The 117,536-nt window shown below is 42.5% G+C and overlaps 4 protein-coding genes across 7 annotated transcripts; 3 read left to right on the forward strand and 1 right to left on the reverse strand.

The window, feature by feature from the left end:
- Window positions 1-4,651: 4,651 nt before the first annotated feature.
- Window positions 4,652-8,874, forward strand: LOC133627128 (coiled-coil domain-containing protein 60-like). The gene is made up of 4 exons (XM_062010331.1): window positions 4,652-4,720; window positions 5,430-5,561; window positions 7,146-7,335; window positions 8,767-8,874. Exons 2-4 carry the CDS (start codon window positions 5,497-5,499, stop codon window positions 8,872-8,874), a joined length of 363 nt encoding a protein of 120 aa, XP_061866315.1. The 5' UTR covers window positions 4,652-4,720; window positions 5,430-5,496.
- Window positions 8,875-20,402: 11,528 nt separating this feature from the next.
- On the forward strand, window positions 20,403-31,602 carry TMEM233 (transmembrane protein 233). Its single transcript, XM_062010220.1, has 3 exons — window positions 20,403-20,591; window positions 27,489-27,623; window positions 31,095-31,602. Exons 1-3 carry the CDS (start codon window positions 20,403-20,405, stop codon window positions 31,104-31,106), a joined length of 336 nt encoding a protein of 111 aa, XP_061866204.1. The 3' UTR covers window positions 31,107-31,602.
- Window positions 31,603-37,105: 5,503 nt separating this feature from the next.
- Window positions 37,106-44,233, forward strand: PRKAB1 (protein kinase AMP-activated non-catalytic subunit beta 1). 3 transcript variants are annotated; one of them, XM_062009947.1, is made up of 8 exons: window positions 37,106-37,141; window positions 38,627-38,801; window positions 39,602-39,768; window positions 40,909-41,002; window positions 41,931-42,045; window positions 42,170-42,303; window positions 42,797-42,865; window positions 42,946-44,233. In XM_062009947.1, the coding sequence occupies exons 2-8, from the start codon at window positions 38,637-38,639 to the stop codon at window positions 43,021-43,023; spliced, it is 822 nt and encodes a 273-aa protein (XP_061865931.1). In that variant the 5' UTR covers window positions 37,106-37,141; window positions 38,627-38,636; the 3' UTR covers window positions 43,024-44,233. The 3 variants fall into 3 exon arrangements, with proteins under 3 accessions (XP_061865931.1, XP_061865932.1, XP_061865933.1); XM_062009948.1 differs by lacking the exon at window positions 37,106-37,141 and adding an exon at window positions 37,148-37,221; XM_062009949.1 differs by lacking the exon at window positions 37,106-37,141 and adding an exon at window positions 37,188-37,261.
- A 3,705-nt stretch (window positions 44,234-47,938) lies between these two features.
- CIT (citron rho-interacting serine/threonine kinase) lies at window positions 47,939-114,552 on the reverse strand. 2 transcript variants are annotated; one of them, XM_062009710.1, is made up of 47 exons: window positions 114,457-114,552; window positions 113,553-113,694; window positions 112,123-112,298; window positions 110,731-110,832; window positions 110,380-110,522; window positions 109,273-109,366; window positions 108,654-108,857; window positions 108,216-108,369; window positions 101,076-101,256; window positions 93,764-93,869; window positions 92,749-92,892; window positions 91,292-91,411; window positions 87,650-87,820; window positions 87,344-87,397; window positions 86,758-86,811; window positions 85,478-85,618; window positions 84,999-85,124; window positions 82,033-82,128; window positions 80,185-80,301; window positions 79,634-79,743; window positions 77,524-77,698; window positions 75,952-76,149; window positions 73,903-73,956; window positions 66,275-66,472; window positions 65,613-65,806; window positions 64,969-65,104; window positions 64,477-64,581; window positions 63,463-63,603; window positions 63,159-63,266; window positions 62,309-62,471; window positions 61,923-62,087; window positions 59,989-60,126; window positions 59,533-59,713; window positions 59,237-59,328; window positions 58,849-58,953; window positions 57,824-57,993; window positions 56,774-56,854; window positions 56,440-56,575; window positions 55,077-55,216; window positions 54,161-54,253; window positions 51,900-52,008; window positions 51,653-51,781; window positions 50,781-50,861; window positions 50,137-50,215; window positions 49,840-50,022; window positions 48,682-48,985; window positions 47,939-48,267 (listed from the first exon to the last, which is right to left on the reverse strand). In XM_062009710.1, exons 1-47 carry the CDS (start codon window positions 114,550-114,552, stop codon window positions 48,244-48,246), a joined length of 6,213 nt encoding a protein of 2,070 aa, XP_061865694.1. In that variant the 3' UTR covers window positions 47,939-48,243. The 2 variants fall into 2 exon arrangements, with proteins under 2 accessions (XP_061865694.1, XP_061865695.1); XM_062009711.1 differs by lacking the exon at window positions 84,999-85,124.
- Window positions 114,553-117,536: the final 2,984 nt, after the last annotated feature.

Here is a 117,536-nt window from a genome sequence, read left to right on the forward strand (position 1 = left end):
CAAAGGTTGGACTCTGTACTGAATTTGAGAGATGCTAGAATCCTGTTTAATCCACGATTCTGACTATAGGATGCTTCATGGACAAATCAGAAATGGATTACAAGTACAGCTGCCCTGTAGCTTCATAGCCTACATTCACAAAGCTTCACATAACTCAGACATAATCTTGAGAGCGCACACACCACTAACCTACACATACATGCATTTCTAAAGTGGGAAAGAGGCTCTGTAATAGACAGCTAATCAGTAGATTAAAAGATTTCAGGAAAGACTTTGTAACTCAGTACAAAGCCTTTTGTCCCACTGTAATTTAGATGCTGCTCTTTGGGCTCTGCTGCTGTAGAATGCCTGAGTACACAAATTTGATTTTTCAGCACTGTTGGCTGACTGAGGACTTGTACTGGCCTGAAAGTTTAAATGTTACATCATGTTGACACAGGTAAATGTGAAAGCTGCAGTCCTTGAAGCTGTGGTATAACAACAGGTCAATCCTGAGGTAGTCTCATTTATCATTCGGTCCCCACCTCATCAGTCAAAGGTTTTACAAAGCACATTGGTGTTCCAGGCTTGCTTCCTTCACTTCATTTAAAAAAAAAAAACATCCCTTTTGTGCACACAAGGACCCTATAACCTAAATCACAGAATCAGAGTCATTTGGCTTGGAAAAGCCCTTAAAGCTCCTGGAGTTCAAGCCCTCCCCTCATCCTGCCAAGTCCACCACTAACTCATGGCCCTCAGCACCTCAGCTCGATGGTTTTGGGATCCCTCCTAGGGCTGGGGACTCTCTCACCTCCCTGGGCAGCCTGGCACGGGGGCTGACACCCCTCTCAGGGAAACAGTTCTGCCTCAGCTCCAATCTAAACCTCCACTGGGGCAACTTGAAGCCATTTCCCCTTGTCCTATCGTTAAGGAAACGTAAACCATGATTACTGTGCAATGAAGAATGGGTGTGTATGCAGATCAGTTCAAATAACATACATTTTCTTCTTATTGAGAAGTAAAATGAGACCTGTGCCTGAGAGACTAAACACTGCATTTTATCCCCAAAGCTTTCCAGCCAACAGTTTAGCTTCAAACTCTCAGAAACATACTTTTAAAGGAGGAGGTACAAATATATATGTAAAGGATCTGCATTATAAAACTTATCACTGAATTTGGGACTTTGGGATTGATCAATGTCTTTTCAATTGGTTTATCATTGTTGGATCACTGCCAAAGCAGGTAAATATTAGTCACTAATTTCACAGATCATTAAGCTATAGACATCAAAGTCAAGTGAAATTACTACATTTTTCTTTGCTGTTTTCCTCAGTTTGAATCAATGTCTGACTGGCTCACAGCTATGGAGGTTAATATTTCAAAAACATTATGAGTATGGACAAGCTTGAGTATTTGTCTTTCTAATTTCTCCAGATGGAGAATTGGGACAGATAAGTGGAGGGCAGAGAGGTATTGTGCCCTCTGTTTCTGTTCATCAGCCAGAAAGCAGAGCTGTATCTTCATCATATGAGCCCTGGTTTGCTTCCTGTCTTCTCCCTCCAAAATCTGCCAACAGGCCTGCTTTCAGGAGAAAACATCAAATGAAAGTAATGCTTAGTATAGGCTCCTTCACCCAACACACCGTTATCTGCAGAGTAGATTGGTTTCAAATATCCAGCTACTCAACTGCCCAAATGGTAACCATAAATAGAAAGGACTGGGCTCTAAGAAGGGTTCTGACACTGCTTGCCAAGAACAGATGAGATTTGCATGCAGCCTTAGGTCAATTTGAGCAGAGGCTCCCTGCCCATATCAGTGACAGGTTCCAGACTCTCTGGGATTCAGCCTTTGTACTCAAACTGCTTCTCAGTTCTCAAAGGTCCAGGGGCATAGCCAGCACCTTACAGGCTTACACTTTGAGACTAGTAAGGGTCACAGTGAATCCTTCATTAGAACCAGTCTGTGCTAGAACTCAGGAATTTCTGATTGGGACTGTTAGCACTCTTGAAACTCACCTGGCCACAACTAATAGAGGATCTTCATTGTAAGCATGATCCTTAACATTTTAGCCCCTTACCTGGTACCCAGCAACTTATTGCATCCATGTCTTTAAGTAGAAATAGTTTGTGCTGCTACTTACCACAGTCAACATTCAGCAGTCATTTTCTATCATAATATATGTGGTACTTCACAACAATGTAGAAAAAAGAGCTTTTGAATTTGGGATTACAACTTCAAGGCATTGAGAGCTCAGTAAAATGTCACTTATTACCATGTAGGACATACTGAGCACCTCAGTGGATACTTTGGAATCTGACAGCTAACACTGGGATTTTTAATAACAACTTTGACAGTTGTTTTACTGCATGGGAGAGTGAATAGCACAGGGAGATGGCCATCCCAGTGTCTTTCCAGGGGTTTGGTATCAAAGCAGGAATAAAACAGCAGTGGGAAGGAAAACAGACATCAATTTGAAGGAAAACAGTGAGTTAAAATGTCTTTCCAGATGGTCAAGGGAGAGCAGAATAGTGGAAGGCAAAAAGAAGGTAAAGGGTGTTATTAGTGAGAGATCTGCTCCAAGGAGGATAATCTGGAAACTACAGCCAATAAAGGTCTACTTGAGGATATGTCCAAAGTTTTGGTGGATGCTGATAAGGAGGCAGAGACATAATGAGATACCTGTTGATGTTAAATGTGTCAAATTCCATATGACATTTAAAAGAAGAATGGCAAAGTGACACTTAAAGATTCACAAGCATTGACAGGTATACCAGTAGAAAATAGACCTTCTGCATAGTTTGTTCCAATCTACCTGTTTTTCTAATGTGCTGGTTTTCTAAGCATCTAAGGCAAAAATACTAAATATCTTCTACTCAATCAGGTTTTCTCATAGATGAAAGAACATAGCTTATGTTTTCAAAAGTGATTGATAATTTGAGTGCATTTGTATTTGGGCACCTACCTTGAAACCTCTTTAAAAAGCTGTGCTTTTTTTTGGAAGTAGCTTTCTTTTTTAGAAACACTAAATACCAGGCCAGCATTTCTGCCATTCTCTCTGTAAGGACAGGAGGAATGTACTGTTGAGTTGTTGTGTTTTTACACATTTATTCTTTTTTTACTAGCCCTACAGAAAGTCACCCAGATAGCACGTGAAGAGCTGTCAAAAGATATCCACAAGCAAGGAGATAAGACAAGACTGCAGCGGTACGTTACTGGATGTGTTTCTGAATGCCCAGCAGAAGCAACTCATCAGGACAGACCTCATGCCTATTTTCTTCCCTTTTTTTTTTACCTCCCCCCAAACAACTGAAGTCAGCATTCAATGGATTCACATGATGTTTACATCTTTTGGCATGGGTGGCAGAATAGCCCCTTTGTCTGCTGTGCAAATACTATGTATTCTGAAAAATGACCCACAAATCTTGCCTTTGCAAACAAAGAGATCTTATGCTCCAGCAGCTTTGTAGAAAAAAGCGATATTCTATGTTATTCCAATAGAATTGCTTCTGTTTCTACCATTGCATTTTTCAGTAGCCCCTATATAACTTTTCCAGCTAAGCTTACGTTAGATGTGTTCCCTCATTACTCAGGTCTGTGGTGGTTTCCAGAGCTATAAGATCAACGTGACAAACTATTCTTACAACTGGACTTTGCTGAAGCTTTTTTTTTCCTCCTTGAATTAAGGTCAAGATAAATAAATTTTGTACTTGAATAGCTCCAGCAATTCTGTAATATTAAGAATGTTTGATCAGCACCTGTAGAATGTTTCACGTTCTGGAGAGGGCACGCTGAATGCTATCTTAAACCTTCTTGTGTCTTATAGTTTGTTTCCAGTGATTAAGAAGAAAAGGAGTGTAAACTTGCCATTCATTGAGAACCAAGAGAGTCTAATACCAAAGAAGCAGAGGCCCAGAGAGCAGGGGTAAGGCTATAGATCTGTTATGGAAGCATGTCATATGCTGTATAAAGTTAGCTCTATGTGTGAGAAGTGTTTGGTATGCAAATGTCAGACAGTATTGTATTACATGAGAGCACAGCAGGTCAGTGAAACCTTGCAGCACATTGAGTATGTTTCAGTGTAATGTGAAGGCACCTTCCTGCAAGGACGTGACTGGAAAAATGTTAAAAATTCAAATGTAATTTGATTAGATAAAAACTGTAAATATATTATTTCATACATTTTATTAATTCTAGAAAAAGTAAATGATATTAAATTTGGATTATTCTGAGAATGAGATATCAATGTGGGCCCACATCACTGTGCATTCTGAACAACACAGGTGCTTACCACAAAATGGTGACCATAACATGTTGGAAGGGATGTTTAGAGATCATCTAGTCCAACCCCCCTGCCAAAGCAGGTCTACCTAGATCAGGTCACACAGGAATGTGTCCAGGTGAGTTTTGAAGACCTCCAGAGAAGGAAACTTAGCTGCCCAGGGAGGGTGTGCAGTCTCCTTCCTTGGAGGTTCTCAAAATCCACCTGCACGTGTTCTGGTGTGACCTGCTTTGGCAGGGGGATTGGACTGCATCATCTCTAAAGGTCCCTTCCAACCCCTACCATTCTATGATTCTATGAAGATATTAACTCCAGTTTTCTGTGGTGTTTTAATTGCAGCTCCCATATCAGCTCTTTCATTAAAAGCAAATCTAACCTGTGTGAGGATCTGAGGCAAAAGTTCACAGCAATACGTGAAGAAGCAGCTCGCTGTTTACATAATACCCTGGTGAACCTTGAGAGGTAGGAAGAGATTGATTTCTGTATACTTTTAAAACACTACACACCTCGCTCATAACACTGTACACCTCACTTCTGACCAGATTTAGGGCTTTGGGCCTTTTAAAGATGCATTCATAGGGACTGACATTAAAATGAGAACATAGGGATGATAAAGTTTTGACTGTGTACAAAAGAAAATACACTACAGGTTAAATATTTACAGCAGTTTTAGGATATTTCAGACTGATTTCTCTAAAAGTTGTTTCGCTAAAAGTATTGGATATATTTACTTTTGCATCATAGTCCTTTTCACCCAAAGACAGAAAAATTCAGTCCCCATACAATCTGTATGGCTGTCTTGTCCTTTCAGCCCAGAGATCCTTGTGGTGTTCAATGTTACTTTGACTCTTCTCATAGCAAGGGTTGCAATGTCCTCTGTCAAGGCCTTTTCCCAGATCAGTGACACTTCTACCTTGTTGACCACCTGAAGCCTGTCATCAAAACTTTTCTTAACTCCAGCCTAAAGCTGATATAAAATGTAACCAGTTTTGAATTTGCTTGTAGCAATATGAATGTATACAGAATACTGCAAAGGCAAAAGTTGTTGTCATTGTCCACAGACTGAATATACAATTCACATTCATTGTTTCCTGCCTTCCTTAATATCTTCCCAGCTAACCATGCTCATATTGGAAACACAGCTTTAATTTTTAAGGGTTATTTTTGGTAGGCACCAGGAAGAGCGATGCCGTCGAAAATACCAGGCTTTGAAACAATTGAAGTATTTCAGAAGTGATATGGAGAGAATAAGACAGCTGGGCATGACAGCTGAAACAGAACATGATGAAGATGGACTAAACTGGTAAGGAGATGCATAAACCCTCATTTCAAATGAAACAGTCAAAGTCACACAGTTCTGTCTTTAGTACAAAAAGCTTTTTTTCCTTTTTGTTCTACTCAAAGCAAAGTATCACTAGAAACCATTGAATCAGTTGCTGGAAACACACACTTTTCAAACTGGTAGCCACAAAAATAGAGATATGATCTCCAGGAGCAGATCTTGCCCTGCTCAGTAAATAGGTTAATTGGAAACAGTAAGAGAGGATAACGGTTCTTTTCCAGGGATACTAGGCAAAAAAGCATTCAGTCCTTGTGTTTGCACACCTTCCCCAGCACACAGCTTTATAGGAGGCTTCTGCCACACACTGTGTGCTGAAGATGAGAGAGATTGTGTAAATGTACATGGATTAGAGTCATAGCTTCTTACAGAACTGAACATTCATAGTGCTGAAACTGGTGGCAAAGGAGCCTTAAGTTGTCCTTCTATGTTAAAAACCTCCAAAACAATGTTTGAACAGCATATAGAGTGTACTGCAATGCTTAGAAAGGCAAGTAATCACCTGCAGCAGTTCTGCAGGTTACTGGTTGTTTATGTTTCAAAGGATGTTACCTGTATTCAGTCACCAGCTTCCAGATACACACTAGAAATAGCCTACCAGAATACCTCAGCAAGCTCACAGTGTGTTCCCTGCTGCTTGTCCGCAAGAACTCCTTGGACGTGGGATTACAGAGTAGGAAAACTGAGTGTAGTACTGGCCTCAGTCAAGATGAGAGCTACATGTTTCCTTTTTTTACTGGCTTAAGGAGGAAATTCCTCATTCCTCTCCTGCAGTCCCGGTAACATATCCTAAACTAGAGGGAGGCAGCACTTCCTGCTGATGTGTTGCCAAATCCTCAGCCCTTTGCAATGAAAGCCCCAGCACATCCCAGCTACCCACGGCCTAAAAAAGTCTGGAACATCAGTTTCCAGGACTGTCAAAGCAGCTCAGCAGAATTTATACACAACATCTAAAAAAACCAAAAAGGCAGTCTTCTCACAAGAGTTTTATTTTTATTGTAATGTGTGAGTCTCCTTCTGAAGCTCTGTATTCAGAGTGAGATGATGAAGACTGTGCACTTACATCAGTGAGATTTATGTCAGCACACAGAGAGAGGAGAATGATGATAGCACAGGGAAAAGGGATAGTAAAGAGAAACAGAAAGTGTGTCAGATCCAGCACTTATTGCACTGTAAAATCCATAGAGGCTAAACAAAATAAATAAAGATGAAGAGGACAAATCAGCAGTAAAATGGAAACATTTGTTAGGATTTTATTATTTCCTTTCATATCCAAGTTTGTCATCCAAAATTTAAATGAACAATGGAGAAGCATCTACTTCAATGCCCTGCAAGGGGAATTAGTGCACAAGTCCAATGAAATAAAGCTCTTTTGCATTATTCACTCAGAATTACACTGAGTGTTGCACTCCCCAGAGAACCATTTTTTCTGTGGAAGTTATGGAGGTGGTGAAGTGGCAGAAATGCCAGGCAAACCCAGAGTTATTAATCAGATATGCATTTGCTCCCATGGCTTCTCCTTTATTGCTGTTCTTCTTTCTGCTAAAGGTTTTCTGTATTGCTTGCCAGACTCCCAGAGTCTGTGAAGAGTGACCATTATGTACAGAAAATCCTAAATAAACTGGAAAAATACAGCAAGATTCCAGACTTGAAAATTCGTCCAGACACTTTTCTTATGGCACTGGGTAATCTCCAGGTGTGGGAGCTGTGTTATCCAGAAATTGCTGCAGCTGTGGAGGTGAGGCACGTCCAGTTCTTGATCTTCTGTATGATGGTGGTGGGGAGAGAAGGCACCTTTGGGTGAAACTCATGTAGCAGAAAGCCACCAGATGAAATCATGTAGGATCTCACTAAACGAAGATGCTGATATTTACCTTTTACCAGGCACTTTGAATGCCTTAGAAGACAGAAATTATGACAAGCATTGGATTATTAATCAGTATCCCTTTATTATTACATCATTGAGTTATTTACTGTCACAGTGCAAGTGACAGCTGCCATAAATTGTTGGGACACTTGAAAAGAAACGTTAGCTTGTACCCTGAAAAGGCCTATCATTCCCAGTAGTTACATCCATGAGCTACTGATGATTGACTGATGTATTACATCACTGGTCTGGAACTCTGCAGTTTGCTTAGCACCATTAAATACAAATAATCTGCTTCTAGAAACTGTAAGTTGGGCTCAGTTCTTGTAGTTCTAGAAGCAATTGGCAGACAATGAAGGATTTCCCCAGGAAAGGGAAGAGAGTGCATTTAGAATGCACACGGCTCTGTAGTCTAACCGGTAACCAGTTTCCACAACATGGCAATGGTGCCACCTGGAGCCCTTTGTTCTCCTCACAGTTATTTCCCCTAATCCACAAAACCAAGAGAAATGCCTGAGAGACATCAACTTACTGTGCATCTTGCATATATCGACTCATCGTGCCTTGCAAAGGTTTAGCACTCCATATGTTGAGATCAGACTATCTGTATTTTATTGATGTCTTATAAAAATAACCATGTTGTCTTGTGCCCTGATTTGCATAGTCAGTAATCAGAGAGGCAGCTTTGCCTTCATGTTCAATATAGGTGTCTGTTGCTTGCTGGTTTTAGATCTATATTTTTGCCGTTTCCATTCTGTTGCTTTTGAATTTTGATCCCTCATATTAGTGCAATAGTTATAGAGAAAAACCTGTGAGCACAATTGAATCTCCTGTCTGTTTATTCATACATATCTTAACAGTAGCCACAGAGGAAGGAGGATTCTGGTGCTCCTTCTGTCTGGAATAGACAAAAGAAACTTTAGCACTTTAGGAAAAACGGCAGCACCATTGAATTATGACCCAGCTGATACTGCTAGAGTTTCCAAATGAAGTTCTTATTGAATTTCAAGTTACTTTAAAATATCTACTGCAGTGGGAGATAGAATGTGCTGCCAGTTTAAAACACTTGACCTGGAAGAATCAGGATGCACATTACAGTGAAGGTTGTAGAATTTTTGTTCATTTTAGAGCATATCCAGCTGTTCTGAAAGTTGCAGTAAAAACATTTGGGTGATATAAAGCACCATACTAACTGTTTGCAGAAGCCATTCCATTTGTTGTGTTGTCACAATGGTCGCATTTTCCCACGTTATCTCTCACACACATATCAAAAGTTCAGGAAAGAACCTTTTTCTGTTTCAGTTTGTACGTGAAAGTATCGTGCAGATGCCAGAAGAGGACTTCAGCAAGTGGTTGCAGACAAAGGTAGCCCCGCTCAGGGCACAGTCCACCTCTAAATCAAACAGCTAGCTAAAACTGCTAGCAGAAAACTGCCTGTTGAGATCTGCCTCAGGGAAGACCAGAGATGGGGAGTTAACTTTGTGAAGTCCCACTGACCACTCTTGCACAGATATAATTTGTCCTTCTGCAATGTTCTGCCTTAGTCAGACAAAGGAAATAAAAGCTAAATACTGTTGTTCCTTCCTACGTGATGTCTTGGATATGCTGTCAAATTTCAATCTCATCTAACCATGTAGGATGAAGTCTGAGCTTCTAATCACAGGTCAGGTCATTCCTTCAGTTGTTCCTCTAATGACATCTATGGTATAACAAGTACCTACTCAGTACAGATATACTGCTTTCCTAGCTCAATAGTGTTGTCTCTGCTTTTCATTTTAGCTCTCCTTTGTAAAACTATCCCAAGTACTAGATAGTTGTAAGCTTTAAGACAATTCTCTTGTTTGGAATCATTTTTTGTAATTCAGATGTTTTAGTTCTGCATTTAATTTATTCTGTAGTTGTTCTGTGATTATGAATTTTTTTTCTTGCCTTATTAAAACTAGTATTGAAAAACAAAGCATCCTTAATTCAGGTTTTCATCTGAAGATATGTTTTCCCCTGGTTACCTTAACATATGCCTGCTATTACTCTGCTGGATAAGGCGGTAGAATGACACCCCTGAACTCACAGACAGTGATAAATACATGATCTTTGTGAGCTTGTCTGGGCTTAACTGTGTATTTCATGGCGGGTCACAATTGCTGGGTGATGGAATCAGTGACCCAGTGACCTTCTAAGCTGACAATCTTATGAGCTTCCTACCTGCCTGTCAGAGCCTTCCAGACCCACTGGGGTGAAATGCTGTTGTTCCTTCAGCTGCAACAAGAGGAAAGAATAGCTTGGGGTCCGGGTGAGTATAGTGACCACTGATATAATATTGATTAATGGCCTTATTTTTATCTCATCCTCAAGTGATAAATGAGTTTTTTTCAAGGAAAATATTTAAGAGCACAAATTTCCTTGGCTTAGAGCCATCAGAGAGAAGTAAGCTCTTACAGTTCTGTTGTGCTCCCACTTTCCTCCTCCTGTATGTGATGATGATAAACTAGCATTTGTACGGGTAGTGAAGCAATATTTTCCCCTGTCCATGCCTTCATTTTCCTTCATCCCAAAATCCAGTGGCAAATTTCTCCCCAAAACTCTGTAGGACTGGTTGAGTGCCCAGGGAAATCAGTGGCAGTGCTTCTGCCAGATCAGCAGCATGAGGTCTCAATCTGACCTGTGAAATTTCAACTCTGCTCTTCACCATATTCTTCTATATCTCTTAATTTTCTTGCAGCCCTCCATGGATTTGAGAAACCCCAGTTCTGCTGTTCTTTTTTGATTATTTCACCATGATCTGAGCCAAACTTTATTGTCAGTGTCGTGTTATCCTGTGGCAAACAAAAAGAAATCTAAGTTTAGCAGCTTGCGAGCCCCTGGTTGAACTGTGGTTACACAAGGTGTAACCTTCATCTTGGTCACTCCTCACTATGTGGAATTGCAGATACAAGGCTGAGAGTTTTCCTTATGTACAAGAAATTGAAAGAAAGGGGCTTGTCCTCAGCTGCAGTACATGAGCCTTGCTGCCAAAATCAAAACTTTACACCAGCTGAGCATGTGACCTGATGTGTATGCCTGCATGTAAGATGAGATGACTCTGCCAAACGTAATTAGCTACTGTCTGAGTAGCTCTCTGGGCTCCCAAAGAGGATGCCAATGCTGAATGTTAGGAGTCTCTAATGGTTTTGTGGGATTATAAAATATCTTGCATATATTTCCATTTGACAATGGTTCTACTCTCTGCTTTACCACTAGGTAACAAAGTGGACTCCTCCTCTAAAAAGAAAATAGATTGTCTTTTCTCCTCCTCTAGCATGAGCCTGATGACAAAAAAAATCTGCTACCTTTACTCTGAGCTGGAGTCTGGAGCAAAATAGCAGCTTCTTTTTTTTCTGTTTCCTGTCAAACTTAGTTTCCTCAAGCAAGGTCCTCAATCCTACCAAGTCTTTGTCTGCCAATTTAAAGGACTGAAACAGTGCAGAGGTTAGAGGTCCATACCCAGATAAGAGAAGACCAGGGCTTTTTAAACTTTGAGTTGGTTTGTTGGGTTTTTTCCCCTATATATATCCTGGGCTTTCTCAAATATTACTGTGAACAGTCTCACAATCTTTCACTCACTGCTTCAGTAGACCCTTGCAAGGTAGATTCACGCTTAACCCATGAGAGATGGGTGCACCAAGAGTCCAAGCAATTTGCTACAGATCAGCAAAGCTAATGGTAGAGCTGATTGGATTAGTGTTCTCAGTCTGTTCTGGTCCTTCACAATTTCAGCTAATGGGACAGCCATTCACAAATTCTATTAGTCAAAACCATGCAAGCTTGGGTTTGTCACTTGTGCACTGAACTCAGTCTTGGTCCTGTTTCCTGCTGCCTGATGTGTTCCCAGTGTCATCCAAATCCTACCCTCCTCAGATTACACCTCTGTGAGGCTGAAAGGAGTACACTTTCCTGGGTGTCTCTAGTAGCAGGGCAGACAGTTATTGTGGCATGAGAATTGCTTGGTTATGAGGCTGAAAAGTGTTACAGCAAAACTCAATTACAATAGTAATTAATGCCTTTTTTTCCCATTCACCCTTCCCTCCTGCTTCATGTTGGTTCTGAAATCATCATTTCTACTCTCTTCTCATAGGAAAGATTTCACTGTGGCAGAAGCCAACCATCCTATTATACCAACAAAATACACCCACTGTGTTTTATATTGGACATAAAAAACACATCTTATAAATAGAGCTTATAAAACAAATATCTCTGTTTCAGTGATTGGAAACAAATGTCACAACCCTTGTAGTGGTATTCAGAAATCAGGATGTGTCTTTCTAATTGGAATCTCAGCTTTATTCTACTGTCTTGTAAATTAACAGCACTAAGCTAGCATGTTAAAGAGATGCAACTATATTTGGCTTCACACATTAATAACAGCAGTTCTTTTTGCTAAGTATTGATAACTGTCACTGTTGTAGCATTGCAGAAGGGAAAAGGTCAGGCTAACAGCATATTTGGGTCCAGCTTCTACTCAGGGCAATGGAAAGGGCCTTATTGATGACTGTAAAATCAGAATAGGGAGGGAAAAGTTGAGAATGTCGAGTAACAGTCCAACACACCAGTGTCACAGGTTTGAATTTGTTTGTATCTATTTGTCAGGGTAACAGGAAGCAGAAAGGATAGACATTAAGGAGCCCTTTCAACAGTGAGAGGTGAGGAATGCTCTTTTGGTGCTATGGCAGAGGGATGGGGAAATGCCAGCATTCATCCCCATGAACCAGCTGCTGAGTCCTATGTTTTGAGGATGCTGCCATGGCTGACTGAGTTCTTCTTTGCAGTAAATAGTTATTTCCATGCTAAAATGCAGTCTTAAGGAGTAAAAGGTGGGTCCTAGAATATTCTGCAGTTGAGAAGGGAAATAAAAGGTGTATTCCACTGGAAGGGATAGAATGTGATATTGTCTAAAGCAGAGCAACCTCAAATCTAACTCTTTCCCATCAGAATATGCCTTCCAAAGGAGCTGGCATGCTGTAGCTACACAAGTCTGCAGACTTTAGACTAATTACTGCATCAGCCCCACACAACTACATTCTTTTCAGTGGTGCCAGTCCTGATGAACAATGTCAGTTTTCAAGGTTCTCATTTTCCACTGTTGAACAAGGCTTTTTGCAGTGTACTTCACAGGGGAAGGATCAGACCCTTAAGTAGGTAAAAGCTAAAAGGAAGACTTTTCTCTTTGTTGATATGTCTTTCCTATATTTTTTTCCTGGCAAATGATTGTTTCTTTCCAATGTGATTTATATAGCTTTGTATTAGAGTGGCTGTATTTTAGAATGTTACATTGTAAATTACACCCAGCTATATATGATGGATTGGGTCATTGTGCTATAAATTACAGTGGATTTTTAAGAGCCCATCATGGTTGACAACTGGAGCATCTTAATTTATTTCTAGTGCCAGATTACTATAATAGTCATCAAAATCTTGTCTTGCACAGATAGATAGTTTATTAGAACTGTTGTCAGAATATTCTAACAAATACTTTGCCTCTTAAAGGCTGTTTCTTATCTATGGTTCTTCCAACCATGTCTACAAAGCAGGGTAGATTCCAGCTAAGGGAAATATCTACAATCTATAATGAAAGCTTTGGAGAAAAAGTGTGTAGGGAAGATTGCAATGTCCAACTGTTCCTATTTGTTGTAGGAAAAGAGGAAGACTGTGACCCATATAATCTAAGTGGCTGAGATGCTCTTTAAAAAACAGGCCTGATTACTGCAGGCTTCTAAAAAGAATTCAGGACATGAGCTTTTCTAAAAGTCCTTTCCAAAGACCACAAGAGACTTACCAGATCTTCTCAGTTATGAAGTATAAAAAGCAAATACTGAGTTATTAAACAAAGCAATTTCATTTAGTATGAAAGCTGCGTGGGGATGAGCAATGGGCAGTCAGACTCCTCAGTCACAGGCAAGCAGTGTGAGCTAGCTCATCTTTCACTACAGCCCACCTTATAGTTAAAGAAGATGAGAAGCTTCACTCACACAGAAATCCAGAAGTATCTGCACAAGTTAAGATAGGTACTCTGGATTCTGGTCATTTCTGGAGAAGCAGTTCTCTGGCTGTTAGCCATAGAGTGGGCTAAGAGAAGTCACCTGGCCAGAAGTGTATGGCTGAAGCTCAGCCCTCTCAGTAGCAGTCTGAGGAGAATTTTTTCTGTGATAGTATTGAATCTGGATTTTTGACAGCCATGGAGCCCAGCATGGCAATTCTGTCCCAAAATACCATATCTGCATATTTGTCAGTCTAATGTGCTGATGTCCACCCAATCAGTAGCTGTATCTGTACTGCAACCTGACCTGACATCAAAGGACCAAAGTGAACACTAAGTTCATCATTTGAATAGGTGTATTGGAATTGAGATAAACACAACACATAACTTAGAAAAAATAATCAGGTCCTGTTATGGCTACATCCAGAACACCTCCTGGTGGGTATCCTATCCCAGAAACGGTGGCTTTTTCATATTAAATGATCTCCTGATGTTATAGTTCAATGATTTCTGGGCCATGTTCAGCAGTGTGCTCTAGGCCACTTTGAAATGAAGCTGGAGTGGCATTGATCAATCAGATCTAGACTTGATGACCACTCTACTGTCTTTGGGAATCCTTAATGAAGGAAGAGTACACGTGTGTATGTGTGAGAGATGGTTCCTACGGGATGCTACACAATGGAAAAGTGCTGGATATATTAATTATTTATGGAACAATTAGTATCCAGCTTATCCCACATGTTCAGCTTTGAGTCCAGATCCAAACTTTCCTTAATAGGTGCACTCAGCCTTTTGTTTGAAGCCCTATCCTACCTATAAGTAACATCCCTGATGTAGTCCAGTCACACAGCAACTTGTGAAGCCATGCCTGCATTTTGCTCATTTGCCTTGTGTGAAGCTGGAGCCGATCCAGAGAAGTCTAAGAAGAGACTCCAGACTGATTGTGGGGTGAGTGAGAAGTAATGAAGTTAATTGTCTGCATTAAATGCCTCAATAGAATATGAAATAACCTGAATCCTGAAGCACTTTCATAAACATTTGCATTTCTGAAAATTATTCAAAGTAGCAAATTTCAGTTATTTTCTAGTACACATCAGCTTCCAATTGATTTGATCATACAAATACTACTCCAGTTGGAAGAATTGTTCAAGTTCTTAAACTAGCAGATATGTTATAAATATTATCAAGAAGTCCTAGAAAATGTGTTTATTCATGTTTCCCAAAGGCTGAATTTAGAGCACTGCATTGCACAGGCAGGTCTGAAATGAATTCTCATAGCAGGAAACCTGAAAATCAGGTGCTCAGTTTAAAAGAAAGATATAATTGAGAAGTCTGCTATTAAACCCCCTAGTAGGAACTGCTCCTAGAAAAAAACATGTAAAATTAGATTTCATGTAGTATAGGCTGCCCACACACAGTGAGAGAGAAATGTTTGCTTGATGAGGAATTTTAAACAAATGCTATATTAACCTTTCTTTTAATTAGATTACATAAATGACACTGAAAAAAGTCACCTCTTGCCATTGTGTAAGGAAGAGGGCAGAATGAGAGCCAGAGTCAAAGCAATTAAGTCAACACCAGCAACTAAGTTAATGCAGCAAAGTGTAGGCACCACTGGGTGCATCTCTGAGTATTACCCTTTTGTAGTCAAAAAACACGTCCCAGCCCTTGGTCTGTCAAACTTAGTGGTACACTGATGCTTTTTGGTCTTTTCTAACTGTCAAATAGCAACTCAACCAACAGAAGAGTGTACTGGCTGCACCCAGTTATCATGGATCCCAGACAGGCCCATAGCAACCAGGGACAAGCCTACCTGAGGACAGCCACCTGGCCCAAGGACAAAGGTAGTGAGGACATGCATGACATGTAAGTCAGACTCCTTCATCAAGAGAGATGCTTGAATGTTCTTTTTGCAAGGGCTCAGCCTCTGCAACTGCTTCTATTCAGCACAGACTGTTTTCTAGCTTTTCAGGCATGCTACAAAACCCAGCTGCTAAGAACACTTCTTAGCATGGTAACAGACTCAAAATATGCTTCAGAAGTGATTTACAAGCAAAATTTCTAGCTGGGATTCATCTCCCCCAACTTAATCCTAAGGCATGCAAGCTCACTTCAGCTGTGTTCTTTTCCATGTGGATTCTAAAGGAAATTTAACTTAGCTGAACTGTGATGCTTTGTTTTCAGATGGTTAAGGTGAGGCAAGACAAATCCTGCCATTTCAGTGCTACAAAGAAACTGCTACAACAGACTGTCTTGTCAGTCAAAGGAAGAAAAAATTCCCAGAACATGAACTCATTTGCAGAGAAATGGAACACAGATAAAACAAGGGCTCCTCATGGCATCTCACAGATCACCCACAGCACTGAGCAGATGTCTATTGCTGTCTGAGCTGATGTAACAGATCATTTAATGTTGATATGTGACTAAATCTGACAGGTCAGAAGCCAGGAGATAGAATGGAAAATAATAGATCACAAAAAACCCTAAAGACATCTTCATGTGTTTAAGTGCTAGCAGGTTTGCACAGTCCACTTATTGATTGGCTTCAAGTTATGATACTACTTCAGAAGGTTATCAGTGAATGAAAAACAATCTCAGGCTGTGAAAGGAAACTTTCATTTTTATCTGAACGTTTCCCTGTTCACATATTTATTTATCATGAATAATTTACCAAAGTTAACAGCTCATCACAGACCTTTGATGTTTGCAAAACCACAGCACACAGCTACAGTCCACAATGAAAAATAAGAGTATATAGCTGCAAGGGTAAAATTGCAAAATGATGTTTAAACTAAGAAAGGCATTTCTCTCTCAAATACCTACTACAGCATCAGTGTACACTAATTCCACAGAAATCCAATAGCAAAGAGAGTGCTGATCCACCATCTTTAAGGAAGGGTTGCAGTATTCCAGCTGTTGCATTTCCTACTCTTTAACATGCCCCATATTAAACTCTGTCCACTTCAAAAGCAGGAAAAATGAGACATGCCCCTGTTGTGCCCTATCTGGTTATACACCAGAAGAAATAATGTCAGTTATATGAACAGAGGTACAGAAAGGTCTAAATTAGTTCTTGCAGTGCAATGTAATGAAAATACATGCAAGTGCTTGAGGGGCAGGGGAGGGAAGAAGCCAAAAGCTATTTAGCCTTTGATTCCAGGATATTCTTATTCTGGCAGAGAGTTAAAGGGCTGACAGACCTCTGATTCAACATTTCTGCCATGCACAGATATTGACTCTTGTCTGTTTCACATGGAAAAGAAATGATTTTAGGCACACTGTCTTTGTAAGCCCCCTGTGCCTCCCGTGAGAGATTACCACCAAAATTATTCTTGTAATTCCTTGACTACAGTATGCAGTTAAATAATACAACAGCTCCCTATCTTAGGAAAAGTATAACTGTGTGAATATTTAATATGTATGAAAACCAGTAAACTGTACCTATCTCATTCAACCTCATAAATTAATAACACCTTTGTTAGGCTCCCACTGAATCAACTGGAATTTAAGAGCCCTCGAGTACCCTTAGTTTCTGTTACTTGGATAAAGGGGTTTCAGTTTGTCATTGTCCAGCACTGCCTGAATAGAATAGAGTTTATGAATGTTCTCTGATACTGTCAACAGAGAACATTATTTCGAAGCTAGGAACAACTGTCCTTATGATAGCTGATTTCAACTATTTCCTTTGTGTAATGTTGACAAAGAGCTTGGTCCAAATATTTGTTTTGAATCACTAAACGATAGGTGGTGGTAAGCAGCCTTACACAGCCCAAACCTCTCCCTTCTCGTTTCTTTTCATCCTTAAGTAAGTTTAGTGCTTTCAACATGCCTGTACAAAATGCTTCTGTCTGTAAGCTCCACTATATAAACAACATAATCACCCATGGAGATGCCAAAACATCTAAAACCAAAAGCAGTTCTTAAACTGAAATGCTACTTTTTGGAATAGGGGAGGCCTTCACGTACTCTTGTGTGTCATCTCCAGGTGATCCTCATTTTGGGAGAGTCAGAGCATTGAGCTACATGACAGAAGTGAGCCATGAGTGTGGAGTCCCACCAGCCAGCAATACAGCAGAGTGAGGTGAGGCTGTATTCTGCCTTACAACAAATCCTGCTGTCAAGCCCAAACACCCTCTGAGATCAGGGGAAGAAAAGCTTTTTTAAAAGGATGTTGAAACTCATGTCTCTGGCCTATCTGCTTTGCCCATCCTGATAGGCAATTTATCCAGCATCTCACCTTACTCATATCATTGGGAAAATCTCTGCTTTGTGTAATCAGTTTCTTTCAAGACCCAGATGAAGTGCAAGGCTGGAAGCAGGACTATTGGGTACAGGCTCATTCTCTTGGAGGGCTATTTATATGGTTGTTCTCCATAGAACTACATCTTAAAACTCCCAGTTCAGGTTCTGAAATAATTTTCACAGCTTTCTGCTGAGCCACCTCAGCACAGTGGTTCTTCCCTCTGAAGTAAGAACCTTTCTCAGGTTCTCAGGACTATGACTACCCTCTCTCACAGCAGTCTGTAAAACCAAATTGTTGGCTGAACACCTCTTTTTTCTTTACCTCAGTAAGTGGCTACAAGTCAGTGCCATTTAAAATGTAATCAATCTTGTTCTACATCTTCTACATAAAACAAACCACTAAACTCAGCTACACTAACTGCCTGATGGCAGAACCTTTGTCTCAAGAAGCTCTTAATGAGCTCTCAATATCACAAATTGCTCCAAATAACTGTGATATCTTTTGTAGCTCCACACACCTCACCACCTCCTGTCTCCTGCTTTCTTTACAATCCCATTAGCATCCCTTAGCAGCCTCATTTGAACAATTGAACTTCTCTGTTTCTAGAAACAAACAAGGAACCTCAGGTTCTACAATTAGCTTTGTGTCTTTGAGAGACCTGGGAAGGGATTCACATAGTCCAGCTTAACAAAGCCCCTATTTCTCCTACAGATCATGGTCCTCACACAAATGTTTAGTGCACATTGTTGGCCTGGTGTGACTGGTAACTCCATCAGTCTCTGAATCACCTTGGAGGTGATTCTTGTGAGTTAAAGGCCTGCCTGGCCCTGGAAGGTGCTGATCCCTTGCAAATAGGACATCTGTGGCCTTCATCCTTACTAAAATCAAGTCTAAAAGTGATTGTGTGATGTGATGCAAACTGTGTTTCCTGAGCTTGTTCAGTGATTGTTTAACATCTCTGAAAACAAACACCTTTGAGATTTTACAGCTACAAAGAGTTTGTGGCTAAACACTGATGGGTACATTGGCAAGCAGATGTAAGGTTGGTATTTGTAATTTTTTCCTAAGGATAAAGAGTCTTTCCTTTTGACACTTTGATAGATCAGCAGATTCTCATTTGGACTTATATTCCAGGCATGTAGCTAAGAGTCATTAATGTCTATGAAAGTAAAAATACCATGCATATATTTCTTACATCTTCATCATGTTGACTGCATTGTATGTTGTAGGATGACATCCAGAAACAAGAAACTATGGCTCCATTCATGTCATTTGCAAAACCCCCAGTGACAAAAGTAGCTCATTCATAAACATTTAAGACCACCTTACTGTTTTCTGCAACGTTACTTACTGAAGTGCTCTCAGGAACCTGGCAGAACAAAATCTCAACTCCTTCATCTGATCAGAAGTCTCTCTGTTCTGCTGGAGCCCCATGCAGGTACAAAGTTCTTTTTTATTCTGTTGTTGCTGAAAATCATAACCAAAGAAAACACTCCAAATCAAATGATAGTTTAGAAAACTGACATTGGCTTATGACAGCTCTGGGTGCATGGGGGATCTCTCCTCCTCACATGCACCCCGAGAGACAAAAGCACTCACTGAAGAAAAGGAATATACCTGTAAGCCTGATGCATTCACTGGTACATTGTGCAACTGCCTCCCTGCAAGTGCACTGAATATGGGGAGAGGGCCCTGGGGGTGGTTGTGGGGTGGACTGGAACTCAGTTTGCCCACACACGGTCACACCTCACAGCTTGGCACTTTCTGCTCTTGTCACTCAGCAGGAGCAGGATGCTCAGCACTGAGTGGCACACAAATTGCCCTTTAGCACCAGACTGACTGCACAAAGGGTGGCTGCTCTTCCCTTCTTTGCATCTTTGGTATCAGTTTCACATGGGAGAATCAGAGCCCATTCCTTTCTGGGTGCAGGCTGTCATACTTCAGCAGCTCCAAAATTATGATGGAAGTAGATATTTACTTATTTTGTGGTGTGGTGTTTTGGGTTTATTTGATTTTATTTTCCTCCATATATTAGTGTTTGGAAGTAATAAATGTTCTTTTCCTTGCTCCTCCTGTATCCCCCAAGGCATATTTCACCTTACAGACGTTATGTTCTATAAAGGACCGAACCATTTGCTAAAACTTGCCCAAAATACCCTGGTCCCGAGACACTGAAATGCTTGAAGTTGATTGTTTCTTCCTGATCTTTGGTGGTTTTGCTAAGTTCGGCAAGTCGCTGGCGTTAGGGGTTGACAAATTCGACCGTTGCAGACTTTAAACTACTTGCAGATAGAGCTCCCTGAGCCTGGAGAGTCTAAAGAGCACAGCGAAGTTCTCCCCACGACTAACGTAAGCCCAGCTAAAAGTCCTTTAACTGCAAACAGTTAAAAGACCGGAACAGCGGAGGGCCATGTGGCTCCGGACCCGCCGCGCCAGCGTGGCTCCTAGGGGCAGCTCCCGGGACAGCCCGGGCAGCCGCCGGGACGCGGGGCTGGAAGCCCACGACGGCTTTTCTTTGGTTCCCCCTCCCCCCCGATTCCTGCCGTGAGCTGCCTCCCGGGCTGAAAGCCGTGGCAGGAGCGGGGCCGTCGGCGGCAGCCCCCGCCCCGCCGCGCCGGGCGGCTCCCTTGGCTCGGGGCGCGGCGCTGAGCTTTGCCAGCCGCCCGCCCGCCGCGCCGCAGCCCCATGTCCGCGCTCCCCGCCGCTCCCGACATCAAGAGGGCTCTGGACAACAGCCCCGAGACTAACATCGAGGATGACCTGCCCGACGGGCCGCCGCAGACGCGGCCCAAGAACTACCTGCTCCTCAGCATCCTCGCCTGCTTCTGTCCCGCTTATCCCGTCAACATCGTCGCCTTCGTCTTCGCCGTCATGGTGAGTCGCGCCCCGCGGGCTGCCCGGGCGACCTTCGGCTCGGGGTCGGGTGTTTGGCAGGACCACCCCCGGCTCGCCGGCCGTGCTCCGGACACGGCGGTCCCGCCCGGGAGCTGGCGCAAAGCGGCGCTGGAGGAGCCGTCCGAGGTAACGGGCATCCAGCTGCCTCCTCACCGCTGGGCTCTGGCACCTGCAGACAAAGTTAGGTGAGGCAAGCCTGAGAGCATCAACGGCTTGGGCAGGGCGTCGTCTGCTCGGCTATCCCCACAGCAGGCACAAAATGTGGAATGGAAGGCAGTTCCCACTCAAGTTTTTAATATCAGGCTATGTAAAGGAAGAAGGTCTATCCTAATTAATGAGAGTTGTTACATCAACTATCTTGCATGCTGAGTTAGACGTAGTGTCTGCATGTGAAAGTGGCAACTAGGGAGCAGAAATCAGATTTGGAAAGGAACAGATGTGGTTTGCACTAAAGCTAATCAAATATAATAGAAGTACCTTTTTTCCTGTAAACAGGTTCTTTAGCATGATAGTAACAATTTGCTAGAATAATACAACAATAATGACTGTAGGTTGTTGACAAAAACCCTTGGGTATTTTCAAATTGAGTATGTAGTACAGAGAGCAGCCTTACTCCTACAAGCTGTAATTGATTTGTGTAGTCCTTAGTAATGCAGCAATCCCTTTAACTTCAAAAAGATTGTCAGAACACAATCTTCTTTGAGTTAAAAGTTGCAGAGTCAGATCCAGACTTTTTTAACAGGAGGCATGATCAGTGTAATGAGTAATACTGCAATATGTTTCTGTTTAGGAGATGAAAAGGATTTAAAATGCTGTGTATTGTCATCCTTTTCTTTAACAGGCTGAAAAGGTAAGTAAAAAATACAGCTGTATGGAGGGGTTTTTTGCAATAAGTATAAGAAGAATTACCTGTATCTAAAATAAACTGAATCCCACTCAAAACCAGTAAGTTTGATCAGAAATCCCATTGGCATACACTCTTTCACTTGAAAATTACTTAAAAGAGCTATTCCAAAGCCATCTTCACAATCATTTTTGTCCAGAGAAATATTAGTTCTCATTTGATTTTTTTTTCCCCCCCTACTTTTATTTTCTTTGTTGTTCCTTGATTTGAGAAGATTTGGTTCTGCTGGTACCCAGCATCCTCTGTCCGTGGACACTTTGGGTGCTATATAAAGTAATGAGAGCTGATGATGCGGGACTGTGAGCATCTGTTCACTGTGACACTGCTTTCACCAAAGCACTAGGGCTGCACAGAAGTTAACTGTCAAGGGCAGAATTTGGCCTCTAAAGATTTTTGCACTCCATATGGAGAAATCTCTACCCACGCCCTAGCTGAAGTTCATGGAGGCTTTTGGAGTCAAGCTTAAGTAACTGTCACCAGGGGATCTGCAGAAAGCAGGGTGGGAAGAGCACTTCCTGAATGCTAAGCAATCTGTGCAGGTCTCAGCTGCCCACTCTCTGGGGAAACAAAAGCCAAACCAATAATCTCTACTGTATGTGAATGCCTTCTGTTTCAACATCATTCTCACCTAAAACCTCATTACCACAGCCCAATTCCTCTACCTTTTAGAGCTGCAACCTGTAACTGCTCCATTAACCTCAACTCCAGGTTCTTTGTGTTGATCTATGTCAGTTTTACTTCCACTTCTGCTGGGATTTACAACATCCCTCTCTTTCTTGCTTTCCTGGAGTTGCTAAAGGTTAACACAGGGATATGAGTGGGTTATTTTATTTTCTCACAGGAGATACTTCCAGAGTGTGCAAAGCTTGCCTAAGAGCTTGTGTCAGAAGAGGTAAATATCCGTAAAAGCAAAGTTCTCTACAAATTTCTGCTTCCTAGAATGTACCTGGAAGGAAAAATCCTCTTGGCTTCTAGAGAGGCATGGTTCAGCACAGAGTTTGGCTGTGTCGTGTCCTCCTTAAGTGCTCTCAATTCAGACAGTGTTTTCACTCTAAAAGTAGAGTCTGGGCTCTTAACACCCCTATGAATTAAATGACAGATTTGTCTTCTGTCTCTTCTGTTGCCCCATTTACAACTTGAGCACAGGTGTTTCCTCACTTCTTTCTCACCTTTGGGGACACAAACCTTAACATTTCAGATCTTATCTCCTTGACTATATTTTTAGCATCAACCTCTCCCAAGTTCTTCCTGTTGTGATGATAACCTTTTCTTGTTTCTTGCCTCCTTTATGAAAGAAATCTCTTTCTCATGATTAGGGTAAGAAGATAGCTTAGTGGAATGTACACTTAATGGCACCATATGTTGATAGATTGGCATTAGAGTAGCCTCCTCAAACTAGTTGCTGGTCTCTTGCAGGTGTGAGGTTTACTTGGCATTTTAGCAAATGGAGATCTGTTTTCCCCAGAGTCCTGGTCAGGACTCCTGGCTGAGCACTTCTCAGCACTCTTCTGCAGTTGCAGCTAAATGCTGTCAGTTCTGCTTCCTGTTGCTTCCAGGAGCTGCATCATGTTGGCTCACTCAGCCCCAGAGGTGCCTCCTTCAGACTCTCCCTGTTCTTTCTCACGTAGCTGAGACCACAGGCATAAGGAGCAGGAGTGTGGGGGCAGGTATCAAGTCAGGAGGCTGATATGACAGAAGAAACTCTTCTAGTGCAAGCTGTGGCTGGCAGTGAACTTCCAGTCATGTCCGAGACCTGGCTGTATCTGACTCATGGAATCAGAGCTAGAGGGAGACTGTGGTGCATCTCTGAAAAGTGAATCAGTTCCATATTTCTGATACCAGCCCTGAGGCCTGATGAACAAACTTTGGCCTTTCTCAGTACACTACCTTTAGATGCCTGCTTCAGAGACCTTTATGTCAGCTTAGTCATCTAATTCCACAGGGCCTTGGATTTGTGACAACTTCAAAACAGCCTCTCAAAAGCTGTTTCTCCATGGTTGTTGACACATTTCTCTTTAATCATTTGCATGTTTCAAACAACATATGTGGTCAAGCTGTGACAATCTTGGCTCATCTGCTTCTGATAGTAGCACATTCTTTGACTGCATTTGCTACCCTTGGATTCAGATGCTTTGCCTGTATATTAGTTTCCCTAAGCAGAGACAACAAAGAAGAGGGTGATAGAAGTCATGTGACAGCAAAGGATGGAACTTGCTTTCTGAGGGAGTCACCTCTTCTAATTGGGATGTTAACAAGTCATATATGATGTGTGGATTGGGGCAGGTCAGTGAGCACTGTTCCTGTGCAGCTGTACTTCCCTTCAGTTAGGAAGATTTGGAAAGTTAGGAAGTTTGGGAAGATTATTATTTACAGTGGGTTTTTTTAAGTAGCTTGTAGGTACTTGGATATCTAACATCATATATGACAGCCTGTACCTACTTCAGGAGTACTAAACAAGGCTCAGCAGCTGTTCTTAAGCATTTTTGCATGGCCCTTTGCTAATTGGTAAGCTTTTCCTCTGCAGCAACTCTTTCAACCTGTCCCAGGAGACACAGAAGTGCAGCAGGTGTTTGCATAGCACACACTCCCCTTTCACAGTGTCCTGCTCATCATCCAGTTGTTTCATTTGCCAAAAAGCAGAGACCAAACCTGGTTCTAAATCACTCCCTGAGTCCTCCCTCTTCTTTCTCTTTCTCTGTAAGTTGTTCTCACAGTGAGGAGTCAGACTGAGCCAGCGTGCCTTGTTCTTCCTTTGGTCTGAACTAGAGAGAGTCTCATGTCCAGGCACAGCCAAATAAGGTTTGTTACAGCCTGGCTCGTGGAAAGCCCAGAAAATGTTGATCAGAGAACCTCAGTGTGGTCTGTCCAGATTTGTAGGAGATTAAGAGGAGGGTTTCTGAGGTAATTCAGTATTCTTTTTGCTTTTTCCATAAATGGTGCTCTGGGAGTGTGGAACAGAAAATGCACATTGAAAGGGCTTAATAGTTTGTAGTGAAATTCAGCAAATTTCTGCTCATATGAGGTTAAGTTGCTTCATTGTTGACCTGCAGATATATTCTATAAATAGATATGTGTGAACCTGGTGAAGTCAGTGAGATTGCTCAAGTAAATAAGCAGCTGAGGAACTGTGGCTTTAATTTAGTTTATGACTTCATAGTGAGCGAGGTAGCAGAAACCTGAGAAATCAGGTGATATTAGGTTGAAAATGGCTGAAATTTGTTTTAAAAGTTGGGCAGACCAAATGTGGCACAGAGATGCCATATTCTGTATGCATTGGCTAGCCCTTGGCAAGAAACACATTAACATTTAAGGCTTTAACAGTTAATGTTGTCTATGTCTAACATTGAAAACTGGAAGCTTGATCCAAGGGGCCTTTGCAGCAGACAGAAGTAAATCAATTTCAAAGAGCTTTGCATCAGACCCCAACCACTCTTATTTTTTTCTTGAATGCTATCTAAGCTATGTCATTTAATTTAAACCTCTTAATAAAGAAACTTTTGTCTCCTTCCTGTCTCTCCCAAATCCTCTTCTTTACCATTAGGGCTGTTTCCCTCCTCTTCATCGTGGATTTGTATTAAAATGACATTATTTATTAAAGTGCACGGTGAATTATTAATGCAGTACCTGCAGAAATCACATGGACACTCTCCAGACTTCTTAAGTACATTAGTAAAATTGCACAGAACTGCAAGCTGGTGCTGCCATGTCTTGCTTGCAATTCTGTCTCAGTCTTGAAACTGCACCTACAGGCAACTGAGTTTAGAGGTTTGCAGGACCACTCTCCAGATGTCATGCAGTGTGTCCTTTAATGGGTGGGGAGAACAAAGGACGGGGCTGGGATGTCAGTGATGCTTCTCCATGTTTCTCCCTGGAGCCACAGTCATGTTCATAGCTGCTGACAGAGGCAGGAGAAGTCAGCCTGCTCAAGTCCAAGTCAGGCCATGTTTCTCCTGATACTCTTTTTATTGACTTTCCCAAATGAATTTTGAGAGAACCTAAGCCAGCTCTTCTCCTATAGACAGAACTGCTGAAAATGTGGAGTAACTGAGGTGAGAGGAACTGTGGCAAGCCACCCTTTGTGACAGGAGGTTACACTGTTGGAGAATCAGATGTGACATCATCCTATTTAATTATGTGTTTATGTCCATCTCTCATTTCCATCTCTTCCCTCTTTCCCCACTATACCCTTTAAGTCCACTAGCAAACCTCAATGAGATTTGACAGCAGAGCAGAGGTATTAGCAATATTCTTTAGGGAAATAAAAGAGAGAAATGTTTAGGCATGTAGGCTTCCAGGAAGAGAAGAAATGTATCAGTGTTCTCTTTCAGGGCAAGAGTGCATCAGCAGCTCAGCCTTTCTTAGACACCAGAGAATAAGTATCTGCACTTATCCTTGAGATGCAATTCTAGGAAAATAGGCTGCATTGCTTTGGGACCTTCTTGGCACAAGTGATCTTACTGCAGTGCTAACACCAGGGATGCATCTAGCCCATTAACTTCTGTGTGCTCACTAATCGACAGAACACACACAGATAATGTCCCTAATTATTTTCTGCTTGGCCAAAAAGGCTCTACAATGATGCTTGGGATCCTCTGAAGTTCCTTCCTTTCCTGCTCTCCACGGTCTCAGATCTTCTCTCTGTTGGATTAGCTATTGTTCTGTCTTTGCTATAAAACTGATTCACTGCTAAAGCACATCCATAGTAGCCCCTGGTGATACCTCATGTGGTTACTTTCTAAAGACAACCTGAATTATTCAGTCCACAGAACAATTCATTTGATCAGGTTCCCATATTTCTCCCCCTACACCTCTATTTCTGGGATAATTCCTAGAACACTTAGGAGATACTACAAAACAGGCTATGACTAACCAGATTCCCTGAGGAATTAATGTTGAGATAGTTCAGCAGTGCAATCTGAAAGCAAAATCTGGACTCAACGGCATGGTTTGTGAACTGAAACTCTCCTGATCTTACAAAATAGTTCTTAGTAATAATGTGCATTTTATTCTTGAGAGGAAAATACTGCAAACTGTGTTAGACTCGTGCTAGAATACTTCAGTGTCCTTCACTGAATCTTTCCTTTTAAATACACAGTCTAGTTAAACCAAAAATCAATTCAGGAAATCCCACAGTTTGTCTCAGAAAAGACTAGAAGGACCCTACCAGTCAATGACTCTATGATCAGAGTGTTGCTATCACATCTTGCAAGCTTTGCATGTGTTGAATATAAAACATCTGCTAGGTCATGGGTGGGCAGAGATATACTCAAGTCTGCTTAGATAATATTTGTATGTCTGATGCATCAGGATGTGTATGACAACACTTATCAGGGTATTCCAAAAACGCAAAGGGACAGAATTTCTCGCCCACAAGGATGACACACAGATGTTTGTTCAGAGGATCTGTATTTCTGCATTCCAGGTTTGAGGGTTTTTTCCCACCACCAGAAAACTAATTCTTCAGACTTTGCTTTGAAAAGGAAAACACTGGAAAAATAGCAAATTAATAAGGTGTTTTAGGAGGCTTTCTGTAGAAATGCAGCCTGTTGGTTCTCCTTTTTATGCTTTTGGTCCTATGAAACATAAGAGTTTATTTCACCTGTAGTTCATGTGTACTGCAAAAATATTTCCAGAGATAAAAGCCAGCAAGTGGATGGATTAAAGCTGATGTGACAGCTTGTATGCTGGTACATCCAAGAAAACTCATATGTATACAGCCTCACCACTGAAAATAAGAGCTGCAGTTGCAGTGAGATGTACTGAAAAGGAGTGGAACAGAACCCTGACAACTCACCTTGGAGTGTTGGCCGTGGGTGTTTGTCTTTACAAAGCAAATCCCCATTTTCTGAAGTCCTTTGTACAGCACCAGTGCACCCAGAACTTAACGTTAGTACAGAGCACTCACACGTGCTTGTGTATAGATTTCTGGTTAAAAAAAATGAAGTTACCAACTCTCTGTTTCTCTTCTACAGGCTTTAAACAGTTACAATCAAGGAGATATAGAAGGGTCAAAAAGACTGGGTCGCAATGCGCTCTGGGTTGCCGTGGCATCGATTATCATCGGCCTCGTCATCATCGGCATCTACTGCGTGGTTCATTTCACAACGGTGAGCAAAGCTGCACTTCCCTGCAGGGCTTCAGGATAAGAAACTAAAGTTAGCAGAGTTGGGGACTGTTAGGATTGTAGTGGATGGTGCTACAGGATCAGAAACTTACTCTATATTCTTTGATTTCCCATGCATTTTGCAAGCACAAATCTCCTTGGTTCAACTTGTGTTCAGTTTGTTCAACCCTCACAGATGTAAAACCAAGTCACTACAGGCAGGGTGTGCCAAGTTTTGTAACTGACAGCAGCAGTCAGTTCTACCTTACTCATCATTTCTCAGGCAAGGATAGCAGCTCGATAATATTTTTTCTTAAGCAGGAGGAGAGAAGTACAGCATGAGGAGTGGCAGACAACGCTGAGCTGAGTGTTCCCATTAACCAGGACACACTGCCCTCATTTTGCTGCAGTCAGCTTTTGGCTTTTCCTGCAGTAGGACCCCATGTACTGAGTGTGTGAGTGCTGCTGTGTGCCCACTGCCTGGAACCAGTGGTACTTAGCACTTCACATCTAGCTGGTGTTCATCAGCACTTCTCTCCTACCTTCAAGGAGTAAATCAATCAAACACAACATTTTTTTTCTGAAGTTTTGTCCTTCAAGGGTTTGGGTTTTTTTTTTTAGTTTGATCTGGGGTATTTTTAAGAGCAAAATGTCTGTGTGTTAGATGGAAGCATCACCAGGTGCCTGGGAACCCTCAGCACACTGCTAGGTTACTAATATCTGTATTCAGGAAATAGTTCCCATAGAGATCTCTGGGCCAAATGGTACCTTGAGGTACCATTTTTTTTCTGCTGTGAAGATGAGTGAACAGGAACAACCAACTGGCCTTTCTACCCTCCATTCCTGCCTGAGTCCCCTTTGCTGTCTTACTCCTGGACATTTATACTTTACACTGTCACTGGTGTGGATGGCATTGCATGCTCCTTGCAGTTCTCATCCATTTGTACTTTGGTCATGATTACCTACTAACAGCCCCTTTGCACTCTCCTCATGTGATATGATTGGAAATTACTTCTATACTAACTTTAATCTGTGTGCTTCAGTATTAGTAAGACAGTACAAAACAGCCTTAATAGAATAATATGACAGTCAGTCCTGTAAGAGACTTATTTGCCTACCATTAGGCACAGATTTGGTGTTTCCACAACCTACATGTGCATTTTTCCTGAAAGTTAATTTAGACTTCAACAATATGCATGAAAAGCTTGACCCTTCCAGGATTCATTAGCAGGAGCAATGACATTCCTTCTGGCTTCTTCTGCCCTTCCAAGGATAACAAGTCTCGTTGCAAATTTCCACTGGGAATACTCCCTTGTATTCTCCTTCCATAGTCTTATGTATGTCTCCCTAGAGCTTGTTTATTATCCCATTTCTAATCTGTGTTTGTACTTTATCTATTCTCCCATGACTGCTAGAACTTCTCAGAGAGACTGCAATTGGGTATTCAAAAACCCACTGACAGTATTAGAGATGCAAGATTGAGGGCTGAAAGCAACAAACCTGAGACATCAAAGTCAGATTGACAAGAGGGAATCGGTATCAATTGTTACACAACTTTTCCTCTTGGTACAGAAACTTGGTTCAGGCTCAGCTGGCTCTGAAGTGTCCTTTGAAACAAGTTCCTCACAAACTTTTCTGTAGAGCTGTGACTGAAAGCGTGACAGCTTTGGTGTAAGGAAAGGCAGCCAAAGTACTGAAGGAAATGAATGCAAGAAACTCCTGCCACTGGACCAGTGTCCAAGACCACCTTAATTCACATCAGAAGTTCTTTGTCTTTTGGTTTTTTGAACCCCAGGGCCTCAAGCAAGGTAGAATTATCTTCTACTCTCCTCATGTAAGTTATTTCCAGTTGTGCTTGGTGGCTTTGGAATATCATGCAAACCATTATGACATTTTAATGCTTTTGTAGAGGAGAGTGAACTTCTGACCTCTCCTTTAATCTCACTTGATCTAGAACTTCACCTCAAGGAAGTCACAGAAATGCCACCTGTCAACATGGCTTTGAAAGAAGACAGACAGCCAGACTGTGCAGAAAGTACCAGCTTATACTGTTTCATAACCAGTAGGGTCTTAAATCAAGCATATGTGTAGTGATGCAGAGTTGGTAATTACTGGTAGAAGGAAAAGGAGGAGCATTTAGTCTGTGCACACATACATTTTTCTTACTAAGAAATAAAGGCACACAAGATTATTTTTAATATCCCTGCTGTCCCCTTCCTGAGGCTCTCAAAAGCCTTTGCAGCTATTTCTCTGAATGACTCTCTTTCAGAGACAGAATAACCTGAGGGACAGGAATTACACAGCCAGCCTCCAGATCTTACATTGCCAATCCTGTTCTCTGTACCTTACTATCATTAAAAAAAGTGTCAAGGAAGACTACCTGCCTTTTGCTGTGAGGATTGACCTGCCAGTAACACAAAGTCTGAAGTCAGGGTATTCATATTGTCTTTTAGCCATATTAATTCCTGGTGTCCACCTAGCCACTGAGCTCATACTGCTGTGTTTGCATCAGTAAGGGTGCTGATATCTCTGTGATACTCTACCTCTTTTTACTGCATTAGTGAAAATGCAAGAGCCTAAAAGTCCTCTACCTGTCTGTCAAATGTGTTCAGTCAGCTCAGAGGCTGAGCAGACACATGCAGATGGGCAAAGGCAATGTGATTACATCAACCTCATTTCCTTAGCAAACCACATTGACAATTCTGGTCCAGTTGTTTCATCTGTGCGTGGAGGAAACGACCCCACAATAGTTTGTGCCCATTGGAGTCCTGAGCAGCATCCAAGAGGTGTCAGGGAGTTCCTGCTGTCTGTGTGATATATCTACCGTTTAGCGCCTTGTGTCCTAGATCCCTCTTTCAGGAGCTGCTAAAAGGTAGCTGCTTGATGGAGAAGATATCTCAGACTCCAGCAGAGAGGCCAGCATCCAGGAACAAGCCAGTGAGATCAGCACATCCATGAGTGATGTCTGAGACCTACCTCCAATGCAAGAATTGGAGGGGACTTCTCAGATCTTTCCTCTCCTAATGCAGGTGCACGAGAGGGGTTCCCCAGTCCTTTTAAAGTGTCAGTCAGTTACTGCTGTTGCATTTACCAAGTTATCTACTGCTGAAAGTATTGTTCTTGCCTGAGTGGTTTATGTACCACTTTGAGGAAGAGAGAAGAGATGCTGTTGACCTCATGAAACTTTGTCAAATAAGAGCCCATTTCCTGGCAATGAAAGATCCTAACTTGCATTGATCCAGGTAACCCAGTTTAAAAATTCAATTCAGATTGACAGATGACCAGTGCCATTAGAAACTTAGCTCCTTGATTCAAAACTGTATTGAACCACTAATCTTGAGAGATGTTTAAGAGAACAACTGCCACTAATGTTGTATAATGTATCCATTAGATCTGTAGAATTAATAATTTAAACTCACAAGGCAAACTCTCGTCTTTTCCTCCTTTAAAAATGCCTATTTCTGTGTCCTTGCAGCATGCTATCTGAAGACCAGGACTGCACTTGGAGGATGTCATCATGGCAATCTCAGGAGGCAAAAAAGAAGAAGAGAAGGAAACCCTTCATTCCAAACTGTTAGATTTGACCCTACAAGTCTGCAGAGGCATGTGGCTGGTGGATGAACTGCGAGGCCAGTTAGTTATTCAGCATGACGTGACCAGGTTTTCAAAGCTACTTATGAGAAATCTCAGTGTAAAGCAGCATTTTTCTCTTTTACCCTAATGTATAATGAGATCTTGCCCTAACCACTCCTTTTTCTTTCTGATTTACATGGAATGTGTGCTGGATCCAGGATGTTTCCTGGCTGACCCTAGCCAGCCAAAGCCAGCATCTCTAGGCTGTTTGTAGTGCACGAGGTAAGATCTGATGCCCAGCCCACTGAAGCTGGTAGAGGAACTCCTGTTACCTCCAGTGGGTTTTGAATCAGGCCATTAAGGACTTTTTTTATTACTTTAAAATAGTCTCAACACAATACAATCAAAGCCATGGGTTTGTGATTCTATCCTGCGGTGTGATTTTATAATGCCGGGGGCGTCCTCTGACTCGGCGGCCGCTTTCTTCCATCAGCCTCAGCTTTTAGGTCTTTACCTTGGATTTTTAACCACCTGGGACCGATTTCAATCATTTGATTCTTAAGAGACACTCTTCTTCCATAGCATCCATATTTTTCTTAATGATTTATTTTTGTTTTGTTGTCTTTCATTGTTGAACTGCCTTGACTCAGCTCCAGTCCTGCATTAAACTAAATCTGATCTTTTCCTCTTTAAACACATGTAAAAATTCCTTTTTGGTTTTTTACCTGACAAAAGATCATCTTTTTAAATAGATGTTCTTCTTCACCCCTTTGTTCCTGTTCCTCTGCCAAGTCATGTAGTTTCATTGTGTTCTGCTTTGTTAATGTCAGTTTTTTGTTCAGTTCATCCCCTACATCATTGCCACTGGAGATGGACAGACTTTGGTACTCTGCTGTAGTTACATCCACTCTTGCTGATCCCAAGATGTTAGTGAACAGCCTCAGGTTACAGAATTGATGGCTGCTAAATACCAGCAGTTCCATGACACCTTATGAAAACTTAGTATGGGACAGTTGAGTTTTATTAGCTGAAAACTTTGCAAGAATATGTTTGTTTTGTCACACAAATATTCCATGTTAAAAGGAGTAAGCTCTGGGGAGCATTGAAACTGATACCTACATCTTCAGCACTTGGTACTCTGTTTGCTTTAATTGTTACTGCACCTTCAAACAAGCTCTGCCAAGTGGCACTTACTCTTCTCACACTAACATCAATCTGCACTGACTACTCACAAATGTACAGGTGAGAAGAAAAACTCATGCCTGGCAGGACTACCTGTAAAAAACCCGTCTCCCAGCAACCTTTCCCTGTTACAGCATAGGCCTGGAAGTAGCATGTCTTTTCTATGCCTTGATATTACCCTTTTAATGTGCTTTTTCACTTTTCTTTCTGCCAAATTCTATTTGTCACTGAAGTCAGTGATACATCACCTGTCCTTGATTCCTCCAGTACAAAACTTCACCAACACTGGTGAAATCGGTTGATTTCTTCAGCATTTACATTGATGGAAGTTGTCTACCTGAGAATCTTGCCACTGGTTTTGGTGATCCCAAGAATTGGCTGTTCCCTGAACTCCTCTTTGGTTTTTGAATACTATTTCAATGGTCTGATATGTCTTGTGGGACTTTTAGTAGCTTGCCTTATTATTGGGTATGATAGAACTGTCATTGAGAAGTGGAATAAAAGCACTTTTAATTCATGTCCATTTTGGTATGTGGGGAGTGTCTTTCCTAAGTTTTGCTGCTTAAAAAAGAGTAATATCCCTTGTCCTGACCCCTTGGACAGTTCACACAGCTCGTGGTGTGAGAGGAGAGAGATTTCCAAAGTTATGTGGGCACCAGAGGATAGGGATAAGCAAGTGGAAGTATGTTTTGCAAGTGGCTAACAAGGACTGAGATCAATAGGAGCAGACGCCTGATTGTTCAGATGCTTTTGAAAACCATACTGGAAATCTAACTTGCATCTTGATGCTCATAAATATCTTTGAAGTCTTGCTCTTAATAGAATTGAGAATTGAGCCATGGTATCTTCAGTGCTTCTGAAGATAAATGTTGCAACCTTACAGTGCTATTGATTGGTATAAAAATAAAGGCTTTATATTAAACCACTTAATGTGACAGAAAGGGGGAAAATGCAGCAATTCCTCTAATGTCTTTTAGTGCTTCTGTGTCATAGGTAATCGTATTTTTGCCTTACTGGTATTGGTTCTCTTCATTTATTTATGTTTACATAACTTTTCAGCCATGTTTGAGATGCAGGCAAACACAGCTTGTGCTGGAAATTAATATAGTCCTTGTACAAGCAAATGGTTCTGTTGTGGGTGCAATGGAGCCAGACAAAGGGAGGTATCAAACAGAGGGAAGCTAAAGGACATTTTACTGTCCAAATCAGCAAGAGCCCTGGAGACAGCAGTGGATGTGGAAGGCAGAATGCAGCTGTCTGCCTGAGGGGTTAGTGCCTGCTTTATATTTTGAAGGGCATATCAAGAAATGTCATTATCTATGATGGGCTTTGGAATTTACTTGTTCTCCATCATCGTGCATCTAGATTTGGACTCAGCCCATTGTTATTCTGCATTGCACATACCATTTTTTGCTGGACAGAAAAAAAAAGAGCTGTCATATGTATGTGCTGAATGATTTTATTTCATGAAATGGTGAGGGGAGAGGAGCAGTAAAATGCACTTCAAGCCAACATCCTGGGCAGGTGAACAGAGTATTCCTTCCACAGACCTGTTCCAGGCTTTCAGTTTTTGAAGCAGCCTTCCTTGCACGCTGAAGGCAGCAGCTACTGCCTCGAGTCCAGCTCCTTTCCTTCCTGCATGTGTTACAGGCAGAGACAGATGCAAACTTGAAATTGCTGGCCTCAGCTCCTGGATCATGTTAGCATCTTTCACTTCTTCCAGGGCAGCTGCGTTCTGCAAAACAGCAGTGTGCATGTATCTTGATATGTAACCCTAGAAGAGGGCTTCTAAATATAAGAGGAGTTTCTTTGCTGTCGTATGAAGGGGGTCAGCCAGAGGCTTAAACAACATGGGCTGAATGTTCCACCAGTTGCACAGAAAAAAAAATGCAGGGGACAATATGAAATGAAATTGTTGGTGTGCCTCCCTGCAGGCACACCCAGGAGTTTGCAGCTTGTGACTTGAACTGGCTCTTCGATTTATGTGGCTGCACTTGCAATCCCACACTGAACAGTGTGGCTCAAGGCTCCTGACGCTGTTGCTTTTCTACCTCTGTCTTTGGGTATGTGCTCACAATGTGAGCTGTGTTCTGCCTGTCAGCATGGAGATGGGCTGTATCTGATGGCTCCCACACTGTCCATCACACTCAAACAGTCCAGATGCATCTGCTGGAAAAGTGTGCAAGCATCTCTCTCTAGGCTCCTTCCCTTACCTGGGCCCTAACTTTACCTAACAGTCATTTAAGGTGTATTTTGTTACTGATTTTCATCAGTAGGGCAGAGACTGGGGGTCATCTTCCCAGTTCTTACTTTGTGTGCATTGCCTGTGCACACATGCAGAAGAGGATGCATTTAATGCATCGATGAGATTCCCCAAGGCAAGTAAGATTTATATACAGACTCTCTGGATTGAGTCAGGACCAAGCTGGTAAACCACATCCTGGTTACTTGACAGCTGTTCAGGAGCCTCTACAGATTGTTGTTTTGTTGGGGGAAGAGTCTAAATCACCCAACCTTCACTCCTGATAAAGAGGTAAGCTAAGAGGAAGTTGAATAGGAATCTACCCTGCCTTTGGAGGAAATACCTCCAGGCAAAGTCAGAGACCTCAGAAGACCTGTGCAGGATAGTCTGCTCTTCTGAGACCGAGCCCTCAGCCTTTCACAGCCAGTACCTTTGGCTGACACAATACTTGAATGTTGGCTTCTTCTTACTGTCCTCCCATCTCCAACCTCATTTTTAATTAGTAGCTCTCTGAAGGTGTGCAGTGTTACACTGGAGCAGAGGAGTTGAGAAGGGGTGCAATGGTCTAGGAGTGGTTTTTATGTGTACTAACAACTTTCCCTTTTCCAAGCACAATGGCATGTTCTGTGTGTACAGCAACAGCTGAACTGGGAGTGAGCCTCTAAGGAGGCTGCCCAGCTTCCTCTGCATCACTCCCTGGCAGCCTGGCAAAATGGGCTAAATTCAGCAGTGACCTAAAAGGAGGAGAGCATTTGGAAACAGATCACTCAGCCAACGTAAAGATGGAGGAACAAACTTGGGAGCCCAAGGCAGAGAGGAAAGTTAGAGTAAGAAATTTAACCAGAAGGTTTCTGCAGTTAATTTGTCCTGGCTTGAACTCCAGGATAAGTTCTGCTGCTGCTACCACTCAGCACACTCTCCATGGCACAGAAGCTGCAAGAAGCACTTGCTCGTGTGTCCTTTATAGCGTGACTTATGGCGTGTCTGAATTTGATCTGCCGGCTCATGACTGAGGATGGCGCTTCTGGTTCTGTCATATGTAGCTGCAGGGCTGAGTCAGCTTCCACTTTGCATGCAGTGACTTCTCTTTGGCTAAAGAAGCTTGCAGTGTGTCAAGGAAAAAGAACTTGGCGAGATACCAGCGGGTTCGTTGGGACCTTTGGTTGCACAATCTGAGACTTTAGGCTGCTGCATTTCTTTTTCAACATGGACTCTGAGGTAAGAAAAGGGGAAACCTCAGTGAGATGAAGGGATGCAGCTCAGAGCAGGCTGTGTGGTAATGGTGAGCCACGGCAGCCTCGTGTGCACATGTCTCAACCAGTGTTCAATGGGGGCTTAGTTGCCTTTTGATTTTAACCAGCTCCAGGGGATAAGCCAAACAGTGAACATGAGATCCTGGCCCAGAGCACAAGTGGCTGATGAGTGCCAGCCCTTCCTTGGGACTGGCACAAGAATTTACCTTTGACTTTTTCTGCCTGAAAGGTTGTAAGGCCATTCTTCACTCCCTTTAATCAAAGCTGCACATTCCCCTAACACAGGTCTCTCCTGACCTCAAATCTGTGGGACCTTACTTTCTCTAAAAACGAGTCAGCTGATGCAGACAGAGGGTAAGTGATGTCTCCTGGGAGGCAGAATGACTCAGTGGTAAAGTTGTCACTTCACTTGACCCCTCAGCCTGTAGAGCACTGCAAGTGCTCTGTCACTTTGACATCATCTCATGAGCCCAGAACCAAAATGCCTTAAAATTAATGTCTGGATAAGGTGCTCATTGTGAATGTTAATAGTCAAGTCAGGTCTAGTTCATGTTTTAAAGAAGATAGGTGTAAGGGGAAAAAGAGCTGACCTTTGCTTATGGTTAGTGACAGGGTAAATAACAGAGGCCACGTGGCTCTTTCTATCCTGCAGGCGTTTTACAAGCTTCTCTTTTAAAAACCTCCCATGAGCTGTGACCGTGTGTGGGCAAACTGAGTTCCAGTGCTCACAACCACCCCAGGGCCCTCTCCCCACATTCAGTGCACTTGCAGGGGGGCAGTTGCACAATGTACCAGCGAATGCATCAGGCTTACAAGAATATTCCTTTTCTTCATGTATACAGTGAGTGCTTTTGGCCCTTGGGGTGCACATGAGGAGGAGAGATCCCCCACACACCCAGAGCTGTCATAAGCCCATCTCAGCTTTCTAAACTGGAGTTTGGTTTGAGTTTTCACGGTTGTGATTTTCAGCAACAACTTCAGCTGTGAAACGCCACTGGCTGCTCCCTGCGAGACAGCAGCGGCAGCGGGGCTGTGCCCGCCGAGCGCTCGCGGAGAACAGAAACGCATCCCGCTGCTCCCCTGCCTGCCCTGTCCAGATCCAAACCCCGCCTGTGCTGGCGACGGGGAGAAAACAGCGCAGCAGCGGGTCCCGAGCCGCCGGGAGCAGCCCCGGAACCTGCGCCGCGCACTCGCGTTCCGCACGGGCCCGGGGCCCCGCGCTCGCCCGGCGGAAGCGGAAGCGCCTGCGGGGAGCAGCGGCGGGAGCGGGCGGTGAGTGCCCGGCGCGGGGCAGCGGGGCCGGGAGCGGGCGGTGAGTGCCCGGCGCGGGGCAGCGGGGCCGGGAGCGGGCGGTGAGTGCCCGGCGCGGGGGAGCGGGGCCGGGAGCGGGCGGTGAGTGCCCGGCGCGGGGCAGCGGGGTCGGGACCCCGCGGGGCGGCGGCGGGAGCTGCCAGGCCCGGCGTGCGGCCCCCGTGAGGCCCTCCCGCCGCCGGCGGGACCCGCGCTGCCCGGCGCTGCGAGCCGTGGGGCCACGGGGCCCGTTGGGCTCCTTCGGCCGTTCTCACGGCCCGCGCTCCGCCGCTCAAGGCGGGTACAGAGCGGCCCAAGCTGTTGCTGTTTCACGGCGCTGTTGCCGGTCGCGTTCACGCTTGTTTCACGTTGCCAGCTAAACTCAGGTACCCGAAGGCTGGGTGGCAGGAGGGTGGGGGGACACTTTTTCTGTAGCGTCCAGTGACACGACAAGGGGTAACAGGTACAAACTGGAACACAGAAGTTCCACTTAAACACAGGGAAAACTTTCTTTGGTGCTGAGGTGAGGGAGCCCTGGCCCAGGCTGCCCAGTGGAGGCTCCTTTCCGAGAGGTTTCCAACCCCACCTGGACACGTTCCTGTGCCCCCTGATGGAGGGGAACCTGCTTTAGAAGGGGCTGGGCTGGAGCAGCTCTGCAGGGCCCTTCCAGCCCCCAGCATTCGGGGATTTATGATATTATTCAGTTGTTTGCTGAAGTTACAAATGCTGAGGCTGGTTTGAGGTTGGGACTGAGCTGAGATCTGTACAGCTGGGCAGTAGCTGGGGTTGTGCTTACAGAGAACAGGGCCATGTCCTGTGCTTGGACCCATGTTCCCCTGCTGCTCTGCAGGGCCCTGTGTGTGTGGTTCCACATGACCCTGTGGCCACTACCAAGTTACTGCTCTTCACTTATAAAGAATCTTTCCAGTCTCATCCCATCTGCCTGCGGAGCAGGAAGAAGTGGTGTGCTTCTGTGACTCCAGGTTCCTCCTCTCCCAGGAAGTATCAGGACTGAGGGAGCCTCTCATGGAGCACCCACTGTCTGTGTGAGCCTGGGCAGCCCCTGTGAGCTCCTCAGGAGCTGCCACCTCAGCTGACCTCGTGTTTGCTACTGAAGTCCCGTTGCTAGAAGGCTGCTTTTGAAGCTTCTTCAGCCGAGTTGGTAGAATGTTGTAGGTGTGGGCATTCAGGTGAGAGAACAGGCAGAATGTCAGAGTGCTGCAGTGACAGAGAGCTGCTCAGCTTTTAGCATGGCTGTGTCCTGCAGCCATCCCAGGGCACTGCACGGGGGCACAGTATCCAAAGCAGCCTGAGGTTGTCACTGAGCGTCATTCCGAGGGGGATGTGATGTCAAGGGGCCGTCATTGTGGGTTAATCACATTCCTCAGACTCTTCAGCTCAGAAGCAGAGCCCAGGGGTCTCCTTGCTGGTGGTGTGGTGCCAACCTGCCTTTTCCTGCCCTGCCAGGTGCTTCGCCATGGGGAACACGAGCAGCGAGCGGGCTGGGCTGGAGCGGCACGGGCACAAGGCTGCGCGGGGGGACAGCGCGGGGCCCGGCGGCGCTGCCAAGGACGGGGACAGGCCCAAGATCCTGATGGACAGCCCCGAGGATGCAGACCTGTTCCAGCCAGAGGAAATGAAGGTAGTGCTGTTCTGCTCCTGGCTGCTGCCCTGCTGCCTCAGGACGCTGCCTCAGCGGGTGCTCTCCTTGCTTCACACACACAACTATCTCTTTGCTTCCCATGCTGAGGGGAGGTGCTGCCTCAATGTTGAGGCAGATACAATGAGAGGAACGTTGTGATTCCAGCAAGAATTAATTGTAGCTAATCTGAAATGTAACTGTCTCACAGTGCAGTGCCTCAGCTTCCTCTGGAGCCTCAATGCTCCTGCAGTTACCAGTGACATTTACCTGGGATTTTGCTTAGTTTGAGATGGATTGTTAGAAACCTCTTGCTGTGTCTCACTTTCCCTAAGAATGACTCACAGAAAATAACACGTAGATTTGGGTTGTTGGACTGAGCTGTTTGTTATAGACAACTTATAACCCTTCTGCCAGCTACAGATTTTGTGCCTATGACAGCTGTGTGATCTGAATGCTGCTCAAGTGTGTTTCTTCTTAATCATTTTCCTTCCTTATATCTGGATTTTGAAAACTTCTATGAGCTTAAGTCATTTCTTTCTAACTAATGTAGGCTGGAGGGAGGGGGATTATTTTGCCTTCCACTCTGTCTGCAACCTTGGAAGGCTTTAACACCCTTACACAAGTTGTGCAAATGAGCTTGTGAACAGCATCTGGAAATGCCCAGTTTCTGACCTCCATCTGACAAAAACTACTTGTGGGCTTGTAGCTTAGCTATCTGAGCACAGAGGTGCTGTCAGTAGCATATGGATTGTCTTAAGTGTTGGGAAAGAATTCCTGGTGATGCATTCCTTGTGTTGCAGGCTCCACTGGAGAAAGAGGAATTCCTGGCTTGGCAACAGGATCTGGAAGTGAGTGATAAAACCCCCACTCAAGCTCGACCAACAGTCTTTCGCTGGACTGGAGGAGGAAAAGAAGTTTATTTATCTGGGTCCTTCAACAACTGGAGTAAAATTCCTCTGACAAGGAGGTAAGAAGCTGCCCATCAGTGCTGTCCCTGGGGCCAGGGAGTGCTCAGTGCAGTGAGAAAGGTGCTCAGCTGACAGATCAGTGTTGTGCTTGGACTCTTCACTGTCCTGCTGCTCTCCTCAGGCCCTTGCTGAGAATCTGACTGATTCTTGGGTGGCCCAGAGTGATAGCTGAGCTGTGTGATGCTGTGAAGGTGTGATGTGCTCGCATGAAGGACCCAAAACAAACCCAGTGTCAAGCCCAGTGCCTGGGGCAGAGCTGGGCTGTGTGGGCTGAGGTGCAGTGTCACTGTAGTGTCACTATTTCAGCAGTGTCTCTGGCACATGGACTTTTTTTGCCACATCATTGGCTTTTGCCTTGCTCAAAGTGTCCAAGTTGTACTTGGGGATCTCTGAGCCCGAGGTACCTGCTGGTAAACAACAGCTGAGGGAATAAGGCTGTGGTAAGGTACTGAGTGCATTTTCCTGCCACAGAGCTCTGGAGCTCTGCAGAATTCTGTATTTGAGTATTTCATTTAAAGCAGTTCTGAACAATTTGTAGCTGAATGGATGGTGGAGAGTCTGAATGTAGCTGTTGATCTGAGCCCTGTTTTCTGTCAATGACATATCCATAAAAGATGGGTCTCCTGCCAGTGTCTGGCATTTCTTATCTCAGTGAGTGACTGCCTGCAGAAGTGCCTTCATTTCTTTGGAAGCTTGAGAGAGGAGCATGGTGGCCTGATGGGATAGTATGGGAGCATTGTTCTGGGCATGAACAGTGTGAAATCAATTACCAAGATGGGAGCTGGAAAAAGGGCTGTGGAACATCAGCATTGCTGGTACACTCAGTAGAAAGCCTTGGAGAGGAGAGATGGTGAATGAAGATGTGAGGGTGACTTTCCAAAAGCTGAGGGCTAATTCCTAGATGCCAGGATTGTGGATACTTGTTTTGAGTGTGCAGGGAGGTCCTGTCACAGAGGAAATGATCATTAACATCAGCCTTTGTTTGGTTCTTTAGATTGTGTGAGATGCTCTTGAAGGAGGCACTGCCTTCTGAAGCGTTTGCATGATGAGGAGGCTCGTGTTCTGTGCCTTTGCCACAGATTATAGGCTGATTTACTTTTCAGAGTACTTCAGGGCTGATTGTCTGTCTTCATTTCCAGTCACAATAACTTTGTGGCAATCCTGGACCTGCCAGAAGGAGAGCACCAGTACAAGTTCTTTGTGGACGGGCAGTGGACACACGATCCTTCAGAGGTAACGTGTCTTCAGTCCCGTCTGTATCCATGGAGGCAGCTGAAGCTGTGGAGCTGGCTGCTCTCCCTACCACAGCTGCCCCTTCAGAGGGGTTACCTGCAGAACCTGACTGCTGCAGCTGGGGAGAGAGACCAAGGTGGTGATGCCAAGGTGGTGGCATCGGACTGATGGTCTGAAAGGACAGGGGAGGCTGTAACAAACAGGGTCTCTTGGGTTTTGGTTTACAGGAGATGATGAGCTTTTCTTGTCTAGTGCCAAATTGTATTTAAAGCACTGTAGCATTGCTGACAGGCCCAAATCTCTCTCAGCTGTACTTGCTCTCTGTGCCAGAGCGTTGCTATTGCTGCTCTAGGTCTTCTCATAGTCCAGTAATTGTGCCAAACTGTGCCAGGCTTTTTCCTTCTCCTCTGTTTATACCCTGGCCTCCCTCTGCTTCAGAGTTAATCACTCTCAGCTGCTGGTCCCGGTCTTCTTGCTGTCTTGGCAAACCTGGCAGAACCTCACAGAACTTACCCTGCAGTAAATGTAGCTCTTTGAACCTTCTGCCTTGGGCTCCAGTCTGGGCTTTAGCAGTAAACCAGCAATGCCAACATTCCCTGGCCTGCCTCAGGCCTGGCTCTGAAAGGCCTGTAGAGGCCAGAGGTGAGGCTTTAGCTCTTCCTGGTGTCATTGTTAACTTAAGCCCAAGCCTGATCCTAAGCCGTTTCTGCAGCCCTTGCAGGTTCAGCTGCCATGTGTGTCCCCCTCAGGCCTATATCCTCACTTGCTCTTCCCCTAAGGCCAGTGCTGCCACGGTGAACTCTCTGTAGGTGGTAGTAGTGCATTTGAAAAGCTGTATCTCATTCTTGGTAATGCTGATGGGGCAGTTTTGAGACTTATAGTCCTGCAAGCTTTTTTATTCCGACTTTTGTATCCTGTTTCTTCCCAGCCAGTAATAACCAGCCAGCTGGGCACCATCAACAACGTCATCCAGGTGAAGAAAACGGACTTTGAAGTATTTGATGCGTTGATGGTGGACTCACAAAAGTGTTCAGACGTGTCTGGTAGGACCTTACTGGGGTTTTAAATCATGTTTTGTAGAGCTGTTAAAAGTTCCAGTAAAAATGTACCTATGAAGAGCAGATATTCTTACAGACTAAGAACAAATACTAAACATCTCTCTGGCAGAGCTGTCCAGTTCACCCCCGGGACCGTATCACCAGGAGCCCTACATGTGTAAGGCAGAGGAGCGCTTTAAGTCACCGCCTATCCTTCCCCCTCACCTCTTGCAGGTCATCCTGAATAAGGACACGGGCATTTCTGTGAGTACCTCAGGCAGTTCTGCTGCAAAATGGCCTTGAAGGCACGAGCAGATGGGGGGAAAAGTCTGGGTGCAGACAGGCGACAGGCAAGGCAAAACTCAGAGTAGCTGCCACGTTGGTAAGCTCCTGATTACGTGTGTCTGGATGGATCCAGCTGAAGTGAATTTAGTTTTCTACTTGACTCTTCTGAATTGAAAAGAAAGCTGGGTAGCTGTTGTAGTCCCAGAGACCCTCATCATCCCCTGCAACACTGCTGAGGTGTCCCACCAGAAATAACTAACTGAGGGGTGGTCTCTGATGGCGGTGACACTGCAGAGTTCCGCCCTGAGGGGTCCTGGGTTGTTCTGAAGCTTTCCAGCTGTGGGAGGACGCAGGGCCAGCAGCAGTGTGGTGTGTGGGAGGGCACAGCCAGGCACAGGCTGTTCATCACCCTCAGCCCTGATGAGTGAAGCTCTGAGCCCTGTCATTTTCCCTGTCTCCCTCTGTGTTGCAGTGTGACCCCGCTCTGCTCCCGGAGCCCAACCACGTCATGCTGAACCACCTCTACGCGCTGTCTATCAAGGTGAGAGCCCAGAGCTGCTGCCTCACGCCTGCAGCTTTCAGGTGATGCTGTAACACTCACTTGTTTCCCATCTCCTGTAGGATGGTGTGATGGTGCTCAGTGCTACACATCGCTACAAGAAGAAATACGTGACAACTTTGCTGTACAAGCCAATATGAGCAGCAGTTTGTGACCAATTCTTCTGGGCTGGTGCAGTCTTGGCAAGAACCCACTCCTAACCAAATGTACTCCTGCTCTCTGCTGTAGCAAATGGACTCTGATTTCATAGTGTTTCTGAGACTTCCAGGTTCTCCTAGATTTGCCTTATACTCTCCCAGTCCCACCTTGGAAGTTCTTGGAGCTGGCAGCTCCGTGGCAGCTAGACCAATGGCAAAGGCAGCAGTGCCTGGTGTCAGCTCAGCTGAAACCCACCGATGTAATGAGGCCGAGAAGCAGATTCAGGACCTTCAGCAGTGGGGCAGCCTGAGCAATAAAGCCAGCCCAAAGGCTAGAAAGGGTCAGGATTCTTGTGGAATCTTAACTTGAGCTCAGCACTCAGCAAAAGCAAGCCCCTCACTGCCTTTGTAACTCATCAACCACACAGTTAATTCAGCAGCACGTTCCAAATGTGTGTGGCTGGACTAAGTGTGACTATTGATGACCTTTTTGTAGGAGCCTCACGCTCAGCGACACGCTCACGGGGACTTTGCAGTAGCCTGGGGTGCACTGTTTCTGCTGGGAATAGCTCTGTAGTTTTTCTCTTTGTGAGAACTGAAATACAACTTTTCCCCTGTGGAATTTCTGGTAAAGACAATTGTTTTTAGTGGCTGGATTTTCCTGCAAATCATAAATGTGCCTGGCAGGAATCTGCTTTGTGAAACCAGTTTCTCTTGCTGTCACTCGTAAGGACTTCCTTAAGCTGGGATAGGCAGCTGTGAGGAACCTGATGGCTTCAGCTGAGGGATTAATTCTTCAGTGACAGCCTGAAGGTGACAGTCACCTCCATCCTTGTAGCCAAAGGTGGCAGTGGCTCAGCTCCCAGCTGCAGCGAGGCTGCAGGTGCCAGCCCTGGGGCTTGCACAGGCTCGGGATGAGGGGGACCCCAGGCTGCTGCTCTCCTTCCTGACAGCCTGTTCCATCCCAACACAGCATGAATGCTCAGCTCAGGGTCTGGGTGCCAGTGAGGAGTCTGAGGGGCTGAGGCTGCAGGGGCAGGGAGCTCTGCCAGCCTCAGCCCTGGTGCAATATCCTCAGCAGAGCTGGGTCTAGTGCAATGGTTTTCTCTGAAAACTCTCTCTTCATTCTGTGCTATGTGTAGTGTTTGGTAGCCTGAAACATGGACTTGCTTTTGGTTTTCAGCCTCTTTAAAAACAAATAAACCATTTTCAAGACAGGTGGGTGACTTGATCATCATCCTTCCCAGCTTTGGTAACCTCAGCTTCCTGGAGGTGGTGGGTTGTTGGTTTGGGGTGTTTTGTGTGTGTGATCAGCAGTTTTCTGCCTTGGATTGTTCAAGCTGCTGCTTCATAGATGCAGCTTGAAACACTTTGCTTGCAGGTAATGGGTTACAAGCACGAGGGAGGTGTTGGTTTGTGATGGAAAGCTTACATGAAGAATGAGTCCAGTTACTTAAAAGCTCCAGCAATTATTAGTTCCTTAGGGCCCATCACCAGCACAGGCTGGGGGTGAGCTGCTGGAGAGCAGCTGTGCAAGGAGGGACCTGTATTCAGGTCAGAGCCTATAGCCATGACTCAGGTGGCAGAGCACTCGGTACATGGGCTGCAGCTGGCAATGCCCCATTTGCTTTTGTTGCCCTAAAAAGCTTGGTTTGCCTCAGGTGTGGGGCCCAGGCCCACCTGAGGGCTTATGAAAGCCATTAATGCTGTGGTCAGCTCCACCTTTCTGTGCTTGTGGTGACTGGTGCCCACAGGCCTCAGGGCCTCCCAGCTGGGGCAGGGTGAAGTGAGGGACCCGAGGGCTTCCTGCTGCCTTAACTCCCCTCAGAGCTCCCAGGAGCCACAACCATCCTCCAGGTAAGGCCCAGCTCCCTTTCCCCTCAGCAGGAGCTGCTGAGGAGTGGTGCTTTGGGTCTGGCTGGCAGGGGGTGCTGCTTTATGTATTTTGCTGGGTTGTTTTCTGCTTGACAGGTGAATGAACTGGATTAATCACACTGTGTTCCCTTCTTGTAATGGGATGAATCAAACCCCTCCAAAGGCAAAAGCTGGTTCAAGAGCTGGTGAGGAGCTCACTGCCACTCCCCACCCCCAGCTCCTGGGCTGTGCTGTCATGTTTATTCTTGGCTGTTGCTAGGAGAGCACATTTGTTGTTATTTTTAAGGCAGAGGCAGAGACTTTTGCTACAGTAATTTCTGAGCCTCAAGTAAGCCTTTCCAGTCTGTGTCTAGGGCAGAAACACCCAGAGCTCCCTGCCCTCCCCAGCCCCTAAAGGCCCAGCTGGCAGTGGTTTGGTGCTTCTTGATAATCAAAAGGCTCAGTAAATAATATTTGTTTTTACTCCACCAGTTTCTGGATTATTTTAGTTTTGTTACAATTCTGATCATGCATCATAGGACTGCAACAATGAGCTTTAAATAAGTATTCTTTGTGCACAGTAAAAGAAAGGAACATTGAACAAGTCAGCATTTCATCAGATACATCAGATAGGAGGCACAATAGATAAATCAAGCAGCTTGGGGTGGATGGAGAGCATTCTCATGAAGAATGTCATGTAGACCAAAATGTAAGAGGAGCTATTAGGAACCCACCCCCACACCCTCCAACAAGCCCCTCCTTGGGGGAGAGGGGGTGGGTATGTGCACAGAACCAAAAAACACTGAACAGTAGGAGGACAAATTAAGTTCCTGTAGGCAGCAGTGTGAATATTAAAAACCTCTTCCTGTGAAAGAATACTTTAGACCCTGTAAAAACTGGTTCAGTTAAAAATAGATGTATTTACATTTAAGTCTGATCTAGCAAGTTTTCCCAGCAGGTGTAAGTTAAGATGTACAGTAACTGCAGGTTGTACTCACTGGGCCCGGGTTTGTGGCTGTTTAGCTGCAGCTGTTCAGCCTGAGAGCGCGGGCGGGTCGCAGCGGGGTCGGTGCCGTCTGCTTTGCCACGGCCAAGCCCAAACCTGTCATCAGATCACACCGGCGTTAATTCAGATGCTTGTTTCCAGCTCAAGCTGTGTGGGTCATTTCCCAGGGTGAGACTCGGTTGTTTTCCCAGATACTCACACGTGCCTGGCCTGTCCCCGTCCCGGCTGCAGCTGGGGGGGTGTGCAGCTCGCTGCTGCTCTACTACAGTGTTTGGCCACAGCCACCTGGTTCAGTTCCTCTGACCATGCTTTGTTTGTGTGAAGCCACTTAATGCTACTTGTTGAGGGAATGAGATCGACTAAGATGCTGAATGCTGTCAAGGTAAGCTCTGAGGCGAGCTCTGACAGCCCCTGAGGCTGGGGCAGCGGGGGGTGGCTCCGTGTTACTCCGTGCAGAAGGAAGTGGTCACTTCACCATGCCAGTCAAGATAGTTATTTGTTTTATTTGGTTATTGTTCAACAACAAAGTTCAATACTTTCGAGGTGGAGCTTTGAACTGTCCCTCTGCTTCCCTCCCTTGTCAATAATAAAAAGGTAATGAAGAAAAAATCCTGTACTTTCAGAGACCTAAAGCCTCCTCGATGCTAACAAGCTTCAACTGCAAGGTAATGTTACAATATTTCCTCATGGGAGCGCGCAGGACGGGGCTGAGGCCCCTCCAGTGTCTGCAGATGGCTGTCCACAACCACCGGGAAAACAAAAAGCCAGTGTTGAAAAACACACAGTTTACAATAAAAAAGTAGAAACCAATTCAATTCCCTTTGTTACGAATATAAAGTTTCTTGTAAGTATGTACAGTCCTTTGAGCTATTTCTATAGCAGGAAGCATTTCACGAACAAGACACAAGAGATACACTTTCAGGACTCAACAAGCCCATTGCTGAGGTCTCGAAGATCTTCCATGAGATGCAAAGAGTTAAAAGACTGATCTCAGTGACCTTTCAAAATATTCAGACCAGGAGACAAAAACTTCCAGCAAGTTTCCTGCCAAATCACCTGACCGAAAGTAACCCAACAGACAAGAGAACGGACTACGACACTCATGGAACTCGCCAAAGGACACTGACAAGGCGTTGGGATCGTGATGGGCTTCTGGGACAGGTTAGCAGGGGCTCACAAGGGACTGGCAGAAGTGTAAGAGTGGCCAAGGGAAGGTTGGATGCAGCTTTTGCTCTTTCCAATTGCAAAGAACACGGTTGTTCACTTAGGATGTTGCTATTGCAGACTGAACGGTCAAAACCTGCTTTGAAAATCATTTGCTCTCTGCTTCGTGCTCACAGCGAAAGAGAATCGAAAGCAAGGGATGGCTGGAGGGTGGCTGGGAGGGTGCTCGGTGCTGTGGGAGCTGGGGCTGGGCCCCTCGTGCAGCACAGCGAGGTCTCACTGTAGGACAAGCGCCAGCCCCAGGGCTGCTCCCTCCCTGCCACGCCGGGGTGTTGGGGAAGGGCCCGTGGTCAATGCTGAGGGGAACACAGCCTGGCTGTAACTCTTGCTATAGAATAAGGCTCATTAACTCCTCATTAACTCACCAAATTTCCAGAGTAATTAACGGTTATTTTGCATCTAAAGGTTTCAGTTAATTTACAAGTGAGGTACAATACACTACTCAGCAAAGCAACCTAAAAGGAGAGAGCAGCCAGTGATGGTGCAGCAGCATGCAGTGAACTGTCATGCAGAAGACCTGGATAAAGTCTTACACCCCAGTAGCTCACAGGTAATGCACGTTGTCTCGGGCCGGGCACGTGGGATCGTTAAAGCAGGGTTCTTCCCTCCCCTCAGAGCTGCTCTAGAGCAATTTGACTGAGAACTAAATAACTTTCAGAAGTGGCAGGTGAACAGACTAATCAGAAGTATTTTTTTTCCTTGTGTTCTGTAGAGAATAGTCAATCACATCAAGAGACTGGCTCACCTCGGCCCTTCTGTTTCCAGGCCATCAGGAACTCCCAGCACATCTCAGAACTGTGATCGAGGGGTGCTAACCACATTAAAGACCTGGGGTGGGACTCTAGTCCCCTTTAATTTCCTTGATGAACTACCAGGGACTAAAGTGAATACAAAAAGTTCATGAACTGCTTGAAAGAGTAACAGTAGTACAAAGTGCAAAAACAGGAGTGCAGGAAAGTGCAGAGAAATTAACTGAGATGCCAACAATCTTCAAAAGCATCAGGGCTCCTGCTGCGGAGCGAGCTCTGGCCCAGGAATGCTGTCTGGGAGCTGGGCAGCAGACATGGAGTGCATATACTCAGTATATTTCCTTTTTTGTTTCCTGCAGGTCAAGATGAGTAACTTTGTCTAGCTGAGACTTACACTGAAGACTGGTCCCAGACCTGGCAGGGAGACAGAAGCACAGTTACGAGTCACACATACCTTTGGGACACACGCAGGGGTGTCACCCAGCTCCTGCTCCCCCTGAGCCACTGCCAGGGGCCTGCTCGTGTCTCGGTGGCTCAGTTCTGAAACCACTGACCAAGGTAAGTACTGTCAGCGTCACTGACCACAGCAGGGTCCAGGCACTGCCCCCCTTCACATCCCAAATAACTCGATCACTTTGTATTCAGTCCTGGAGGAGTCTGGCCGGTCTCAGAGCCAGGCTGCTTCTGCCCTTACAGAACCAGCACGGGGGGAGCACGTTACACCACACCTGCTCTAATGGAAGCTGGGGGTGGGGTGTGGTGAGATGTGATTTGCCCTTACACTTTACAGCCCCTTTCCCAGAGAAGTTCTCCAGGCTCCCGCCTTACCTTATTGACTTGAGCAAGAGGAGTTCTGGCACCACTCACGGGCATTCGTCCTCGGCTGCTCTCGTCAAACAGCCTTCCAGGGGACCTTTCTCTGCGGGTGCTCAGGAGCCGTCCTGGAGATTTCTCCCTCTCGAGGGGCCGCCCCGGGGACTTGTCCCTGCGCAGCTCCGTCCGCCCCTCGCGGTACCGGTGCGGGGTGCTGGGCTCCCGGGGGTGGCTCGGGCCCTCCGGCGGCCCCGGGCTCGACGCCACCCGCTTGGTTATGTGCTCGTTGTACGTGGGGGGGCCTCTCTTGTTTGGGCTGCTGTCATTCAGAAAGAGTGGACACCAACAGCTGAGTGACACAAACCTCACGTCACGTCGGCTTTGGGCAAAAATGTCCCTTTCCCCAAACACCCAGAAGTGTCCAGGTGCCAAACCATCAGAGCTCCCTGAGCCAGGACGAAAGGCACAAAGATGTTTGGATGGCTGGGTGTTCCTTACCTCAGCCACACCAGTGCAGTGCCTTAAGGAACTGCTCCTGTGAGTCATGCCAGGACACTCCACACCCTCCTACATTTCCAGACATGCTTCCAGAGAACAATACACCAATGTTTGCTGTGGGCCCTTTGACATGCAGAACGTTCAGCAGCTCAGGGACATTGAGGCCAGGTTTGGATGAGCTGTGAGCCTCCATTCAGTGCATGGTGGCATTGCCACCCCCAGCATTTGCCCACCCGGGAACTATCATAGAATGGCAGGGGTTGGAAGGGACCTTTAGACATCATCTAGTCCACCTCCCCTGCCAAAGCAGATCCACTGCTCTGCTGAGCAGAACACAATGGTATCAGCTCCCCACGCTGCCTCCCTCAGCATGTCATTGTTTAAGAGGAAGGGGCTCTTGCTTTAGACTGGGACAGTCCGTTGATGTTTAGTGTCACAGCAATAGCTCACCAAGCTTTGAAGTCACAGTTGTATCACACCATAACATAGTTGTGGAGATTACCTCCATATCCCTACAGAGCTGATGTTTTCTTGTCTTCTGGATGTTCAAACACCAGTGACTCTCCCTGTTCCACCCCAGCACTGCAGTAGGTGGCTAACAGCAGCCCCCATCTCTAAGGATGGGCAGTTGCTTATGAGGTGCCTCAGGACTGTGCCACACTGACTCCATCGTACCTGCGTGTGGCAGAAGATCCTCTGTGGTGCTGCTCATTGTTGGTCTCCTTGACTAGATTGCCCTTACAGCAAATCACCCTTAGTTTGTCTTGGTAGGAGGAGGCCAAGTAGATAGCTCCAGATGAAATTGCAGGCCCTAGATACCGTGGGTTTGGTATCTCCAGGTGGGCTCGTGCAGGAGTTCTGGTAAAAGTGCAGGAAAAAGTCTTTAGAATGACAGCCCTGTACCTTTTCCTGGCAAGCACAGAGATTCTTGCAGCATATGCTGTTGAAAGGAATGAAAAGAGAACAACTTACCCTAGAGAAGCTCGTGCCTGTATCTCGATGACTTCAAGGGAATTGAAGTGGGTCACAAACAGATAGGGCTCCCTGTAGGCTGAAGGAGCATCACAGAGGCAGGAAAAAGCACAAAAAGTCTATTAAAAACTTCTACAAAGCAGCAGTGAGCACAGCAGATCCTCACAGCCCCTTGGGAAAACACCAAGGGCATCTATTTTCTGTAGTAAGACACTATTTCCAAGTAGGGAGAACCCAGCTTGAAGAGCTGTTGCCTTGCAACTGTATCTCAAAGAACTTATTAACAAAAGTAGCATGAAAAGGCATTAAACCCAGACTATTAACTGAACAAAATCCCATCAGGTAGCATAAAAGGCCTGAGGGAATCACAGTGACATTATATATTCTTGACTACTTCAGGAGCTTCCAAGCATCATTAATTGCAGTAGCCAGTTCAGCTGCTGCCAGACTGGGAACGTTCAGGAACCACAACTCATTTCCCTCCCGTTTTTTATACTTCAGAAGGTTTGAACTTAAATCATGGGGAAACCTCCAGAGCTTCTGGGAGAACTGGGAGAGAGAAGAGGAAATGCAAGTGCTGAGTGAAGAATAGCTGTCCCACTAGGCTGCTTCCATACCCCCAGTGACAGTCCCTCCACACCTACCAAAAGCCAAGGGCAGGCGATTCCACTTCAGGTCATCTGTCCTACTGCGCCTTCCGTAGGAGTCCACAAAGACACCAAACTCTGCCAAGGAAGAGGTCACGTTGTGAGGAGGCACCTCAATTTTATCCATTTCTTTTTGAAAGGACTAAGGCAATTGACCCTGGGCTCTTTAGCTTCTAGCTTGCCTAGCCTAGAGTGCTGTGAATTACTCTAATTGACCCTGCACTTTCAGGGGCACTTTCAGCACCAAAAGGCACTGCAATTCCAGGGCTCTCTATACCAATTAAGATAAGGTTGTTATTTAATCTACAGTTGGGAAGACTATGTGACTCCTACAGTTGCTTACCCAAAATATTGCTGAAGTCCTTTTGAAGGCTTCCTGTGCATTCCCAGGACACTATCCTAGAGGGCCAACAAAGGCAGCTATACAAAGAAATAACGGCCTCTTTGATTTCATCACAAGACTAAAAAGCTGTCTCAGCTGTCTGTATGGAAACCAGACAAGAAAGCCAAAGTCTGAAAACCCCTTAGCATTTTATCAGGATAATCAAGCACCTGTTTGCCCTTCACACTGACAGAAGCCTTTGCCCAGCAACCGACCCACAGGCACAGCAGCCCACAGCAAGCTGGCCCAAAGCACCTCAGCAGACAGCACCACTAGGTGCTGGTTTGGTGCCAATGCCCTGTGCATCTTATTGTTTAAACCTCCAGCCACAGTTCTTCCAGTGCTTTTAGATACACAGTCCTCAGTAGCTCTTCATTACCAGGCACTAGAAAATCAGCTCTCCTGTAGGACAGTACTTGGGTACCTTCAGGTATCAAAGAGAGCAGCTGTAGTGCAACTGCACAGCCATGGAAACTGTACCACTTACCATGGAAACACAGCAGATACTCCTCCCGCTGCCCTGTGGGGTTCACTTGGATGATACTGACTGGAAAACTGTTGGTGGAAGCAGCAAACACAGCAGAGGCCAAGGTGTGGTCATTTTTATCCAGAAACTCTGCAAAGAGAAAAACAGCTTCATCAGCACCAACCTCTTTTTTCCTAAACTGCTTTAGGAAATCCCCACCAAAAGGATTTGTGGAGCTCCTCAGTGCATCCCCAGGTATGTCTCCTACCCTCCAGTGTATATTGCTTCATCTCAATCTCATAGAACTTGTTTGTTCCAATGATGATGCTGTAAGTGGTCAAATGGATGCAGCTGCAAGGCTCAGAGGTTTCAATCTCCTGGAAGAGAGGAAAGTATGAACAGCCATTATTAGTTCCCCCTAACAGTTTACAGAATTTTGCTCATTCTGGAAGATCATGTATTGGCACATTTACCTCTATAAAAGGGAGAGATGGCAACCTCAAAGTGACTACCAGTCTCTCAAAAGCATGTGGAAAAGCACTCTTGCCAGAAGAAAAAGCTTTGTCTTCTTGGAAGTGAGACTTGCTTGATTCTAGACTTGCCTATCACCTCAACTCCAGGTGTTAACTGTAGTAAGAACCTCTTCCTTTTGGAAGAATACCCTGTTCTGCAATATACTCTTCTGCTCTGCAGCTCAGATTTATGGAACAGTCAGGAATGGGTCTTTACCTACAGCAGGTCACAGCCACGCCAGTGACAGCACAACATCTGTCTGGAGATGACACAAGCCCAGGATGCAGCAGTTAGCTAAGAATTATTCATTACTGCCCCAGCTCCAGAGTAGCTGTGCTGGCACAATCACTTCCCAGCCTGGAAGTCACCAGGAAGCAGGGCAACTGCTAGAAAAGCAGACAGAAGCTCCTAGGACAGCAGCAGGACTGATCCCAGTCAAGTCTCAAACTCTATAAGGCACGGAGCAAGCCCCTTGTCAGAAGGCACATCCACCACTGTCATTCTCCCAAGCAGCTCACTAGAGCTGGCAGCACTTCAGAAGGTAGCTTGATGGCTCCTTAAGCAAAAGCAAGACATATACAATCTTCCTTTAGTACAACATCACACAGACATGTTGTCCACCACAGCTCTGCAGGTCAGCCTGACACAACACACATCCCCACACCTTCTGAGGACAGGATTCCTCGCATTATTCCGAGTTTATCTGGAAATTTAGTTGGCAGAACAGAAGAGCATATTCTGGGCTTCCTGCCATCTTGTTAGGATCTAAATTCAGTTGTCTGGATTAGTGGAGATAAGGAAAACCTGCCTTCTAAATCATGCCTTTGCATGTAAGCCCTTGTCAAGGCTCCTGGCACCAGGGAGGTGACCGGCGGCACGAACACAGGACGGTGCCTGTTCAACTTCAGTGTCTCCTGCCAGCTGCTTCTTCATTGTGAGCAGGAGTTGGCATCAGCATCAATGCCTGTGGATGTTCCAGGTTTGCTGGCATCCACATTGTTTGTGCCAAGACTTTCTCCATCAAACATGTCAACTTCCAAGGAAGCCAGCATCTGAATTTCTGTGCCGACTCTGCTTCCTTACAGCCGTGCCAGTGCAGCACTTGGGGGGGACAAAAGCCTCAGTCAAGCTGGAAATTGAGCCAGTGCCTTCAAGTAACATGCAGAAGGTCACAGGGAAAGGTAGTTTCACCTGAATGTACCTTAATTTGTGAACTGGAAAGGAGCTCCTGGGTACCAGCTCCCTTGAAGGAGGGCAGTGTTAAGCTCTATTCTGATGGGAGATCCCCGTTATTGGGGGTTTTTCTGGCCATGTATGAGCCCATCAGACTTTTTCATGATGACTCACTGGACTTGGCTTTGTGAAGGATAGTGGGTTAGTGTTGGGTTAGTGTGATCTGCCTGCCACTGGCTGGCTGAAGAGCAGCAGCAGCAGCTCTGCTGTTCATCCCCACGCATGGCAGAGCGAAGCACACAGGGTTATACAGGCAGGGGAGGTGCACACACAGCCATGGCTGACCTGTGGCTTACTGCCTGGTTTGCTGGCCAGGAGAAAGGACATCAGGGTTAGGATGGAAACCAGCTGCCTGTCCTTTGGTGGTACAATACCAAATAGCTTTGGCCTCTGACTGGAACAGGAGACAAACACTGGCACCTCATTGCAGAGAAGAGAGCAGTCATTTGTTATGGATTTCTCCCAAGACAACAGAGGTGAGGGAACACTACTGGATAATTCCCAAGAAAGCCTTTTTTTGGGTGAAGAAGCAAGTGTGTGATTACAGCTGAGTCCAGTGTCTCAGAAGAAACCCCCACAGTTCTGTTTTGCATTCCTCCAACCACACCAGCTCTTATTAAAGGAAATTGCTGTCTCCTCCAGTTTCAGTCAGTGCACAGTGCCATTTGTTATCATTCTAGCTGGCAAACAAATGTTCTTATGCATGTAAAAAGGTTTGAGATATTTGTTCCAAAGCAAAGCCTTTGTGAATTCCCACAGCTGCTGAGGAATGACTAAGCTTACCTTTCTGATACAGAACTTGCTCAAGCTCTCGTTGTAGCGCAGAACCACCACTTTATTGGGCATGGCTGCACAGATACAAAGACTGTTCTCCACCTGTACAGAAGATGACAAGCATAGTTCAGGGTGATAATACAGAGGCCATTCAAATGTGAAGTGTGTGAAATGGATGCAAGTACCCCTTGCCACAAAAAGAACTTGGAAGAGATAAGCAAGTACCTTTGTGATAGGGTCTTTATTGTGAATCAGCGAGAAGCCACTTCACATTCTCAAAAACCAGTGTGAGTTTGAACTGTTCTGTGATTTGATACTTGAAAGAAGTTAATAGAACACTAGGTTTTCCACAGAAAAGATGTTTCATTAAAGGGGATAAGAAATTCAGATAGGACAGGTCTAAATTTTAACCCCTGACACTGTGATTTTAAACATCCCTTTGGAAGGACTGATGTTCAGTTTGTTAGCTGTTGTCTTGCTGTAGCTAAATGTTCCATACTAAAACTGGGAATCAATGTAAATATCAAGAGTTGGCAAGTGGCACAAACACCTAAGTAAACTTGCTAGCCTGGAAACTGTTACATGCCATTCAAGAACAAAGAGTGGATGGAATTCACTAATTCTAAAGCTGCCAGTTGAAGTCAGCTGTGAGGAGGCAGTGACACCAGGCTGTGCTGTGCTTCGTGCCATGATTACAGCTTCAGGCTCTACCCCCGTGTCATCCTCATATCAGTACTAGATCCTCCAGAATGGCTCCAGCTCAGCCCCTCCTCAGCATTTCTACTTTTCTCATTTGAATAAATAGATTTAAAACAAGAATATAGATTTGGGATTTGCTGCCAGTGAAATAAAGTTGCTGGCTTGATTCATGCTTACCCAGTGCAGTCCAAGGGTGGTCTGGGGGCACAAGGGAGCTGTGTCCTACCTTGCCAGCAGCAAAAAGGTGACATCCTTTGACAGCCTCAAAGACATTTGGTGAGACATCAGGCTGAGCTGGGAGGTGAGACTGGGCTAGAGATTGCTTCACTTTCTTTACATCAACAAGACACAGGGCTCTTTCTTCTCCTAGGAACAAAAATGGATACATTTCGTCAAGAGAAAACTCCCTATTCTGTGCAAAAGTCTGTTGTGTTACCCAAGCAGCAGCTTATCATTACAGGCTGTTACTGTGGCAACAGTCACAAGGTACCATGTAGAATTCATTCCATATTATTCCTATTAAAAGTGAAACAGAAAACTTGCAAAGACCCAGCCACACACAAGGCAGCAAATCCATGAGGAGAGCAACCATTCTCTCCGTGGATTACCGGCATTGCTAAGGTCTAGGAGATCACAGTAACAGTGGCCTCATTAGGTCACTTCACAATCAGCCAGAAAGTTTCAATTTAGCCTTCAGAACTTCTAAGTAAAAGGTGCTTCAGCCTCTCTGTGCCAACAGAGCTGGCAATGGATTCCCAAGAAGTGCCCTAATAAACTGCACTATAGGCCAAGCCCAGTTCCTCTCAGAAGCCTGGTGATACAGTACCAGCCTTCTCCTAATTTGGTGGGAGATTATCCTATTGCTTTTTTCTCTGCTACCCTGACACAAATAAAGCATGCACAGCCTAAATCTCTACAAGGGGAAAAATGCAGAAGAGAACAGGGAGAGATTTGTTTTTCGTTCCCTACAAATGTCACATAGACACTTGTTAAGTTGAGCTTTCAGCTGAAGATACGCCCTAATGCTCAGCGTGCCTACACCAGTGTAGGAAGGATTATCTCTGGAAAAAACACAGATGGGAGAGATTAAAGCTGGTGTTCCTTTCATAAGGGAATCTTAAATCATTAGTGAAGTCCCAATTTTTTTAGCTGGATTACTGTTTAGAGCAAGAGAGGTTAAGAGTTGTTATCCCTAGGCCACAGTGATCACATCATGCTCCTCAAATGGTTAGGTATGTTAAAAGGAAAGTAATGTGGTGATTTGGAAGAGATACACTCACTCACCAGCACAAAACTTTGAAAACTGAACTTAAAATGGCAGCTAACCCCTAAGCTGCAACTGGTTTTGCTTCTGGTTCCTCCCTCCCTCAGCTATGGAAACTGAGAAATTACTGTCTCGTGAAGGTTTGACTGAGCCTTCATTCACATATTCATGTCCAAGAAAGCCTCAGGCAAGACTGTGTTAACCCCAGGAATTGATTCCTGACAATACACTGATAAAAAGCCACTTGTTCTGAGAAAAGGCCATGGCCCTGGCACTGTAGTACTCCCAGCAGCACTGCAGGACAAATGGTGGCATAGTCCCCCACCTGCTATCATGAGCAGCTTCTCCAGGTCCTTGATGAGGTGAATTTGGAAGACAGCACCCATTCCTGGGATGTGTGTTAAGGAGTTCTTCAGTACATTCAGGGCATAGAGACCTTCCTCTGCACCCACCAGTACCACCTACAGTGACAAGGGGGGAAAAAAATAGCACTGCATGGGGAGAACAAAGAATGCTCCAAGGGCAAACTTGGGCAACACTGTTTAAAGAGAAAAACCAAACCAATGAACATGTATATAATTACACATATTGCCCTTAAGATCCTGTCTCCATGACTGAAGCCTCCAAGGCTCAGAAAGGCCCGAGTGAATTGCCATTACCTGGTCACTGAAGGGCATTGTGCAATTGATATCCAAACGCTCTTCACCCTCCAGCTTCAGCAGGGAGTTTCCCAGCAATTTCTGCAAATGACAAGAAGGTGCAGTTGTTGTTGAGTTAATCTTTTCTCTCTTTCTCTATTAGTACTTTAACAATGTACAGTCAACAATTCAGACAGGTAAAAAGCTTAGCACAGAGCTCCTTGGCTCAGAAAGATAATGGTTGCAGGGATACCTCCTACAAAAGAATGAGTAAACTTTTATCTACTGAGGCAAACCAATCAGAGTTAACCCAAACTCGGATAGAACCTATTGTTACCTCCATCCTTTCTACTTCCCCCAATCTCCTGCAATGCAGCAGTGACATTTTCCTAAGGGAAGGATCTTAAAAGAAGTCCAAATGTTGGAGGGAGCATGTATTTTTCTCAGAGACAAAAGGAACACTAGCATGAGAAGAGACATTATTTCCTGCCAGTCAGACATTCCCTGCCTCCAGACATAATGTTCCAAAAGGCAATGCCACAGAATCAAATCTCTCTTTATCAGAAAACAGTTCCCAGCACAGCAATGATGAAAAAGGCTATCCAAACCCAAAGGAAAAGCATTTAACCTCTTATTCATAGCAGGAAGAAAACTTAAACTGAAAGGCACCCCCCCCTTCCCCCCACGAAACAACAAACCCCGACTCCATCAGGGTGGGAGAGGAGGGAGCTTGTTTCTTCATTCCTTTAAGGTTTGCTCATTCCCTGTGGTACATTTTAACACCAGATTTAAACCATGTCCTAACTCTTTCTACCTTTTCTGTTTGCTAGAATTAAGAGACAGAAGTCTGGGACTCCCTTACTGCCCTGCCCAAGTCTAGAGAAGGGTATTGCACTACAAAAGCATCAGTCTCACGACGACCTTGCTCCCGGTGCTCGTATTGCCCGTCGTAAGCAGGAGTAACAACTTACCTTCAGTTCAACCTCAGTGTGGCAAATACTGAAAACATATTTTTCAAAACTCTGCTCCCTCCCAGAATATTTTATTATTAAATGAAACTTTTATACTCACAGCATCAGCCTCAGCTTTTTCTCTGGAAACTCTCCCACCTGCCACTATTGATTCCAGTGCTGTGACCCAGCGCTGTTTGTCAGGGAAGCTGGGTGCTAACAGGTAGAGTGTTCTACCAGGCCAGCAAGTGGTGTGTGGATGAGACTCCAATTTTAGGATATATGGCACATCTGAGATGTTATATAGATAGAATAAGACTTAGATTAGTTTTTGGAATATTGTCAGTGGTCTTAAAATCAACACCTTTCAGCCTCATTGGAGAGAAGTCGTATTTATCATGACGTGTTACCATGGCAATTTATACACAGGTCCTGCACAGGCTAGCTACTTAAAGCTAAAGAGCAGCTGGATGTGTGCCAGCCAGGCATAGGATGCTGTCTTTACTAAATCAAAATAATTCCTTGCCTTTTATTCAACAGAGAAAAGAAATCCCATTGGGAAAAAATAATACCAAGCCAGCCACTTGACTAAAGTTCTCCCTGTACTGTTCAAGGAAAAAAATCTGTAAAAATTGGTTATGGAAACCTTTGTTTTTAACAATCTGTATCCTTTAATGTTAAAGTCAAGACATACATGATCTTTTCATCAGTTCTATTCAATACATACAAATCAGAACAGCGACATGTTTTCATAGGAAGAGACTGTACACACCTCACAGTATTTCTAAGGTAATGACTTTCTGCATAGAGCACAATGGTGGCATGGAATTATCACACTTCACACTTGAGAGCAAAATGTAAATAAACTGAGTGCTTGTCAGTATGTTACAAAGCTCTTCCAATTTACTTCCACTTGGCTCGATGATTGTATCATTCACAGTTCAACTACCACGACAGAAGCAGCAGCCTGTGTGTAACTGAATCTGGATGACTGAGCTATTCACCTAGTTTAAATAGAGGTAACTTCAACATTACAGAGTTACAGAATGAAAGTTGAAGCGAGAAAATTCCACTCAGCCCAAATCAATGCCAACTGATGGCAAGCCAGATGCAATCCATTTGATCTCGTCTACATAAGATTCTCACCTGTCTTTGCTGTATTGGTAAGTTCAGTAGCTCCTACAGCTCCATGAACAGTTACATCACCATCAGGAAGGCAGAGCTCAAACTCCTCCAGAGGCCTCTGTCCAGCTGCAGGGAGGATGGGAGACAGATTAAGAAAGAATGAACAAGTAGTAAGAAAGTAATTACCATGGCAAAATGAAGTGGATAGACATTGGATGTTTCACAGCTGGATTATGGTGATGTGCCAGCTAATAAAACTGTTGAAGATCTAGAAACACAACAGTGTGCACAGAAGATTTAGCTGAATTAAGTATGGCCATGGCAAACAGTAACAACCTTTAAGCCTCTCAACTCACCAAGCAATATCTGAAGATTAAAAAAAAGGTTCTTCCTAGAAACGTTAAGTTACCTTCTCTTGCTTCAGCATCATAAATGAGCACCTTTGTTCCTTCCAGGACAATGTACTTCCTGTCCCAGCCCTGTTGTCCACGTTTATTATTCCTAAAGAAAATAAGCACAGAGCCACGTTGGATTTTCTGCTTGGATTGTGAATAAAACCAGCATGCAACTCCAACAAAGATGTACTTCAGTGGCAGCAATTTCATTGGGCATGTACCCATTATCATATGGCAAGAGCTAGGATAATATAAGCAACTGTTCCAAATCTTTCAGCACCTGATATGGCACCAAGATTCAAGTTTATACCTTGGCACTTTCATCCATCCTTCAAGACGTAAACTGCTGCTGGGCTCCTTCAGCTGCAGCCCAGGAGAATTCATTTTATCCCGGCAGAATGCTTCAGAGAAGTGTGTGGCATATTCTGCTGGCAGTCCACAAGTAGCTGGCAAGCAAGTGGAGCATTTTGGGTGACACATCACCTGGCATTCTGACAAAGGGACAGAGAAAAACTTCTGTTAAGTGTCAAAAACCGATGACACAGCTGCCTCAATGTCTCCTGCACTCACCCCAGCTTTCCCAAGAGCTCCCCTCTACCCTAAGCCATCAGATGTTTTCTAATGCAGAACGTTTGCACCAGGTAGTTTCAAAGCTTTAATACTCCATCCTTTCTTCAGCTGCCACTGAAAACCCGTTCTAGACAGCTGATGCTTCTTCACTGTACTGTGCAGTTACAGTTTGTCCCTGCACACACTCTGCCCTTACCAAGACACTTGGACGCCTGGCGGCCGAAGTGCACAGTGTCCAGACACACGGCACACTTGGTTGCCCTCATGTTGAGCCCCACGTTGAAGCGATGGGGGATGTTGTGGTGCATTCGCTCCTTCAGGCGGCGGCTGTACTCTGTGAGGGACAACGTTCATCAGCAGCATGAAAACAGTGAGAGGGACGAAATCTATAGAAGTGACTACATATCTCTGTCAAAGCCTTGCTGAATGTTGACACTATTTTCCTTTGCAAGCTGCAGCCACATCAGCAGCTCAGTAATTACCTTGTACAGATGCACAGAAGGTGCTGCTTGAGAACAGACCGTGGAAGTGAAATGGCTAATGTTTGCTGTGGCAGGATGATGTCAATCAAACCATCTACACTTCAAGGCTGCACCCAGCTCCAATTCTTACCATGTGCTGAACTAAGTTCTCAATTTTGCTTACAGCTAACAACCCTTCAACACCTATACTGTTGTCACCAATAGACAGCAGGCCCTCTTCTTACAGCCTTCATGCTAACCATCAGTTCCAGCACATCTCAAAGTGCACCTAACAGCCCTGGCTGGTGGATCTATATTGAGCAAAGTTTATCCTTCAAGGCATGGTCCTCTACTGATGGACACAATTCTACTCTGTGCCCGTGATCTGCCTCAGAGGACATCTTCCCACGCCAGTGTTACCCATCCTGATGGCACCCTGTGCCTCCTCAGCCAGCTGTGATGGCTGAACAGGTTTGTGGGCTGTGGTTGTTTCCAGGTAAAGTCTTGAGGTTTCAGTTCAGAGTCTTGGGGTCTGGTTAACTAAGAATCAATCCATTAATTTTTCCTGATGATCCTCTCCCTCCCATTCTCAAGAATATGGAGAGGTGTCCCTTTTTTTCTAGTTAATAGGATATTAATGTCATCCTTGATCTGGCATCTTCCTTTTATACCTAACTAGAGTCTTTTCCCTTTACCAAAAGTCTTGAAAGAAACTCTCTGCTCAGCAGAACAAGTCTGCAGTTTAGACAAGTAAAAATGTTAACTGCTAAGGAAACAGAGATAAAGTCTTTGGATCAATGCAGAGAGTGGTACAGAAAACACTCCTTATGAAAAACATCCCTTTAGAGCAATTCATGCTGATGATTACTCTATTGCTGAAGTTTTCAGAGATAAATTATATAACCCAGAGAATTTTAAACCAAAATGAAAGCAAAACTTATCATCCAATGTTCTTATCTGTCCTGCTTTCAGCTGGCACAGAGTTAATTTTCTTCCTAGTAGCTGGTACCAGGCTGTGCTTTGGATCAGTGTGAGAATAATGTTGATAACACACTGATGGCTTAGTTGTTGCTCAGTAGTGCTTAAGTGAAGGGTTTGCACTTTCCAGACTGTGCTGGTAAGCAAGTGCACAAGAAGCTGGGCTGGAGAATGACCAGGACAGCTGATTCACACTAGCCACAGGGCTATTCCATACCTTGGCACATCATGCCCAGTACAGAAACTGGGGGGAGGTGGCTGGGATGAGGAGCAGCTGCATTGAGCAGCACTTGGCTTCTCTTGGGTTTCACTTCTCTCTTTTGTTACTTTTCTTTTTTATTATTCTTGTTGCTGTTATTGCCATTGTTAAATTATTGCTATTATTTAGTATTCTATTTTATTTCATTTTAATTACGAAACCATTCTCATCTCAACCCACGAGTTTGTGATCTGATCTAGATGACCCTGATTCTGCAGAGGGGTTGGACTAGATGGTCTCTAAATGTCCCTTCCAATCCTACCATTCTGTGATTCTGTGATTCTCCTCCCCATGCCACTGGCTGTGTGGTGGGTAGCTGCTGGCTGGGCTTAAACCACCACACCATCACGCCAAACAATCCAGCTTTGAAATAAAACAGAGATAGCATTGAACTAGCAGATAGCAGAACAGGAAAGATCACTGAGAACCTACCCTCTGGGGTGGAAGATTCCTTCCTGCGACTGGAGGGTGGAGCTAACAGGCTGATGGGAGTGGGCTGGTGCTCGGGTGAGCGCACGATGGCAGACATGATGATCTGCTGCCGGGCTGTGGCTGGCGTCGAGGGGTGAGGGTGGTCGGATATCTTGCGATGAGCAGCTGGAGATGAGAGAGATGTCACTCGTTAACATAACCAACTTCACACTCCAGTTCACAGCACTGGTTCTGTGTAACCATTCAGTGTAGCCTTATTGCATCTTCAGAGCAGTAGCTAAGAATCGAGCAAGTTCTGTTACTGCTACAGTGGCACACAATTAGAGGCACGCTTTCAGACCAAAAACGTGCCTCTCCTTCCACTGACCCTTTCTGTCAATCCCTACCTTCTTCACGAGCAGATCTGAGTTCAATGCGTGTTTTCTGTAGAGCCTCCTCCAGCTCAGCAGAACGAGCCTTCTCCTTCTCCAGTGCCACTTTCAGCTCATTGTATTGCAGGGGAACCTGTGTGGGTAAAGAAGGGTCCTCTTTCCGCCGACTAAACAGGCCCTAGCAACAGAAACACACAGACAACTCCTAACTCCTAGTAAGAGATGGCTTAAACTAGGCAAAGCGAAACTAGCTAGTGGCAGTCCAGCCAGAGGGCCTAAGGGTAATTCTGATAAGCTTAAGGGTGGATTTTTAGTTCACATTGGCACTGGAGAGAAAATGTTGAGATACAGATTCATTCAGAGGGACGTACGTTACCTGTCAGTACTCACACCTGCAGCTCCCAAAAGCAACCTAAGCAGAGGATCTCAAAACAGGTGGTTAACTCAAACAGGTTACTTAACTCAAAATGACAGCATGGCTTCTGACAGAGATGCAACACAAGTCACATCGCCTGACTGATCCATCCTACGCTGTAACTGCAAGACAACCACTCTAGATGCACAGTATGTCCATACACACGTACCTACTTACCATTACAAACCAAAAAGCATGGTCAAAACTCTATTTTCCTACAGCCTCACCAAGGTGAGACACTAGGTTGTAACCAAAGTGGTGTAGGAATAGCAAAACACTGGGAAAGCCACAATGAACACGTTCTGCCTAGCAAAGTTTGTGTTCAGCAACTCAGAATGCGCTTAAATGAGGGCACAAAGAAAGATAAAACAAGATGTTACAAATACACAGCACATAACTAAGCCAAAAAACCAGATTTTATTCCATGCCTCTCAAACCTTTTTCACCCACCTTTTTCTTTTTTGCTGGTTGGTCCATCTTTGCCTGCAGGAAATCAATGAGTTTGGTTTGCTGAGAAATAGTGCCCTCCATTTTCACCTTTTCATGGGAATAGAGAACCTGTGAAGCACACACTCAGATCAGTAATTTCACCTTAACAGAAGAAACAAACAGATAACTCCACAGCAGAACAGAGATTACAAACCAGTATAAGGAAAGCATCACACAGAAACAGTAGATCACACTTCCGAAAGCCCACAGTGAGGAGGTTTTAGGATGGGGAGCACAGAGTCCAGTCCAGTTTCCTGACCCTCACCTGGATGTTTTCCAGCTGATATTCCAGGTCACTTCTTTCAGTCTTCAGAAGATCTGCTCGATCTAGAGCCTCTTGCAGACCTTGAGTTAGGCGGAAGATGTGATTCTTTTGCAGATCCATTTGTTGCTGCAGCTTTGCTTGCTGGTAACAGCAAAACAAAAGCCAGGGGTTTGGTTCTGTTGTTTGCTTATTTTCAAAATAAAAGCTATTCAGTGCTGTCACTCTTTGTAAAATAAGCATCATTATGGAACTTAGAAGTAAGCAGATAGTTCTTTAAAAGCTGGAAAACTGCAATGTTCTACAAGTTTTCCTTCCTGTCAGAACACAGCTTCAGATCAGCCAGTGAAGGGCTACCAGGATGGTCAGGGGACTGGAGCATCTTTCATACGAGGAAAGGCTGTGGGACCTGGGGCTGTTTAGTCTGGAGAAGAGGAGATTGCAGGGGGATCTCATTAACAGTTACAAATACCTAAATGGTGGGTGTCAGGAGGTTGGGGAAGCACTTTGTTGTATCTAGTGAAAGGACAAAGGGTGATGGAAAGAAGTTGGAACACAAAAAGTTCCATTAAAACATAAGGAAAAAGCATTTCAGTGAGGGAGCCCTGGCCCAGGCTGCCCAGGGAGGGTGTGGAGGCTCCTTCTCTGGAGGTCTTCAAAACCTGCCTGGACACGTTCGTGTGTGACCTGATCTAGGTGGGACCTGCTTTAGTAGCAGGGTTGTACTAGATGACCTCTAAAGGTCCCTTTCCAACCCCTACCATTCCATGATTCTATGATTATGACTAAATGCTTGGCTCCCAGCCAACCTGGCCTTGACAAGCAGTTCACTTCCACTGCTCCCCAACATGGACACACATTTTGCAAAGTTTTAAGTAAAAACAACCCCCCCAACTTTATTGATCTCCCCATTTACATAGAAGGATGGTTGTGTAACATTGCTATTTGCAAAACTTCACCCCCTCCTCAAGATGTGGAACCTTCTTCTGAAGTTATAACATGAATTTCCAAGCTTACCTCCTCCAGAAGCCTCTGCTTGAGCTCCCTTTCTGTCTCGAGCTTCTGCTGTAAGCTGCGTGCGTTCATCTCCAACATAGCGTGCTTCTTCTCCAGATCATTGAGCTAAGCAAGTGGGATAGATGGTCAGAGTAACATTGAACACTAAGAAAGACAGTACTCCACAACTTCACCAAGCACATACTAAACAAAAATGATGCAACTATCCTTTATTTAGCACAAGGGGGGTAAAAATAATCATCCATCATTTTGGTATGCCATTGCTCAAATGTAGACACCAACTTTTATCATGGCTGCTTTCTGCTTTGGTCTTTTTCCATGGCAAATCCAAGGTCTTTGGCTTGAAGACAGTATTCTATTCTGTGACCTCTAGTCTTTTTAATTTGCTCTCCTATCTTGAAGAAATCACTCAAGGACACATGTCTACAAGTGCCTCATCTCTAGAAAAGCATCTCATCTCATTGTGAAAGTTTAGGGTTGAAAGTTACTTACCTTATCAGAAAGGCTCTCAGCTTTGAGCTTTTGTTCCTTCAGTGCCTGCTGAAGGGCTAGAATCTCTGCCTTGTGTTCTTTGACAGCTAGTTCTACCACCTGGCGAGACTCAGTAATACGCTGATCTGCTCTCACTCTGTATTAAAATGGAAAATAAGGTTACCTAACTCCTTCCTGGACTTGACCTCATCCTAGCATGCAGTGGCAGCAGTAACTCTTTCAAGAAGTTGCCTCCAATTCAAGATGTTACTTTGTAAAACCAGACTGACTGCTGCAACACTTTTCTGTTATATAACCCCGTTCCTGGCCCTGCTAGAAATACAGCCTGAAAACTTCAAGACCCCTCAGAACACTGAGGAGCAAAGTCTATTTTTCCATGTAATAAAGTAGAAGACAATAAATCAAGACATTTTATAAATTGCAATGATAAATACCACTCCCCACGAACTGCTCACTTGCAAAGAGACAAAAGGAACAATATCACTGGTGAATGACTATTAACTAATAAACCCTTTTTAGAGCTACCTCACAAGATCTTATATTTAGTTCCAACTCCCATATCCTATTCTAAATATGCTTTTTGTACTAGCTTCTATAGAGCATTTCCATACAAATTAATAAAAAGGGGAGGAGGGGAGAGAGACCTGCTCTGCTTCTCAGTATCCAGCATCCTCTGCAACTCTCGGACTCGACATTCAAACTGGGACTTCTCATCCCCCAGAACACTTCTCCATGCTTCCCACTGACGCTCTTTCTCCAAGAGTTCATCATTCAGGGCCTCCAAGTCCATTACTTGCTCTTCCAGCATTGTACATGTTGTCTTCAAGGCCTCCATAGTCTAAAAATAAATCCTCCTATCAATTCTCACATCCCACACCAAGCGTGCACTTTAAGCTTCAGCTTTACCATTTAAATTACAGTACATGCAAATTGGCAGCAAACATAAGCCAGTAAATCACAACCCATTTATTTCAAGGCTTCCATACATTTACTTGTGATTGCTGTTAATGTCAGTTCTATCTCATTATGAAAATCTTGAGATTTCCAGGGTCACAAAATGAAAATGAATAATTCTAAGTTGCAGTACCTTCAGAGGGCACAGCTTCAAACTCAAATGGCAGGAAAATACAATGGGAAGCACCAAAAACCTCCATTCACTCCACTGCTCTGGGAAGGAAGGCTCAAACATCATTGCCCCTGGGAGCACATTCCTTTCTTATAGGTTTCCAGATTTAGAAGGTCTTTCTGTCTTATAGATAATTAGCTGGCTGTCACAAGGTGGTGACCCAGCCTTAGAAAGCCTTACTTGTTTCTGACTGGTGAGCTGCATCTCTCTCTCGGTGATCTCACGACGGAGATGGTCAACCTCACTCCGCAGCTGGACAACCTCATCGTTGGCCCCTGAGGCCTCATCAAGTTGCTTGGACAGGAAGAAATTCTGATTGTTCAGCTCTGCATTGTCTTCACTGAGCTGGTTCAACTGCTCTTCCAAGTCTGTAATCACCTAGAAAGAGAAACAAATTAAATTACATAGCAGAAAGTACAATGTTCTCCTCTCCCAGAACCATTTATTGCCAAGCAAGGACACAACCTGCCTTTGTGGTTTTTCATATTTAAATAAAAGCAACATGTTGGAATGGCAGCTTTGATGCACAGGAGTATACTTCAATTAGGAACAGAGCCTTGTTTCTTACAGGAAATATCTTAATTTGCTTTATTTGATTTAGAGTATAAATATGTTGCAAAGCACTTTATTCTTTCAGAGAGACCTGTCACATCTAAAGCACTGGATTGGGAGTCAGGAGTTTTGGTTGTATTATGCTGCAGACCTCACAGTGTGCCTTTGCCAAAGGACTTTACCTTTTTCTGCCTTAATTTCTTCTTAAGAGAAATGCTGCTAATACCTCTCAGAGGGGCTTTCAAAGTGTGGTACATAAGAAAAATGAACAAGAGGTGCAATGGAGCCAGTACAGGCTGATGAATTTGCCTAGCAATTGTTTATATTACTATATGTAACGTGGTTTGTAACCAGGAAAGGCAGAAAACTTTAAAGAAATATGCTCTATCAAAGGAGCAGCATGGGATATATGAAGGAATAATAAAGTGTGGCAACACAACAGAGTAATAGAAAACCAGTGAAAAGCAAAAACTCCACAAGGACAATAGCCTTGCCTTTAATGAAGTGGAAGTGTCCATTTGTTTAGTCAGAATACCATTATATTATACAACTTTGACTACATTCTCCTTCCATTTAAAGAAAAATATGAACAACAGTGGACCATTTTCACAGTCCCATTTAATTTTTATGAGTGAAAAGCCAGGAACATGGGATGGACGAATCCCTGTACCTCTTCCTAACTCAAAACCAACATCATCACAACAGAAGAGAAGCCTGCCTCAGTATAACCTTGAAACTGGCTTAAGAAAAACAATTTCAGAAATTGCTGAACTCTGTGCAATTCATATTTGACTCTTACAGATATGTTCTAGAGGTATTTTTGTCTACATGTCAAAGAAAAGTGAATAAGATACTTCATCAAATGGGGAAAAGTCAAAATCCCAGAGCACAGTTGGCCACATATTCAGATTTAAAGGTTCCAATTTCCTATACAAGCCAAGGACTTAAATATCTAAAGTAGCAGAGCATAGAGCACACAGCTCTTCTCAGCTATCTGGAAAGATGACAACCTTTTTTTTTCCTGAAGCATCTGTAAGGCATATTTTGGCAGCCTTTTACCATGCCTCTCCTAGATCTAAATTAACAGTATTTGGTTTTTAAACTGTCAGCAGAAAAAAAGTCCAACTGACATTACTCCCTGGTGGGTGAAGGGGAGTTCCTGCTACCCATATGTTCAGGGTCAAATCAAAATGATTCATACTTTGAAACACAACATTTCCAACAAGAGCTGGATCATGTGGTTGTTCCCTGAGCACTCTCACTGCTCTGCTCAAAACAGACATTTTATCCTCTATTGTGTGCATCAAGTTTTCAAAGAGCACACACTGTGTCATAAGGATGTGTCAGTGTCTAGGTTGTTGTAAGGCTAAGAACTTAGAAATGTATGCATACAAACAGAAAGGAACAAAAGAGCATTTGTTTCCACAGTGTTTTATCTTCCATTCTTACAAGCAACATCTGAGGGTTCTGCTGCTGCCAGATAGAATAATCTCTCTTTTTCTTCTACTTGTTTTCACTTTTCTCTTTAACCACACCAGATATCCAGGCAGTTTTAAAGCAGTTTTAAGATGTATTTTATGCAGCCACTGTTTCTTCCACATGTATTTTATATATTAATACAAGTACTTTCTCTAAATACTAATAAACTAGTTTTGCAAGAAAGCAAAGATGGAGAAAACACAGCATAGATAAGGTGATATGCAGAGTTAATGTGTCAAACTACTTAATTTTTTCAAAACTGACTGTACTTCAAGTTGATTTTGTCTCTTAAGGGCTGGAAGTTCAGCTCCCATTTGCCTTTATTGTCTGTTCTGAGATTTTGACTTCTTTCCCTGAATATAACTAAAATTAAACCAGACCATTTTATATTTCACTGTTACATTTTATCTGGTAGGATATTTCTGGAAAACTTAAATAACAAAGTAGTTAAGAAAGAAGGGTTCCAGAAGCAGTGATGTGATCTCTTTTCTTGAATATTTTCCAAACAGTCTATTTACTGACAAGTGCAAAATGGCTTGGCTTAAATTCCAGATATATGATAACCTATACAATGTTCTCTAGATTGATAGATCTATTTTCTTTTAAGAGAGATGTTTTTAATCTGTACAATTTTCCTGTTTTTCAGGGGGAAATTTGTTAACAAATCCCATTTCTAAAAGCTCTCTGCAGCTATGTATAACCCAACAAGGTCACAGAGTTTATAAATACTACGAAACCTAAACAGTAACAGCCAATACTGCAATACTGACACAAGAAAATGGGACATGATATGATATAAATGCCTGTCCTGGGAACCAAGAAGAAAGAAAACATTGATCAAAAAACCATATTTGATAGGAAGTGTTATCTTGGGCATACATACAGACAATCTATGCCAGAATCCTGGACCTAAAAAGACTTTAGGCATTAGGATTTAGGTATTTTTCTTTTCAGTTAAGGAAATTCCCAGGCAAAAAAATCCCAAATAAACCAACCAACCCACCCTGAGCTATCTGGAGTTAATTTTGAAGTACATTAAAGGAAAGTCTGTAAGAAAATACTATCTTATCTTTCTGAAACCCATAATAAAATTACAACAAACTTCAAATTTAAAGTGTATAAAACAAGGAAACACTCCAAAGCTTGGACAAGCAATTCTAGACAATCTAGGCAGCCTCTGTATCATCACTCACAGAGCAACTGAAGTTTTCTCTTCAATCTACACACATCTTCATCACAACTAATCCATAAAACAGAGATACAATCTAACAACCCCAGCTGATCATGGCAGGTTGTTCACCACATGCCACATCTAAGCACACAACTTATCTTTATACTGATGCAGAAAATTGGTAGCTTGTTTTTAAATATTATAGAGCAAGCCAAGCATAACAGCCCTTCAGCAAAAGGGACCCTATTGAGCATAATTCCCTTCCCATTGTGGAGTTTCAGAAAAGCTAAGTATTGCTCTACAGTGAGACTGCACGGATTCACAGCTATGAATCCCAGTCCTCCTTCCAGGCATGGAGCACAAATCCAATGTCCCAGCAACAAGCAGTTGAGGCTGATGATCAGGTTTGCATTTTGGACACAACAAACAAAATGTAATTCATATGCTCCACATATTAAAACCACAGCCAAAATAATGAGGGAAAAGGAAGCAGTTTTAGAGTACTAACTCCAGCTTGTAACTTCTCCAAAACCTTCTTCCTTCCTGAAGATGTCTCAGTTCTCAGGTGGTGCCAACAAACATTCAGGAATATGCTGGGGCACAGCAAGGTAAACTGTTCCAGGATGCTATCAGCAGCATGTTCTATGGAGTTTAATGCAATGTTTCATACAGCCTTAATTTAGAGCTTCCAGACTAATGCATAGTTTGACTCTGTCCATTTCCACTCCTCTCCACCTCCAGTAATCTTGACTAGAAAGTCAGCTGTCAGAAGTACACAGGCAAAAAGAAAAAGCTATCTCTCGGCCCCAAATTATTGTGAGCAGGCACCAGACTGACTTTGTCTTACCCTGCTCACATTTGGATCCAAGAGATAAAGCTCTTCTAGCAGAGAAACACTAAGCATTGCAATAGAGCAGAACACCAAGCCTCTTAATGAACACATCTGCAGAGTTTTGTATCTCTACCTGTTTGATCAATATATAACAACAAACCCACTTTCTTCCCCCTTTCACAGTCAGACAGCATCTATGTCATGAACGAGCTGCCTTTACCAACCATGAACCTCATCCCCAAATGCTGATGCTGTTCCCATCCACAGTGAAGGTCCCATCAGCCTCTTTCACAGCAACACTCCATCAACACCCTAGAAATCTTTGACTTTTTGTCAGGCTACAAAAACTGCACAGCTCCAATTTTGCCTGTAACTGTCATTTGCAATCACCTTTTCTGGGAAATGAGAATCAGGGATAATCCCCACACACCCCCAAAATCCCAAGTTTAAGGGTTTTTTTTCCTCTTTTCTGACAAATTACAGAGCCATACAGAAGTTTTTACCTGGGTATTAGCCTTGTTAGAGTGGGTAAGATCCCTTTACTCTGAAACATAATTTAGCACCAAAGTATATAACATCTGTGGGCATCATTTTGGAAGTTCTCAAGAACACAGATTATTTTGGTATGCCAACTCATTGATGCAATGTGCAATCAGGATCTTAGACTGAAGTCATCAGGACTTTATGCATGAGTAAAATGATGTATGTGCCTAAGGGACTTGCAGATTTGATGCCTCAATATCCAAACTCACAGACAAGTGTAGAAGAAAGCCTGTTAATGCTTAAGATAGGAACATAAGATGACAACTATAAGAACCTCAAAGAGGGAAGATAAACCTTGTTTTATTGGAGGAATCTTCAATAAATGGAAATGTAATATCCAGTAAGTATTCAAAAATGCTCTTCTCCTGGATAAGACTAGAAGCAACAGCCTGTACCTGAAAACAGCTAGAAGATTCAGATGGTGCTTCCCTGGAATAAAATAGTACTTTATTAAGCTGAATGTAAATACTTTGTACAACTCTCTTCTAAATATGTATAGACTTTGCCACCTGCTTTCTTTTTGAAACAGTTCTACTATTTTTACATGTATTTTTAACTTCATATTTGTTGATGATGCAACAACAAGCCATATTGAACAGGCAGTTCATATGTAAGAAAATGCCTTTCTAGATCTTCTTCTGATCGCCTGGGAAATAGAATGATTCTTTTAAAGAATAATAGAATTCTTTAAATGTAGAGAATTAGTCCTTCTCCCTCAACAGATTTGCTGGATGAGCCATCACTGTGAGAAGATAATGATAAAATATTGCCCTTATATGTGCCCACGTGCATCTGTGTGTGTGAACAGCAGGTACTACAATTTATGATCTTGATTGTAATTATGTATCCTGTTATTCCTTGCACTACAGGGAAAGCAAATGCTAGCCTTTTCTTTTTGACCTCCAGCAGTAAAAGAGAGATGTCACAAGATGAAACAATGCAAAGCTATCAGAGCAACTGAATATAAATTCACAAACAAGGCAGAAATTATGACTAACAACCCAGCAATAGTCCCTGTGTATGCACTCCAAAACACAGCAAATAGGAGAATCTTAAAAATATTTCCTTAGTCAGAGACCTCAGCAAAAGGAAGAACAACAGTGAGAAGAGTACAAGGAAAGCCAACACGCATTTGAAATGCAAGTCCTCTCTACAATCAGAAGCTGTGACCTTTGTGAAGCTACAGAAACAGGAGAAATATCAGGGAAAGCAGATTAAGCATTTTGATTTATCCTTTGAATTTTACAAAAGCACTGAAGTAATTCAATCTTTCCATTTTTTCACCTAATCTTATTTTCCTAATTCTTATGCTGTTTTGGGCTTCTCAATAAGATTAAACAAAAATTAACTCCAAAGGTTGCCAGACTAGTTCAAGGAGTTTGTTTCAGCCCAAAAGGGATCCATTTTGAAAACCTGCTAAAGGAATAAACCCATTCATTATCCTGCTGCAGAAATAGCAGCATGTTATAATTATTCCCTTGAAGTATCATCTTATTTTAAAAGGAATATAGGTTCTAATCATGTGGTCAGCAAAAAGCAAAGCTGGCATCATGCTGGACACAACCGGATGAAAATGAGGTTGAAATATCTGGTGAAGGCAGCATAATAAATGCTCCCTCTTCCCTCACTGTCGATAGAAGATTGTCCTATATTTTCTTTCAGAGCTCCTCAGGAGACAGGATGGACAGCTAGAACTACTCCTAACACAGAAGAAGAAAGTTTCTGTCCATGGTCAATTAAATTATACATGCATTCTCCTGGGCTGGAAAGAGAATGTATGATGAGCATGGATTATTCATTTAGGAACCATTTAATTAATTTCTTATTAATGAGGATGTCTGATCCCACTTATGCCACTGAAGGGCCTTACAATGCAGAACCTTTTATGCATAAACCTTTGAAGCTCTCAACGTTCTTGAAATGCTATGGGTCACCCTTGACTGCTGGAGATTGTTCACCACACTTACAGAGCCAGATAACAATACTAGATAACAAGTTCCAACCTCTGAAAGGCAGCCCACCATTCACAAGAATGAAGCTGTGGCTTTTTCACAACAGGGTTTTGCCTGCATGGAGGTCACATAAGCATTTTCATACCAAGCTGTTGTTCTGTGTAAAGGGCAAAACAGAACAAAAGAAGATAACTATAAGATATATGACAGCATATACAGAGCTAGAGGGTCAATCTATGTAAATGAAGAAGGGAACAAAAAACAAAGTTTCTTGCTCAGGACTTATTTTAGATAGAGGTTAACACACTGGCAAGCTCTTCTTCCTCATTTCTTTGTATCAGTATGTTCTGTGAACAGAAGAATCCCCTTGCTAAAGAGAAACTGAGGAAAACAGAATAAGTCTCATGCTGAAAAGATATTTTGGAAAGATAAAAGCATGTACATTAGATATTTAGTCCTACAGCATGCAAAAATAAGTTTGAGGAATCACTGGAAGGAAACAATCAAGATCAGAAGCCCAGCAATTAAGCTGTGCTTATAGAGAGCATTAAAGAGAAAGAACCTAGAAGGACCCTCAACTGTAATTCTTACTTAATATTTTTGTACTTTGTGTCACTGGAAGACAGATGCTCTCTGTCAACCACTATAAAGCTTGAAGATAGTGTTAAACTGCAAGAATCCCTACTGACAGGCAAGCTCTCGAGTGTCCTGGACTGATGACATGAATCTGAAAACATGTCAAAAGATCTCAAGCAATAGAAGGTGCAAATTAAGATCCTAGAGTCCTCTCTGCTCTTTGAGCAGATAACTACATGCCAATGTATTATTTGGGACCATGGCATTTCTTGCCTCTTCAAATAGAGTTAAAGCCCTCCTTAAAACCAAGAGTAATATAAAGGCTCCTCCACTCTGGCCTAGATCTACAATCAAGCTCAGGATTTGGACTGGTAGATCTCATCTCATGAACAGAAAAGATCTTCACCTACAACCATTTTTTGCAGCTGCTACACCATTCTTATTAGCTGCACTGCAATGACATATTTTAATTTGCTTTCTTCTCCAAACAGAACAGTGTCAATTTCATGATCAGATTCAAAGCTCAACATTGAGCTTTACTTGAAACCTAAAAGGAATCCAATCCAATCCATCCAGCTCCTATGAACACCTTGAAGTCAGAAGTCATATTAGGAACTAGTGCCATCAAGGATTGAATAAGTAAATAGTTTGCTTCCTTATTCTTAATTCCAAAAGAGTTCAATGATCTGTATTTGATACTCACTGTGCAGCTATTACGAAGGGCTTCAAATTTACGCTGGATTTCATCTCTATGTGCCTAAAGGAGGGAAGAAATTCATCATCAGTTTTCCATACATGAGAATTCAAATCCAACAGCTGTTGCTAAACAAACTGCAGACCAATCTAGCAGCAAGCAAAGTTTGGAAGGCAGATGCTGCAGGTTGTGAAAGCACTCTGTAGTGACAAAGAACTCATTAGAAAAGTCACATCCTACTCAATAGAAACACACATTCTGAACTACTATAGAAAAATGTACAAACTCAAGAATGGAATTGTGTAAAAGGTTCCATCTGAAATGGTCACCAGGAGACAGGTTCATTCCATGTTAACTTTGTACATTCTTGACATTTAAATCTGAATTGGTTTTACTTTCATATCCAGATTGGTATTTCGGATAAAATAAATGCTGTGTACAATTTAACACTTGCAAAGAAAAACTATAATGAGGGATTACACAAGCTATCCCAAAAAGCTCTGCCAATCTACCTGAACCCTACCATCAAGTACAATTTAATCCTGAGCTTCTCTAAAAAGCAGTGATGAAACACAACAATCAATTAATTGGGAAACAGTATCCAAAGTAGGGAAAAGTGCAAACACTTATTTGAAAGAATGCAGCATTGCATGCACCATTTAACCTCCTAATTTTCAGGTAAAGCATGACAAAGCAAAAGTTCTTGTTTCAGCCTCATGGCCTCTCTCATAAAAATCATCAAAGTGATTTAACAAGTGTCTGGTGTCACACGCTATTTGAAAACTTAATAATGAAAGGTTAGTGCACTAGCACATCCAGCTACCCTTCTGCATTCAGATTTTGCTTAAGTCAAGAGACTAAACAGGAAAACAACTACAAAGCAGAAGTCAATCATGAGAGCTAAGAAGCTGTCTTACCATAACAGGCAATGTGAAAAATAAAACAAGTATGTTAAGAAACCCATACCAGAAATGCTCCCAAGTCCCCCAGCCTGGACTGTCTTACACCAGCTGCTCCAAAAGCACTACCATTGTGCCAAATTAACTGAAGCAGTGGATGCCATGTTCTATTAAGTTATCTTTAAGCCCTGAAGCTGTTGCTGTACTTCCCATCACGTACCCACTTCAGAACATCTCTGAGCGAATGGTTCCCCCATTCACCTACTCAAAGCATCAACGTCACACGAGCCCCTATGTCAGCTGAGCCCACCATCCCTTCCAGAAAACAGCAATGGCAGAAACATTCAGAACAGTTCTTTGAGCAAATGCCACTGGAGCAAGAGAATGCACAATTTCAACACTTCAAAAGAACTGGATTTGAAGGTTGTTAAAAGACTGCTGCTCAACAGGAGCTGCCTGGTAGCAAGTCATATACTTCTTCACTCTCCCCACAGCCCTGGGAATCTTTTGTGGAGGAAATATTTCTTAGATTCTAACAGTTTGGAGGCAGGTTTTTTTGTACTCAAGAGACAGAAGCCAGCAGCATATAATTTAGACTTTTTTTTCCTTTATCTCATTCACACACCTCAGCAGAGACTGCAAGAGACATGGGACAATTTTTAATGAAATAAGCACTGGCATAGTTATGTGCTAACACTGCTCCCCTAGGAATTCCTTGGTGTTTTTTTTCTCCCAAGTGAGTATCCTCAAAGCAGGGTAACTGATAGAAAAAACAATCATCATCATATTTTGAATAATCAAGTACTTTCAAGCTCATGAGGCATTCTTTCAATAAGTAAATCACAGAGTAAAACTCCTACCAATAACAACTTCATATGAAACTTTCACCTAATCACATAAGTAATAATGCTCTTAGAAACAATCAGTTTTGGCAGCAATGAACCACAACTAGGAAACATTCATATGGTTAAAGAGGGTAAAAGAGACAAAATGTGACATTTTAGCCATTCCTGCCTCTATTAACAACAAGTACAATTCATCTCCTGTCCTGAAAATGAAAAATTAAGTCATATAAATTCATTTTTACCCCACTATAAAACACAACCCTACGTCACTCTAATGTGTATATATAGCTCCTAGCACAAACTTCAGGGCTCACCGTCAGAGCTTGAATCTCCTCCTCTGCCTCAGCTGTCGTCTCCTCCAGCTCCGTTTTGGCCTCTCGGAGCTGGTTCTCCAGGGCTGTCCTTGCAGCCTGCAGCCCAGTAATCTGAGATTCCCGCTCCTGCAGCGTCAGCTGCAGCTCTGTCAACTGCCTCTTGAGTTCCAGCTTTTGTTCCTCATGCTCGAGACTAACCTGAAGAAGGCAAAAGTAGTAGCATCCAAGTTACTAACAAAGAAAATATAGGCCATGTAATCTGATTTCAGACCTCATTTTAAGATGCCATGGCCACGTCTACCCCAGAAATCCCAGCCTGACAGATTGCTTAAGTCACTGACCCCAAGGACACAGCTTTATCTACTACCTAAAAACTACTGGTTTGCTTTGAAAAAGGTTGAAACGAACCTGTGTTTTTGAAACACCAAGGGCACAAGAATAGTTCCAGCTGCGATTCAAATATCACATTTCAAATCTTGATATAAAAAGCACCAAAGCTAAACTAGCTTGTGATGAGCTTTCTTCACTGAAATAGAGACTCTGTAAGAAGCTTTATTTGAGAATCTTTAGGCATAAACATCAATATTAATCCCTATGTGTAAACATTACATACATTTTGCTACTGACTTTCATATTTCTTTTTCCCTTCAGATTATTTCTAAAGAAACCAACCAGATCATTTGTCTCTGGGTTTATCTGAATGGCTCCTATTGAAGGTTTTCTTGAGGTATACTCAGGGATAAACATGTCATTTCCAGAAATGGCTAAGAAATGAACAAGAAGCAGAAGCAGATCTCAGTGCTTAAAATCAGCTTGAAACCTTAGCACTGTCTTCAAGCTGTCTGCTATCCCAAGTGAATCTGTCTGTGGGGCTGTTGATGCATGACAAGCCTGCCAGAAATTTTACATTGGCCCCAGTCAAATTCTGGTCAAACAAGGACATGTGTTGGTCCCTCTGAGCTCAAGGTAAGAATTCAGTTTCAGATGAACATTAGTGGAGTGAGACTGGAGAAAGCAAAAGAAGATTTGGTGCGGATCCAAACTAGTTGACACAAAACTAGAAATGCAGCACAGCTCATAAACCTTTAAAAATGCAGATTTTTTTGTATTACTGTTAGATTTCCTTTCCAGAAACCTGAAATATGTGTGTGAAGCAACAGGTCTCCTTGTTCTCTTGCAGCAATTCTGTTGTGTCCTTTGCTTTCTATTCTGTAGACTCTAAGGCTATGGTTAAGCTGGTCACCATACACAGCTAAGCTTTTGTTCTCTACCCCATAACCACTCTAGCATGAAATTGTAAAAGTCCTTAAGTATGACTCTGAGAAAGCAGATGACCTACAAGTTAAGAATGACAAATCCTTAACACTTACTTTTTCTCTCCTTCTAATGACCAATTTTTTGTTCACTCCTGGGGAAAAAGTACTGCTGGACCAAACTAAATGAATGCATCTTAAACCATCATTTTTTATGACTCATAGAACTAAAATAACTTAATTCTGGTTCTCAGTATAATACTCAATACAGGGCATATTGAAATAAGTTTGTTTGGAGGGATTAACCCCAAGTGTTCACCTCTCGCAGCCTCGTCTCTAACTCCAGCAGGCGGTTCTTGTCAGTGTGATCTTGGTGACTCATCTTTTCCAATTGCTCTTCTAATTTTCGATTCTGGGCCTCTAACTTTCCAGCTTGTGTTTCTAAGTAGAATTTCTGCTGCCTCAGTTCTGAAATCATCTCTTCTTGGGCTTTCCTGAGAGGGAGAAAGGCACAAGTGACAAACCCAAAATGTCCTTTAGCATATGTCCTTTCACCGGGGTGAAGCAAGGGAGAACATACTACAGGTCTCCTGTTAAGTACAATAGTTAAGTTTATACCCTAAATTCATCCCAACTGTAAAAAAAATTCATCTCCTTATTCCTGTCTGAAAAATATCCCTGTACTAATATATTTATGAACAGAGCACTAAAATTCCACGTTTGCAAGTTGCCCAGAAAAATTCAACTTGTACATGGTAATCTATAGCAAGATTTGAGTTATGGTTCACTCTCCTCATTTCACCAACTCCTTGTTGCATGTTTTTCTAGACAGGAAAAAGAAATGCTAAAAATAGTTACTTTCATGTAATATATTTCCATGAGACAATAGAAACCCTGTGGTTTAGGGGTTGGGGGGGTGGTGTGTTGTGGGTTGTTTTGTTGGGGGGTTAAGTTGTAATGGATCTAGAACTTGATCTACATTTTTGATCTACAAGTGCTGCTTTGTTGGCTCTGATCAAAGTCTTAATCTACAAAGTGAACAAATATAATTACTTCTGTTCATAAGAATGTTGAGAGCTGGCAATAATTGGTTATTACCATTAGAATTTGAAATAGATATCCTCATAAAAATGGGGTTAAAAACAAAAGAGGAAAAAAGGTCTTTTTACATTATTTGCAATTCCAGGAATCATTTTATCATGCATTGGAAAACTCTGCCTCATAGTGTGCTTTCTACTTAGAAGTCTCACAGAGCTCTCCATATATTAATGAATTAATATTTTAAGAAGTTCAGTGTGAGATAAACTGTTATTAATCCAATCCCAGAGAAATTATGTGGGTTGCCCAAGATCAAATAGGAAGACTTAACAAAACTAAAAATAGGATGTCTGAGTCACCTTTCTGTGTGTTGCACACAAAACCACCCTTTCACCCTTCCTTTAAATTTACCCCTACAGATTATTGCCAGACAGAAGTGTCAAATAGTGTTCACTTCCTGCTGTTTACTGGGCCATCTTCTCAGGAATCTGATAATCATTACTTTCCTCAGATACTGATGGAACAAAAGCTAGCAGGGTTCTCCTCTCCTCTGAAGGGTTTAATCACCAGTTCTCCTTTTTTAAACATGCTCACATTAGCTGTAGCTCTTGTGGATTCAAAATACAGTCCCAGAACAGATTTATACATCTCCAGCACGACTCACAAAACAAGCACAAATTCATTGGCTATCTACAGGCATGATAAAGCAATTTTCTCTTCAAACATTGTTAATTCTGTACTGTCTTCTACCAATCCAGCCAAATTACATTGCTTGACAATACATGTCAGGAATCTATTCTGAGCCATATGTTAAAGCATACTTTTTTGTTGTTCTCTGTGGATCTCAAGTCAGGTGTCCTGCTCTCAGAGGATGCAGCCAGCTCAGCTAAGTTCTTATCCTTAGTTCAGCACCAAAAAAACCATACAGACTTAAAAATCTAGTTTTCTCACTTCTCACCTATCAGGGCAGGACGGAATGTTTATGAAAGAAAGGTGTTTAATGCTTTCAATTCCAATATCATGTAACTGTCACAGGAACCAAGGGAAATATAAACCTATGAACAGTATGTAAGTTCAGACAAGGAATATATGCCTCTCCAGATGTATTTTAGACATTAAAATTATTAGCATTCATGTAATATATTTGGCAAACCTGCCCAAGGCAGCAGCCCTAGGAAAGGCTCCAAAGCAACTTTCCTAGTCCTGTTTGAGGAAACACAAACCACACAGTGAACTACAACTATTTGAAGAACAAGTGTATTTTTGAATTGCTGAAAAACAATCAGGGAGCACAGCAGGCCTGTGAGAAAGAATGACTTTTACATTAACAGAACAGATCTTACCAAGAAGTGTTCAGTAGTGACCAGTATGATAGCAGTTGCTATACTTACATGTTCCTTTGGGTAAAAAGGCTGCTATTTGCTGCCAGTTTATTGGCCTCAGATAGTTCCACTATTCTCTGCTCCAGTGATCTGATCTTTGAATCCATTGCATTGATCATCTGAAACAGAGCAATAAGCCTTTGAGACTGCACAGTAGAAGTGATGATAAAAAAAATGTTTTACAAAAGTCTGAACTTGTAGAAAAGAAGGAAAAGAAAACCATCAAAAGGCCAAAAGAGCATCAGAGATGCAAATGCTGGAGTAATGACTTTCTAGTAACAGCTTTCTACTTGCTTTAATATTAGGAGAAAGCAACCACAATGTTATCAAAGCACAAAATGCTGGGTACACAGCAAGCTGTAGGGCTACTCTTAAGGATATATTCTTGAAGATACTGTGAATTTTAAAAACATGCCTTTCAAAATTAGTATTAATCAGTGGATTGCCTTCAAAGCAGCTCAGCAGCACCACAAAACCTCAAACTAGATTATCTTGCTTGAAATCAGAGTCTCAGAACTCTACTCTTCAAATGCTTTGATTTTCAATTCAACCACACATACCGCCTTCTGCTCAGCCAGGACTTTACATTTCTCACGTGCTTCTTCTTCATGTCTTCTGAGCATATTCTCAAGTGCTTCCTTATCTGCCAGATCTTTCTTCATCTGATTTTCCAATACCTAAATGAAGACATTGCTTTTGTCTGAATTATATCTATTTCACAGGGCAAAGGGCAAGCTGAGAGAAAATCATCAAGAAATGCAGATTTTTTTTTAAAGGACTGATCATATCTCAGGCAAAATGAAACCCAAGATGCAACTGCCTGAAATGCATGGAACAGCAAACTTGGACAAAGAGCACTCCCTCAGTTCTCTCTGAAGGCTGAATTTAATGATGGGAGTTTATGAACACATGGAGATACTGAAGATTGTTGTTGTTGTTATTACTATTATTATTATTTTAAGCCACAAACTGTGTTCATGAAATATCCCAGGCTAATGCAACAGAAAAATTCCATACCCCAATATGTATAGTAGAGGATGCAAGGAAGTGCACATCCTTTGGCTGTCCTACCAATATGGCTCAGAAGGAATTGGTAAGTTCTCTCAGTATGCATAAGAAGGCAACTGAGACCTCATCAGTGCTTCAAGTCAGAGACACCAAATGAAACAGCTAAGCAAAAGACTTCTTTTTGTGGTACAAATATCTGTCTTTAGGAATAGGACCGAAGTAATTGATTGTTACATTTTCTTTAAAATGCATGTTATATATCTATGTCCAGAGCTTTAAATCACTTGTTAAACTGAAGGTAACCTCATTCAAAGACAAGTTTCAAAGGTAGAAAATCTGAATATCACAGGATACTTTTGACTGTTCCAGTTAAAAACATCCCATGTTCTCTTTCATCCTTTTTGAACCTCTTTCAGCTGGCTTCCCAATTCTTCCCACTAAACCCTTTATCATATGTCCCCATAATACAGTGTCTCTCTTTTAATTCTTTTTCCAACAGCTATCCTCTCTTCCAGTTTTTATGTCACCATTTCTCCTTTCCCAATACCTACCTCTGACCTTTCTGCTTTCTACAGCTCTCCTCTAGTTACTGATTACCACATTCTCTGGTCTGCTAAGAAACCCTCTTACTTCTCTTTTTTCCTTCATATTTCTCCCATAGAAATTTCTTCTCTCCCTTTTCTTCTCTCATAAGGTGAAATGCAAAATTAAAGTCCTAGGTAAATGTACTAGATAAAAATTGCAGAAAGCAGATTATATTCAGTAGAAACAAAGATTCTTACACAATGCATTTACTGGCTGAGGTACTGCAGGTGCTTTAGAAGAATCCTTAGCCAGTGCACATACTATTTCCCAATCTGTTTTTCCTAATTTTAGCTGGTGTCTATGACTCTGTTTGTTAAAGTCTTATGCTACCCTAGAAAAGACAAAAACAAAGTGGGTGGATTTTGTGGCTTCTTGGCAGATGTTACAGCTTCAAGAAGATGGAGTTTCAGAAAGACTGTAGTATTTGCTGAATTTAAAACTTGCAGGTAAGCTGTGTGAACACTCACAGAAAAACATCAGTAGGAACTGAAAGGTTTTTCAGTATGTGAGATCCAAGAGCATTAAGGATGTATTGCCCAGACAACAACAGTCAAATTACTATCAACAATTGCCTTCCTATAGTTCTGACTTCAAATGGCACCTGTTCTAGTGCAGTGCTAAAGACATAAGGTACAGTGGCATGGAATAGAAGAAAAACTTATTCATATTCCACTAAGCTCTCTGAACATTTCTGTAGTGGTAGACATGAAGGCAACTCATAAGTCAAATCAATCTGAGCCTAAAGGCAACTGTTTTTCCCTGAACTCATTCTAGCCACAAAAGCTTGTAGGAAGATGATAAGAAGATATTTTTACTTTGAGTTTTTCCTCATAGAATTGTTCCTTTTGTTTCAGCTGCAACTCCAGATGTTGTGCTGCAATCTGAGCCTCACGATGCTTTTCTTCCAGCTCCTAAAAGCAGCAGAGATTCATATTTAGACACAAAGAAATAATAGGTGTTGTGTGTATGTGCTACACAGGTATCAAACATTCATTTAACCTATTTTTTAAGGCTTAATACTCTAAAAGTCCCAAGACCAGGGCTGCCACAGTAAAAAAAAAACCCAAAACCCCATTATGAGAGCTTCATATTCTCAGTTTTATGCTTTGGATATTGCTGCTGACCCATCTACTGTACAGCAGATATACTGCTAAAGACTTCTGCTACCACAGTAAGAATCTCCATTTCCCAGTAAAAAAATCCCAAAGATGGGCCAAGGATGTTTTGTGAAAACAAGCAGTTATAAACACTTCATGGCTGCAGCGGCATCACGAGAAGTTCAGATCTATTTTTAACAAAGTCTCTCACTTGTTTTCTCACAAAAGACCTCAATAATAGAGCATTGCTGTCTATGCTTTTCATTTTCCATTCACAGAGTGGGAATGGTATTTACTTTGCTGTATTCCTCAGACAAATGTTGCCAGAATAACTATAAATTGCTCAGAAAATGGAAAGCGCAGGATGCGATATTTATGGCAGAACAGACCAGAATACTTTTAACCTCTTCACTGCACATCAGGTAGTTTGAGCCATGCACAGTAAGGAGTGAAATAATTTTGCTTCTCAGAATATTTCTGCTGTTTGACTGTATTATTCAAGATATATCTAACACAACAGGACATCTCACAGAAGTTGAGCTTAGAACTTTATACTCATTCATTGTCATATTTGCCATTCCAACAATTTCCTTAGAACGAGAGGCAGATCCAGGTTTGTCATTCACTCCCACTGGGTTGACTCTTGCACAGACAAGTTCAGTTTCTGGGGATGCATCCAGGTCTCCTGTCTGCCTTCATTACTGCATAGCACAGAAAAATTCCCAAATATATCTACTTCAGCTTTTCATATTCTTTTTTTCTGATCTCCCTCATCTTGGAAACACACAAAGGCATTTTTTCCCCAGTAATTGTAATAGATCTCTTTTTCCAAAAGTGAAAATCAAAGAGGAGGCTCATCAAAAGTAGGTCATCTCCAGTGCCTGGTACCCAACACTTCTGCAAGGAATGGAGATTGCTGCTTTTTGCAATTGAAATATATCTCCCAGCAACAAGAGGGACAACTCACCTCCCTCAGAAGCCCACACGTTTCAGGTCCTGGCAGAGAATCAGACAACCAGATCAGCAGCAGCTTCAAAGCTACCAGCATCAGATTGCTCATATTGTAGCAGAAGCTTCACTAGTTTCTGCAGTGGCACTTAACAGCCAGTGTGGGCTTAAAAAGGTAATTTCTTACCATTGCAGTTCTCACTGGAACTCTCTCTATGCTTTGCTATTAGCATCACAGCAATGGTCTACACTTTCAACAAGTATGTTCTCTAACTTGTTTCTTACTTATTCAATTCTCTACAGGCAGATCAGCGAGTACTTCTCAGGTACTGCCAGACAAGTGCACAAGACAAGTTACAAGTTACACCTTATTGTATGTAATTCTCTATCTTCAGCTCCTTTCCTGCCTTTCTGTACTAAGAAAAGTCAAAAGTCTTTGAAGGGATCAACTTGAGGGAACAAACAGGGTCTAAGTGGTATAAGTTACTCTGTGCTCCCAGATCAAAGCTGCAAGGGACTAGGAAAGACTCTGTAGGATTATTTCTTTGACTCCTGTTTGACTTTTTTATAAAATACTTTTGTATCTCTCCAACATTCTGTCAGAACTCCATGGAAACTATCTATAAGAAGAGCTAAACATATCCCATGGTGTAAAACAATTAGTCGACACTTCTGCATTCCCTTCCAGTTTTTCCTCCACAGAGAACGTAATCAAAACCAGGCAACAATCCCCAAATACACACAAGAGGCTTATGAAACAATTTGAAGTTTTACACTATCTCTAAACATAAATTTGGCCCTGTGCCCAGCAAAACCATAGTCTCCCACTTACCATGCACTCATTATCAAAACAATCTGAAAGAAACAGCTCTGCAAAAGAACCGATTCTGCCTTTTCTTCAGAGCTCTCAGGAACTCTGATGCTAAAGCTTATACATTCAGCTATTATACCTAGAGCAAGTATGGGTTATCTGTTGACTACAAATACAGTTATGGATACATTTCCATTTGGGCTTCCTCAGGTGTGTCTGTTGGATTGCTACCAATAACATGTAGCATACTTTTCTTGTCATATCAGCAACACGGAAAGAGAATTCATGTGAAATGTAAACTTTAATTCTTCTACAAAATGGTGCTTCATGTCCCAGGGAAGGAAAAGTAGCACCCTCTGCTTGGTTCACTGTAGATTGATGTACCAACTTGCTATAAAGACTTAATAGGTTTAACAAGGAGAGAAACGAGAAATTGCCAACAGAGAAGGTATGTGGGTGAAAATGGATTCCTGACAAATATTATCTTTGGAGATGAACAGTTTAGATGACTAATATCTCTCTGCCTCAAAATGTAAGCATTTCAAGTAAATTTGAACTCTAAACTCCTTTGCATTTTCATTTAAAAGCTAGATATCAATGTTTGTTGTTGCAGTATTCTATCCCAAGAATGTTTTACTTCTGAAACAATCGTTAAGTAACTAATTCCAATATTACTAAGTCAACTTAAAATGCTCCCACTGAGGCAACTAAAATTTGAAATCAGTATTAAGACTAAAGGTGGTGAGTTTGTAAGCAAAGGTGCAAATAGAATTTGAGTGCTGAAGCTTTCTCCAGTAGGACTGGTACAAGAAACAAATATTCAACAATTTCCACCTTATCCAATGCAATTCTATGTCTTCTGCTCCTTTCCTACCCCTTTCTTGCAAACTCTTACCCTTTATCTTTCATTTTCACCTCTGCTCACCAGAATTTTTTCTGCCATCTGTTGAATCTGTTGAGATTTAGTTTGAATATCTTCCTTTAGACGGTTTTCTCTTCGTTCCACAGTCTCTAATCTCTTCACTTGATTCTCCAGAGAATGGCGCCGTTCCTGTAGAACAATTATCAACTGCCACTTAGCTGCATGTCACAAAGTAAGGAGCAGGGGCTAGCAAAAGCCAGCTGAAGCAGTCACTGTATGGTTGTCTTTTATATCTGAAATCATCATGCTTCAAATCCTTTATGCTACCACATGTCCTCATTAACTCCTCACTGAAAATAAAAAGTCTCCCTGTTTTCTTCAAATAGATGCTTTTTAATTAAGAATGTGTTCATGCCTAAGATCAGTTGCCCGACAATAGTTACTACATGAATAAAGGCTGTTCACAGTGGCCCAGCCAAGGGTTCCTAAACTGAGACACATCCCAGTAACTATTTTACTCTAGGAAGACATTCTCCACTCACCTCTGCTTCAAGTAATTTCTTCTTCATGCTTTCATTAGAATCCTCCCGATTCTGCAGTTTCTCCAACTCCTTCTCAGCTCTCTCCTTTGCTTGACGGATATTCTGAAGAAGTTCAGTTGCCTCTGAGCTAGCTTTCACAGCCTAAAGGTCCAAAGGAGGAAAGAAGACAGATTATAAGAAAAACAATCAAACACAAAGACATGGTATTTGAAAGGTTCATAACCTCAAAATGCTCAATGTTCTGAACAAAATTTGCCATTGAACATTGGCCTAGCAGCCTAAACAACACGTGCAGGAACTCAAATTCTGACTTCTGTCATAATTCTTTTCTGTTTCACAATAAAATGAAAATCCATGAGATCCACATGGTTGTCTTGCTGTACTGAAAGCTTTTCATTGTCTCTGTGTACTGACAGTAAAGTCTGACCTCAAACCCAGCTCAAGTTCTTGGAAAGAACTCGCAAAACACTCTTAGTAAAACACTAGGAGATAACCTGTTGGCCTACAGGTAGCTCCTCAGAATGAAAAGAGAAAAAGGGAGGGTGGATTAATCATCACTGTTTTGAAATATTAGATGTCCCGTCTCAACATAGTTTTTGCCCTTCTATTCACATTCTAGACCACTAACCCTCTCTCAAAAGCCCTCTCTCAGCAGATGCCAAGTTTGAAAAGCTCACTGAATTATTATGACAACTTCTGTCTCTTCTGCTGAAAGATCTCAAAAAGAGAAGTCTCCCTACTGCTCTTACAGTGCCTTCCTCAGTGACAGACTGACCACAGCTGCAAACCTGAGATGTTACACACTTCCTTCAGCTTACGTTGCTATGGTATTTAATTCCATTGTGAGTTATCATTCAGCTTTTTTGCTGCGAATAACTGAACTGGAAAGTGACTTTGCAATTAAAACAAGGTACACTCAGAGACTAAATCAAATTCAACATGTATTTTATTAGTGAGCTAAAAACACCTGAAGCCTTTCTTCAGAAGCAGACACACATACAGTGTACCCAAACTGGCCTTTCAATTAGAATTTCTTTACACTACTCCAGTTCTGACTCAGCTTCATTTGTAAAAATAAACACTGTTGACATGTCTCAAGAGCCAAAAGCATATTGAGAACACCAATGATTTCAGAAACTAGTTCCCACTCCCTTTTCCTTACCATCCTCCCTGCTATGACTAATTCTGCTTTTGAGGATAAAACAAAGTGCATCCCTCCTCTGCTTAAGGTTTCAGTGGAAAATCTTGTGAAAAATTCACTTTCAGCACCCAGACATTACCTTTGTCAGCTTTTCCTGCAGCTCCTGGATTTTGGCCTGCTGCTCTGTATTGATCTACAGTTAAATAAAAATATGGGGAGAGTGTCATAAAACCAAAAGGAAAAAATGCTCTCTGCTTATGATGTGCCATACTTCTATGATATGTCATCCCAAAAGTCCTTCTTTCTCCCTATAAATTTCAACGTCCACAAATGTTTTTTGCATTTCACTAACTTCTGGTTGATTTCACTTTTTGGTTACCAAGTATGTTGTTCGGCCTGAGAATACTCAGAACTCTTTTTCATTTGCTGTTCTTTATTCATTATTTATTGCAGAACACCCTTCTGCATCACTAATCTGACTCAAAACTCAGAATATACCTAACAGTCTGAAAACAATCCACTAAGAACAAGATATCCAGACACAGCTTTATATCAAATGAGAAAGAACAGTGAATCACACTAAGAAACTGATTTTAAAAAAAATTAAAATGAAAGGAAAAGAAAGGAGGGATGTGAGGTTGTGCATGTCATTGACCAGCCAAAGATACTCTGTACATAATGTGAAAGAGCCAGGAAGCAAACTCTGGGACACCACAGTAGCATACCTTCTCCAATTTGGAATACAATTCTCCTGCTTCATTTTTTCCTTGATCTTTAACCTGTAACTTAAATATAAAATATATAAAAGTGTCAGGAAGAGTGATACCCAAGTCTTCTATCCAGTCACCACTTCATGCAATTGGAACACAAGCAGTTACACAAAGGAAGAATTACATTACTTCAAGTGTACAATTGAAAGACATTTTGTATTACTTGTACAAACCACGCTAATCTTTAGAGGATATACACACTAAAATAGCCCTAGAAATTCAAGCAAGCCTCAGCTCCATCTCCCATGAAGCCTAAATTACCTTTTGCAATTTGTTGTGACATTCAGTAGCTTTACGTTTGAACTCCTCAGCTGCCAGTCGGGACTCTCTCAACTCCGACTCATACAGATCACTACGCCTGCGAGCTGAGATAAGGTCCTCTTCTAATTGATTCATCATCAGCCTCATTTCTTCTACTTGAGCTTGATATTCCTGCAGTTGTGGTGGAAGGGAAGGAAAAGGTATTACATTTTAGAGGCAAGAGGTGAAACACTTGGAGCAGCAGATCACAGAATACTGACTGCAGGCAAGAGACACATTTAAGATTATGTGGAAGAAAGGTAAAGTACAAAATAAAAGAGTAAGAGCTAAATAATAAAACATCCATGGTGTTCTGGTCTGAGTCTTGACATTCTCAAGTCAGTATCTCATAAAGTCAAAACAATGACTTTGAGACTGGCTTCACTGGAGAAACACATACATATATCTACATACAAATGGTAAAAGTTACTTACATTGCTAATTTCTGAAACAGAAATGTGCCTTTGAGTTGATGGCTCTATTAAATGCCCAGATGCTCCCTCAAGATATATTTTCTCAGGCTGATAACATGACAATTACCATAGATCTGTACAGTTTGGGTAAAAGGAAAGAAGGAGAAGCAGAGGGGTAGCATACTGTGGCTTCTAGTTGTCAGTTATTTGCTCTTGTCAGAGTTTAAAAGGATCAACAGCTCTGTATGGGTGACAACCTAAAATCAACCATTAACTTAGAAAAACTGCCTAAAAGCCATATTATCCATATAGGATAGAAAAAAGTTATTCCCCATGCAGGACACTACAAGATAGAGCATTTGGGTGGGGAAGGCAGAATGAAAGAACATTTGAAATGACAACCTCAATGAGAGTGGGGACTCAAACTGACACTAGTTCATGAGATTGTTTCTTGTCTCTCCATTGGAAAAAAAAGAATTTAATCATGTTTATTTAGCATTTACTAAGTTCTGTAAGTAGACATTTTGTAACTGTAAAGAAAGAAAATCCCAAAGTGTTTTTTATGAAGCTGAGAATAAGAAGAAACGTGCACATCAAGAGCTAGGAGAAAAGCTTATGAAGGACTGACAGTGGAGGAGTCTCTGTCTTTTCATTTTAATATTTCATAATACGCCTGACTACCCCCATATTCAAAAGACTAACTGTCTCATGACAAAACCAGGTTTGTCATCACTCCTTCCAGACAGTCATCTGTCTTTAGTTAGACAAGTGATTGCATAAACACTGACCCTCATGTCAGCCTGTGAATCTCTAACAACATGGAGAGCTTATGTAGAGATTTAAAGAAGCTGGGCCTTTAGCAGATTGCTTTGCTACCAGTTACAGGGAGCATGGCAGAATGGCTCTTTGGTTTGTAATCCCTAAATTGGTTCTCCAGATTGTAAGGCAGACAGGAGACCTACTCTTTCCAGTCAGTGTCTCTACAGATGATCTTATTTTCTAGCTGAAAAGAATGAAAGCCTTTTAAAAACAAGTGAGTGTACATTAACTCAAATATTTGCTTTGTACAGATACATTTGTGAATAAACAAGGTAGAACAGTTTGAAGGAATATACGTTCTCCACAGAAATCATCATTTATTAGGGCTTCCTAAATACTGGGCTTTTACATCAGCAAACACTCAACCAAAGAGTTACAGGTATGACTACAGTTGCCACTGTGAAAATATGTGCTTGGGAAGGGAGGACAACACGAAGGGACAAAAGAAGGAAGAAGAGGTCATTAGTAATATTTCATTTCTTCTTGTTTCTTCACATTTGCAAGACTATCTCTGAACAAATCTCACGGTCAGGTTAGAGGAACAGGTCACATCACTCAAGGCGACACAGAATCTCCTGCATATGCACTGGTTTCAGTTTAAAAACTATCAAGATGCACTTAAGCACATATTAATGGACAGGCAAAGCTCAAGGCAAATACCTGAAGCAAAACATATCAGGGAAGGTACACATAAATGACTGGGTCTGGCAAAAACTATAGATTCTGATTTGTTGCAAGTTCATCCATTCATACAGGTCTTCATGAAAAACCAAAACAACAAAAAACCCCAAACACAACCTCAGAACAAACAAACAAACCAACCAACCCAAACCACAAAACCACCATGCTCTTCTACTCAAGTACTTGGGGTTAAGTTGAACCTACAGTCTTGCCTTGAAAATGCCAAATGCCTGACTACTGAGTTTTGAAGATTCTGATTTGCTGTTAATTTCCCTCATTCTCTCTCAAACTTCAGGTTTTCAACAGCAAAACTCTAAGAGACTCTTCTGTCTCACCTTCCAGTTCCCTCTGACTTAATGGTCCAAGCCTCTAATGGCAAAGATCCACCTGCTGGTGTGAGTCAGCAAAAACATCTCTGCATATTTGTTGCAGTGTTATTGCACAGGGGTTTCAGGTAGCTCAGACCACTCCAGGTATGAAAGTCTGTAGGATATTGCAGATCTATGTGTTGACCTAAGCCGCATCTTTATGTCACTGTGAATCCTCACAAACCAAACCCAGAGATTCTGAGACAAAATATTCAATTAAAAAGTACTTGCATGATTTCTCCTCTGTTACTCATGTCTACCCTAAGAACCTATTGGTACTTACCACTACCAAAAATGTTCCACATTTCAATATTTAAAGTAACTTTGCTAACAAAGCACCAGAACACAGAGCAAGAAACTTGAGGTTCCTTGTATTACATAAACCAACCATCCAGAAGCATGCAGTAGAAGCCCATGGAGGCCTGCTACATCCAGACAGTTGGGTTTGCATTTCATTATTTTTTACATAAGAGCTGCTCATGTCTGGAGAATTATTACCAAGGTTTCTGGGCCACCTCTTCTCAAACACTATGAAATTAGTCAGTTAATGTTTGTAAAGTGCTTTCAAGATGAAAACCAGCAGATATTTGCAAAGAACTGTTTGAACCTCATAGCAAATGTCAATTTCTTTTTCTCAGTACAACATGTTGCTATTAATTCATAAAAAGGAATGGGTTCTGTCTCATCAGTCATTTTAAAACCTAAAAGTGTCCACATTTGTCACCATGCTTTACTTTACTTTTGACTTTTTTCTTCCTTATGAACAACTGTGTGGATCAATGAACTTTCCCTGTTTTTCTGGTGGAAGAAAGTGATGAACATCTACTTTGCAAACAGATTAAATTAGGAAAAGAACAATTAGGCAACACGGATTCTATCTTGAAAAAGTATTTTAAATGGCCAGATAAGAAAGGAGAAAACCACCACCACCACAAAAGTAAGGCTAGCTCAGTTCTCTCCCAGGTGAAGATTCAATAACTTGTTGTGAAATTTGTGTAGCTTGACCATTGAAAGTTGATAGTTCACTTCTAATGCAGCATTTTACTAAAGCATTACAACTCTCTCCTAAGCTGGTTTTACAAAGTATTTTCAGGACTAGGGAATGGAAAACTTGAAGTCTGGAGTTTGTGCTAACTTGCAATATACACAAAAGTGTAATTTTGCTGCATCTTGTTTTGTTTAAGAAACCACGTGAAAACACACAGGGAGTGGGAGTCACCACAGCCCACCAACATAAAACATCATCCTGGCAACAGAGCTAGAATATGCCAAGAAAGCCTCTTTGTAGATAGCCACCCTGCTCCCCGAAGAAGCAGGTATACCTGTTCTTTGATCTCTTGCAGTTTTCGGCTTTGCTCTCTGATATCATGAAGTAGTTGTAGTGCCTTATCATCTTCCTGAGACACCTCCATCCGTGCCTGCTCCAGGCTTCGCTTTAAGCTCTGCAGAAATCAAAACGTTCAATACATAGTCTTTGGGTTTTCAGATGGCTGTATAATAAAGATGTTTAGCTACACAAATGCCTCCTTGACTGCAGTGAGGCATTAAAATAATCGAGGCACCGATGCTGGAACTCTAAGGAAACTAATGGCCAGTGCTGCTTCTGTCTGGATAGAACCATCACATTGTATAAATACAGTTTACTGCACTTACGTCTGAGTTCAAATCTCTAACTCCTCATATCAGGTTTAGAGACAAAAACCAAACAGAGATCACAAAAGGCATCCATTATTGACAGCATTTATCTATATTTTATCTTGCACTATTAATCCACAACCTAGACACAATCCTTCAACTTCATCTTACTAACAAGCCTATTCATTTTTCCTGTTGCTGTTAAGTGAGTTAAATCCTTTAATCATTGTTAACTTCTGTAAAGAACAGAAGAGCTGCTTCTGTATCTCACCACTTACCTTACCTGCAAATTTTGACAGACCAGTGGTCCTCCTATCACCTGTGTATTATCCTTCATCAGAAAGACACAAACTGATTTATTTACCTAGTGGCATCTGGTGTAGGAAATCACTCAGCCTCATTTTAAGATCTGCTTCCCAACAAACCAAGCCATCAGAAATGCTTCTCAGTTCTCTGAAACAGAGTATTACCTGGACTCTTGTTCTTGGTACAAAAGAGGAAACAAGAGTATTATATCCAACTGAAAATACAGACACTATAAACCAGAATGAAAATATCCTCACTGGAATCTTGCCAGGACAACTGAGCAGACATTCCAGCTCCCATGAAAAATGCCAAATGATCTTTGAAGACATGAGTTTACAGCCTCAGTTTTATATTCTACCTGAAAAATAGCACCTGTCCTAGCATCATCCCTGATACTACACTGGGGAACTGGATCTGTTTGAACTCAAATACTACAGATGGAGGCAACACCATTGCTTCCTAATCCTCTTATTTGTCCTTGAAGATCTCTGCCTAGGTATTGATTAGGCCTCATCCTCTTCTGGTTAAAGAAACCCACAAGAAGTCAACCCCAAGCACGTTCTAACACAGCCAGTAAGACAAACATCACAAATAGCTTCAGCAAGACCAGGACAGTAGTTATTCCTGTATGCTCCAAGCACATGACCATGAAACAAAGTTTGGATAAAACTATCAAGCAAGCCTCTGCAAACAATTCAGGGCTCCACGTTCAACAGATATCCTCTCACATATTATTTTCTCTCCATCAAGCACCCTACTGAAACCACGATGGAAGAGAAAGGCAAGAACCACCAGATTTCAGGCCTTCATAGCTGAAAGGACTGGTGCAAGAGCTCACACTGCATTCTGTGATATAGGTGGCCAGGTCCTGCTCCAGGAGGGATCGCTGGGTCTCAGAGGCTTTCAGTTCCACCTCCTTTTGGCTAAGTACAGCCTCCACCTCTGACACTCTCCGGTGCAACCGCGTCATTTCCTGCTCCATCTGCAATAAATATCAAGAGGTTATAAAGGAGGCTTCAAAAGCTTTGTTAACTGCTACTTTCAGAGCTCTGTTTGTAAGGGATTTGTCTCCAAGAGACTTCTAGCTATGTTTCTCCAAATGGTGTTTAAATTCCAATACCATTGTCTCTGCTCCAGGAATGCACAGTTCTTCGTAAGGACAAGTAGTAAGTCTAAGTCACCCCATTCATTCAAGCTGCTTGTTCATATTCAGTCATTCTTCGAACCCCAGTTAGCAAAGAAGACACAATCATTTTTCACCTGACTTGCGGAGATGGGTCACTTTAACCTTATCCCAAATCCATGCTGGACCAGAAGATGGTTTCCCCCCATCTCCTTATCAGAAGCAAATGGTCAAATCCAGAACAGAGCAGGGAGAAAAGTAACTGAACTCTCATAAAAGTCTCAGACAAGCAGTAAGTTTTAAAAGACTCCACGGGGTTGCCTTTACTGGAGCACAGCAACTGTTACAAGACATTCACCATGACCAGTGACGTGACAACAGTTACGTAAGTAGAAGTTGAAGAGTTAGGAAGAGAACCTCAGAGCAGTACTGCTGCAAGTGTGCGTATGATGAAGAAGCAGGGCCTGCAGGAAGAAGCAGTTGTCTGTGGCACGCTGAGAAAAGGACTGTTTAAAATCCAGAGCCGCTTCTTGTTAAGATAAAAGTATCTAGAGCGACAGCGTGGCCTAAATTCATCTCCCTTTGTATTGGACAGGAAGCCACCTCACTGAAGGAAAAGCACTTTGGCCACCACGGGTCTGGATGATCAGCAGCATCTGACAGATCCCCGGACATACAGTGGTTGCAGACTCCTGGAGCAATGGAGATGGCCAATCGCATAAATAAATACCTTGTAACACTTGTCCTGGACGTCTTGCAGCTCTTTGCTCTTGAGAAGAAGTTTCTTTTCCATGGAGCTGACCTTGGCTGGAGAATCCACGCTTGAAAAAACAGATCTAAAAGAGCAAAGCCAAACAGCACGTGAATATAGGCAAAAGGTACAGAAACCTGCATTTATGTAGCCTTGGTAAAGTCACTAGGTACTTCCTTACGCTAGGATAAAAGAAAGGCCCAGCAATCACAGAATAAAAGCCATCACTTCAGATCAAACATACCATGAAACCTGATGACAGTGTATCATTATTAAATAATCCATGTGTACTTATAGTAATTCCCATCAGTCACTTTAAAGTCAGAGTGCAAAACAATAAACCACAGCAACATTCGCATAACTTGGAAGCACAACGTCAACATACCCATTTGGAAAGGTAACAGACTTCCAGATAATTGCTCTTTAGATTGTACTCTACTTTTAAACAGGTTTTTAAATCATTGCCAAAGTACAAAAGCCCTAAAAACTTTAACATGTCATAATCTGCACAACAGGAAGAAGAATTTAATATCCTTAGTTAGCTTCTGCAAATCAAAATGAACTGCAAATTTCCTAACCCAATTCAAATGGTCCCTCTGAACTCAATCAATACCAATATGATTAGTCACACTGCAGAACTTCAGAGTTCCACTTACAAGTGATTTTTCTTTCATGAGGCACAATTTAACTGTACTGGTCAAAACAATCTGACTCCAGAAATCTGGGGGAAATATTTATGTGTTCTTTCTGTCTAATTGGGACAATTTGCCATTTCCGTTAGTCTAAATCCACTCTAGAAAAGGACAGGAAGCCACTCAATGTTTTGGAGCATATTTTTAGTTCTTTGCAGTCTTAAATACATAATTTGCAAGCAAAAAAATTAAGTATGCACATCAAAACATTTTATAAATCACATTCTCCCTCACATAAAATGATTCAAACTAGATATTTAAGCAGTTAATGATGGAACCAGTGTTAACTGATAGATGAAAATGCAGAAGTACAATGAAGGTGCTAATAAAAGATCACACAGTCTGCCCACACATTGCTTTCTGCTTCTCCTGGCCACAGTTTGGTATGCAGCCAGTTATCCCCATGGAGAGAAACGAGCTTTGAGCAGCTCTCTGCATATAGCCATACACCCACACACAGCAGCACAGTCTCTTCTCAACACCAAGGAAAGTTTGATTCCATCACCACCATTTTCTGAGAAAAATCTACTCCTTAGCTCAAGCAGAGATGCAGGATAGTCACAAGAAAAGACACATGGATTTTTATGAAAAAGCTGCAGCAACATATCTGTATCTAAATAGAATTTCAGTGCCATCACCTCAAGCAGTCATTAGGAAACACTGTCTGATATTAGCAAGCAAACATTGCAAAACCCACCAATTCTGTCTGGAAAGGCAAAATACCAATATCTTTTCAGAAACCTTATATGGAAAACACTTAGAAGAAGGAATCCTGCATGTCCACATGATCAGGATTTAATAAAAACCCAATGTTAGAAGTGAATGCTTTTGTAAAGCATTCCTTTAGTCCTGGTGCAATCCATCCGATCCATCAAATTATCACAGTTAAAAATCAATTTATAAAGCGTGTCTATCCTCCTACAGAGCAAAGGCAGCCATCTGAGAAAGATGCATATTAAATCCCCTAACAGCTGGGTGTACAAACAAGGCTAAAAATGAAGAGTTGAGAAAAGCAGTCTAAAAATACAAATTAAAGCTCACATTAACTAAAAAAGACACTACGGAATCTGCTTTAAAATGTTAATCAAATATATGTAAATAGCTGCAAATGTGTATTGAGACAAGTCTGAAAATCTTTCTATAATAAAAACTTGGCTTTACAGGTCTGAACTGCACTGGCTCAAGCAATTATTTTTTCATTATAGTTTCAACATTAGCCATTACCTTTTTACTTTTATTCTTTTAAAATCTGAGCTATTACCCAAGAAAACTCCAGCGAGTTCTCACAGACCTGGTTTTATTTGCTGCCTCTATTTCACCTCCCTAAAGGGGCTAATTTTGTTTGTTATTTCAGCTTATTTACTTGCTATTAAAACAACCAGAGCCCAATATTACAGGCACCATTTTGCATATCAGAAATTTCTCCCAGCAAGCCAGCTTATAGAATCCACATGCACTGCAACACAGGCAGGAACAGGCCAGGATCAGGCAAGCAGATTCAGGGCTCCCCAAAGACATATTGTCCAGCTAGGAGGGGAGGGATGGGATGGGATGGGATGGGATGGGATGGGATGGGATGGGATGGGATGGGATGGGATGGGATGGGACTGAGCACTGGAGATCATCACCAACCAAAGCTTGAATTTCATTAGGTGACTGTAGAGGGAGCTGCTCCTCAGGGTTGGTGTCAGGTTTGCAAGGAAAGAGAAGGCTTCAAACTAGAACTACAATCTTTCTTCCTCATCCCTGTGCAAAGGGAGGAAGACATTCCATCAAAATGTATGGTGACAGGATGGTTTTTCTGCCATGGAAACAGTACATCTTATCCCCAGGTGAAGCTGATTTCAGCTAGCACTGAACACACTTTAAGAGACATCATCCCCCAGTAATTCTTTCCTGTGTACAAATTACATTAGGACAACTTCATGAACATCCATACAACCTTCAAAGTATCAGAAAGGGGGGCAGACAGAGGAAATCAAGAGAAATGGAATACTGACTAATCTAATAAGCCTTGTCATGGTGATATAAGCTCTCAACACAGCATGACAAGGTGGAAAATACCCACACTGCTGGGGCACTCATATTCTTCCTCAGTCAGCATCATCTCAGAAATTAAATACATACAATCCAACATCAAAAGCCGTGATGCAAAGCTATCATTCAGGTTGCTACCATCTCAGAATATTTCATTTAATTAACTGCTACATCTGGATCAATTCTCTTAGCGCAACAGAGCAGTTTCTGCTGCTTCCTCTGAAGTGTGAAAAAAAGATTAACAAAATGTAACCAGCACACATCAACAAGAAAACTGCAATAAAAGATTTAAAAAAAGAGAAAATGAAGTCAAGCCTACAGTCCCAAGCACTGACAGCACTGCCTGTGCCAATTGCTTTTCAAATGAAGCGCTGCCTGCATGACTAAAAGCCAAGTTAACTTACAGCTGACTATTCAGTGATTTCACTGCTAGAGCTTCAACCAGCAGAACTATCAGCAGTGGTGCTAGCTGTGTCAAAGCTCCTCCAGCCTCAACGTGGCTCAGATGAAGAAGAAAAAAGTATTAGTATAGGATGTAAGATGATTCTGGGGTATCGAACTCCTATCTTTACCTCTCTTGTGCATCACATCCCTTACCTTCTTTTGTCCTTTCATGTCACTCTCATAATCCCCCAACTCACCTGTGCTTCTTCCTTCTCACAAGGATTGACACCATCTGTCCTAATCCTGCCCCCCACACAACATGCCTATAATTCATCCCCCGTCCCTCATGCTCTATTCTTTTTAGCATTATACTCATCTGTACCTTCCGCCCCCTCCTAAATGCTTGCTCAGGCCTAAAAAAAACCCAAGCAAAAACAAACAGTGATACCATCAATCTGTGAATAGAGCTAAGCTGAAGCAAAGAGTATTTTTGGTATGCTCATCCTGTGCTTCCTCTTTCATCTATCTTTGGTGAAAGAGGTTACCAGAAGCCGACAAATGGGTGGAAGAAATCAGTAGCCCTTCTGTGTAGAAGAAAGGACCATTTGAACACTCAGGGTTTGATAATGACAGTCAGGAATCCATAGAAAAATGTTCAATTAAAACAGAAATCTCGACAAATACCACTTCTTAGGAATTTACAGGAAAGATCTGGATCATGTACCAAAGCCTCACAGACCACAATTCAAGAATTACTAAGACTGCATCCACTATATTGATAGTTAACTAAAAAATACCCCGAGCTGTATCAGCAACTGAAATTAGGTGCCAGCCCCACACTCAGCCTTTCCTGTCAGTAGATCTCTGGGTCATCTTTAGCAAGTATTTTATATTCACCTCAGTTTTTGTACCATAAATAGTCAAGCCCCTTGAGTTCCTTACTCCAGTCTAATAGAGGACAGAGGCAGGGAAACATTTACATCATAAACTATAATTTGTAATTGGGGTGGTTTTTGTAAATTGGGTATTTTGGGATATTTTATTAGGTTTTCATTTGTATTAGTTATTTTGGTATATTTGGTTAGCCCTGGGTTTCTCTCATATCTTAGGGTTTCTGCTACTCACCTGCAAAGGACAAGAACAATTTTCTTTCACCACTTGATGCATGTTTCTGGCATCTAAGGGTTTTTCTCACTTGTTCTAAGCACTGCAGATCAGCCACAGTTAGGGACGGGAAGTAAGGTGGGGCTGGCTTTTAATGGAATTAAACTCTCAGTTGCCTGCTACCTTGTCACAGTCACATGCTGGCAGCCAAGCCAGCAGCCAAATTTGCAGTCAGACAGGCATTTCTCCCTCATATCAGAGGCCATGATGGGAGAAGGAGTTAGCTGGTTCTTCTCTGCAGCCTGATCCCAGTTCTTAGAATCATGTAGGGGAGTTATTTACCAAACACTTTGCTAGCACAGGAACCTATGACATAAGCAATGCCCTTCATTTCTCCTGAATGCTTCCTATGACACATTATTGTCGTGACTTCTGCTCTTCTCTTAAAGCTTACATTTGTTATAGGGTCACAAATTCTTCCCAAAAGTCATGGTATTGGGCAACATAAGGAACATTTTCATTCAATGCACCCTTCTAAGCTACACACCAACAACATAATTGCTGGCAACAGGTCTAAGTGACCTGGGTGAACCCTTCTAACCCTAAGTGGTTGGGAGAAACAGAAGAATGAAAAAGACAACTTCTTTTATCTTTCCATCCATTTTTTTTAACTGCCTTTTCACTGAAGTATTTGAAATTCCTAGCTCAGCTATAGCTTTTTACTGTCCAGTGAACAAGGGCAAGAGTATAAACTTCATAGCTTCACTGCCCTCAAATTAAACGCAATGAAAGTTTCAAGGACCTTGTTAATGGTACACTGCAGTTGCCTGGCCTAACTGTGAGCAGCACTAGAGGCATTACAGCTATCATGCTGCAGACACAGGAAAACAGATCTGCATCACTTAGCAACCATAAGGGTTAGACTTTCACAGGAAAGATTTTAAGAAGAAAAATTCTGGACCCATAAACTTGATGCCTTAGGACATTCCAGAGAAGACATCTCAAGATTTGCACCAGAGAAGCCTACCCCTCATTTGCTGTTCTCTTCCCCATCTGGAATTTGATATTCAAGATAGTGTGGACAGAAACAGTACTTTATTTCCTCAAGTAAAACACAGAACACACAATATTTTATAAATAAGAAGTTATCTTTATGACCCAGTGTTGCAGAGATACTGAGAACAAACTGGTCATTGCATTATTTAAATACAGACATTTTGAAGTCTCCACACACTTTGCCATATTTAAATCACCTTCTTAGAACAAAATGTCAGTCTTTACTGCTAAAAATATCAAAGTGCATTCGTCGAGATCTCATTCAAAAAAAGCCAATACTAAGAGCTACTTATATGAAAATTATTTGGGGGAAAATGAAGTACATTCTGTCTTTCTGTTCCAGCTTGGGAAAAAAAAAACAGGCCACACCAAGCAGAAATTTTACTTAAGTCAAAATTTCTCCACTGTATTCTTCTGCTATAACCCTTCTCATCTCTTACCAAAATTCAAATACGACCCCAACACACAATTTCAGCACTAGCCCAACAAAGAAAGCACCTCAATCCGTCTGCTAAATCTATATTACTTTTCTGCCTCAGTCTCCAGCACAGTTACACCATGGTTCCTGAGACTTTACCTAACACTCCTCTCCAGTTGCAGTCCTTGGCCCCGATTACATATACATTTGTACCATACATATGTGGTCACTGTTGAGCCTCTCTGGCTGTTACATGAATGATCATGTAGCCTTGATACATGGATTGCAGTTCCCCAGACAGAAAAGATAACACTGCAAGTTATTTCACTCCTAAATAAAGACAGATTTTAACCCCAGGTATCTACAGATATAACATTCCATTTTCCTAGTTCTGCTGACAATATTGTATCATTTCATCAAGAGAATACTTTTTTGGGTATGCCCTCTCTCCCTTTTGTCATAAAAACAACTCTGCTGAGGAGGGACAGTCCAAGATTCCTTTTTTATTACTGGCATAACCATCATATAACCTTGATTCACAGTGTGGGCAAGATCAAAGATGTCAACAGTATCATCAGATTTGGTTACACACTTACTGCAGAGCAACTATCACAACCAATATGACAAAAAATGAAAACTTGACTAAGATAGATTGACAATAAAGTCCCTTAAGGGAACTAACTAGCAGCAATGAACGATTGTTGACAGGAAAACAGAGCCTTAGTGCATCGAGTCACTAACCCAGCTAAAGCCATTGCATTCCTGAGAGGCCTCAAGACACTGAGGTAAGGACTTCTCAACTTAACATACTGCACTAATACTTTTTCAATAGCTCTGTCATCAGAAACCAGCCACTCACCACAACAAATTGTTTATGTCATGCTGTTTATATTCTTCTTTTGCTCTGACTCCATTCTCTCAGAAAGTATGTTTCCTTTCAACTGAAAACCATTTTTTCTAGATCTTTACCCTCCACAGATAGCCTGCATACTTCATCTGAATCTCCAGTCTCTTAACACACAATACAGCAATGGCCAGTCTTCATATTTAACTTGACCCAGCAGCACAGTCAGCTGCCATGAAGCTCCTTCTCTTGTCCACTGACCCATTACTGCACATTCCCAGATTAGTGGAGCTCCATTTCTGTGGATCACTGATTTAGCCTTACACATCCCAAGCACTTGGTGCCCGCTCTCTGACCCAGTAAAATTACACTCCCCCCCCCTTTTTTCCATCTGTGAACTCCTCAGTATTCTCCTTCTTTCAGGGACCTGCAATACCAGACATGCGATCACCTACTGCTCCCTCGTTAACACAAACAACTCATTCTGAGTATTTTAACACAATTTCAAGAATTACTGGTTTAGAATCAGTCTTTCTATTCCATTCCCTCCTCCTCATCCCAGAAATAATCTCAGATCAGTAGGACATGCACAAGCCACAGGAGCAACAGATAAAGCCAGAATCTGGCAGCTTCCCTAAAGCAGAGTACAGTCCAGCAAAAACAGCTTTTCCACACACACCCCCTGCCACCCTCACTGTAACAAACCTTCACATTTTCCCAATGATCCTAGCCACCTAAGCAATAATTCCTACTTACTCAGATCTGAGGATGCCTAATGCCTTGATGAATGAAAACCCCACAAACGGCAAATCTTCCCCCGAGAAGCCTCCTGGGTTCAGCTGCCGCGTACAGGATAAAACCCGCGAATTCTTCTCTGGTTCATCAAAATTTGAGGTGTCATCATCAGACTTGAGAGTAGGAACGAAGGGGGGAGGAGCTGGTGAAAAAAAAGCAAGAAGAAAAGACAAAATTCAGCTACAGTTCACTCTGCAACAGTCCCACTCATTCAGTGCTTGCAATGGCACTGCAGCTCCTGCTTTTAATCTTGCTAACACAAGCAGACTGAGCTGCTGCTCTCAAATCGTATTACAGCAACAAGAGATTAACCCTTAAGCTACCAACATGGCTACCACTCTGCAGGCAGAAATGTCTCCCACGCTGATTAAACTGAGTTTTAGATTGGGGATTTGAGATTGTTGGTTTGGGTTTTTCTTCAGTTTAGGGGATTTTTTTTAAACACGTATATGAATTAAATCAAAGTACCTGGCTAGGAAAAGAATTACTGTAATATAGGCAAAAGTAATTCAATTCCAATCCATCTATAAAAATAAAATGTCTCCAACCTATCCAATTAGTGACACTACATGAGAATGTAGCCTGATCCTTTGCTAGTCAGCTAAGGGATAGATCTACCCTTCAATACTACCATGAATCTTCCCAGCACGGGTTTCTCATCAACAGCAAACTGGTCTTTCTCCTGGAAGATTCTAATAAGCTATAGCTATTAGAAGCTAATTGATGTATAGGAAGAGAAGAAATATAAGATTTTATTTCTCTAAAAGACCTTGCTAAAGATTTGGAACTCTAGTTGGGACACCACTGCAGTCTGGCTCTGATACAATCAGCTCTGAAGAGACGTACAAATAGCAGGAATTATAATGTATTTCTTACTACAGTTTCCAAGTTGGTGTCACTTAACTTGTTAAGCACTTGTTTAATTTCAGCTGATTTTCTCGTGTCTGCTTCAGTTTAATTAACCAACAGAACAAAAGAACAAGTTCTTCTCAGCTGATGTACAGCACCCAAGCTACCTGCTGGCTTGGCTCCGTGTGAGAGGAATGAATGCAAAAGGCTGCTGTGTGATTCCTACATCTTTAAATCCCCTTGTCTAGGTGGGGTTTTGTAAAATTTATTTCATCACTCAGGTCCTCATTCACTGGAAATCTACTAATCCCTTTTTTGCTCTATAAAGGAGACAGCTCTTCAGTGGGCAACTAGAACACAGCCCATTGTCACAGGCTGATGGAAGTGTAGTGTGCTAAAACCGTTACCATGGATCCAGTATAGATCTCCTGTAGCTGAAGGGCTGATGAGAATTGAAGAACCAGGAACAAACATTACAACCCCTGCAGTGCAGGCTCCCTGCTCCTCACTCTCTGCATGCTCGGGGTTTAACCCTACCTGCCTGCATTCGTGACAGATGCTGATGCTTATCTGACTGACACAGGCAGAATGAGTCACGGCTGGAGTTTGCTAGCTCCCTCTAGGTTGCCAATTCCTTTCACAGCCCGCATTTTAACTCTTGATTCTCTAGACAAATAGATGCTTAAACTACCTACCAGATCAGCTTTAACAGCCAGAAATCAAATTTAAAATCTGTCTGTATAAACTGCCAAAACCCAGCTACACATGAAGGCTTTGCTAGCATCTCCCTGAGGAGCCCTTCTGACGCTGCTCCCAAGCAGGGAAGCAAGAAGAAATTCCATGAAGCAGACAGGATGCTGCTCCCATACAGTACTGTCAAGTACATTAGAATGAGAGAAATGAGAAAAACATACAAATTAACTAGGTTCTGCAGTAAGCAGTTTTACTTATTGCCTCCAGAACATTTACATTTTCTGCCAATATCATGAATGTATTAATTCCTGCTATTTTATTGGTTGTAATACAAGTTTAGATCAAATAGAACACTGACATTCATGTACTGTAAACATCATTTTAGAATACAGATTGTTGATTTGGGTCTGTAGTTTTTTTAAAAACTCATTTAATGTCAGGATAACGTCCAGCTAGTCTTCATATCCTCTTAATGATTAAAAACAGAGAAGCAACAGAAAACAGTCTGTAAGCATGTCATCTTTAATGTAAATATAAGCCCAAAGCGAGAGCTAAATCATAGCAGAGGAGGATAAGTTCAGGAATTAATATTTTTTAGTTTAGGACCTCTGTTGAAAGAACTTTGCAGATCCCCTTACAGAAAGGGGTTGCTATGGGGTTTTTAGCATCATGTCTATGAGGTAAAGTAATAGAGAAAACAGCAAACCATTCACTTCATCTGGGGAAGTCTAGAATCCTTCTTAAAGAGGTAGCAAAAACCAACATAGCTGCCTTTTTCTAGTGGTGTAACAGCCCTGCTATAGACTCCTCACATTTGACAGATAACCTCATCTTTGAAAGAGAGATCTAGCACCTTGCTTCTTACCAGAAATTAGCTAAGAAGATCTTAAAAGTCATCTTCAAGCCCTTGGAATTAAAGAGAAAGTCTTTCTTCTTAACAAGAATTCCTAGTCAAACCACATGCATAAAAGAAATTCTAATTTAAATATGGCCAAGATCACCATGCACATAAAAAAGATGAAAAGCACTCAATAGGGGAACAATGGGTGCAAGGTGATAAAACTGAATGCAAGACAGCAAACCTTTGGGGATGGCAAGAAACTAGTTTAAGAGCACAGTATTTTATACTTCGGTTTCCTCTAATGTTTAACAAAAGATGTGAAGGAAGAAGGGAAATTGTAATCACTAGAATAAAAAATACTGAAAAAATCATTTGCCTTCTATTTTATATTAAATCAATGACTAAGAGTCCAAAAACTCTGCAGCTTTTTTGTATAATCTTGTTACAAGATTTGTATCAAGAAATAGTAGCAACTAAAAAGAAAACAGAAGAGTCATTCAGCTAAAACACCTCTAGATGTATGTGAAGTAGTTCTGAACTGCCAACAGCAAGTGAAAATCAGGAGCAGAGCTTCTTCAGAAGTTTCAGAACACTGGAGAAAAAGAAGTCACTTAGGGGTAAGAGGGAAAATCTTTAAGAAAAAGAAAACCAAAACATCCCTTCTGCCTGATTCGGTTAATTCTTTAGTAGCTTCTTCAAGGTCCTTTATTCCTAAGACTAAAGAGTCCTTTGTCTGATGTCCAAAATATCTGCAGAATAAATGGAGCAGTCCTGTAAAAACAAGCTGCAACAGATGAGCAATTTTGTTCTCAAATGTAGGTCATGTGGTGACATAATCTCAAGTTAAATTACTAGTTCTTGCCTAAAATCAAGAGGACTGTCACACAACTCCAGTATTTTCAGAACAGGATGAAGATTGGTGAATGCAAATGCACTGATGTGCTTATCAGTTGCTTCTTTAAAAGAAAGAATTCTGTAATGGAGGTCAAGATATGCCTCTGAGAACTAAATGTTCAAACCATGCCATCGCATATGACAAGGTGAAAAATCTGCACTTTTTTCAGGCTCACCCAAAAGAGAGACAAAACTGTTACTCAAAAAGACAGTAAACTCAATGCTTCTACTCATACAAACCAGTTGGGGATGAAGACCTCTCTTTTTGGCTCCGAAATGCTACACATGAACATACATCTTCTGTTTACCATTTAAAGTATCTTGCGGAGAACTGTATGTATTTAAAAAAGCCAATTGCTTGCCTAGATACCTCCCCACTTGTGGAAGGATGTAACCCTCTTCCATCTGTTCCAAAGAATGACTTTCAGAGGAAAAGGGGGTGTTGTAGGTTGCTAAGTTTAAAAAAAAAAAGGAGAGAAGAAAGCAAAAGCCAAACCCACCACACACACACTGCAGTGCTTTAACCAGATTCTCCCTTAGCATTAGATGAAATGTCTCTTATGGAAAGAAGGGTTTGGGGTTTTTTTCAACTCTGCCCTAGTGTGTGTACTTATGAGTAGTTCAAGGAACATTGCCTTAATTGGGTCTTTCCATCCTTTCAAAACATTTTCATGTAAATTCAGAAAAGAGATACTGCATTTCCCCTGGGACAGGGAAAGACTGAACTCAAATGGGAAAGCTAAAGGAAATACAGAACACTTCTTAAGAATGAAATTGTGTCTTTTCTTGAACTGCAGGGTGATCTGTACATGCCTTCTGAGAAAAAGCATCCTCACGGCTTTTTTAAGTAGGTTAGGCACTAGTCTTCCTCAGGCTTTGAAAGGCCCATTTGAGTAAAGTGTTATGGCAGAAAAAACAAAATAAAAAGTCCAAGTTATGTAATTCAAGGCTGTTTTCTCTAAGACCACTGAAAAAAAAGCCATTACACTATTTCTAACCAATCTATATGACATTATCTTAACATCTTCACTGGTTTGGGGGATTTCTTTTTTAAGAAGCTTTAGAAGTCATTAAAGAGCAGAATCTATAAATATGTTTCAATATAATTTAATGGTTGGATTCTGCTTCTGTAACTTAAAGGGTTGCTTCTATAGACACATGCTACTTGAATCCAAGGAAGTTGGGAGGTTTTTACAGGCAACTATCTTTTGGGAAGGGGTTTTCTGAGAAGTGTTTCGTAGGTTACCATAACAACCAAATGTAACATTGAAAAATCCATTAATGCATGTTCTTAACTAAAACCTGTGCATTAAGAATGGTTACCCCAGAGCTCCCAGCATGGTAATTTAAATACCTGAAAGGCAAGAGTATCAATTTTTCCCTACCTTTCTCAGTCTGAGACAGAAATAACGTCATTGGTTTTGTGCACTAGAGGAAAGTCTGTGCTGACACAGAATTTATTTAACAATCCTGGAATCATTTAGGTTGGAAAAGACCTTTAGGATCAATGAGCCTAACATCCCATACCCACAAAATCTTTGACCAGATTAACTTGAGTGAGATTCTTTAATCTAAATTGAAATCCTGTAACCTCTTCCAGCACTCACTAGTTCCTTAATTTTCTCAGGTTGCCATTGCTCCAGTCAAACACCACTATCAGCAGAGGTCAAGATATGAAAGAAACCTTTAGCTTTTAAGATAGCCCAGGTCAAACTCAACAAGAGTTTTGAACAGAATGACAGTGGCACTGCCCTGAATACACTAGCAAATGGAGAACCACTGCAGAGAGCAAAGCAATAGGTGATACATTGAATCTGCTACTAAAAGCAAGAGGACTGCTGTGTTTTGTGCTAGTTACAGTGGGGTTTTATGAAGTATGAGACATAATAACGAAGTCAGGGGTCAAAACTGCAAGAATCTTCACAGTAGGTAGGTCCAGATATTACAGGGAATGATGTAATCTACTGGCCAGTTGCAGGCAGAAATGGGATTTTTTAAACCCTAAATGTCCTTTCAACATTGTAACGTGGAGGCTGCCTACGGGCTTGTCCATCAGTATCACTCTTGTTACATGAGGTGGCAAAACAATTAACTTATGCAGTTGTGTGAATAGTAGACACACAATTGCCAAGGAAACACCAGAACAGATGCTCACATGCCATTTTTTTATAGATCTTAGATGATATGGTACAAATGCAATACAAAAACTTCAGAAATGGAAACTGATGGCTTAGGCAGGGCTCTGGGCAAAGAAGGCAGAGTGAGCTAAAGTCTGGGAAATGTATGCTGAAATGATGAAAAAGACTGAAGAGTCAATGGCTCTCAAAGGGCAGAAACAATGGAATTTAACAGAACAGCAGCTCCACAAGTTCAAAATTAATGAATCAACAGAAAAGTGAGTAAACATTCTGTGGAGCTGACAACTGAAGTGCCGAGATAGTCATCAAAAGTAGAAGCACTGGCTTAGCAATTTGTCATGGAAAATGGAGCACAATCATTGCTCTCACAGTGTATTTGATAAAGAATATAAGGCAGATGTGTTCCTTGCCCAGATAATCTTACAGTCCAAATAATTTAAAATACTACCCAACACAAGGCAGGCACTCATAAATAGATCATTGATGATCTCTGAAACATTTGCTTTTGCCATGGAGCTGCTGCTCAGTACTTCCAAATACTAAATTCCATTGCTTCTATAGCATTATTATAAACATTTTTCTGCATGGAAAATAATCTGCTTCACTGGTTTTATTCTGTTCCTAGTGGAATGAACAGATTTTTGACAAAAAAATTAGTCACATATTAGCCACATTCACTTTGAGGGCAAACTCAAGTGCCCCGATGGCTGCTGACATTTTATCAGGAGCTAAAAAAACCCCCAAGCTTAAATAAAGGTAGATCACAAGCAATGAAAGAGAGAAAGCTAGAGATACAACAAAAAATTTTGAGATTAAGCCTCAATTAAGCAAATTGACCCCCCCAATGGCATTCTGGGATGCATCAAGAAAAGTGTGGGAAGCAGGTCAAGGGAGGTTGTGCTGCCCCTCTGCTCTGCCCTGCTGAGGCCTCATCTGGAGTCCTGTGTCCAATTTTGGGCTTCCCAGCTCAAGAGGGACAGGGAAGTGCTGGAGAGAGACCAGTGTAGGGCCACCAAGATGCTGAGGGGATTGAAGTATCTTCCTTATGAGGAAAGGCTGTGGGAACTGGGGCTGTTTAGTCTGGAGGAGGCTGAGGGTGATCTCATTAATAGTTACAAATATCTAAATGGTGGGTGTCAGGAGGTTGGGGCAGCACTTGTTTCTGTTGTATCTCATAACAAGACATGGGGTGATGGAAAGAAGCTGGAACACAAAAAGTTCCATTTAAACATAAGGAAAAACTGTTTCATTGCTGAGGTGAGGAGGCTCTGGTGAGGAGGAAGCTCCTCAGGAGGTCTTCAAAACCCACCTGAACACGTTCCTGTGTAACCTGATCTAGGGGGGATCTTTAGCAAGGGGGTTGGACTGGGATGACCTCTAAAGGTCCCTTCCAACCCCTGCCATGCCATGATTCTATGATTCTGTGAAAAGGTCTGAAAGAATACACTGATGCATTTTAATCTGAGGAAGCACACAGAAAGGACCATCAGGATTTTCCAGCCAAGTGTCTGTAGTACATCTCACCTTACAATTTTCACCTGAGAGACATTAACATGTCCTATCCAAAAGCCAAAGTCCTGTTTCATTATGAATAATTACTCAGTTCAAACACAAATACCTGCACTGTAGAAATTTTCACATTACCCAAAGAGACAGGAATTGTTTACACAGTCTTATTCCACTTACAGTTACGAATGTTATTCCAGTCAATTTTGGAGAAAAATGGATGGCAGCAGAGTCCCTCATAACCCAGTCTCTCCTTCTGCCCACAAAGCAAGCTCTGGATCAGATCAAGACATTCACTACTAACTTTCACATCCTCTGGGAACTTCAGAAATCTCTGCATTAGAAAGAAAAGGATTTCTGCTCAGTAGGAAAACAGTCCTAGAACAGCAAATTAAGTTTCATAGTTCTGTCAAGAACAAAGGGTAATACAAATAGCATACAAATTAAAGTATTATCCTTTTTTTTTTCAAATGGGCTTTTATATGCATTTGCTGCAGGAAAGACAGCAACATAGGTACAAGCACTCCCCATCAGACAAATCGTAGTCACAGGTCACCATCTTATGCTGAACAATGGCTAATGACAAATAGAAGAGTTAAACAAGACAGTTCTCACTACCTGGAAGTTCATGATGTTATTGAAAGTTTTTGCTGAAGTCCCTTCAGTAAATGGAGATCTTCCATAAATCATTTCATATGCAATGACTCCCAGTGACCACCAGTCACATTCTGCACCATAAGAAGCTTTGCCATCCCCACTCAGCCCCGTCAGCATTTCTGGTGCCATGTAGTCAGGTGTGCCAACGGGTAACTTCGCATTCACCTAGAAGCAAAGACATACCAAGTGAAATTACAGCACTTTCTGTTTGTTGTGATCTTAAACATAATCATAAATCCACGTCCTTCTTGAAACACAGCACCTGTCAGTTGTAAGAGTCTCTAAAAGTATGGTTTTATACTGCAGTGCAGCACCATGAGAAAGTAGACTTGCCTTCACCTTATTTATTAAAATATAAATAAGCAAATATGTATCTACTGAGATCTGAAAAAGACACTTGAGCTTGTGTTTGGAAAGCCATTCATAAATGGAAAAATATTGTGAGCTGTGAACAGATTCCATATTGGACAAGAAGGGCAGAAGAACATGGTGTAAGCAAGGAACAGATATAAAGTGACTTTCCCCCTCTGACTGGACCAGCCAAACAAACCATAAACAAAGTTTAAATCCATGTTATTACCATTTTGTTCACTGTCATTTTGGCAGCTGACCCAAAGTCCACCAGTTTAATGTGTCCTGTTCGGTCAATGAGAATATTCTCTGGTTTGATATCTCTGTAAGCAAGAGGAAAGCAATCAGCACCTTTCCATACCATTCCCCGCTGTCACATTTAGACAGCAGGATATCCTTCTTCAGTGCCACTCAACTGTGTGCTCAGCTGCACAAAACCTTAACAAGTGGGAGTCTTACTTCCAGCTGTTGTTCTGTTTCCAAACAAATATGAACAAAGGGAAATTTCTAAGGGAAGTTTCCTTTATTTCATGGAAAGATAATAATTATAGACAAAAAATGGAAAGAGAAGGTGGTTTCACACCTTGACTACGTTGTAATTGAGTTACAGTGAAGTATTATGTAGCTTTCTTCCCATATTTCCTCTCAATTTCTCTTGTATATCTTTCAAATCCAGGCAGCTACCCTGCATTAGAAAGCCACAGCCAATGCTCTAAGTGCAGCCACTACAGCTGCTTGGAACACAAAATACTTCGTAACATTTCCAAAGCCGCAGAATGGAATAACTGTATGAATCATAGAATCACAGAATCCATCTGGTTGGACAAAACCTTTAAGACCATCAAGTCCAACTACTAACCTAACACTGCCAACGTGACTTCAAAATGCATGCAGTAACAGCCTTCAAGCCTTGATCTGATCTTTAGAAAACTCTGTGATATTTAACTCCTCCAACATCCTGTGCTGCTCTGCTCACCAATCAGCACACAAGAAGTTTCAACAGCTACACTAATTTCTCATACTATTGGTGCTAGAATCTCTGGAAAAGATTGAATTTCTATAGTGCAACCTTAAGGCTTCTTTAAGGCTCCAGAAAATACATGTAACAATCTCTTCTTGATATTAGTTTGAACTTTACATCAAAGTTAATGCCTTTAGCTACAATTATAGTTAGAGGCTGATTAATTTTCTAATCTTCTCTTCTGATACAGCATGGAAAATATCGTCCTGAAAGAGGACAGAATAAAAACTACTCAGGAACACATCACTCCAGAACACTTTTTCTGGAATGGTACTGATTAAATATCATGTGCAATGCAGAGCAATTTTTACCTACCTGTGTACATAACCCATCTGATGGACACTGTGAATGGCTAAAATCAGCTCTGCAAGATAAAACTGCACCATGCTCTCATCTAATTGGTCCTCATATCGGTTTAAGAGTGACAGCAAGTCCCCTCCAGGCTGATACTCCATTACCTGCATAACATTTTAAAGGAACAGATATAGTTCATATACACAAAAGATATTCAGTTCAACTTCTCCATATTACACTAGTCACATATCAGTGGCAGGTAACGCAGGAAAACTTAAAGAAGATGAGCACATTTCAACCATCACATTGTTCTTCAGCAACAATGGCAATAGTGTTCAATAGAGGAGAAAGGAGACAAAGACTAAGCATTACCAAGTAGAGATTTTTCTTGTCTTGAAATGCATATTGCAACTGTGGAATCCACGGGCTGGTGCTCTGAGATAATATACTGCGCTCTTCCTCAAAAAATGACACCTACATAAGAAGGAAGTGTTCAGTTCTATCGGGAGGAAAACGAGTTAGAATACATCAGAATCCCCTAGTTTTAGAAAGATTTGAGGCACACATCACAAAAAATAATTACACAGAACTTGTAATGTGCACCTTTAAAAAAGTAATCTTACTCCTTTGCATTTTCCCTCCCTTCCCATCTTTTGTTGTCTAGCTTGCTTTCAGCCAAAGAGTCCCTGAAGCAAAGGACCAGCTTCCCTTTCAAACTGGTGAGGCATCTACCAGCATGGTGTGCAACCTCAGTTGACCTCGTCTGGATTGGTCCTAATAAAATAAAACCAATCTCAAACAAATCAGACAAGGAGAAAAGAAGCTAGAGCAATTATAGGGAAGCATTTTACAGTTAATTCAGTAACAAATTCATCGTGAGATATTCAAATACAAGGCTTTCTTGAAATCATCCTCTAGCAACTATTTAATTATTCAGATGTGCAACCAGACAACAAGAAACTAATTTTATTACAGAGATACTACAAGTTAATTTAGATCAACATTCCCTACTTTCACTGACCTACACTCAACAAGATGGAACGAGTATCATGTTGAGGGTAGTATCATGTTTTGCTTTCTTGTCAACATATGCCATAGTCAGAATAATTTTCGTTTCCCTTCATTTCTGATAGCCCCAAACAATGCAAAGGGACCTCTGGAAGGGACCTCAGGAGCAGCCTAACTGCACCACATACTGGGATCAACTGATGCAGATATTGCTGTAGGAATTCATGAGGTCTTTCGTGGAATATCTCTGTCCTACTTGTCATCTCATGTCAGGAAAAGATTAACTTCTTTTTTTTCTCACCAAACCATGATAATAAACTCCATTATTTCTTTTTTAAGTTTTCAAGTAACACATTTCTCAAGCTAGTGAGAGGCTCTCCATAAAAATCCAGCCACCACAGTTTGCCTTCACACCCACTCTTGACATTCTACATAGTTCTTTAAAATAAAAAAATCCCCAGACTTAATGGATAAATTGCCTGAAAATTCAAGCCATCATCAAGCTGATTGATACTGATCCAGTAACTTCTTCATCTGTTTTTTCTTGTCTTACAAGTAGATGGTAAGCTCTTTAAGACAAGGGCCATTTTTTGGTTTGTTCTACAACAATAGCTTTTAAGCACAGCAAAACTACCCACAAATACATTACTTCACTTGAGATGGTGGGATGACCATCTCAACATACACTTTTAACTTCATTCTAATAGTAGTGACAAAAGGAAAAGGTTCAACAAATTGTAACTGATATATACATACGTGTTCCTGGGCCAGCAAGGACTCCTTGCTCATCACCTTCATCGCATACACATCACCAGTAACTTTCTCTTTTACTACTTTTACATCTGCAAAGTGACCACGGCCAACCACGCTCTTGACTTCAAAATCCTTCACACTGGGTTGCAGTTCCCTTAATTCAGCTATAGTTTCTGCATCTATAAAAAGAAACCACTTCTTTTTACACTGACCAACTATCAGTTTGTAACAAAGACATCAAAGAATAATAAACCAAAATAAAAACCCAAAAGCATTTAGTTCCACTCTCCAGAAATGTTAAATCATTCCAGAATATGCTTCTTAAAAATAACCCAGTATGCATACGAGCTAGAAAAAGGCTGTTAATGCATAGTTAAGACTGAAATATGGTACATAGAAAAGAATCAGGAAATGTTAAGGCAGTTCCCATAGCAACTATAATTCTGTCCCATTCATAACATCATAGGCTGATTGCCTCTTCCTAATTTCTTTCCAGCCATCTCTTACCAATACAAAGTATATTCTCTCAGTGCATTCTTTGCCCGGCCGAGTTCCTCAGCCCAGTGGCAGGCTTTTCTCCTCTGCCTGTGGGAGGCACTAGTCTATTGGCTAACAACTGTAGACATTTATTTCAGATATTCAGTTCAAGTTCTCCGTTGACTACTTGCAACCAGCATGCACTCTGATAATCAATTGTTCTGGGTAGATGGTTCTAAAAATTGTTCAGACTAGCAGAAAATTACTCTCTGCTAATAATATCTAGAAACTGTTGGAACTGTCATAGAGGGCATGATAAGTTACTTTTAATCAAATGGCTTTCTAGGATATCTTACTAGAATAATTGATTAACCTTTTTTTATCCTTTTACCCAACAGAATCTGAGCACATTGTCAGTAACGTATTTACTCCATCAGAAATTATAGTTATGAAGCACAGAATTACTATCTACCTGCCACACATGCAAAACTCATGTAACACATGGAATCCAAAAGATCAGTACAAGCTGAAAGAGCCAAGAATCAACAAGATCCTCTCCAGATTTACTTTTTTTTTCCTCATACCTCTAGTACTGCTCTCAGCTTCTGACATCCTTCTACTGTGCATACTTGGAGATTTGCTGTATGCAGTACACAGACACTTTTAAACAAAGTGCCTACTCAACTACAAATATAGTTCAGACTAAGAAGGATGCACATTTGAGTCACAGCACTTCAAAAGCCACTCACAATTGGTCTTTGGGATCTGAACAAAGCCTTGCTAAGATTGCCAAGATCCCCTCTGCAATGTTGAGTCTGCCAACAAAAAGTCAGATGCTCAAAGTCCTGGGTTACAACCATTAATGGATCAAAGCAACTAGAGCATTATTTAAACATTCAGATCCTTAAGAACCATCTTTTAAAACAACACCTGAAAATTAGTCTCAACAAACTTACACTTCTTGACAAAGTTGCCAACATGTTTCATTTTCATTAAAGCAGGGTTTCTGCATTCTTCAAAAAGAACAAATAAAGAATCAAGGATGCCTTCCCGGGAGAGAGGAGACATCTGCTGTTGAGTCACAAAGAGTGGCTTCCCCTGGAAAATAAAAGAAGCAACAGCAGATGGAGTCTCAGACAACAATGAACAGCCTCTAATCAATAACATATGTATAGAGCAGATTATATATTATCCATTTAAAAATCACTACCTCAGAAATTAGACAAATGACACAGAGGCGTGGGGTAAATACATCAACTCGCTATGTCTGTCTGTGATAGCTGCCACAGGTATTCTGCTTTTAGACAAAGCAACCCCTTAAAGATAGTTTCAAGAAAGCTGTGATTTGAACTTTTAACAATCTACATCCTACTGATGACTCTGATCTGACTGGCTTTTTTACTGATGTTATACCACTCGTGTTTTATCGTGGTACAAATAGTTTAAGCAATCAGTATTGATATTAGCTCTAGAAGGAAAAGCAGCTGGACCTCAGATGATCAAATAGCAGCTATTTAGCTGAATCCATCTGATGACAAACCCTCAGCTACATGACTGATAAACACACCTGCAGATTAGAGGACACAGAATTCAATATTCCATCTTTCCGTGGGAAAACACCCTCAGGCTAAAACTTTTAACAGATGCACAAAAATCTAAGAGCAGCTACTATCCACTGACCTTTGTGCAAACTAGATGCACACTTTGAACTTCCACAAGCTATCCCCTTCCTCCAATGAACCACATGGGCACGCTTTGAGCATCCACACAACCAACCACAACTGTATTTTGACAGCCAGGGAGTTGTCAACAGAGAAGGAGCCCCTCTGATTAGCTAATCCCAGGCCACTTGTTCTGTACCTGAAAGAGCAGATTTAACCGAGAAACTCGGCTGGTGATGGGCTCCATCGGTCCTGCCTCTACCGGATTTCGGGCACCACATTTAAACTTCAACATCTTTACAGATTATGTTGTAGCAAAGATCACCTGAAAAAGAGAACAGAGGCTTTCAGGCAGAGGCATTTGAATAGGTGACTTTAAATTGAAAAAAAGGGGACAGGGGATACAATTTAAGCAACATTCATATTTGCTTGGAGACAGAGCTTTACTGGAACATCTGTCTTATGAGGAAAGGCTGCAGGATTTGGGGCAGTTTAGCTGGTTTTAGCTGTTTAGTCTAGAAAAGACTAAAAGCAAACCTCATCAACACTTGTAAGAACTTAAAGGGTGGGTGTCAGAAGAATGGGGTGGCACTTTTTTCTGTCCAACGACAGGACAAGGGGTAATGGACATAAACTGGAACACAGGAAGTTCCACTCAAACACGAGGAGAAAGTCCTTTGGTGCTGAGGTGAGGGAGCCCTGGCCCAGGCTGCCCAGGGAGGGTGTGGAGGCTCCTTCTCAGGAGGTTTCCAACCCCACCTGGACACGTTCCTGTGTCCCCTGAGCCAGGGGAACCTGCTTTAGCAAGGGGGTGGGCTGGAGGAGCTCTGCAGGGCCCTTCCAGCCCCCACCATTCTAGGATTCTATAATTCTATATAAACTTATTAAAACCAGCAAGTTTAATCGCATCCGGAGCGTCACAGTAATTAACGCGTTAGAGAGAAATACTGTAGACGGAAAACAAACCCCGACGGTGCAGAACCCCAAGACGATTCCTTGCAGAAGCCGTTGCCCGCGCCACAAGAGCCCTCCCTGCCGCGGCCGACCCCTCCCCTGGCCCTGCGCCACAAGAGCCCACCCGGCCCCGGCCGGCCCTTGCCCCAGCCCCGCGCCACAAGAGCCCACCCGGCCGCGGCCGCCCCTTGCCCCGGCCCGCACCGCTCGCACCTGCCGCCCGCTTTGCCGCCACCCAGGTTTGAACGGCGCCAGGGGCGTGTCGCCCCGCCTTCGCTTCCGCCGCCGCGGCGCAGGCGGCCCCGGCTGAGCCAATGGCGGGCCCGGCCCGGCGGAAGCGCGGCCGCCGCCCGCCCAGACGGGCGGCCCGTCACGGCTGTAACCGTCACGGCGGCCCCGCGGAGGGGCTGTGGCGCAGGACGGGGCTCTCTCCGCCTCGCAGCCGCGGGCCGGTGCGTGGCCAGCCACGGCCCGTCCCGCTCGGCCGGGGGAGGCGAAGAGAAGCGCCGTGCTGGGCCCCGCTGCCTTCAGCCGGGCAGAAGCGCAGGGCTGTGGGATGCTGCTGTGTGTCAGGTGCTGCTCTGCTCTCGGCAAACGCACAGCACTGGGCCTCTCTTTTACCTCCTGTGTTTCTTTCTGTGCCAAAACAAAAGGCAAAAATGACCTAAAGGTAATAGCTCCGACTGGGTCAGGCCCAGACCCGACATCCGAGCTGGCAGCAGCAATCTAGGGAGTAGGACAGCCAGAGGGGAAGTAAAAATGGCTGCAGAAGCTAAATTTGCTGCTTTAAAATGGTTATTTGACCTTTATGCCTCAATTCATTATTTTGAGGGGGAATAGATGTGGTTATTTTATACATATAGAGGGTAAGCAGCTTTCAAGTGAAGCGCTGGTGAAAACGTTCCATGCTGGCATCATCCGTGCCAAAGTGCCTACGTGCCAGCCATCAAAATGCTCAGAGGAATGCAGCATGACCTTGCTTAACAATGGAGCAGAGCGGTGATGTCAGCGGAGCACATCAGCAAGATGCGTTGATGCTATCTTCAAGCATCAGTTATGCAAAACAGAAGATGCTATTTTAAAGTACAGTTCATTGTTACACAGTGTCTTGGCAGGATGTAAGCTGGTAATTCAAACCTTAGGTGATGGGTTCCTTAAAAATAAGCCTGTTGCTGTGTCATGACATAAGATGATCTGCTATCCAGCAACCATTTTAATTATGCTAATACTGGCTTGGCATGAAGCTGATAAAGTAATGCTGTCTTGGATTTATTATATTATGACTTTATACAAGTCATTTTAGAGATCTGTGCTTCCTTCCACCTCTTCCAGTTCACCCCTGGAACACTGACATATTTTCAATGTATTTCTTGTCTCAGACTTAAATATCTGGGTCCATTTCAACTTATTAAACCTGAAAGAGTTTTTAAAATCTAATTTATTGCCCATGACCTGCACTGCCAATATGCTTTTTGGACTCCACTCAGGCCACTGTCATTGCCTATGCCTCATCCACAACTGCATTGCACAGGAGAGGTCAGCTCTTAAGAAGATGAGCAGTAAAGAGCTTCCTTTTCATAAAATGGTCAATTTTAATGCTTGTGCATTAGAGTAAAATACCATATCCTGCCTTGATATTTGGAACCCCATCATGTCTAGGGGTACTCTGTCCCAGAGCTTGGACAAGTTTCATTATCTACCATCCAATCTAAGAGGAGACCTTTAGTGTCCTCTGCCTTTCCCTTTCTCCAGCCTACCTCCTCCCGCACATATGCCATTAGCCCCCTCTCTTTTAACTGCCAAATTTACTGTTAAATGTGTATCACCACTTGGGAAATTACCACATCTGGACATTAGATTCTAAAACAGGGGAAGCAGAAGAGCTGGGTTCTCCTCCTGACACAGCTCATTTCCATGCTGTGTTCAAATAACAAGGTGTGGCTCACTCCATCTTCTCTGCAGGGTGAGGCAGAACAGCTGATCTACAAACTGGATGAAAAGATCAGAGCTTTCATCTCACCCATGTAAGGCTACCTTTTCCCTTCTCAGGGTCTCCCATGCAGGGTCCCAAACTTGAGCAGCCAGGTGAGCTGCTTGGCTGCCAGCTCTGCCTCGGTTGGGTAACTGGCCTCTCTGCTGCCCAGAAGGTTCAGCAATGCTCAAAAGCAATCTTAATACACTGGTTCTTTGTCTTTATAGTAGTCAAATTACATATCACTTCTTGATCTTGACAGCTACTCCTGTGGATAACCTCACTTAACTTGAAGGATCAGCAGCAGACCTGCAATTGTACAAAACAAGGGCTTATTTGCCACTGTTAAATTA

This window comes from Colius striatus, chromosome 17 (assembly GCF_028858725.1).
Source record: "Colius striatus isolate bColStr4 chromosome 17, bColStr4.1.hap1, whole genome shotgun sequence".
Classification (NCBI taxonomy): domain Eukaryota; kingdom Metazoa; phylum Chordata; class Aves; order Coliiformes; family Coliidae; genus Colius; species Colius striatus.

What these genes read in the sequence shown, in the direction of transcription:
- LOC133627128 (XM_062010331.1), top strand. Translation starts at nt 5,497, where the DNA reads ATGGAGAGAATAAGACAGCTGGGCATGACAGCTGAAACAGAACATGAT. An exon ending in GATGAAGATGGACTAAACTG is followed by an intron (nt 5,562 to 7,145) that starts GTAAGGAGATGC and finishes TTTCTGCTAAAG; the next exon opens with GTTTTCTGTATTGCTTGCCA. An exon ending in AAATTGCTGCAGCTGTGGAG is followed by an intron (nt 7,336 to 8,766) that starts GTGAGGCACGTC and finishes TTTCTGTTTCAG; the next exon opens with TTTGTACGTGAAAGTATCGT.
- CIT (XM_062009710.1), bottom strand. Translation starts at nt 114,552, where the DNA reads ATGTTGAAGTTTAAATGTGGTGCCCGAAATCCGGTAGAGGCAGGACCG. An exon ending in CTGGAATAACATTCGTAACT is followed by an intron (nt 101,257 to 108,215) that starts GTAAGTGGAATA and finishes TTTTTTCACCAG; the next exon opens with CTCCTCCCCCCTTCGTTCCT. An exon ending in CCCTTCGTAATAGCTGCACA is followed by an intron (nt 66,473 to 73,902) that starts GTGAGTATCAAA and finishes TTCTCTTTCTAG; the next exon opens with GTGATTACAGACTTGGAAGA.
- PRKAB1 (XM_062009947.1), top strand. Translation starts at nt 38,637, where the DNA reads ATGGGGAACACGAGCAGCGAGCGGGCTGGGCTGGAGCGGCACGGGCAC. An exon ending in GGACACACGATCCTTCAGAG is followed by an intron (nt 41,003 to 41,930) that starts GTAACGTGTCTT and finishes GTTTCTTCCCAG; the next exon opens with CCAGTAATAACCAGCCAGCT. An exon ending in TCTACGCGCTGTCTATCAAG is followed by an intron (nt 42,866 to 42,945) that starts GTGAGAGCCCAG and finishes CATCTCCTGTAG; the next exon opens with GATGGTGTGATGGTGCTCAG.
- TMEM233 (XM_062010220.1), top strand. Translation starts at nt 20,403, where the DNA reads ATGTCCGCGCTCCCCGCCGCTCCCGACATCAAGAGGGCTCTGGACAAC. An exon ending in CCTTCGTCTTCGCCGTCATG is followed by an intron (nt 20,592 to 27,488) that starts GTGAGTCGCGCC and finishes TCTCTTCTACAG; the next exon opens with GCTTTAAACAGTTACAATCA.